Source organism: Mytilus californianus, unplaced genomic scaffold (genome assembly GCF_021869535.1).
Source record: "Mytilus californianus isolate M0D057914Y unplaced genomic scaffold, xbMytCali1.0.p SCAF_9, whole genome shotgun sequence".
Taxonomy (NCBI): Eukaryota; Metazoa; Mollusca; class Bivalvia; order Mytilida; family Mytilidae; genus Mytilus; species Mytilus californianus.
The window spans coordinates 60,037,708-60,154,897 of NW_026262745.1; the positions used below are offsets into that span (position 1 = coordinate 60,037,708).

Here is a 117,190-nt window from a genome sequence, read left to right on the forward strand (position 1 = left end):
AACCAAGCTACCACGTTTAGGGTTCGAACCCTGAAATAAGTAATGAAGCAATAATTTGTACTAATGACAGAAGCTTTTTTCTCACTTTATACAGTTTTCGTTTGAGAGAGAGTTTTTTGTTTTTTTGTTATTCACATTGAATATAGCAAGAGGTTTTAAACAGAATTGAAGAAAAAAACAAACGGTAGATAAAGGCATAGTTCTTTAAAAGATATGTTTGTCGTTGAGATGCTGTCTCGTTGAAGGAAACGCGTGTATGTCTGGCTTACAGTCAAACCAAGAACATATCCTTGGTTATTTATGTTGCTAGGTTGCTGTCTAATTCGCGTTTACTTCATATTGGCACATTGATGCACAATACATAAGTATATATTTTAAAACATGAAGTTAAGATGTTATGTCATGCATAATTAAGTCCAGAAAAAAAGCAAAAGAGAGACTCAAAGAACTAAATAAAAAAAAAGACGAAATGATCTGATTTTCAAAAGTGACCTGTTTGGTCGCTCGTAATCGGTTGTCTATAAATATAGTTCCTGTCATTTTTTATGTATGTTAACTTTTAGTACTGTGTTTTTTACATATAAAAATCTATGGCTTAAAGTATTAGTTATGTTATTTCTTTTATAGTGAACTTTATGATATTTTTTTATTATGCTTTAGATCATCTGGGCATTGTGGGACTATGTGTAAATTGTATGAAGGGCAACTCTGCCTATTCAAGCAGCGACTATTCGCATTTGTTTTGTGACTTCATTTCATGTTTAAGCAGTTCCGAATTAGTAAATTCTTGAGTATACGCCAAGACGAGCATCATCTTTTCAACTTTTGTTTCATTTTGTAGACTGTGTACCTCAAATGTTTTAACTGAAAAAAAATGTCTTCACTGGGAACCCCAGAGCTGAAACGTGCACACCTCAGGTTAGCAGGGACAATACTCTGTACCCCTGTTTTGTCATTTTTGCACATGGAATCTTTACCGACACTGTCAGTGTTTCAGAGTATTGCTTGTCAACGACATGTTTACTAAGATACGGAATGCTGCATTCGAATAAAGACCGTTCGATTCATTTTCAGAAATTTTGCAATCGTCGAACAAAGAAAACACCCTTTTCTATTCAAAATAGATATTTTACATTATAGGGTGTCGACGTTAAGTTAGTAATGGAACTTGTATAACTTGTAAAAGTTTAAATTGGTACAAGACTTTAACAAAAGGTTGCCACATATGTAATATGATGGACACACCAACCTTCAAATATAGGTCCCTTCTATGTTGCTTTGTCCTTTCAATCCTAAGAAGATATCTTCTAAATTTTTAGCTTTCCTCAAAAATAGTTTACAAATGTTGAAAATGATATTTCCTTTAAATTCTTCGATTCTTTTAGGTATTACCATGTTACAAAGATGAAGAGTAATGTCCAGCGGCACATATTACAGTCATATCCGGATTCATTATTATAAGATGCTGGAAAATTCCTATTGTCAAATTCAATTTTAAATAAATACCGCCTTGTTTAACAAAAATAAGATCTGTGTGTGAAACGTCTGAAATATACAATGATTGATTTATTCATTGTTGGTCTTTAACGCCACTTTAAACATTTTTTTGCTATTTCATGGCGTCCAGCTTATGATGAAGAAAGCTGGAGCGCCCGGACAGAGCCACTGACCTTCGGCTGGGATACTGACAAACATAGTTTTGGAGTCGAACCAAGCTACCACGTTTAGGGTTCGAACCCTGAAATAAGTAATGAAGCAATAATTTGTACTAATGACAGAAGCTTTTTTCTCACTTTATACAGTTTTCGTTTGAGAGAGAGTTTTTTGTTTTTTTGTTATTCACATTGTATATAGCAAGAGGTTTTAAACAGAATTGAAGAAAAAAACAAACGGTAGATAAAGGCATAGTTCTTTAAAAGATATGTTTGTCGTTGAGATGCTGTCTCGTTGAAGGAAACGCGTGTATGTCTGGCTTACAGTCAAACCAAGAACATATCCTTGGTTATTTATGTTGCTAGGTTGCTGTCTAATTCGCGTTTACTTCATATTGGCACATTGATGCACAATACATAAGTATATATTTTAAAACATGAAGTTAAGATGTTATGTCATGCATAATTAAGTCCAGAAAAAAAGCAAAAGAGAGACTCAAAGAACTAAATAAAAAAAAAGACGAAATGATCTGATTTTCAAAAGTGACCTGTTTGGTCGCTCGTAATCGGTTGTCTATAAATATAGTTCCTGTCATTTTTTATGTATGTTAACTTTTAGTACTGTGTTTTTTACATATAAAAATCTATGGCTTAAAGTATTAGTTATGTTATTTCTTTTATAGTGAACTTTATGATATTTTTTTATTATGCTTTAGATCATCTGGGCATTGTGGGACTATGTGTAAATTGTATGAAGGGCAACTCTGCCTATTCAAGCAGCGACTATTCGCATTTGTTTTGTGACTTCATTTCATGTTTAAGCAGTTCCGAATTAGTAAATTCATGAGTATACGCCAAGACGAGCATCATCTTTTCAACTTTTGTTTCATTTTGTAGACTGTGTACCCCAAATGTTTGAACTGAAAAAAAAATGTCTTCACTGGGAACCCCAGAGCTGAAACGTGCACATTTCAGGTTAGCAGGGACAATACTCTGTACCCCTGTTTTTGTCATTTTTGCACATGGAATCTTTACAGACACTGTCAGTGGTTCAAGGTATTGCTTGTCAACGACATGTCTACTAAGACAGTGAATGCTGCATTCGAATTGGGACCGTTCGATTCATTTTCAGATATTTTGCAATCGTCGAACATAGAAAACACCCTTTTCTATTCAAAATAGATATTTTACATTATAAGGTGTCGACGTTAAGATAGTAATGGAACTTGAATAACTTGTAAAAGTTTAATTTAGTATAAGACTATAACAAAAGGTTGCCACGTATATGTAAGAGAATGATAATCCCTTTCTGCATGATTAAGTATGAGCGTTAGCGAGTACTTATCATGATGAAAGGGATTATCATTCTCTTACAAACTTAGAATATTGTACAGTGCTCAAGGCTCAAATGATCTCTGTTTGGTTTAATTCAAGAATTAGTTTCATTGTCCGTGAAATGTTTATAATTAATGGATGACTTCCCTTTTAGGCATTTCATTTATGTATTGGTCTTAGTGATGTAAGGACTTACTTTTAATTTGGGAAATTTTAATAAATTGTGTTTTAGACATTAGATGACACAACGTTACAATGAAATTGTAGAAATTGTATAAGTTTCCTAATTGTGAGTATGAGTGTAAATTATGTAATATTTTAGTAAGGAATTACCTTTTTGTTTATCTACAGTTCAATTAGATAAATTCAAAATCAGAGTTACAACTAAATTGTACTCCAAAGCCAATTTTATTCCAGCTCTTTACATAAAATACTACTTAATTAACTAAATTTTGAATTTTGAAAGGAATTGCTTTTTATAGGAAATTCAAAAGTAAATTCAATTTCCTGTATGTAACGGTATTTTGGAAATGACTATTCTTACTAACTGCGAATACAGTTATCTGACTTTTGATAAGCGTAATACATGTAGCTAAAGATTTAGGTTATATTTGATTTTAAAAGTTTTTTTCTTTTTCTTCTTGATATTGCTTATTTTTTTTTGTAATTTGAAAGTTCTAAGTATTCACATGATAACACAAACGGTATCAATTGTACTGCACAAGTAAACTTCAAACTTATTTTGATCATTTTTGTTTGTTTCAAAATTCAACTTTAAATCAATAATCCTAATAAATGTGCTTCAGGCAGTTGTAACTCATTTATACAAATTCTTTGTTTTGAACTGTAAATAGGCCTAAACAAAAGGATAATCCCTTACTAAGAACATGATTTACATTCATTCTTCACAATTAAGGAACACCAAATTCTACACTTTCATTGGTCGAGAGCACTTTGCTATATTCTAAATATGTGAATATGATGGACACACCAACCTTCAAATATAGGTCCCTTCTATGTTGCTTTGTCCTTTCAATCCTAACATATCTTCTCAAATTTAAGCTTTCCTATAAAATAGTTTACAAATGTTGTAAATAATTTTTCTTTTAAATTCTTCGATTCTTTTAGTATTATTTACTATGTTACAAAGATGAAGAGTTATGTCCAGCGGCACATATTACAGTCATATCTGGATTCATCATTATACGATGCTAGAAAATTCCTATTGTCAAATTCAATTTCAAATAAATATCGCCTTGTTTAACAAAAATAAGATCTGTGTGCGAAACGTCTGAAATATACAATGATTGATTTATTCATTGTTGGTCTTTAACGCCACTTTAATCATTTTTTTTTGCTATTTCATGGCGTCCAGCTTATGATGAAGAAAGCTGGAGCGCCCGGACAGAGCCACTGACCTTCGGCTGGGAAACTGTCAAACATAGTTTTGGAGTCGAACCAAGCTACCACGTTTAGGGTTCGAACCCTGAAATAAGCAATGAAGCAATAATTTGTACTAATGACAGAAGCTTTTTTCTCACTTTATACAGTTTTCGTTTGATAGAGAGTTTTTTGTTTCTTTGTTTTTCAAATTGAATATAGCAAGAGGTTTTAAACAGAATTGAAGAAAAAAACAAACGGTAGCTGAAGGCATAGTTCTTTAAAAGATATTTTTGTCGTGCAGTTCCGAATAAGTAAACTCTTGAGAATACGCCAAGACGAGCATCATCTTTTCAACTTTTGTTTCAGTTTGTAGACTGTGTACCTCAAATGTTTTAACTGAAAAAAATGTCTTCACTGGGAACCCCAGAGCTGAAACGTGCACACTTCAGGTTAGCGGGGACAATACTCTGTACCCCTTTTTTGTCATTTTTGCACATGGGATCTTTACAGACACTGTCAGTGGTTCAGAGTATTACTTTTCAAAGACATGTCTACTAAGATAGTGAATGCTGCATTTGAATAGGGACTGTTCGATTCATTCTCAGAAATTTAGTATATTAGTATACCATCAAATAAGAAGACACTCCGTGGTTTATATATTTCTAATGCAGGAGGGTGTAGATGGGGGTTTACAGAATAGACTGAATAATGGGGGAAAAATATAAAGAATAGAGAAAAATTGACCAACAAAATAGAAAATAGAGTAAAATGGGAAAAAAGTATTAGGAATAGAGAAAAATGGCATAAAAAATTAAAACAGAAATGAAGGACCCCCATACAGAATCTGATGCTGCATGGGTGTCGTTGGTTCGAGCCCATAATGAAGTCATGTGAACCAATAGTACTCCAGGTCAGTTTGGTAGGTCGATCTCATAACCAGATATGTTCATACTTCGGTTCTAACTTTGGTATTATCTTGTATGCGGATATAATATTCGCCACTGGACGCCAAATGACATCAACCCAGTCATTTGTTTAACACCATGATGACTCAATCAGTCTGGCTTGACAAACAGGAGAATCATTATAAAACATAAATCATTTGAGCAAGAAAAATTAAATCCCCAATATCGAAGGTAAAAATTCATTTGACACAGCGAAGTGAAAAAAAAAACAGAAAAGGTGCCCTATAACAGTTATCTGGCTGGACATACAGAAGAAACCAATGATATAAAACATGAGTTATTTGAAAAATAATTAAACGAGCAAGAACAAATTAAATCCCAAATATCAAAGTAACACTGTATGTAGCATAGCCAAGAACAGGAAAAAAGAAACAGAAAAGAAAAATGGTAGTCAATAACAATTATACAAATTTATGTGAAAAGAAGTATATTCATTTTGCTTAAGTCATTACAGAGATAAAGTTATTAGAACACATCGTTAATACATCATTTTAATTGATGGCAGTAGGAGATTAGCCCTCGTGTACTTGTTGGTGTCGTTGGGTTGCTGTCTCGTAGACATAAAACAAGCTTTTCCTTTTATTTACATAATTATATATAGATTTGCATCATGGCAATACTATCCAAGGAAGGCCATTTTATAAAAATATTTGCTTGAATTACGAAGGATAACAGTATTTATATAAGATTACATATATATGCATTGGGAATCCCAGATAATATACCGCTGCAAAATTCGTTATACGAACAAAATGGTCAGTGGCAGAACCGTATGAGCATTTTTTAATTAGTGAAATTCCATAAACAACAAATTAGAATTGTCTATAAAATGTTGTTTTCTTGTTAATTTATTTGAATAGATCTTAACATATAATGATGAAACAAACATTGTTTATAACATATTATATACTATACGAAATGGTGACGTCATTCATCATGGATAATTAATACATAACAAGAATTGATGCGCCTAAACATTATACTTGAATAAAATGTAACATTTGGCAAACTGAAGTAGTAAGTACAAAAATAGTATACATCATGTCATCTCTAGCTCTTGTCAAAATGTAAGACATCAATTACTTGTTTTGCTTGTATGAAGGTATATTAGTAATGATATAGTAATGGAACTTCAAGTTTGCAAACATCTATGTAGAAATAAGAAGCCGTGGTTAAATTGCCAATGAGACAACTCTCCACCAGAGACCAAATGACATAATAGTTTACAACCATAGGTCACCGTACGGCCTTCAACAATGAGCAAAACCCATACCGCATAGTCAGCTACAAAGGCCCCGTAATGAGAAATGTAAAACAATTCAAACGAGAAAACTAACGGCCTGATTAATGTAAACCATAAGTGGAGAATGTATCCATGGGACACAGATGATGCCCCTCTTGCATAAAATGTTATAAAGGTACATAACTAGAGAACTGTAAAAGTGACGCCACCCAAGTTCGAACTTGATCTGTGTTTTGTGGTAATAAGCATTGTGTATAAGTTTCATAACATAATTTGGTTACGGCAAACTAAAATTAAAGAACGGAAACGAAAAATTCAGCAATTGTTTTTCCATTCATAAAGGGGCATAACTCAGGAACGGTAAAAGTGAAGCCACCAAAATTCGAACTTAATCTGTGTTTTATGTTAATAAGCTTTGTGTACAAGTTTCATAACATTTGGTCAAGGGAAACTAAAGTAAGAGAACGGAAACCAATTTCGGGACGGACAGGCGGACAAGGGTAAACCTTAATGTCCCCTCCGCTACGGCGGGCGCATAACAATAAACGAAATACAAATATGATATACAGCATCAAACGACAACCACTATATTACAGGCTCCTGACTTGGGACAGGCACATACAGAATGTGGCGAGGTTAAACATGTTAGCAGGCGCCCAACCCTTCCCCTAACCTGGGACAGTGGTGCAACAGCACAATATATGAATATTTACTTTTTAAACTACACGTTTAACAGCCATCCATCTTTCCATCCATTCATTCATCAATTATATTCTATGATATCAATAGATAACAAAGAAAAAAGCATCGCACTTGTTGCAATATGTTGTTTTTTGCCCTTTGTGAGGAAGGTTTTCTGGACTCAATGTTATACAATTTCACCTTTTCTCTATACTGTGATATGCATGTATAGTTGTAAAAACGCATGTTCTTGCTTAATTTACAGAAACTTCGAGGATTCTCATTTTCTTTTTAACTCCTTGCGAACTTTGACAAACAAATAAAATGCAACAAGTGCGATGCCTGTTCTTTGTTAACTATTGATATTATAAAATATAATTGATGGGTGGATGGATGGAAAGATGGATGGATGTTAAACGTATAGTTTAAAGTAAATGCATATACATCATATACATGTATCAAGGACGAGAATATGTTTATGCGATATGAATATGAACCCTGCTCTGTACTAGACCGACACGATGAGCCAGATTTTTAATTAGCTCACAAGGTAACATTCCACATGATGACATGTCACCCTACCTGGACTCTGAGACGACCAGTCTTTGCTTTTACTCCTTAACGACGCGTACATACTAGAGATTCACCATATACAAATTTTACAGTCTTTGGTTTGACCCGGCCGGGGCTCGAACCAACGACCTAATAAAAGGCGGTTTACAGAAGATGAACTGTTTTCCAAAACGAAAACAGATGAAACGCAATGGCTTTCCTTATGCAATGAAGTAGAAATTTTTGTTTAAAGTGAAATAATGTGATGTTCAGCAATTTAATGAAACAATAAACTTCTGACAGGTTTCCTTTCTGTCATTTTTATTTTCAACAGCTTTCATGCTTTACAAACATTTTCTATTCATATACACCTTATCGCTATTTATTCCATTACGGATAAATTCTGAAGTAACACAACTCTTTCAAACCAGTTTAAGCTATCTGTGGCCCTCTTTAACAATGTACTGTGCATAAAAAATTTCAAAGAGTTGTGTTTAAACCAGTGTAAACAGTTCAAACAAAGCATTTTTCTTACTTTAGTTTGTGTGTAAAATTGGGTCATAAACTATACAAATTTCAAAATGTTCACTTTCTGAATGTTTTCCTCTCTCAGCCCATTACTGATGACCTTTGTTTTTGCAACACTTGTCCCTAGGACAGCTAGGGCAGCTAGGAAGTTGTCTAATTGACCATTTGTTCCGGACTGGACTAAATAGCGATAAGGTGTATTACCCGAGCCTTAAGTCCCAATCTGGCGATATAGTAAACTATCTCAACTTTTAATACTTAAACAGGAGAGGCAACATTTCTGTTACTAGTATTTTCAGTTCTTATTAATGTTCTAAGCATTTTTGAAAAGAACGTTGTTTGTACATGTTTCCAATGGCCTAATTGTACGTTTTGCAAAGGAAATCATATAAAATATCACAAGATGAACCTTTTATGTTTTATATTTGGTTCCATTTTCAAAAGTTTGCCGTTTAGATTTTTTATCATTATGATATCTTAAAGAAATAACGCCAGTTTTAATATATTTGAATTTAATGACAAAGCGCTCTGCTCTGTTCATGCAAAATTAATATGCATGTCAAAATAATAAAATTGTTTCCCAAATTTTGCTTTCAATTTTGTCCTATCCATACATGTTTTTCACGTGCTCCATGTAGTTAACGTATCGTCTTTTTAATTGTTTTATTTGTTTTACCTTCCACCAGCTACAGGTTGTTAAAGCATTAGAAAGTAACACAACGTGTATGTACAGAAAGGGTATATTTATTTTTTCTTCAAACAGCTGATTTTACTATATATTTTATTAAAATTTGCTTACTTTGAAACCCAATTTTTGTTTATACATTTGTTGATAGTATCGGTTTGTATAGTCTCTAAGTCAATCCACCATTTTCTATACATTAGGAAATGTAAGTACCAAGTCAGGAATATGGCTTCCTGGTGACATCCTATTAGTACCACAACCGTTATTCCAACATCCCATTACTCCGACAACCCATTATTCCGACAGCCCATTATTCCGACAGCTCATTATTCCGACAATGCATATGTCATAAGTGTATAGGTAATTTTTCTCCAAAAGGCCAACTTTGTTTTATATGTATATTTTCAAACACAAATGTGAAAAATTAAAACAAAACCTGAAAAGCGGGGGAGTTGTCGAACGACATCAACATACACGCGAACAATTGCATGTACAACAGGGATAGCAAATAGTCCCTTGTGGGCGAGGGTCCTTATGAAGAGAGTGTAAAATAACAAGATATATAAGCCGAAGATGTGGATGGAACATAAAACAGATGTGTTCTGCAGTTTTTTTTATGGGCCCTTCACCATCTTTTTGAACATATCAAACCTAATCCCTAAGGATGCGTGTCGGATTTTACCATTAGAGCCACACAATATCCAATCGACAGGGTAGATTCTGTATTTTATAAAACCAATCATATTCTGACCCCACCATGATATATGTTGGAAATAGTTTGACGAGAATCTGTATAAATAATTCCGTGTATAACGTAATTCGAATTCTAGATATATATACGAAATAAAAATTCTGTATATATATATATACATGTTTACAAATTGTGACTTGGATGGAGAGTTGTCTCATTGGCACTCATACCACATCTTCTTATATCTATATACGTAAATAATATTCTGTATGAAAAATAATTCTGTATTTGCGTATGTACAGATTTGTTAAGAAATAATTCCGTATATAAGTAATTCGAAGTCTATACATAAGGAAATTCAAATAGTTCTCTGTTTGACACATTTCCTGTTTCCATTCCCAATTTTATTCTGTTACAATATATACGTTTTTTGAATTCTGTAAATATGCATAACCGATTTCTGTAAATACGTAAAGGCGCAAAATAGATAAATGAACAATATACTTCTATACACAAATTTTAACTACGTACGTACAGAATTCGAATTACGTATATACATATATAGAATTCGATATATACAGAATTCGAACTACCTATTTAAAATATATACGGAATGATTTCTGTATATCTGTTATTACATATACGTTATGATACAGAGAGACATTTTTTTTTACCCTCATATCGCGCAATAAGTATACCTTAGCGGATTGTCGGACTAATGGGTTGTTGGGCCAATGGGCTGTCGGAACAATGGGCTGTTGGGATAATGAGCTGTCGGAATAATGGCAAGTAAGGAATATGACAGTTGTTTTCCATTCGTTTGATGTGTTTGAGCTTTTGATTTTACCATTTGAAAAAGGACTTTCCATTTTAAATTTTCCTTGGAGTTCGGTATTTTTGTTATCTTATTTTTTTAATATATTTACCCTGAAATCCGTCATAGTACAATAAAAATAAATCCTATGCCATATTCGTTAATTGCATATTCAATGCATGCAACGATAAGACAAAACTTCTGGATTTGTTTTGTTTCTGTTGGTACATGATATAAGTAAAATATATATCTATACTACGGAAAGACAGCATATTTATGCATCATAAACAACAAACAGATTAAAATGTTGCTGAATATTTGGCATGGTATTTATTCAAATAATACATTAAACATTAAAAAAAAACCAACAACAACGTTCAAACTGACCAGCAAGTAAAAACTTGATGAAAAATGGACACTGACGGAAACCTAACGCTGAATCATGTGAAACAATTCCCTGCTTATAGGCAGATCCACAACAAATTAATAAAACTTGAATAAATCACTGCCAAATTATTGATGCTGGTTTTGATATGCAACGCACTATACTTTTTGAACTGAATGCCATGACTGAAGACAAATTTCTTAGCACAAAATTCAGGAAACTCCGTCCGTTTGTGTTTTCGGTATTAATCTGTATCTGTCGATAAAACAATTCTGACATTGATGATGTTACCAGACGATCTTAACTGTACTTTTACTTTATTACTTTTTTTATCTGTTTAAACATACAATCTGAAAAATAAATAAGAAAAGCAAACATTTGTTCAACAGAGGGAGGGAGGGTTGGTGTAATTTCTTGATGAAAATGTGACGTGGAATGAAAGCTGAGCGGGCACACGCGCGAAAATGTGTTTTCGATTGTGCATAGACAATATTATCCTTTTTTATGGGCGGGGGATATTCAATTTCTTCCTGTCTTCGGCAAGATTGTTGATTTTTATTTCCTTATCATGCTATCATATTAAATTAGGTTAAACTATGATATCCTCCTACCGAATCCCCCTAACAAAATTAGATATCCGTCTCCATTGATGTCACAACACAGTTATTTCATTAATAAGTCTTTTCAAAAGTCACACGATTTGCGTATTTGCAGTTTTAAATGTGATTGATCAGAGTGTCCTCCCTTGGTTTACATAACCATGTAGCAGGTACTACTTACATAACCAATAATAACACTGTCTTGGTTTATTTATTGTAAATTCATGCGCGATGTACATGAATGAAACCCTTGAGTTCTTAGAAGGAGGAAATTTCAAGAAAAATAACAAATGTTTGGGTTTTTTCCACTATGGTTACATGTATTGATGTGTAAACTATAGACCACTGTCTACAAACTTAACATATCCTTCGGACTTTTTATTGGCCCGTTAACACATTAATAACGTCTAGAAAAATATGTTTAATCATACAACAGACACGTGTACAAGTACATGTACTCTGAAAAACACAATTTCAAACTCATTACCAAAATCTGCATTCAGATTTATTTAAAAAATAAAAGTTAAGTGAAATTAAATATCCATTTTTCATAGAAGATTTGAGAAATTGGACGAAATGTACTCTTTTTGCAGCAGGTTGGCTTTCAGCTTACCAAAATGTCCAAGCATTGACAGTGATGCGATTTCTTACCAAACTGCGCTCACGTATCATAAATATTGCAAGTCGGCTCTTTTAGGAGGACAGATCTTGGTTAAAGGAGAAAGCTTTTTAATCAGTAATGTGTTTGCATTTGTCTTACTTTAGTTATACTGATGAAGCATTTATGTGAAACCGGATCAAACAATCTGTGTTACTTAGAAGCTGAGAAAATATTTTGTGAAAGTTGTAGACCCAAACGGTAGCAATGGGTTTTTAAAGAAGTTAGAATAAAAAGATAGCTAGATTCCTAGTGCAATAATATCAAAACAGCAAAGATAATGAATAATAGAGATGTGCAATTTTGTACATATACCATTAGTATTTATTGTTTAATTGCATTTAAGAGAAAATGAGGATTTTGTGGCAAATAAAGCCAAGATTTTTGCAGAAAATCCACAGACTTTAATACAGAGATTTTCGTTATAAAATTTTAAACAAAGATTACTTACTTGTTGGTTCATGATATGTTAGCGTTTATTTTTTACAAAAAGTCCTGAAAAACCTTTACATTCCAAAAAACCTCGTACTGAGTCACTAAAGTCGAATGCACTCTAGAAGGTGCACTTGCATTTATTCATATTTATATTTGTTTTAACCAATATCTTAATTTATAAACTTGTTTTAATGAAATCATTGCGAGCACTGCATGCAAAAATTCTCTCTCTATCAATCACCGAATTGTCAAATATAACAGTAAAAGGGGAAAGGCTGTGGCTTTTCTATAAAATTTCCATAAGTTTAGCATTGAAACAACAAAAGGGTTCATAATCCTTAAAATTAAACGACATCCTCAATAACAGCCAGAAAATCGATGTTAAATCAATTTTAAGATCTATATAATAAGCGGAATGCAAAATCAAAAACTTTATGTTACAACATTTGAAATTTGGCGTTACCGTGTTGACGGAGGCTGGCATGTTGTAAAACATACGATTTCCCTGCAAAACTGTTTATCTGAATACCAAAACGTATAACAAAAATAAGAAGGACTTCGTGCTCTCTCGCATATAAAACCTGTCCCACGTTAAGGACAAATCAGGAAATTCTGCACCAGAGTCACTGTTACTAATAATAGATTTATTGACATAAATGATTCCACATTGTCATGATATTCCTCAGTTAATGTTCAGCGTTGCCAATAAAGTAATTCTAACATGTTGCTGAAAGCAACTTCAACAAGTTTTTGTGAAAAGCACACAAATGAAGGTTACATATCCCCTTTACAAAATGAACAAGATGCTGTGGTCTCCAAATGGATATCATGCACATAATCATTTTTCTTTTGGTTCTAAACAGAAAGTTTTCGTTTGAATTTTGTATCTATATCCAAATGTTTAATTTTCTTACCTATCAAACTATACGAAAAATGCATAAATTTTATAACACCTTTATTGCGAAAAGAGGCAAACCGATTTTTGAGGACTTCAAAACAAAATTGAAACTAAATTCTGATTTAGAAGTCATTTATGAATTGTAAATTTAATAAAAGCATTAATTGGTACGAAAATACTCCCCTAGGAGGACTGTACTTCACCGGAAGAAGAATTGATAACTTGCAAAAAACACCAAATGAAGATAATGTTATGTAAATTAAATGTAGACCAAATTTTTACTAGCAAGCCACGTGAATCATTTAATCGTTAATAGATAAAAAAAAATCCTGTTTGTCATGCTACTTACAGATCTTGCAGCTGTTTTTAATAGATCTATAGACAAATTCGCTGAAATGTGAAAAAATGCATACACAAAGCAATATATTTCTGCAATTTGAGAGCGCACAACACAAAAGAGAAAGCACAAAGCGCATACAGCTGCATTTAAACGCACTCAATCGAAATATTAACTGGAAAATGGACGAAAAAGAACAATTTATATATGTACCACGACACTAAAAATGCATTTTGCCGTTTCAGAATCTAAAGCAATTCTGGGTAATCTTTACAAAAGTGTATACCAAAATGTCGTGATTGGTAAAAAAGGCCTAAACAATGGAAATTCAACCATTGACACAACGTTATTATCATTTTGCGGTACGAACAATAAAATGAACCATATATTCTTTTAGATTCTGAAATGGGTAAATTGCCACTCCGTGTCATGGTAACATATACGATATTAATTTTGTCAAATTAAATTTTACAGTGGAAATGTTTTTTTTAAATCTGATATATTTAATTTTCTAAGTTTAAAAAAATATGGTTGAAGAATGTGTCATAAAAAAAAACTCTTATCCAACTATACTATCGTTACCTCACAATATAGATTCAATATCAAATTTTCGCTTGAGTGCTTCACCTAAAGCCAAACGAGTCCCTTTTCTATGTTCCCCTCAATCAATTGCTGTAAAAATAAGAAAAGTTGTTAATAAACCATCAATAAACGAAAAATATTCTAAAACGGAAAAAATCAAACATCAATGAAAGCAATGGTACAGCCATAACATCATAAAAGTACCAACACACGTTTACCCATAGAAGAATTGTTAATCCAAATCAGTACTATGTGTTAGCAGACGACAGAACTGCAGACAATTCAGGCTCATTGCAAACTATTTTGATTCGTCAACATATTTTGATTAGACATAGTAACTGAATCGTTTGTACCAGTATTAACCTCCTCATACATTTTTCTTGCTAATTAATACATCTTTCTTATCTTAGTCATCAACCGAAGCAGTTTTTCCATACCTATGTAACAATTAATGTGTTGAGGAGTTTCCGTCAATGTATATCAATACAAATTACGCCACGATTTACTGCCTAGTGGGTTGGATGTAACGTGCCAGACATTTTTGTAACGTATGGCAAAGAATTCAAAGCGATTTTTTCTAGCTGTATACAAGAACGTTGAAACGTCTGTTATGGTTAAAACTGCATATACATATTGAAATATACTTGCATTAAAAAGGGACTTGTTTTTACTTTTCATAAATTGTACATTTGTATTAAAGTTCCAGCAGGGCTCATATCAATCGTTCCTTACGTGCTGCGCAATATTCCCCTTAGTATGACCCACTTTCAGTGTAGGGTACGTAGTAAGGAACGGAACGGATATGAACTGAGTCTGTGCGCTAGAGATTGGTCAAGGTCAACAAGCAGAAATACGGTTACGGACGGCCAACAACTGAGGTTAACGATTGTTTGACAGTTACGGAACATCTGTGTCACATATTATAACAGTTACTACGAATATGTTCCAATTTGTCGTAACCAGTGGCGGATCCAGGGTGGGGTTCCGGGGGGGGGGGGGGGGGGGGGTTGGAACCCCCCTTTTTTACGATCAATGCTTTTGAATGGGCATATATGGTTAGAACCTCCTCCCCCCCCCCCTCTTTTTAAAAATGGCTGGATCCGCCCCTGCGTAACCACAATCCCCGTTCTCTTTTTCTCGATTGTAACATTACCGGAATCGTGCCACACGTGGAGTAGGCACTGCTTGCCATTTCGGAGCACCCTCGGTTTTGTTTTTATTGGACTTTTCATATGTCCCCTTGGTATATTCGTTTTCTTATTTTACAAATACCCAGGTTTGGGGGATAACAGTTTGGATGTATTTAAATCCTTTATATAAAATACAGCAACATAGAAGAAATATAAATTTGCTGTGTTGAATTTGCATTATTTCATTTTGAACTGCAACATCTGTATAAACAAAGTTGGTTTTGTAGCGGCATGGTTTTTTTCTGTATAAAACCTACACATTTTTTTTTTTATTTTATTTTATTTTATTTTTTGGCTAATGCTAGTGCAATAATGTAAAACAATTGGTCATTTCTGCATTTGTATTAGATTGTCTCTGGTATATATATTTCCATCTTTTTTTTTCTTCAGATTTACGGCGATTTAGAGCTTGACGCCTGTTTTTACACCTGCACACAGAACAGAAACATCCGACAGAAAAAAGACATGTTGCCATCACAAACGTCACTCTTTGATATAACAATGTTCCTCTTTGTACATCATATTGCGTGAAACTTCACAACTTGTATGATTTGTAAGATGCGTTTTAGTGAATCAGACGCGTTTTAGTGAATCAGACTGTACTCTATATGTTTTTATATGGTTGCAGATACCACAGACTTGTCAATATTTCAAAATCTTTTACAGTCGTTATATATCAGCATATTATTTGGAAATATAATATTTCTGGTAAATGATAATATAAGACAGAATTTTCTTTTCAAAATTCTATTATTCTGTTATAAGTTTGGCCATATATTTATGATATTGTTAAATTTTCAAAATACATACACAGTGGTCTACGTGACACTTTGAAATTAAGTAAAAAATTGAACGACTGCTTTAAAGAGGCCATAAATTCAGGAGAAATTAGTCCAATCTCATTCTTACATCTTTCAGCAGCATCGAGAATAACATATGTGATATTTAGTTAAAATGGCTCTTTTTTGCGATTTTGAACACTTATTGGTTTCTCATAATTACTATCGATTTCGAAAAAAAAATTTGTGATGAAAATTCATGACCGCGCTGAAGTACGTCCATTATTCATTTTTCATTATTCAAAATTCAATAATGAATAATGAAATAGTTCATTATTCACTTTTCAACGTTAAGTGATGAATAATGAATAATGACTTTTAAGGATACTGCTTCTACTTTTTTTTCTTGAGCAGAAGTATTCAATCAACATATACGGGTTACATATAGCTTCGTGTATAGAATCGAGCACATTTTGATCATGCTGTCTAAATAATTTGTGTCTTTTTTTTTCTTCTTGTTCAAATGAGTGGTCATCAATTGTTAGCTGGACAGTGCAATTTATTTTAAAATTCTGATTGATTGATTAAAGTTTGCTTAACGTACAGTGGAAAATATTTCAGGATGAGTACAAATAAACAATTAATCTAATATGTAGGTTTTTCAATGTGGGTCGACCTGGATGAAGTTGGAAATTGGACTTCAACTGCATGGGAAAAAGGGCTTGTGGACTATTCAAATAGCTTTTACATGGCGGAGTCTTTAACGTCCAAAGAGTGAAAGAGTGAGACATTATTTCACTATATGTGAGAACTCCGGGAATTTCTTTACCCCAGTCAACCTTTGATCGGTTTCTTATTGTGGGTTTTGCATTACTATATATGATCACGATAGGCAAAGTAGGAGATTTCTGCAAACGAACAACTGGTTTCACCATACCAAATATGTGTGCCAGTACCAGGACAGGTTTTCTGCACCAAGTGTTGTTAGTTATTTGTTGTTCGCCTTTGTTTGGAAAATATATCATTTTCTTAGCATAAAATCGTCCAATTTATTTATTTTTTAACCCGTTTTATATAATTTCGCTTCCCCTATTCCCATTTCAAAAATCATGGATCCGCCCCTGGCATATGACAACGCTAATAACAACACTCTATCTAAAACAACATCGTTATTGAAATTATGTTATTGAGAGCTGCTCATCAATTTACGATAAGTGTAATACGTAATCTTCTCAAGTTATAAAATATTAATGATGCTAAAATATACTGCAATTGCTGAGAATAACACTACTCCCCATACCGCCCTAAACGTATTACAAAGAGTTCTGATTGACATTTGAATATATTACCTCCATTGAAATCAATCGGATCATCTGTAAGGTATAATTTGCAATTACATCATGAACTAATTCAAAATGTGTTTCCTGACATTGATGAAAACCATACAATTGTATAGATCAATCGAGATGAAACTGCTCTTTGGAATTTCTTCGTTATCGTGTATTTTCTTTCAAATTTCGGTGTTATTGATTCGTATGTACTTTATGCTTCAAAAGAAAAATACATGTGCAAGACGCTCAATAGTATGGGGGTCTAGATGGTGTTTACAGAATAGAAAATAATAAACCAATACTGCAGTAAAATGGACAAAATTAATAAACTATAGAGAAGAATACGGCAAAAAAATAGAGAATAATCGGATGTTAAAATATAAACAATAGAGAATAATGGGCAAAAAGATAAAGAGTAGTGAAAAATGGCAAAACAGTTTAAAGAATACAAAAATGAAGAACAGTCCCATCCAGACCCTCATGGTACACACGAGGATCTGGATGGAGATGCATAATATTGAATAATAGACAAAGAAAACAGGAAATAATGGAATTCTAAAATAAAGAGAAAAGAGAATAATTGCTCAAGAATACAGATATGAAACATCCCCTTTTTTCCCTATCTAAACCCTCATTGATGATTGTTTAAACAGTTTTGGCATTTATTCCACATCTCCTTATTTTTAGATTAATAGTATAGACAACGATATCTATATAGACGCTTTACAATTTTATCACTGTATATTCATATAGACACCTGTGATCAGAAAACTGTATCAAAGCCAGGAATGCTTTTCAAATACCTTACTTTATGTTATTTGCGACTGGAGTCTGATAACCATTGGCCGCCTGTCAACGCCGAATCCGATTACTCCGTCAATATTGTAAACAAATTTCTTGAGAAGATTTTTAAAGCAGTAATGGACTGCGATGTACCAAAGCGCAAAACTGCCGTTTCACTCTGTAATTGTTTTCTGCATAAGGGAGCTACCATTTGATTTTTACGGGGGTCTAGGATGACATATTTTGTCCTGCATTTTTTTTTAGTTGTAATCTCTGTCCTGCCTTTTTATTTTTCACTCTATTCGGTCCTGCCTTTTTTTTATTAGTTTATCCTGACTTTTTTTACATAAATTGGCATCCTGCCTTTTTTTTAGCCAAGTTGCTCATCCTGCCTTTTTTTTTTTACTCAAAACTCCTGTCCTGCCTTTTTCAAATTTCATCCTAGCGAATTTAGAGTTTTACAAATTATTATTTAATACGAAAAATAGAGAGCAAACTAAATCAGTAAATTGAACGAAAACCATGGATAAAAAAACAGAAGAGACAAACAATGGTCTAATACATACACAAAAACTTATAAGATAACGCTGCATGCATAAAAGATGAACTCCGGCCGATCATGTCATAAATGAGTTAACGGGGCCCTTATAGAGTGCGAAACAAAATAGAAACGAAACGAAACCAGGACACATTATTCCGACTCCGATCAGACAAGAAATTGTTCTTATTCCTAAGTAGAGCTACTAGCATGGAAGCATGCAGCAAATATAACAATGTACAAGTTATGATTTGCACGTGTCCTTGTCGAGTATCGAACCAACGACCTCTCGTAATCAAGGAGCACGCGACAAATTTTAATTTTCTGCTGTCTCTGCCTTTCGCTTTTATTTCTCTTTCCTCTCTCTCTCTCTCTCTCTCTCTCTCTCTCTCTCTCTCTCTCTCTCTCTCTCTTTTACTTCTTCTAACTTTTCGTCTTGTTGTCCCTACACCAGAAGTCACGCCTCTTCTCCATTTTTCTCCGTGATATTCACCAACTCGTTCGTTGTTCTTGTCATACGTCATCTATTAATAACAACTTTTTTGTTTAATTTTAAATCAGAAATTAAAGTAAAATTATAATGTAGATATGGATGAAATATGAATCAGAACGGATAAGTAGACATCAACTGATCAACCAATTCTAAAAATAAAAAGGAAAATAGCGAATATATATTTCATTATTATATTCATAATTACTCTAAATATCAGTACAACAATGTTAAATCTGCAAATTTGCGGAAGCAAATTTTTGTTCATTCCTCGCCGGGATTCGAACTGATGCTATTGGGATATCGAGACAACACCGCCTGCACTGTGTCCAGCGCTCTAGACCAATCGGCCACTTAGACTGAACAATTTCATTATTATATATTTATTTATTTTTTATTTCGTTTTCTTTTAGACCATTTCATTTTATGTCTTTTCGTTGATTCATGCATATTTAGTTTCGTTTTGGTTTTTTTTCGTTGATTTCGTTTCGTTTCCTTTCTTTTTGTTTCGTTTCATTTCTATTTCTATGTCGTTTCGCACATTATAGTCACCGGAATGAACAACAAGTTGTGGCTACAACAAATTGATTTTTAATACCCGTGCTGGTCATATGTTACACAGTCAACCAAATCATGCAAGGTGCCAGTCCTGAAGATTTGTTTTGCAGTATTCATTCTTGATTAAATAGCTTGTTAGCAACGAATATTTCTTTCAAGAAAATCCCGAGGGGAACGAAAGGTCTAGAATATCATATCAACTCGAAGAAATATACTTCATATTCTATATATACTTCATAAGGTCACCTCGATTGATCTATACACAGCTGTATAGTTTTCATCAATGCCAAGATGTAGATCCTAAGTTATATGTACACAATGAGCTATATAAAAATAAGGAGATGAGGTATGACTGCCAATGAGACAACTATCCACCAAAGTTCAAATAAAGTTGATGTAAGCAATTATATAGGTAACCGTACGGCCTTCAACAATGAGAAAACCCATACCGTATAGCTAGTTTTAACTCATTTCTAATAGGAAACAAAAATGTGAGCCAGTTAGGCACGACCACTCATCCTTTGTTCGGGCATGTTTTGTTTTGTTTTTTTTGTTTTTGTTTCTCGAGACAAACATTTGATTTTTCATGATTAAAAAACAATTGATTTTTCAATAACGTATACACACGGTATACAGGAACAAGACATTTATTTTGAAACTCAATGTCGTATTTTTTGCAGTAATTTTCAATGAAAAATAACTAATACTTCATTACCATTTTGAAACAAACCAAACTATTTTTTTTTTCAAAATCAAACAATTTATCACAAAACATGCCCCCCCCCCCCCCCCCCCCTAAAAAAAGAAGAAAAGATGAACGGTTGCTGCCTAAAACGAGGAGGACATAGAAAATATTATTTTCCTCTTTCTGTTCTTGTTCAAATTCATTGTACATGGTTAGTGTCATGTTGTCTTAATAAAACTCGAAAAATCAAAATGTGTAAAATGACTGACTGATTGATGACTGTTGCGCTTTAAGGACACTCGGCTATATCACGTCGATCAGTATTTTGTGTTATTTTCTATGGAGGAAACCGCTGTATTAGGAGAGAACCGCCGACAATATAGACAGGAAAATGGAAATCATAGTCTTTGTTTCATGCAAAAAAGGAACGATTCTGCCAGAGAGAAAAGAAGAGCATATTTGGTTTCGATAGAAATAACGATTTCTGTTGAAACACACGACCATCAAACGTGACAAATACGATATCATTTTTTAATATCTATATGGAAAGCTGTAACTTTAATGTTTAATTTTCATTTCAAAGGCAATTAATTACATCATGAGCTTATACGAAATGTATTACTCGAAATTTACACTCTAGAGTTGATGAAAGCCACACAGCTGCATTAAGAGCGGTTTAAGAGAAAATGATCTTCCGGAATTAATGAATCGTATTAAAACACTTTCTTTCGAATTTATATGTAATTGAAATTAGTTTATGCTACATTTTAGTTCATATCGTTAGGCGTATGGAATCAAAATGTTAGTTTTCTTCGAATATCTTGTATTCAGCTGATAACTTAAGCCGTATTATATAATAAGAGCAAATATAAAAACAAACATAATATACTGAGTGCAAATAAAAACGCAACATTACTGTACATAATCAGTGCCAATACAAACATGCCTCAATTGCTAGGTGGAAATAGAAACATAACATCAAGTACATTGTGCAAAAAGAAACGACACAGCATCAAATAATGTGTCAAATTGAAACCCAACAGCAAGTACCTTGTGCAAATACAAAAATAAATAACACCACGTACTGTGTGCAAATAGAAACACAACATCAAATACTGTGTGCCAATAGAAACACAACATCATGTACCGTGAGCAAATAGAAACACATGTTGTACCGTGTGCAAAAAGAAACAAAATATTAAGTACTATGAGAGAGATAAAAACAACACAACATCAAGTACTTGTCGCAATAGAAACGCAACGCCAAGTTTTATGTGCAAATAGAAACACAACATCAAAAGCTGTGTTCAAATAGAAACACACATGACGTCAAGTACTATTTGCAAATTGAAACACAACATCAAGTACTGTGTGCAAATAGAAACACAACGTCAAGTAATATGTGCAAATTAAAACACAACATCAAGTACTGTGTGCAAATAGAAACACAACATCAATTAAGTTATGTGTGCAAATAGAAACACATCATATAGTATTGTATGCAAATAGAAACACAACATTAAGTACTGCGTTCCAATAGAAAAACACAACATTAATAAGGTACTATGTGCAAATAAAAACACAACATCAATTCATTACTGTGTGCAAATAGAAACACAACATCAAGTAATGTATGCAAATAGAAACACAACATCAATAACTCTATGCAAATAGAAACGCTTCATCAAGTACTGTGTGCAAATAGAAACACAATATCAAGTATTGTATGCAAATAGAAACACAACATCAACTAATGTGTGCAAATAGAAACACACCATTAATTAAGTACTTCTAGTATGTGCAAATAAAAATACAACATCAAGTATTGTGTGCAAATAGAAACACATCATTAAGTATTATGTACAAATAAAAACGCATTATCAAGTCACGACAGAGTGCAAATAGAAACACAAAATTATATTAAAGATGTTCGCTCCTCTTGTTTTTGAATTATAGCCAGATATTCGGAATCCTCTGTTTTATCCATGTAGGACCATTACAAATTTTGCCCACTAACCCCTACTTTTCTTTTCATAATTTGATTACATATAGTTTAAAATGTCATCTTTGAAAATCTTATAAAATCCTTGTTATTTTTTCATCGTTTTTGAAAGAAAAAAGGTGCCAATGTTAAGTGTATGAAAAGTCTAGAGAGAATTATTTCCCGCCAAATTTTCAATGGCTTATATCTCGAAAATAAGCACACGGACCCTTCATTTTATTCTCCGTTTTTTGTTTCTTTATTTATTTACTATCAATTGATACTGTAACAGTCTTTATAAAAGCTTGTTATTTTGAACCAGAGTAGCGAACATCGTTAAGTGCAAGTAGAAACTCAACCGATTTCAATATTCCATGCTCCTTTGTCCTTTTTGAGAATGACAATACAAAATATTCCATGAATACTGAATACAAGATGATCGAGTAATTTCGCCTGGCTTTAAATTTTTTTGGTTCAGAATCTTCACAGGGGCCACAAGAAAATAAAAACTCGAGATTTGTCATTCAAATGCATGATCAAATTGGACCAAATGCAAAGGATAATTGTAAGAAAAATATACGTTTTGATAACCCTTTTTTGAGGTCGCCATTGTGACTGAAAAACTCCATTGAAAATGCAAATTCAATATATTTCATTTTTGAATGAAAGAAATGAGGAATTTGTGAGCGTTATGATTTCAAAATTGATGGAAGTTATGTAATTTGCCCGAAGTGTTCTGTAAATACTATGTAGATCCTGTGAAAAATCCCAGACAAATCTTATTAACAGTTCGGCAGCGTCCACAGAAGATCTGTTGTTTTGAATTCTTATCGAAAAAAACAGAAAAAATTCGTGTGTTGCGTTTCCTTATCCTTTGAATATATGTATATATATATATTGTGCATTATGTGATCAACAATCGCACTCTATTTGATTTCAACATACCAGGAGTAAATCTGGAAATGTTTTATGGGCGGTTCCAGCCTAATTTGCGCAGATTATAATCCCCTTTTTTATCCATTGGGCAACAAGGTTTACAAGCAAAAAAGATTCTCGTCATGAATAAAGGCAGCTCTCATAGCTTTCATTGGCTCTTCCATATAATATTGGAACATCAACGAATTATGATAACTATACAGAGTACTGAAACTATATCAAGGGAGACGAATTTATATGAGCTCTTCTTGTTTCCGAATCCCTGTATTTCTATAGCATAATTGTAATTTGTGCATTTTTGAAAAATGAAATATTTGTTTAAGGATGTTCGCTACTCATGTTTTTGACTTTTTGTCAGATATTCGGAATCCTCTAGTTTTAAAATTTCCCCGCTAACCCCTACTTTTCCTTCTATAATTTTATTGCATATAGTTTAAAAAGCCACATTTTAAAATCTTATAAAATCCTTGTTATTTTTTCATAGTGTTTGAAAAGTTGTCAATGTTAAATATATGAAAAATCTAGAGAGAATTATTTCCCGCCAAATTTTCAATTCATTATATCTCAAAAACAATGACATGGACCTGTCATTTTTTTCTACTTTAAATGTCAAGTTCCATTATTCATATACTATCAATTTATGACAGTCTTTTAAAAAGCTTGTTAATTTGAAACAGAGGAGCTACCATTCTCAAACTAAATTATTTGATGTAAAAGAAAAACATTCGGTTTTTGTATGGTGACCATCCTGTATTTCGCGCATCACCATTTAGACAAATTAAGACAATAAAAAACATACAGGTAACAGCAAATGAAAAAAGTCTTCGAAAAAAATAAGTATAGATATAAATATTTGTTGAGAGGAAGCAAGCGTTGACAGAATAATCAAGTGTCCCTTAAAGCTGCATTAACTCAAGAGTTTGTACCAATCATTTGTTTTTGTTCTTCAGAAACGAATCACGAATAATGATCAATAGCTCTAATGATCTACATTATGTATAGTAAATACTGTTTCTGTTTTAATATTTGGCATACAATCCAAGATGTAGTTAACTCTAATGATACAGCGCCATCTTATGGTCAGTGTCCTCTAGGGGTTAATGTAGTGATCGTTGTGAGCGAAATATAACGACTGGATTATTCGTGTAAAACAAATTTGAATCACTATTCCCGTTTTCTGCTACATCACAAATGGCTACAGATATATTACAGGGCGTGGAAGGAGCCTGAACAGTGCAGTGGTGTGCTTCTGAAAGAACAGAACAAAAAAAAAGAACAAACATTAGTGTCCTCTTTATTTTTGCTTTTTTATTCTCAATAATAATTTTTTCGCAAAAAAGTGTGTGAGGGGGGGGGGGGGGGTGTAAATATAGTATCCCCAAGCTCATACACGCATGTTTATTACAATATATGATGAGATTAATTGAATGGTCATTTTCCTATATCGCAAAGATCTGCGCTTGCTCATATCAAACAATACCAAGACATCATTCCAGATAGAAACCAGATCTCTAAATTGGTAAAAGATCTAGAGAGGAATTAGGTTAATAGATGAACGGATAAAGGTCATTTTACATACTCAACACTGACTTTGCCACAAGCAAAAGGAAATTGAAAAGAAAAGACAAAAATACTACTTTATAAACTTTGCCAGATTGTCTGTATTTTAATTCTCGTCAGTGCTGTGTTTTTGTTTTCTTTCGGACTGACATCAAATTACAAATCATTTTATGTATGTTCATAATCTTTTTTATCAAATCCTAAAAGAATATACGAGATGTATGAAAACCCCATGTATTAAGAAAGTGTTGTTTTTTTAATCGCCAAGGATGATTAAACATAAAGTACAGTGCAGTTTTCGCACGTTTCTATTGTCCGTAAATTGCTGGTTGACAGATTTTCTTTCGAGCAGTGAGGGGCTTTTTTTTTAACAATTCCTTACCAATTCACATATATTAAATCCGCTAAATGGGTCACTCTTTGATAAGTTTGAAAAAATAAGTGAAATTTCACTGAGGGTAATACAATTGAAATACCAATGGGTCAAAGGGGCACAGTGAAATTTCACTGAGGGTAGTATACTTGGAATATCAATGGGTCAATGGGGTAGAGTGAAATTTCACTGAGTGTAGTATAATTGAAATATCGATTGGTCAATGGGGTCGAGTGAAATTTCACTGAGGGTAGTATAATTGAAATATCAGTCAGTGGGTCAATGGGGTCATAAATTTTCATTTTCTATATGTTAGATGTATGTGTATTCATGTAAAGTAAATACATTCCACCACTCCTTATATCTAACTAATATTTCGTGCATGTTCAGGACGTTCTAACTAATATGAATAATCGCATGTGGGTAGCAGCTTTATCTGCTGAATCGTTTATTGACATAAGTTAAATAATCCATAAAAATCATGATGTTTGGATACATATTTAGCTTTCAGGTTTTATTTTGTCAGGAATGAACCTGATGAAAGTGTATTCCAGAAACGCGTGTAATGCGTAATATGCGCATGGAAATTAGCCGCATGCACGTGATTTGTTTTTATAATATTTTATATTGAAATTCCACTGGTTGTCTAAAACACTCTAATATTACCATGTAACAGAAATACAATGGAGAATGACCATTGTTGGCATCTTTTAACAGTGTAGATATACATAAATAAGAAGATGTGGTATGATTGCCAATGAGACAACTCTCAACCAGAGACCAAACTGACATAGAAGTAAACAACCATAAGTCACAAAACGGCCTTCAACAATATGGAAAACACATATCGCATAGAAAGCTATAAAAGGTCCCGAAATGACAAATGTAAAACAATTCAAACGAGAAAACCAACGGCCTGATTTATGTACGAAACAAATATGATACAGCAACAAACGACAACCACTGAATTACAGGCTCTTGACTTGGGACAAGCGCATACAGAATGTGGCGGGGTTAAACATAACAAAATAATGTTGTTATGAAACTAGCTGCGGAACTGTAACTCTAATGGTCCTAATTATGTTTTCTGATTTGTGCGGACCCACAAATTGTCAAATAATATCATAAGGACATAAGAACTACGGTTCCTCAGCTATTATATGAAACGTAAACATCATACCTCTTTACAGCTTCGTGTACGCTTCAGAATGGAATAATATTTGACAAAAAAGAAGATTTTCAGCAAAAAATGTGACTATTTTGTTTGAAATTTTTTCACTGAAGAGAGGTTAAAAGATACCAAAGGGATAATCAAACTCGTAAGTCGAAAACAAACTGACAATATGCCATGGCAAAAAAACGAAAAAAGAAAAAAAGAAGACGTACAATGCAAATAAATTCCGAAATTTTAAATGGTGACTTTTCTTAAAGAGTTAGATTTAGAATGTTACGCAGTTCGTTATCCAATAAGATCCTCCAATTTGATAATATTGAATTAGTGTTGCATTGTTTTTAATTTGTATTTATTTTTATTTTTAAACTATAAAAGTACATTCTAAATTGACTACCTCTTTTTTTTTTAATCATATCTACTCTTTGATATTTATTTTTCGGTTCTCTTAATTTCAGCAATGAAAGGATTTAAAGAACAGCAAATACTTGTCGTGTCCTTATTGTCAATTCCACATTGCCCGTACTTATGACCAGTAACATATTGCACGACCTTGTACCGGTTCAAATGCATGGCAGCAGAGATCAATCGAACGTTCACCTCACTTTCCGACTTTATTGTCATTAGTTAATTGGATTAATTAATTGTATAGCTTTATGAGTAATAAGATTAGTCTGTTAATAAAAATCTTGTTTGTCTTTCTCATTACACCTGTGGGTAACACACGTGGGAGTTATTAGGAATGTCTGTTTCAGATACAACCATGAAAATAAGGAAGCATTATGATTAGAATAACTGTCCCCCTTTTTCTTTCATTTTAAAAGTTAATGCAATACTTTTACATCGTGATGTTTATTATGAAACAATACATAAGAGACAGTTTTTCGCTTAAATTCACGTGAAATAAAAGAAACGAAACTCGTGGCGCAAAATCCCTGCACGAAATAGACAAATTCCAAAGAAGGGCGCTTTTAAGTCTGTTTTTCATATCACAGACACAGCGAGGCCTAAAAACAAACCTCTTTTCAAGTTGAAGATGTCCCATAGTACTTGTTTTTGAAATTAAAATGATGCATGGTATTTCATGTAACTATACCAGTCGAGATTGAATGGGATATTTTGGTTTGCGATAAGTATAGAAAACGACCAAGTTTACTGAACATCATCTAGCGTCGAAATGATTTATGAACTATATTTCTATGACAATGTATATAAATAGGTTTTATCACAGCCTTAACATATCTGAGGGTATGGATGGGGTTTATAGAAATGAGAATAGCGAATAAAGGGCCAATAATACAGAAAAATAAAGAAAAGAAAAAAATAGTCCAAAAAATAAAGAATAGAGAAAAGTGGGGTGCTTAGATAGAAAGAAAAGAGAAAAATGGATCAAAATTACAAAGAATAGAGAAAAATTACCTAAAAATTAAAGAATACGGAAATGGAGGACCCCATCCAGACCCTCATATATCAGAAATTCTAATGAAATAAGGATGATTAACTGTTGTTTGCGTAACGTTCAGTGGCAACTATTTCATTCAATTTCATGACAATCCAATTTAATAAGTAAAGTAATTTCATGATGCTTTAAGCTGAAACATTGCTTCCCGCTTTTTACATAATCTGAAATTAAACAATTTATGAAAATTAACCAATTACAACTAAACTTTAACTTATTATATATAAATACAAAAATATATTATATAAATGAACAATAATGTAAAACAATCTTGATACTGTTAAAAATATTTTCAGATATTTCATTTAACTTATTCTGAATTGACAAACGTAATAACTATCTTGAATAAAGTGAAAGTACCACAATACTAAGTTCATGATTATAAACTTTGAACTAGTATATCAATGCAATGTTATATAACAGAGAACTATGTGCTTCCACCGCGAAACACATCAACATGCAAGATAAGTAAATTTTCTTTGAAAAATACAATAAATAATTAGGAAATTGCTGTGACAGAAGCAATATCACAATGCGGAAGTCAGCAATGTTAATTTCATAGAAAGTGAAACAAACATGCTGAGTATCAGGATACATATATGGTACCTGAGTTATTTATAATTTGACACACTGCACATTACACAAAATGCACATTTTATGATTGTTACGCGAAAAACTCACTAGATCGTCATTCTATTACAATTACATTAGTCAAACACGTGTAGAACGTGTGCCTTCCGAATAAGGGGGTAGGTGTATATACCTGAAGCAAAGGGGAAGTCTTTAATGTTTGTTTTCATCGGTGTTTTTCCTTGCTTCAAGGTAAATGTTTATGAATTGATTTTGATTAAGAGAGAAATTAACGGTGCATTTACTCTGACGTGCAAACACATGACCTCCTTAGCAACGGGGAACGCGCGTGGTTTTATCCTTTGATCTAACTATCTGTATCGTGTTTCAAGCCATCTTCCACATACTTTCTGATTAGCGCCCTCTAGCGGTGGTTAGGCGATATATATGTAAATTGTAAAGCAGTATTTAAGCATTCATTCGGGCGTTCAAAGTAGTAAGCTTCACAAAAGCCTGTGTCGAGCAGTGGTTAACAAGGAAGGATAGCTCCATTTCGCATTAGTTTTTTAATACCTTTATTTTTGTGAATATAGTGTACCTACGGACAGATATTCAAAATGTCGTCTTTATATCGTGATCTCGACACTGACGTTTCCAGCAGCACAAGGGTCGTCAGACACACATACAATGTTTACAGAGGCAGCTCCCCAAGCAGCCAAAATAGACTGGAGGTGAGTAAATGTGTGAAAAAAATGTTGAAATATGCTTATTTGTGATGTCTTTCGCTTGCTTTGTTTTGCAGAGAAATCTGTAATATGTGATAAAGTTCAATAAATGTTTTCAAACGTATGAATCTTAAGGTTATAACGCTATAGGATTTTATATTCAAGATGAAAACACGAAATTTACAATGTAATTGTGCAGTAATACGACTATTTGTGCTAGCTCTTGCTTCAAAGCTGAAAAAATGGATTTAAAAAATGAAACAAATGGAATAATACTCCAGGAAATTGCTTTACATGTGATGCTATTGTTATACCTTTGCCATGAATGTTTTCAAATGGACTTGTTTTCAATCAGCCAAGATTTATTTGGATCTTACTGGTTTACATTGTGAGCTTCGCAAAACCCTATCTCAGCATATATCTAAAAACTGCTTGCTACACAACATATGCTTTACAATATGGAATTATCAACGTCAAGCAGGCTTCTGACGCAAAAGAAATTCTTTGAATGATAGTATAAGTGTACTATCTTATCTCTTGCATAAAGTTTTATGTATCGATTTAAGATATTAACTGTTTACAACCTAATGTAAACATAGCCCAACGTGGTTGATTGCACAGCATGCACAGACAAAGCTCACTTGGAATCTAAGTACATTACGATTTATATCAAAAACATTTGCCTTCTTATCATGTAATCTACTAAAATGGCGTGAAGGGATTTGAAATTGCTATCTTAAGTTTGGAATTTGAACAATTTAAATCTTAGCCAAATGTTTCTTAAGTACTCTTTTATTTTGTTTTTTCATCAATTCGATATCAACATATAAAAATTCTAAATTATACCTGTATTATATCAAGTTAATTAACTGATTGCGAATTGGAAAGGTCAAACAAGGTCATACAATAATGCTGATCTAAGCTATCATCTTCGTGATTGATCGGCACTTTCCGCCAATTGGCATCCACGCCTATTTTGGTCATTACAGGGATGCGCTCAGCAACCGTTGATGTTGTTAATAGAGAGTTACATTACATCAATAATAATATACAATACATAGGAATTATGATAAGGAAGCCATAGTACTTGCTTTATTTGTATTTATTATGCCAAGACAAAACAAAAATATATTCTGATTATAACTTGACTCGGAAGTTATTAGAAATGATCAAAATAGATAATGACTTAACGAAAGCCTGGACATTCACTTCATACTGACGTTGTCTTACAAATTTCAAGTAATCAAAAATGACATATAATAATTAGTCCATTTTAATTTTAAAGAAACGTTTATCTTTTAATTGCTTAATTAGCTTATTATTAATTTATTCATTTACATTTCTTAGTTTAAATTACAATACTTAGTCTTTCAGTACAGAATTCAGCTTACTGTATTACATTCAAAACAAAATATTCTTTTCAATTTCGATCGAACTAGAAACATCTACATTCGAACAAGACAAATTTTGGCTCAGAACATACGAATCAGAACGTTTGTTTAATTAAAAGACAGTAATAAAATGACAGATATATTTTTTCTGACAGATAAGGAAAACAGAAGAGGTCTGTTCGATTAATTAAACATGATCTCTTTGACAGCTTTGCATCTTTTAGCTTACCAATGTATCTTAATATCAATTTCTATTCTTGTATCAGTAAGAAATTCCGGAATCATTGCCAACTATTTATCATATTTGGTTCTCTGTTAGTGGTTCGGAAGGAATGCTTCATCATTTATCATCTAGACAAACAAATCAGCATGATTTGTCCTCAAGGAATACAAATGATAAGCTTATCTCTATTCTAGAAAATGATAATATAATATGTCCATTCGACTATTTCTTCCTTGAGTCAAACTTATATATATATATATAATGATTCGAAACCCATAAAAACCCAATGTAATTAAAAAGTGAGACTGTCTACAAATCAAACGATTTCAATGTATACAGACTTGATGTGTAAATAGATATAGTAAACTTCACTGTTAATTTTGCCGAACAAAATACATTTCAAGTCCTTAAATTAAGTTGAGAAAGTTCAGGATAGTTAGTATGAAGATCAGGATTATACCACAATAAGCATCATAAGAGATAAGCTATCTTTAAAAGTCTTCGATAATGTACAAATTAAAATAGATATTTTATCTAAATAAACATATATGATAACTTCATAAATGCATGTTTTTAGAACTTTGAAATTATTTTCTTAAAGAGTTTTTGTCGCATGCATGAAGGAAGAAAATGCCTCTACTTACAAAATAGTTTGCAAAAATTGTACTAATATATTATCAATGGTTTTGACTGTTCATTAAATTGGGCGACCTGGTCTTAGGTTATATGTGATACCACTTATACTTTGTTAGACAGTAACGGAAACTGATGGCGACAATGATGATGATATCAAGATTACAAAAACTATAGTCAAAAAGGTTATAAAGCGAGCAGAAAAACTCCCAGCTCCTTCATCAATAAATGTCTCATCTGTAGAAACTGTACAACAAAGGTTTTTCAAAGATGAGGAACTTCGATTACAGGTATAGGGTGAATAGACTCCTTTCCCTGGCACCAAAAACAAATCTGTCCCTTTTCCAGAGATTTTGTCCTGTAATTACACCTATACCATTGTCAACTGAAATCCTAGTGCACAAACTACCTGAAATATCCAAATGTCCTTATAAACAACATCTATTCTGAGTTATGAATCCAAAATACAAATATCACAACTATTTCTAAGATTTATTTATACAATTGCCACTGAATTACTTATTTTCTTGATTTTGCACATCCATTTTGACTGTTTGTTGTTTTTTAATGCATGTTTACCTTTTTCAATCAATTATCCTACAAAAATTAGCTTTAATTCTTCTTCACGTTTCCTTAGCAATGTTAATACAAAACGCATCTTTGTGTTATGTGTGGGGTGTCCATATACAAGTAGTTATAAGATATCTTTGATATTGCTCGTAAATAAGAAAATAATCTAATGGTGATTGTAAGGTAACCAGCTTAATCTTGAAATAACATGATATTTGTGCATTTACTAAAAACTAAAAGTTTTATTCAGAATTGTGTCTTATCGAAAATATTTGTACACCTTATTTGTAAGTTCTTGTTTGTAAAACTAATGCTTCAATTAACGCTTTGGTTTGAAGAATATGTGTGGCTCCTTTTATATTTATATACATGTGTATATATATTAATTTTAAATACATTTTATATTACTTTTTACAGGCCAGAATCCGGGAACTCGAAGATTCCTTAGATTCCGAGAGGGAGATGAGATTAAGGGTAGGTATAGTAATACACAGAGGTTAAAAATACCATTCAAATTCGTCTTGTTAAAGTTCAGCATAACTGGATTGTTCTTATATAGTAAGATTGATTAGTTCCCTGTTGTCTTTTTTATCAATAAATAATAATATTAAACACCGGTACACAGACACAAATGTCAGCCCTTTAGCAAACATTTTGGGAAGTTGTATACGTGACTGCTTATAACGATGTATTAAAACATACACATGAATGAGAGAATACCATGATAACAGGAAGTGCACATCAGTTATTAGATTTATTTATAAAAATAATCACCCATTGTCTGGTCATACATGATTAATTAATAAGAAATCTATTTCCCTCAAACGTTCGTTTGCACACATAACCTGAAGGTATATCCTCATCTAATGTAAACAATTGGCACGCGTGAATCGTGCATTAATGCCATATGCTTTTAGTAATCATATATTCTATCTAAATGCAGCTGTTCTCAATCATAAAAAATCAATATAGCAGATAATTTTCTATAACATTCCAGGCATAACAATTCAAGAGAAATGATCTGTTAAAGTGTTGATTTTATGTACTGAATAAAAATGATTAAATCTTCATAAATAGAATATTGATTGAAAATTATCTATTTAATCATTGAATGTTTCAAAATCAAGAAAATATTTTATAATAAACCTATATTATAGTGAATAATTCACGAATTGACGATGATACTGAGAACTTTCGATAACATCTTATAGCAAATTGCAATTTGTAATAGAAAAGCTATAATTACTTCACGTAGTGTAGGAGTGGAAACGGTTGCCAAGTCATCAAACGCGCGTAAAGTTCCTATATTAGTACTTAACTGAAACTCAATACACGTGTGTGCATTCCAAAAATATTTCGGCTGTGTTCTTTCTTACCTACGAAAGTTTGATCGAAATGAAATAAATAAATAGACGTGATGTAAATTAATTAGGAATGAAACCTTCAATATTTTATATTGTGCACTATAGTTTATGAAACAAAATACAAAACTACAAAAAATGAAATAAATAAATATAGTAATGATAATAATGATGATAATGAAATAACAATAATAATAATGTAATAAAAACAGCAAACGTGATAAAACTCTTGCAAATTTTTGCACATTGAATACAAAACTTTATCAAAATACGTGTAAAACAATTTGAATGCAATAGAATGGTAGCTACTTATAGTGTATGAATTCCTTACACAAAGTTCTTACATGCACTTGACAAAACCAAACTGAAAAATCGAGCAATTTTATTGCTGTTCTTCGTCACAATGTTACAATGTATCTTCCCGTTTAACACAAAACTGAATTAACGGATTTTGTTTTATACTCACAGAACCACTGCTAGTGTTTAGACCAATTGTCTCTCTTTTTTTCAGTATGAAAAACAAAGCGCGGAGCTGACCTTCCAGTTAGATCAAATATCAGACAGACTCGAGGATGCCATGGGAACATCAACATCGGCAGTATGTATTGAAGATGAATGTCATTTTATATTGATATTTCACCAGCATATACTCGAGATTAATACAAAAAATTTAAGTAAAAATATAAGCCCATGTGAAGATCATATTCCTTTCAATAATCAAAGTTAGATAACAAAAAGATGTATACGGATTTATAGTTCTTGGAAATTTTATTGCTTTTTATTCAAATGCAAAATCAAATCTGCAAATTTCAGAGACCTAATTCACCTGAATACTCGACAAAGAAATTCCGGAAGTAAAATATGTTTTCAATTTTCAGACTGAGGTAAGCAGGAAGCGTGAAGCAGAGGTCAACAAAGTTCGTAAAGATTTGGAATTGAGCTGTGCTCAGTTCGAGGCTACAGAACAAAACATGAGGAGGAGACACCAGGAAGCCCTCAATGATCTGACTGACCAGTTGGAACATATGGGAAAATCTAAATCCAGGTAAAATATACATTTTTGTGATATTTAAGGTGGTACCAAACACCTTGACTTAAATTAATTTGGCTCGTTTAATTTTCATAAAATTTTGACAAAATATTCACTTTGACACTTTGTTAAAAATATAAAGATTTCAAAATACTTGAACCACACACTTTATCGGAAAATTTCCATTGGATAAATAGCAGTTTGAATAACACTGATTTTGATCATTAAGAAGCTTAATCTTTCCTTAACAATAGAACGTGATTAAAACGTTCAGCTGATTTTTACAGAGTTATCTCCCCGTAGTGTTATGTACCATCTTAAATCTTTTACTAAACAATTTTGGTGTCAGAAATTTATTCTTTCTACTAATGATTCTTATTTGGAATCTATACATTTATATTTTAAAATAGCAATGAATTTCAATCATATATTATGCGTTCTCGATCAATGTTCAAATTAGATTGACAAAACTGTTATAAAAATTTCTAGCAAATAAACATTGTCTTTTTTATCATTTCAGAGCTGAGAAAGAAAAGAATCAACTCATCATTGAGATTGACTCTCTCCAAGCTATGAACGATGGTCTTCAAAAGGCCAAGGTATAACTTTACTCGTTTTTTTTTTTTTTTATTTATTAAACGACTCTTTCTATCACTTCAGTTTCTCTCTACTTTTCGTGTAAATATGTAAATATGAAATATAATAGTTACAAAGCATTCGAAACGTGTCTGAAAGTCGAAACATTCATCTAAAACGTTTCTACTTTATACTATATTCAAAGTACTATGTCACATGAAAAATTGAGTATGTTCAGGATTTTTTTTTTTTTACTGTTCAGTCTATAGTATGTTTCCGGTTATTTGTTAAAATAACTTTTTTTCTATAATTCCTGCATGAAAATAACCTTTATTTAAACTTGCAGATGTCAGCTGATTCCAAAATTGATGCTCTTGAGGGATCAAACGGTCGTCTCAAAGCTAGTGTTGATGACCTTACTCGCCAGTTGAACGACTCCAATCTCTCCAAAGCACGTCTCACTCAAGAGAATTTCGATCTACAACACCAGGTTCAGGAACTGGACGGTGCCAATGCCGGTCTCGCCAAAGCCAAGGCCCAACTTCAAATTTTGTGTGACGATTTGAAGAGGAACCTTGATGACGAGAGCAGGGTTAGTAAAATGTTTATGTTGGTTTTTTTTATTGTCGTCTCATTACCGAAAGCAGAGTTAGTAAACGGTTTGATTTTGAACACTTTTTTTAACAAACAAGTCGTAAGATATTAAATCATATAACTAGAATTATTATTTTTTTTATCAATTTGAGAGTATAATTATAACATAAATTTATTTGAGATAAAACTGAGAGTAAAAAAATGTAACATTTTATTCCAATATTTTATTCTAGCAAAGACAAAACCTTCAAGTACAATTGGCAGCCATTCAGTCAGATTACGATAATTTGAACGCCCGTTATGAAGAAGAATCAGAAAACGCCTCCAGCCTCCGTGCCCAACTCAGTGCACTCAGCGCTACCTACGCAGCTCTGAAGACCAAATATGACAAAGAACTCATGGCCAAACAAGAAGAGCTCGAGGAGATTAGGTACAAATTCGCCGTTTCATAATCTAATACATTCTGGGTAATATTTTCGAAAGTGAACACAAAAGCGTCGTGATAGATCACAAGCGTGCTAAACAATAGAAATTCAACCAATGACGTGACGTTATTTTCATTTTGGGGTACGAACACTAAATTAACACAGTCCTTTAGATTCTGAGGCGGCCTATTTTTTATGATAATTCTTTTGTTGTTATATAAATCACGATCATTACTTTTTTGCATTTGATGTGTTTTTCAAAGTCAAAGCTGTCTTATCCTAATCCAGTTCGGTCCAGTCAGTTTTATTTTCTTCGCTACTATCTTTATCCTTAAGTGCATTTCAAAGATCAGATTTATCGGTGTTTCCTAAATAAAATATCACGTGACGACTTTTATCTTTGCAGACGCAGACTCAGCATCAAGATCCAAGAACTCGAGGATACCTGTGAACAGCTCAGAACCAGATGCAACTCTCTTGAGAAAACCAAGAACAAGCTCACTGTTGAGATTAGAGAAATCACCATTGAACTCGAGAACGTACGTGATCATATAATATATTCGTTTAACTTTTTATAGTGCCACAACTGGCCATCTTATGTTGCAAATATTGTTTAAAAGTTTGCTATAGATTACTGATTTTAAAAAGCTAAGAATTTATATTGAATCTCGGAATTACAATTCGTCTTATGCGATTACTTTTTGTTTCTTTCGATACATTTGTGAAGTTACTACTTACCAGTACATTTTCTTCTTCTTTTCCTTGCAGACCCAAATCATTGTCCAAGACCTCACAAAGAGGAACAGACAACTTGAGAACGACAATGCTGCCCTACAGAAGAGATGTGATGATCTCGCTGCAGAGAACGGTCAGCTCAGAAACGAGAAAGCCAACCTTGAAGCCGAGTGTGCAAGACTCAGAGTTGCCAACGCTGAACTCGCAGAAAAGAACGCTAACTTGGAGAGAGAGAATTCTGGACTCCAGAATGCCCTCAGAGAAGCCAACAATGAGTTGAAATCTGCTAACAGAATGATCAACGAACTGACAGCACTGAAAGCACAGTTGGAGGCTGAGCGTGACAACCTTGCAAGTGCACTTCGTGACACTGAAGAGGCTCTCCGTGATGCTGAAGCCAAACTTGCCGCCGCCCAAGCTGCCCTCAACCAACTTAGATCTGAGATGGAACAAAGACTTCGCGAGAAGGACGAAGAAATTGACAGCATCAGGTATGAAATTGATTAACGAAGCAAACGGAAGTCTTATCATGAATAATGGAGTAATTGTTAAGGCTTTTCGGAAAGGGAGCATACATTTTATTTTTTTATCAAATCTTTAACATTTATTTCATGCTAAATGAAAATGATATAAAATGGTAAAGGTTTCTTTAATGTTAATTTCAAAACAAAAATTTGAATTGATTAATATCAAAGGACCAAAATCTCCTAAAGTATTAAAGGATATAAAGAAACATCTGTTATTTGCCGTTAGAAACCGAAACATAGGTATTGTTCTGATAATTACCTATTTACCTTAGCAACAAAGTCGGTGTGGGTGTTGCAAAACAAAGATAATAGATAATTAAATTCCATGCAATAAAAAAACAAATAATAAGATAAAAAATGACGCACTCATCCATTTATAAGATGCAGCTTAAATGATAAGGGTGAATCTTCTTAACTCTGTAGATACATAGCTTTAAGATGATAATATAGATAAGGCTCAGACTCAAAATCATTATAAAATTTTATATCTGCAAGGTCAGTTCACAGCAGTCTTTAATCAAGATTCCAAAAATACATCAATTTTTATCAGATTCTCATCCTCTTGAAGCCAAATTAAAATAATTCAGCAGTTTTTCATCATGGCCGGCAGGAGTTATCCGCATCAACGTTCATTTGCTGCAGTTCCGATCACAACGTTTGTATTTTTAAAACATCTTGAAAAAATACTGCTTTTGGATTTTTTAGATTTAAAAATATGTGAGTAAGGAGATAAAAGAATGGCCTTTTTTCTTTATTAGTTGGTTCTTTCTAATTCTGGGAATTCGGATAACATTTGATTTACATTTACAGGAAGAGCAGCGCACGTGCAATTGATGAGCTCCAGAGAACACTTGTTGAGGTAGAAACCAGATACAAGACTGAAATTACAAGAATCAAGAAGAAATACGAAACTGACATCCGTGAACTTGAAGGTGCCTTGGACAATGCCAACCGCGCCAATGCCGAGTACTTGAAGCAGATCAAGAGTCTTCAAAACAGAAACAGGGTAATGACATTGGCCATTTTTTTTTTTATTTGTAAATATAACAAATTGTTTTAAGAATAACTTATTTCAAAAATCATAGGAACAGAGGGACATCCCTGGCTAATTGTAACTAATTTCCCTAATGTTCTTGTGTTCGTTCTAAAATCAGTGATATTTTTTTTTTGAGATTATAGATTCCGAAGCTAAACTTGATGGCTGAATATCTTAGTTTTTTAATATTAACATTTTTTTTTCTTCAAAGGAATTAGAATTGCAATTGGAGGAAGCCACACGTCAATTGGATGACACTAGAAACCAGCTGTCAGTTTCCGAAAGGAAACGTATCACCATTCAACAGGAGTTGGAAGATGCCAGGTCTCTATTGGAGCATGTAAGTATTAGTTTTACCTCTTATCGATTTCGATGTATAATTGAAAAGAAGGTTTTTTATTGATTGATGATTGCTTTACGCCGCATCAGCACAAACGGCTATACCGCGACTACATCTATTTTCAATATAAATTGAATTTGGAAAAAAATGTTTTATGATCACTACTGAAATATCTGTATTGAGATAAATGGTTAAATGGATTTTTTGAAATGTTAATAACAAGACGAGCTTATTGATATTGTTAGTACCATACTTTAAACTTAGTAATTGACTTCTGCACACATTCGGTAAATTGAAATTGCTTGCATTAGAATGTCTGTTTGGTGATATTCATTGGATATTTCTATTTTTACAGGCCGAGAGAGCCCGCAAGAATGCCGAAAACGAACTTGGAGAAGTAACTGTCCGTCTTACCGAAGTACAACTTCAAGTCACAGCCCTCACAAACGACAAACGCCGCATGGAAGCCGATATTGCCGCCATGCAGAGCGATTTGGATGATGCCCTTAACGGACAAAGAGCTGCTGAGGAACGTGCCGACCGTCTCCAAGCCGAGGTCAACAGACTTGCTGATGAGCTCAGACAGGAACAAGATAACTACAAAAATGCCGAATCTCTCCGTAAACAACTTGAAATCGAGATCAGAGAAATCACTGTCAGACTGGAAGAGGCTGAGGCATTCGCTCAAAGAGAAGGAAAGAGACAGATTGCCAAACTACAGGCTAGAGTGAGTATATTCTTAATAAGAAGTTTATGACATTTAAATTAAGCTATCAGTATCTTTTTAGAGTATGACTGCTATTTCGTCATTTCCTGTTGCTTCAGCTGTTTGTTCAAACAGATAAGTATTTCCATTTATCTCTTAAAAACATGTTCTATATATATCTTTTATTTTTCAATGATCTTCCACAAGATAAAAATAAATCGAAAAGTACAAATGTGCATATATATATATTAGTTACAATTTTCTCTTCTAGATCCGTGACTTGGAAAATGAACTGGAAGCCGACCAGAGACGTCTTAGAGAAGCTGCCGCATCAGCCCGCAAATTCGAACGTCAATGGAAAGAAACCGTTCAAGCCTCTGATGAAGACCGTCGCCAGGTTGCCGAGCTCACCAGCATCACCGATCAACTCACAATGAAATGCAAGACATACAAGAGAATGATCGAAGAGGCCGTAAGTCTCTATCCTTCTTTTAGAACTTCAGTTTTTATTTTTTTTCATATAATACAAAGATAACAATAAAATGGAGAATTGAAATGATAACAGATGTCATTAGTATGAAATAATAATGTGTTTAATCAAAATGAATAATATTTGCAATTCAGTATCAATATACATATCATTTATTTACCTTTTCCCATAATGCATTGCAGGAAGACGTTGCAAGTATCACTATGAATAAATACCGCAAAGCCCAATCATTGATTGATGAAGCAGAACAGAGGGCAGATATGGCGGAAAAGAACTTGCAAACCGTACGCAGATCACGATCCATGTCTGTCTCACGGGAAGTAACCAGAGTAGTCAGGGTCTAAATTCATGTAAGTTTAATACTGGTGCCTTTTTTTGGGGATACAAAATGTATAGTGAAGTTCAGTCAGACAGACAAGCCATGTTAACTATAAGATTAAAATAGCCATGTACCAAGAAAGTTCCATACTGTGAAGTCACCAAAACGGAAAAGCGTCCGAATCACGGATATGCAAATCAAAATCGCAAACAGTTTTTCTTTTACTACTGTACTTTAAAAAAAAGCGTTATCGACTTCGGTATACACATGGAATCATAATATATTCAAATATATTGCAATCTTCATTTGAAAATAAATTTTTCAACCTTTAATATCGTAGCTTTACATATTTAAAATGGTTACCACTTAATGCTTTTGAATATGGTCACACGTTATGTGTCATTAGAAATAATTTTATAGATGTGAAATTTAACATTTGAGTAATTGTTTTATTGTTTTATCATTTCAGATTTCAAGAAAAAAGACTTCATTGAATCATCATTTTTAAAAAAAAAGCTGTGTAAATGTTGATACGTGACATTACTAAGAGACATAATTCCAATTGTTTCCCTTAATTTATATTGTACAGATTTATATTTATTTTTGTTGAACATTCATATCTGGTGCGTATCACTGCGCGTGTTTGCTGCATGATTTCAAAAGGATTATTTTTTCTGTTTTGTCATAAATTGAAGTAAATTGGTCGGAACCAATGCTCGGCACAGCGAAGCATGCACAGTTTTCATTTTCTTGTACTGATGTCAAAGAAGTGTCTACAGTGGCCTTTTTATGGCAAAAAAAGAGCTTAGTGACGTGCAGGGAAATGCTTTGTTGAAATAGCACAATTTTATCTATATTTTATTTTCTCAAAGTGCAATATTTCATTTTTATTTATTTTCCATTGTGATATACAGAGATAAGATATTTTTATTGTTTTTATACATGTAATATTGAAGAAGAAGTTTTGTACAGAGTAATAAGGACTGTTTGCATAAGAAAGATATATATGTCGTTTGAATATTTAATTCTGACTATTATAATGTTGATATTTTGTTGACGTTTATGAAAAATCAAGAGAGGGTAATAATGCATTTCCTGTAAAACATTTAGATGATTTAGATCTAGGTCAGTGGTCCAGCTAGAGAACGATAGCTCTTTATCCGACGAACATGAATTGTAATGTACGTCTACCAATGCTAAAAAATAAATTCCGTCACTGTTGCTTTAACTTCTTGCTTTATTGTTTTTAATAAAATGATTGAAGTATGAAAACTTTTACTGTTGTATTTGAACAAAAGACAAAACAGTACAAAACCTTAAAAAAAGATGAAAACTTCACATTGATCCAACAAACCAGGTTTAACCCACCATTTTCTTCGGAAAATTCCAGTACCAAGTCAAGAATATGACAGTTGGTTTCCATTCGTTCCGTTGGTTGATATAGTCTGATGTTTGATTTTGTGACATTTTATGGACTTTACCCTTTTTGAATTTACCTTGGAGATCGGAATTTTTGTTAATACTTTTTTCAAGTATAGTCATTTGGTTGTGTATTGTTTGGTTTGTGTACTACGCATCTTTTTAATTCATATAGTGGTTTGGGGGCAACCTTATTAAAATATAGATCTCTGATATCGTTATACTCACAAGTTGCGATCTCTGATATCGTTATACTCACAAGTTGCGAACTCTGATATCGTTACACTCACAAGCTGCGATAGATCTATATTTTATTATATTATGGTGTGAGATTTCAATGAAATGGCAATGATATCCTCTTTCTCTTTCAAAATGATAATATATGACTTAGACTTAAATAAGTTAAATTATTACTACGACATACTATTGAATAATTAACAGATCAGAGATGTGGTATTATTTCCACTGAGACAGCTACCCACCAGAGACCAAAGGATAAGGATGTTAACAACCAAAGGTCACACACAGTACGACCTTCAACAATGAGCAAATCATAATCTTTGCTATATACTATAAAAGGCGGGAAAAGGTTTAAAATGTTAAACAATTTACAAGAGAAAACAAATGCCCTGATCTATGCTTAGACAATAAACAAAAACAAACAAAAGCAAATATGACAGACAGCCAACAACATGCAACCTCTAAATTACAGGCTCGAGGCTTTGGACAGGTTAACACAAGAATGCGGTCAGATTAAACATGTCTGTGCGCCCTCAACTTTCACCCTAACCTGTGTAACAGAACAACCTCATTGGAAAGGGCTTGACTCATCATATCGACACGAAACACAAATAAAAAAAATTTTTAAAATAAGATAACAAAAAACAAAGTACCGATCTCAGAGTACTCGTAGTAACTGATCTCGAGTTCAAAGCCAATAAATGTTTTCCCAGATTAAATTATCAATCAGTACCGCCGAACGGATTTGGTGTTAAGACATAGATATTCTAAGAAAAGCATGATCTTGCGCCAATTATTGTTGTTCTTCGTCTTGTCAGCTACTAAAAAGTCTTCAATGATAAAATTAAGAGTACAACACCATACAGCAAATAAAATACTGCCCAAAGCTTTGACTTCAGTAGTACACATCGATATCAATTGATAATGTATGATCCAAGTTTAAATGTTGTTTATTTCATAACTTAGCATCGATCTGGACAAATGCTAGAAATTCTTCAATGATGGTAAACAAAAACACAATACAATGTCGTTCATGTCTTATTGGTTTTCCCTAATTTAGCCTCGATCTAGACAGTTCCTGGAAAGATTCAATAATAAAACATTAAACGCTACCACCATATAACAAGATCAAATACTACTCAAAGCTTTTACCTCATCGGTACACTTCGATAATATCGATATTCGTTATCAATCTATGACGTTCATGATTCCATGATTGTACATTAAACGCTACCACCAAACAGCAAGATAAAATACTACCCAAAGCTTTTACTTCATTGGTACACTTCGATAATATCGATATTCTTTATCAATCTATGACGTTCAAGATTCAATGATGGAACATTAAACGCTACCCCCATACAAGAAAATCAACTACTACCCAAAGCTTTTACCTCATTGGTACACTTCGATTTATATCGATACTAGTTATCAATCTATGACACCCAATATTCAATGATTGAACATTAAACGCTACCACCATAAAGCAAGATCAAAAACTACCCAAAGCTTTAACTTAAATGGTTCAAGATTCAATGATTGAACATTAAACGCTTCCACAATGCAGCAAGATCAAATACTAACGAAAGCTTTTACTTAAATGGTTCAAGAATCAATAATTGAACATTAAACGCTACAACTATACAGCAAGATCAAATACTACCCAAAGCATTTACTTCATTGGTACACTTGGATAATATCGATACTCGTAATCAATATATGAAGTTCAAGATTCAATAATGGACCATTAACCGCTACCATCATACAGCAAGATAGAATACTACCCAAAGCTTTTCCATCATTTGTACACTTCAATATCGATATTCGTTATCAATATATGACTTTCAAGATTCAATGATAGAACATTAAACGTTACCATCATACAGCAAGATCAATTACTACCCAAATTTTTACTCCAATAGTACACTTCGATAATATCGATACTCGTAATCAATATATGAAGTTCAAGTTTCAATGATTGATCATTTAACGCTACCATCATACAGCAAGATAAAATACTACCCAAAGCTTTTCCATCATTGGTACACTTCAATAATATCGATATTCGTTATCTATATATGACGTTCAAGATTCAATGATGGAACATTACCCAAAGCTTTTACTTAATTGGTAGACTTCGGTATATATCGAGACTCGTTATCAATCTATGACGTTCAAGATACAATGATGGAACATTAAACGCTTCCATAATACAGCAAGATCAAATACAACCCAAAGCTTTTACTTCATTGGTACACTTCGATTTATATCGATACTAGTTATCTACTAGTATTTATGACGTTCAATGATAGACCATTAAACGCTATCACCATACAGCAAAAAGTAAAATCACAAAAATACTGAACTCCGAGGAAAATTCAAAAAGGAAAGTCCCCAATCAAATGGCAAAATCAAAAAAACAAACACATCAAACGAATGCAAGATCAAATACTACCCAAATCTTTTACTTAATTGGTATACTTTTATATATATATTCATACTCCATATCAATCTATGACGTTCGAAATTCAATGATGGAACATTACCCTCTTGCACCATACAGCAAGATCAAATACTACCTGAAGCTTTTACTTAATTTGTGCACTTCGATAATATCGATACTCCTTATCAATCTATGACTTTCAAGATTCAATGACAGAACATTAAACGCTACCACCATACAGCAAGATCTACTACCCAAACATTTTACTCCAATGGTACACTTCGATAATATCGATACTCGTTATCAATCTATGACGTTTGATATTCAATGATGGAACATTAAACGCTATCATAATACAGCAAAATCAAATACTACCCAAAGCTTTTACTTAATTGGTACATTTCGATTTATATCGATACTAGTTATCAATCTACCCAATCTACCCAATCAACTCATTTATGACGTTCAATATACAATGATGGAACATTAAACGCTACCACCATACAGCAAGATCAAATACTACCTAAAGCTTTTACTTAATTGGTACACTTCGATAATATCGATACTCGTTATCAATCTATGACTTTCAAGATTCAGTGATGCAAGATTAAACGTTACCACCATACAGCAAGATCAACTAATATCTATGGCACGCCTGAACCACTTTTATTACTTAATCTTAGATTAACTCAGATAAACAAGGATTTTCTCAGATAATCCCGGTTTATCTCAGATAAACCAAGATTTTCTCAGCTTAATTCAAATTCTAGAAAATCCTAGTTTATCTCAGAAAATGAAAGAAAAATCATTATCTGGAGAAAATCCCGGTTTATCGCAGAAAATTAAGAAAATCGACGTTTTTCTGTTCGAATCTCAGAAAATCCTGATTTATGTTCAGATAATCAATTATCTCATTTCTTGAGAAAATCTAGGTTTTGCTTAATTGGTACACTTCGATATATATCGATACTCGATATCAATATATGATGTTCAAATTCGATAAACCGCTGATTCAATGATGCAAGATTAAACGCTTGCACCACACAGCAAGATCAAATACTATCCAAAGCTTAAACTTTTGTGGTGTATTTCGATATTTGTCGATATTCCTTCATGACCCTAGTTTAAGTATATATATTTAACTTTCCACAATTTAGCCTAAAACTACAGTTGCTGGAAAGTCTTCAATGGTGAAACTAAAAAGCTAAAACCATACAGCAAGATTAAAACAAATACTCAACATTTTGACTTCGGTGGTACACTTCAATGGTATTGATAATCGCCTGGACAGAAGCACGTGTCTTGTGAACTATGGGAGCTACTATTTGATTTTTATGGATGGGGGGCTAGGATGAAATTTAAAAAAAAGGCAGGACAGGAGTTTTGAGTAAAAAAAAAAGGCAGGATGAGCAACTTGGCAAAAAAAAAAGGCAGAATGACAATTTTATGTGAAAAAAAGGCAGGATAAACTAATAAAAAAAGGCAGGACCGAATAGAGTGAAAAATAAAAAGGCAGGACAGAGATTACAACCAAAAAAAAATGCGGGACAAAATTGTTCATCCTACATGATACATGTTGCTCATACAGGCGCTGCTAGAAAGCAGCTATAACCCTTCAGAAAAGAGTATATATGTCTTCATTCCCACGTCTATCCACTTCGTAATCCATAAGTGTAATACAAAGTTAGGTTTCCAGTTGATGGAATTGTAGGATCACAGTATTTCGATCATTTGGTTAACACATTTCGCAAGTCCATAAAAGTTGCGAAAGAATTTTACAGAAACCTAGTCTAGAAAAGGATCTGCAATCAGAAACATAAGATCCAAGTAACAAAAAACAATAGAATATCGAAGTAGACAACAACTTACGAGGATCCTGGCTTGGGCAGGTACATGAATATAACGGTTGATGCGGTTAAACGAACATTGTTTATAGTTTCAAATTTTCCTTCGTTTTTATCTCGATATGTAAATAAAAGATCAGTTTAATGATCATATACTATAGTCCATCAAAATCAGGACAGGAAAACACTAAACTCCAAAGAAACGGTATAATAGATATAAAAAAAAACGCATGCGCAAACATAAAGTATTAAGCAAGCAATAAACATTATCATCAAAATATGTTTTAATTTTTATGATAAATACATAAATAGCCCCCTCCTTTCCTCAATTAAAACCACATGATTTAACGTACAGCTACAACAAAATATAAAATCTTTCTTCATTCTCTTTAGTACCTGACACGTGGGGGTCTGATCTACAGAAATGACAATAGATAATTCAAATGTCACTAAACATTTAGCAGGACCCGGATGTAGCAAGGTAACGACGAGAAGGAGAAGTAAACATACAGACACCAATGACACACAATAATATATAACAGCTGAACACCAAAGATTAGATCAAATGGGACCCTCTTATAATTTTAAATAACATCACTTTCTCTTAAAGGATATACATTCAATATACAAAACTAATTTTACAATCAATAATTCTTCCACAGTATGACCAAACAACATAATTATGTTTCGCAAGGTGGTTATTCTGAAAAATGCAGCAGTAACCAAGCAAATTGACGACTTTTATGTAATATACTTCGCTTCACAATAGCAGGCACTGTAGAATTAGTAAAACTGATAAAAAACAAGATTAATGAACATGTACATGAAGAAATGAACCATTTTCTGATTACAATATGAACCAAGAAAATTCACATTAAGACAATTTCACAGGAAAGGATTGCTATTGCGACGAAAAACTAATCAACACGATCAAAACAGTCAGAGCGATTAAACTTTCAAGTATACACTAGTCGTAGACTCCATTTACTTTTAAAACCTCAATAAAGATTATTCGGCATTCGTGGCAAAGTACTATAACAAAAAGTCAGAGTTATCCCTCTTTGGTCAAATGTGCATTTTGCATCTTCGTTGATACATGTTCTATTTATGTTAGTATTACTCATTCATTTATTGATTTATTGGTAACACATACAGTTTCATCATTCATCCATTCTTTGGAACAACTTTGTGTGTTATGATAGTATTACTCAGTCACTGCAATTTTATTGGTTCAATTCTGTTCTAGACATGATAATATGTTTCATGAACTCATTTTGTTCATAGTTTGTGCTTTGTGTCCTATGCATGAACAAATAACCGTACATTCTTTTCAATATTCTATTCTTTGTTTATCTTCTCAAAATATATAAAACTTAATTCTCAATAAACCATATACATAGGTTAAACTTGCGTCTCATCCGTTTGTTTAGTTTCTGGAGAATTTAATATGTACAAACAATAGGTTAAGAGACTCAGAAGAACAAATTAAATTGTTTACTCTTTTTTTCACATTGATACTAAAAAACCTTGGTTGAATACAGGGTACATGTATTATCGTCAAAAACTAAATGATGTAAATATAGACAGATTTGAAATTATTGAGCCGACTATTCATATACACTACATAGGCGGATTAAGGGGAGCAGGGGGTCTCCCCCTTATGGAGCTTCGTATATGGTTAATGAATAGACTTTTTATATGTCCAACTCCTAACGTTGCCTAGTTTATGCCCCCTTTTTAAATCCTGTATCCCCATCTACACAAACCTTTACAAAAAAGGGGAACGATCGGGTCGAGGTAGGAGATCTGGGGTAGTTATACAAAAACATACATTTTAAAACCACATTCTAACAGAAAAATGCGATAGAAGTAAATTGCATTGAAAACTATATCTTAGTCAAACTATACAACAAACATTGTGATATTTCACGTGAAGTTTATGTACATCAAACTGAATTATAGTTATATCATACCATTACAAACTCGTACCAACTGAAAACTTTGCACAAGACAGGATGTAAATGAATATTCTGCAACACAAAATGCAGGAAACAAATGTGTTAAAAGTGAAAATTAATTTCCGCGCGGCGAAGCCGCTGAAAAAAAAATAAGCGTGCGTAGCAATATTTTTTTTTTTCTAATTTGAAGTGAGGACAATTTCCCCTGTGTTTGTTGCCCTTCTTCTCGTCCTTCTTATACATTTTTGGAATAGATACTCAAAACTTCCCGGAATCTGTCAAATTTGCGGTTTTAGGCTATATCTTCAGACGTTTATAATTTAATTATCTGTGCAGAAATAAACCATCTTAATGTTAAAACCTTAAACTACATATATATTGAGATGTGATACTATTTAAGATGTGAAGCCTTTTTGAAAATGGCCCTTGTGTTAAATAATTTCAGAGAGTTAAAACCTAATAGATCTCAGACTGTATTAAAACAAAACTGAGAATATATTGAATGGAAGCGAGGGCTGGTGACTCACTATTGGGTTCAACACATACTACAAACCAAGAGGTGGCAGTACACTCATTAGTATATACTAGATCGTTTTTAGCATCTGAAGACATTTTTCATTAGTGTGTTTGTTTACATATCTTGTCAGCAAATTACGATCAAATACACATATACTTTTGTTGTTTTGTTAATGAAGATATAATAAATAATTGAACTCCATTACCGCATATAAAATTAATCTTGCGTGAACCTAGTACACGTGGACTGAAGCTGAAATAAGTGATTCATCGTCAATGATCGATAACTTTTTATTACGAATGATCCCACAGCAGATGTCAATAACCTGGCAGACAATTTTATTATTTTATGTTCATTTTTCTTTAAGTAAATAAGTATAAGTTTAAACATGATATCAGAAATTCATGCCATAAAATTCTTAAGGAATGTAATAAGTTATTAAAAGAAACCGAAAAAAAACACAATCTGGTTAAAATTCAAAACTGTCGTAACTCGCTTACTCGTCGAAGCATCACGAAATCAGAGATTTATATTTATCTAAATTGCAGAATTAAAGTGTATGAAAACAATAATTGATAAATTAGACTCGCTTGCTGAAAACAATTTACCAAATATGATTTGGAAACAACTGATATAAATAAAGAAAAAGATGAAATTCCCAAATGGCCATCCTAGCTGTCTGATTTCACGTCGTATATAAAAGAGCTATATTAAAGAAAAGTTATATCTGTTTTAGATTGAGCTAGAAATTCTATTCAATAAAGATTAAGATTATGCATGCAAAGAAGTAAAGAAAGGTATGAGAAAAAACCCGAAGACGAAAAAGCGACCTGGTATCGATTTAATGTATCATATTGAATTTATTTCATATGGAAGGGATTTTATTCTCCTACCTATTGTCAGCTTGTTTTATAGGATTTTAACAGCAAATTTCGTGTCTGAATCATGGGATTTGTCATGGTTTTTTTTTCTTGCATAAATATGGTGACAGTAATTTATATCAGACAACTATGAGGGTCTGGATTGGGGGGATGGGGGTTCTGCAATTCTGTATTTGTTAAATTTTTAAGCCATTTTTATCTATTCTTTATAAATTTTTCGCATTATTCTCTATTCTTTACATTTCAGCACCCCATTATTCTCTATTCTTTATTTTTTTTTTGCCTTTTTTTTTCTCTTTTCTTTATATTTTTTGCCCATTATTCTGCACTTTATGCCCATTATTTTCTATTCTGTAAACCCTATCCAGGCCATCAACTATTAATGTTCCAGTTTAACAGACTGTTTAGAGATTATCACCTTAAATATTTTTTGCAAAAGGAACTTTATAAATATATAGAAAATTATAATCTATATAATAACCCATTCCAAACAGGAGTCTGCAATCTGGCATCTTCGCTAGCCAAGGTTTACGATCTGACCCCTTCCTCTTCGCTAGCCAAAATTTACGATCTGATCCCCTGCTCTTCGCAGCCAAGATTTACGATCTGACCCCTGCTCTTCGCAAGCCAAGATTTACGATCTGATCCCCTCCTCTTCGATAGCAAAGAATTACGATCTGACCCCTACTCTTCGCAGCCAAGATTTACGATCTGATCCCCTGCTCTTCGCAAGCCAAGATTTACGATCTGACCCCTGCTCTTCGCAGCCAAGATTTACGATCTGGTCCCCTGCTTTTCGCTAGCCAAGATTTACGATCTGATACCCTGCTCTTCGCTAGCCAAGATTTACGATCTGACCCCTGCTCTTCGCAGCCAAGATTTACGATCTGATCCCCTGCTCTTCGCTAGACAAGATTTACGATCTGACCCCTGCTTTTCGCAGCCAAGATTTACGATCTGACCCCCTCCTCTTCGCAGCCAAGATTTATGATCTGATCCCCTGCTCTTCGCTAGCCACGATTTACGATCTGACCCCTGCTCTTCGCAGCCACGATTTACGATCTGATCCCCTGCTCTTCGCTAGCCAAGATTTACGATCTGATCCCCTGCTCTTCGCTAGCCAAGATTTACGATCTGATACCCTGCTCTTCGCTAGCCAAGATTTACGATCTGATCCCCTGCTCTTCGCTAGCCAAGATTTACGATCTGATCCCCTGCTCTTCGCAGCCAAGATTTACGATCTGACCCCTGCTCTTCGCAGCGAAGATTTACGAGCTGATCCCCTCCTCTTCGCAGCCAAGATTTACGATCAGGCCCCTGCTCTTCGCAACCAAGATTTACGATCAGACCCCTGCTCTTCGCAGCCAAGATTTACGATCTGATCCCCCTCCTCTTCGCTAGCCAAGATTTACGATCTGACCCCTGCTCTTCGCAGCCAAGATTTACGATCTGATCCCCTGCTCTTCGCTAGATTTACGATCTGATCCCCTCCTCTTTGCTAGCCAAGATTTACGATCTGGTCCCCTCCTCTTCGCTAACCAAGATTTACGATCTAATACCCTGCTCTTCCCTAGCCAAGATTTACGATCTGACCCCTGCCCTTCGCAGCCAAGATTTACGATCTGACCCCTGCTCTTCGCAGCCAAGATTTACGATCTGATCTCCTCCTCTTCGCTAGCCAAGATTTACGATATGACCCCCTCCTCTTCGCTAGCCAAGATTTACGATCTGATCCCCTCCTCTTCGCAGCCACGATTTACGATCTGACCCCTGCTCTTCGCTAGCCAAGATTTACGATCTGACCCCCTCCTCTTCGCTAGCCAAGATTTACGATCTGATCCCCTGCTCTTCGCAGCCAAGATTTACGATCTGATCCTAGTTCTTCGATAGCCAAGGGTTACAATCCGACCCGAAGATGGGATTCTGGATTCAGACCAGATATAGAACGATAGACCATATTTCCACAATTGAAACTTTTATATTAGAATAAAGAAAGGTAAGGGAGAATGAGACAAAGAGAAACAAACCGCCCAAAGAGCAGAAAACAGCCCAAGCTTACGGTCACCAATAGGTCTTCAAGACATCGAGAAAATCCTGCACCCGGAGGCGGGCTTCAGCTGGCCCTAAATATAACAAATATCTACACAAGAAACCTTTGTTAGAAACTCATAGTCGGTATAGTAAGGCATTGGGATTCAAAATTTGTGAAACAATTCAAAAAGAAAACAAACGACCTGAGTGACTTATATATACTACAATAAACGTAAAACAATAATGACAGACAGCAACCAACGACAACCACTGGCTTTGGGACATGCATTTATAAAATCTGGTGGGGTAAAACCGTTTTTAAGCGCTTATTCCTCCCCTAACCTGGTACAGTAATGTAACAAGACAACATGAGACTTAACTGTAAAAATCTGTTGGAAAAGGCAAAATCAACAACAACAAAAACAAATTTTATAATTTATAATAAAAAAAAATCTAATGTATATATGTTTAGGGTTGGACCAATGTAGCACTGATTTTAGTGTAAAATAGATCCATTATTTATTCTTTAATTTAGACAGATTTCATTTTTCATCTTTTCTTTACAAAAAAGTACATCTGATTAATCCATAATAATTCATCTTTGAGACAAAGTTTACAGAAAATGTTTTACGTTATGTGGTGTAGATTGAACGTAACAAGCTAATTAGTAGCTCTTGGACAATGAAAAAGTAAATTATTTTTTATTACTACTATAGAAGTTTCAAGTTCCTTTATGCCTAGTCCCAATTTTCGGTAAGGAAAACTTATGAATTATAACCCATGATTTAAATATATCAAGGCGATATGAACTTGGGGTGAATGAAGATTATCAATCATGTGTAAATAGAGAGAGAGATATCACTCTCATTTTGAGAAGGTTAATCTATACAGATCAACTCTAAAGATCTATAATCAAATAACGAAAGTGTTATATTCAATATAGTACTGCATGATTAAACTGATTGGAAAATTTCACACTTTTCTGCAGAAAGATAATATTTCTACCCATGATTCCATATAAAATTTCGTAGTATGCAAAAAAAAAAGAATCCCGAATGAGATACACGGCCCAAAACTCAGTGTTAACTTGGGAAATTGTGATCTAATTGAGCTTGCTCAACTTTGAGTATATATAATAGATATCTATAGACATGATCGTTATAGGTAGACCTTTGATTTATATAACTTTATTAATAACAAACTGTGCATAAATTAGCATATATCAGGTAAATTATATTTACACTGTAAATCCTACACACGTTCTGAGTGAGATATAGTGAGGGTTTTATGGACGGTGTCGACCATTAGCAAATATTGACTTTTATAAAGACTTAGCATTGTATATAGATTATCACCATCGAAAATATTTAGATCGAAGTATGGCCGGCATTCCTATAGATTAAAATACATTTTAAGATATAAGCTTCTGTATATCATATAAAAGTTCTGACTATAAACATGGTAGTTGTGATGAATCAATTGTTTAAGGGATAAGTACAATTGCTATATTATATATATACGCCCCGTTGTCAAGTATTTGATTGATATAACAAGGAATAAGACCAATTCCCCCTGTATTTCTGTTTTTGGCTGACATGGTCATTTTCAAAAAGTGTCTTCAGTCTACAATTAAATATCACAATATCATAGCTTCATTGATGTCAAGTTCCGACAGAATTTAATATGTATAGATGCAAGCTCTGTAGGCAAATCGAACTACCTTGCAACAATATCTATACGAGACCACGTCAGCTAGGACATCGGACCCCCCTTTTTTCTTGTTAGTGTTTATATTTCTTAAGTTTTCGTCAATGCTTAAATTTTTTCATATACGTTAAATGTGGTTTTGCTCGATATTACAATAACAGTATACATGTATATATGCAGTCCTTCTATTATACTAAAATAAGAATAAAGGGGCAACCTAATATAATACTGTTGTAATATCATCTGGATAAGGTCAAGAACACATATCAAATAAGTGAAAATTAAGTTGAAATATTAAAGAATAATCACTTGAAAAAATTAAAACAACAAACAAACAAAAAATAAAAAGGGGAAGTCCATGCCCCCAAGTGCCTGTGCGTGATACAGACAATACTTAACTGACCATAAAACGTTTATCGAAATTCGTAAAATTAAAACAAAGGGCAGTCTAACCCCTCTAGTTCTGTGTATTGTCTTCAAGTGGCGATTATGTTCTCGTTTTCGTAGAATAAGTCCATAAAGGCACCCCCTTTTTTTTAACAGTTTCCAAATAAGCTGAATTTCATATTTTGCAACCGTAAACAAATATTCAATATCGTTTGTAAGGCTAAACTTTCATTTATACATATCCGTGTATATATAATTGTACTTGAGCATGAGAGTACATTCAAGTACGTCATTGCATTATAGCTAATCACGATAATCTTAAATTTGTTTTCAATTATTCGGAGATAATCCAAAATCTCCATCGACTTAATTTGTTTATAGCGACCAATAGGTGCGATTCACTTTTAAATTCATGTTCTGACGAAGTCTATATATGTTTATGTTGGCTAGGGTTAGGGTAAACAAAAAAACATTTAAATATTAATTCATTGATTTTCTTAATTCTCTCGAGGAGGTCAAATATGTAATATACATGAATGAAAAATTAAAACTACCAAAGAATGTAGATGAATTGAATATATATATATATATACTAAAATAAGACCAAGCTGATCTCAAAAACCTTACAATCACAATCATAGACCACAACGAGGGTTGGTCAAGGGCCGAAAGACTTGCTCGGGAAAGGTTTTGGATAAGAAAGCTAAGGACAGTTTCCCCAGAGGGCATAAATGAAAAAACATAGAATGAGTCACTCATTTTCCCTACCATCACTCATTTTCCTGACATCATTTGTTTCCAGTTACTCCGGCTTCCTTACTTGACTCTTACAGTTTTAAGGATTCTTTTGGAATTTTTGGAATTTTACTAGTTTAAATACCAGGGTTCTTTTCATTTGGTAGGGATATACAAGTACGCATCCACGTCCAACTTTTAACCTTAGCCCAAATTTACTATTATTTTTTCTTTTCATTGTAAAACTGCTATTTATTTGGAATGATAAATACGCAGCCTCTGTTTGTCATATTTTACCAGCTTATATCGATCAGTGCTGTTCTTTTGGGAATGTATTTACACGCAGTTGTTATAACATCTTAACTGACGTCATTTTGGAATTTTAAAGTTGTGCCAGTTCATATCTATAATTACTATTTTCATTTTAGGCATGTCTTTGAGTCGTTTTTTGGAAATTTTAAAAATTTATTAGCGTCTCTACATATGATGTTCGGGTGAAACTGTTTCACTTTTTTTATTGTATAGAATTCAAGATTGCTATAGTTTAATAATCAGAATAGATTTATCTGATTCATTTTACATCGTGCTCATATTGATGAAGGATATCTGTTATCCGAAATATTTATAGTTACATTTGTTCGTTTATTGTCATTTTTTGGTGATGTTGTACCCTTTTAGACTGGTTTTATATATATATATATATATATATGTCGATGTTACTTTTCAATTTTCTATCATTTCACGTAGCATTGGCTGATTATATTCTTTTCTTTTCAAATCTTTGTTTTTCTATTATTTTTTTCCCTTTTTAAGTTTTTAAATTTAATTTTTCCTGTACACTGAATTTGTGTACAACTTTTAAAAAAGCTTAATTCTATTACAATTTGTATAGTAAACAATCAACATCAGATTCAGTGGGTTAGTAACTTTCTGTAAAAAAGCTAGACTAGTAAACTATAGTATCGATCGTTTATGTTTCATTAATTTCATATTGTGAATCCCTTATGCTATAGATATCAGATTCATCAGAAGTAATTTATAATTGATATTTTTTGCCGTGTCAGCACCAAAGAATTTCTCCGGGTACAGACGAATCTGTAGACTCGGAAAGTTTTAAGGAATGGTAATACCTTGATATATAAAAGTTATAGGCATGATCATGTATTGAGGGTTTTAGAAACAGAAATTTTTTGGGAGATTTTGAAATCCTTTTTTCAACGGTCACGCTAACAGAATATCATGGTAAAATTAAACAAAACGCTTTGATTCTATGTGATACGATCCGCTCATTTTTACACACTTTCGATCACCTATTGTTGTGCAGATATCTATTGTACCTCTATTGTCAAATTAACTGCAATTAGAGCATAACGGAAACATCTCAAACATTTTCCCCGTGCAACTTCCGTAGGAACGAAATAAAATGCACATAAAAATCCAGGAAAGTTTTTCTTTTATTTTTCTGAAACATAAGGGTCTCACTCTGGATGAGGTATACATAATAGAGAATAATTGACAAAAATGACAGAATAAAGGGCCAAAATATAATGATTAGAGAAAAAATAAGCACCAAAAAAAGAATAGTGGGGTGCTAAAATATAAAGAATACAGAAAATAGGGCAAATTTAGAGAGATTAGAGAAAAATGGCTTTATAAATTAAAGAATACAGAATTGAAGGTCCCCCCATCCAGACCCTCATAAAATGCATTTACATTTTATTTATTCAGTGCCTTCAACTTTTCCAGGTGCACAGTCAAGTTTGTCTATATCAAGAGTAAATTGGGTGGTTTAAACAAGACAGCATTTCATTTTTTGTCAAGACCTTATTTTCAATGGTCAAAAGACAAAATGTGAAAGAATACATAAATGGAGACCTACCTCCTCCATCCTGACAGTTATATATTTGTGATGACAGTGTATTTCAAATTTAATTATTATGTATTTGTTTTAAAAACACGAGCATGGAGAATTTTGTAGAAAGTTCAGTTCCTTTGGAAAAGAGGTAAACACTGTATGCGCATAAGAAGATCTCAAAAGGATTCCCCCTCCCCTTTTTTATGATTTATCAAAAGAAATTTGTACACTTTCCTGCCTCCCTTTTTTGAAGGTGCTCCATATTAGATTTTTAACGAATATTAGTCAAATTTAGTCCAATTTACTCAAATTATTTTATTGTTATGTTGTCATAATTATATTTAGTAAAATTTAAATGGATTTGCACACAAACAATAAACCATTTGAATTATGATATAATCCCTAAGGTCAATAATGCCATCAGATAAACTAACCAATGAAAGTATTCGTTTCTTGTTGCTATGAACATAACAAAGGTTTTGATTCGTTAGCTACTAACCTTAGTATAAAACCAGCAAAACTTTCTCATTTGAATTAGTAACACACAGGGTCAGCAAACGAAAAAGACACAAAGACAAAATGAGGGAAATCGTACATTTACAAGCCGGACAGTGCGGAAACCAAATTGGTGCCAAGGTAAGTCGATTAAAATATAAAAAAAAATTCAAATTTTTTTTTTTTTTATTTTACCTTCAATGTTGATAGCAGTTAATCGATACTTTCTTAATTGGCGTCGGCCGCCTTTTTGTCATGGTTGAAAATCAAGTACACGTGTATCATTGAGTATGATTCATTACATTATTAGAATGACTTTCATCAATTTCTGCTGATTTTAATCTAAATGTCGACTTTCATTAATTACCCACACGGATCAATACGCCTGTAGTGTATTAACTTGGTTTTAGGGTGATCAAAATTAGTGAGTCATCGCTAGACATTCTATCATAGTCTTAAAATAGACGAAGGCTTCTGTGGGATATTTTTCGATAAATTTTATCTATTTCTTATTACTGTCACTATTTTACACAAGAAAAGTATTTTCGCTTCAATACATTTATTTCAAATTAAATGGCGGTTGGTGATTTTAATCTGGAATGTTGAACTTTAAAATCCGCTGAAACCTCTTTTCCTTAAGTGTATTCACATCTGGTCTGTAATCTAATATCTTTATCTACTTCTTTACAAATCATATATTTATTTCCATGATCATGTATGTGTGCTTTGATTACTCATAAACAATAAACTGAAATTAAATGTATACGGGTCGTACCGGTCAATTGTGAGCGGCCATGCATGAAAGATTCGTGATGCGGGAAAGAAAGCGTCTGATTTTTATCAAAAAACAAGCAATTACTGAGCATGCCCCTTTCTCGGCGCCCAATGAAAATATTTGATCTGTTCTGCACTCCGGTCGCAGAGTTCACAACCACTCAAAACAATGTCTCAACTGCAAAAGTCTAAACTATTTCGTCTGGAAAAAAAAATAAGTTCTTGCAACCGGTTTTTAATCAATATATAAGTTCATTCTAGTGGAAAATGTTTTGTCATTTTAATAATATTTCTCCTCGGGATATATATGTCTTGTTATTAACATTTAATGAAATGTTTGAGGACATGTAAGGTTACTGGCCGACAAAGTGGTAGAATCTTGTATCTTATCAAAGTCTATCTAAAAAGATATGTATAGCAACAATTCAAACATTTTCTGTTTTTAATTGCCCCTAACAACCTAATGTATACAATTTATTTACACAATAACTATATTGGGTCATTTAATTTTAAAGGATATTAATTCTTTAAGCATAAAAGACTCTCGGTTCTGTTAAACTGCTTATTTCACCTTTAAATATTAAATGAATTTAAAGTTCATTATTTTAAATAAAATCGTATGAAATTTAATCTTGATTTAAATGTATAGCATTGTTATTACTTTCATTCAATAATCCGGTTGATTGCTTCTCTTGTTAGGACACGAAAATGAAAAGTCAATACATGGTCATTTGTTGCCATGGTGAAAGTAAACAATTCGTTATTGATCCCTTATACAAGTACATGCATGCTGCCAATTTTGACAATCCTAACTTGTTACAAGTACATGTAGATTAAATTAAATTCTATGGGATTGACAAGTTGACTTCTTTGAGTTTAAAAATCAATACACATTTAGGTTTCCAATATCGAGTTTTAGACATTTAAATTCCACAATTAAAGAATGTAGTTAACTGTTCTAGATTTAAATGCACGGAAAATCGATTACTTTACCTACAATAAATAAGTAATTTATAAGTTGATAAATTATGGATACTGATAAAAGCAAGAATAGGATATTGTTGAGCCAAGGTTCCCAGGGTGCTTAATTATATGAGTAATAAAAATGTCCGACACTATCCGAGATCGATTAATATTAATAAATAAGTAACTGATGATACAGATAAACAAATTAATAGCTTAAAAGCCTTTATATTAACCTTTCTTCCATATACAATAAAAAAACTGTCCAAAAGAAAAGCTAAATGATATCAGATGATAAATTTACTGAATGGTTTCCTGCACGTGTGCTTCTTTTGTCATTCTTTACTGATAACGGCATTTGCTAAATATTACATCGTAATTTCTTGTTCAGTTGTTGATACAATCTCGAATTTTGTGATTGCATATATTGGGTTCCCCCGCCTGCCTCAGTCTGTACATTTCTCTGAAAATTCTTTCATCATATTGCTATAATAACTTATATATTTTGTTTTCTTCCAGTTTTGGGAAGTCATCTCAGACGAGCACGGTATCGACCCTACAGGAACCTACCATGGAGATTCAGATTTACAATTAGAAAGAATCAACGTATACTACAATGAGGCTACAGGTAATACTCGTTTGAATAATCCTTTTATTTCAACGTACTAATTGAGAAATTGTCGGAAACCTTCACCAGAGTTTCCTAGGGTAGACTTGAACAGCCAACACTGGAGTAAATAATTATAAATCTCGGAATGATTATTGATTTTTTTTTTCATAACTTCTTTGCAATAAGTTCTAAGTAAAGAAAAAATAGTTTATCTCTACCAAAAGCATTGATCAATTATCAATCCACTTGGAATCTTACAAGTATTTATCTTCAAAATTATTATCTGCTTATATGCTTTATATAATTTATATTATTGGGTCCTATTTTTTAAATTCACCAATTCATATCAATATTTAACAACGTGTCTTTGTTTACGTTTTCATTTCTATGTGTTCATTTCAGGTGGCAAATATGTACCCCGTGCAATCTTGGTCGATTTGGAGCCCGGAACCATGGACTCTGTCAGATCTGGACCATTCGGTCAAATCTTCAGACCAGACAACTTTGTTTTCGGACAGAGTGGTGCTGGAAACAACTGGGCCAAGGGACATTACACAGAGGGAGCTGAACTTGTAGACTCTGTTCTTGATGTAGTCAGGAAAGAGGCTGAAAGCTGTGATTGTCTTCAGGGATTCCAACTTACACACTCACTTGGAGGTGGAACCGGATCAGGAATGGGAACACTCCTTATCTCCAAAATCCGTGAAGAATACCCAGACAGAATCATGAACACATTCTCAGTTGTACCATCACCAAAAGTAAGTATGGCTTCGAGTCCAAGACATAACTTAGATTGGTATTTCGACTTTCAGAGCATATTAGGCCATATAAAATAATATGTTTGTTTGCCCAAACCCTACCTGCCGAGAAAATACTGAGCTGCCTACTCAAAATCTTTTATTGTCCTGATGTGAAATGTTTTTAATTACATAGGCATGAAGACTAACAAAGATCTGACACTTCAATTTCTCTTTGCAGAAAAAAAAGAAAATGCCTACCTACCTACCCACTGTCTCTACCTTTGGGTAGGGTTTGGGCAAACCAAAATATTTTTAAGTGTGGCCTTATTGTTTTGAATGAATATTGGTAGAATTTTTATTTCAACAGAAAACCATTTTAGAACAAAGGGGTATGAAGCTAATAGGGTGCACATATTCATAAATTTTTGGAAAATATTAAGCTATGACAAACTAAATCAGTATATATTATCAGTCAGGAGTAAAATATATATATAAAACAAAACGGTGTTATACGGGGATGAAAATTTTTTCCATTGCCAGGAAGTACAAATTTGACAATTAGGTCAACTTAATTACCGGTTATGTTGAAAACTTCCTTTTACTGAACACATTGTAAAAAATGTTTTTAAGGCTTAAACTAAATGTATATTTTTTTCATTTCAGGTATCAGACACAGTCGTTGAACCATACAATGCCACACTCTCCGTACATCAATTGGTAGAAAACACAGATGAAACATACTGTATCGACAACGAGGCTCTTTACGATATCTGCTTCAGAACCCTCAAACTGACCACACCAACATACGGTGATCTTAACCATCTTGTCTCTGCAACTATGTCCGGTGTCACTACTTGTCTCCGATTCCCAGGTCAGTTAAACGCTGATCTACGAAAACTTGCAGTCAACATGGTACCCTTCCCACGTCTCCATTTCTTCATGCCAGGATTCGCTCCCCTGACATCACGTGGTAGCCAACAGTACAGAGCTTTAACTGTACCAGAACTCACACAACAGATGTTCGATGCCAAAAATATGATGGCAGCTTGCGATCCCCGTCACGGCAGATACCTCACAGTTGCTGCCATGTTCAGAGGACGTATGTCCATGAAGGAGGTCGACGAACAAATGTTGAACGTACAGAACAAGAACAGCAGCTACTTCGTTGAATGGATCCCCAACAACGTCAAGACAGCCGTCTGTGACATTCCACCACGTGGTCTTAAGATGTCCGCCACATTTATTGGTAACAGCACTGCCATCCAGGAACTCTTTAAGAGAATATCAGAACAATTTACCGCTATGTTCCGTCGTAAGGCTTTCTTGCATTGGTACACTGGCGAGGGTATGGACGAGATGGAATTCACAGAAGCCGAATCCAACATGAACGATTTGGTCTCAGAATACCAACAATACCAAGATGCAACAGCAGAAGAGGAAGGAGAATTCGAAGAGGAAGAAGGAGAAGAGGAAGCTTAAACATTTCCTCCAGCTCAATGAACTTTTAATCTGTTACTTTCAATCTCTTATTCTTGACAAATCTTGAAATCCTACATTCAGTCATGAACTTTGAACTCTTTCTGTTGTTATGACGTATTGAAATATATTATTCCAGTATGTTACTTTTGCTTATTGCAATCAGTTGTAGCTGGGTCTACAATCCAAATTAAAACAAAATTACTACTTACCTGATTGTTTATTTTATTATATTATTGATAACAAACTAGATACCAGTCTCAATTTGCACAAAATCCTCCATCAGGTTTACTGAAGACTAAAATTTCAGAACACCGAAAATATACAACGTTTATGAGCAAAGAACAGGGGCGCGAAGCAAAATACCAAAACTTTGCCTACCAAGCTCGTGACCAACTATTAAGAAAACCAAAAATCAAAAACGTATGATCATAAAGCAAACAAGAGAAAAAATCTTTCTTTGCCTCTGAGACTTGCTACTTAAGTTGAAATATAACTGAAAATGTACATATGAAAAAAAACGCTAGCAGCTAAGCTGTTGGTAAAAAATATACCAAAAATAAAGGGAATCTCCATAAAAACTGACAAAATCAAACGATATGAAACAATGGAACAAGTGAAAACAACTGACATATTAGTACAGGTATTTTCCAAAGGAAAAGGTTAAATTACGTACTGTTAATATAAAATTAAGATATGTATTAAAGTATGATAGTTAATGTGAAAACTCCCCACCAGAAACAAAAGATTGTTATTAGTTTACAATCCAAACAACGGGATTTGTTTCTAGAAAACACACACAAAACAAACATGTGAATGACCACATTAATCACAAGCTAGTCGCCATACGGCATTCAATAATGAACAAAACTTGCTTGCAAGCTACACAAATCCCCGACAGAAATTAAGAAACAAACCGTAATATATTGATTTCCATGAACGCGCGACTTAATAGCCATCAGACATGATCAATTACATAAAAGGAATATAGGGGTTATGTTAATGAGACAACTTTATGAATTACTCGGTAATGTCAATGCAACAAAGGCATTGATTTTATTGCATCTAAAGGATTGCTGCATGGAAATATTTAAGTACTTTCAGTTCGCATGCACTTAGAAGGTTACAGTTCTAGTCGCCTTATTCAAAGATGATGAATATATTGGAACTGTATATATAGATGCCATGTCCATTTACACGCAAAGTAATGAATAATCGATTATTTGTTCCCTTAGTATCCAGTGGCAAATATTACATGCATATTCAAGTATATACTGTTTTAGTTGAGTTCATATTTGGTATATTGATCATGCTTTGTATAAGATTGTTAAGATGAATAGGTTTTGAAGGAAATCTCGCTAAATCCATGTACATTATTCAGATTCCGAGCTAATATAAATGCCGCATACATAACCAAGAAATAGCAAATACAAATTTTAAGATCAATCACAACTTGGTTTTACCTCGAAATGTATGCATTTTCAAACATTCTCGTGCAAATGATAACTGTAAAACCTAATCACGACTTGAATCATGATGGATGCATAAAATATAATGCAGTTCCATGAAAAAAAAATTAAATGAGCCGTAAAGATTTATTTTTTGTGCCATCGGAAAATAGAAACAGATTTTCAAAAATTCTAAAACGTCGAAATTCCTTATTGTTTTTCTACAATGTATTGCGGTCTCTGTTTACCAGTTATTGGGACGCAGGCACTTGTTTGAAAGTATTGTTTACCTATATAAATTTTTTATATATAGATAAGGTAGGGATGTACGGTCCCCTTATGGAGCTGCATCAAACACGATAAACATAGAAACACGTATTGCTATAACGTGTAATAGTAAACAAATCTTTTCTGATACTATATTTATTAATAAAGCTACGTTCTTTTCTAAGTGTGCACAAGCATATTGGCTGCAAAAACCCTAAGCACATGTGGAAACTGGTTAGACGTGTAAATTTGCTCTTTATTGACAATCGCTTTAGGCATGGACTCCACTTTTTTCTTATTGTTTTTAATAAATATTCTTTTATATTTCAGCTTATTTAATGTGTTCTTGCTCTCATCACTACGATATTACAATAACATGTGTTTATATGTTGCCCCTCTATTCTTATTTTCCCGGAATAAGGTGGCCCAAGTCGAAAGTTTTATTTATTATTGGTTATTGAAGGCCGTACGCCGACCTGTGAATATTTTTCTAATCGGCAATCATATACTACCGAGATCGCCTTTGTATAATAAGTGCCTGTCTTTGTAAGAATCAGACAATTTGACTTAATCAAAACATGGTCAGAAAAAAACCCGCCAACCTAACCATTTTAATGTTACCGTCATTCTGAGTTAAAAATGGTGAGTCTTTCGTTTCTGTATGTAGTATTTCTAAATAACTCGTGATAACTGTTGGTTAGAATGATAACAAATTAAGGAGTTATCGCCCCTAAAATGTTAATTTCTATTGCATTTGAACCAAAGAATATCTTCTATTACCAGAACATGAAAAGGAAATAAACGTTATTTTTGTGCATTACTACATATCATGAGCTGAATTCAATGTAAATTTGAGTGGGTTTTCGTTTGTCATGTTTTCTCCACTGCCTGATTCTTACGTCGACTGACTGACTTAAACTTCAAATGTTCATTAAATATGATAACTCAATCGTATTATTTAATATCCAAATTCAAGATAAATACTGCTGCTGTTGGAAATAAAGTCTGGCTGCATCGACTCATTATTGCAAGTTGTCGATATAACCGTAAAATCAATAGAACAGGGATTGTTGGCGTAATCGAATCTTTCATCTCGGTTAAAAAAAAAAGACGTCGGAGATTTCATTCTCTGTATAAATTATTTCTTATTTGCTTAGAATGCTTACATTCAATGAGAAAAGGAATATGATGTAATCAATTTATTCAATAAAAAATGTTGACTCATAATGTGCTGAATCAAAAACTAAATCAAACGGAAGTTTTATTTTAGACATTAATTTCTGCTCCCCGATACAAGATTTTAATTATTTCTAGATATGCTATAGAACTATCTCTCTTTCACATTGAACACATGGTTTATTTCGAAATTGGAGGTATGAATGTCGTTATATTGGTCAAGGCGACTGTACATTTTGTAACTCAACTGGTTACCTTTTTTGAAAAAAAATACTCTTGTATATCAACAATTTTTTTTTTTTTAAAGAAAACGACAACAAAAGCAGATTAATCTACAAGAAGTCTTGGCATGAATTTGCCAATAGACATATATTAAAATATTAGCCCTATTCGTTTAAGGGGAGGTTACTCCTAATCAAATATAATACTGGTTGATTGTGTTTGCAATATTTAAGATATTAATCAAAATTTTGGTAATATTTCCTCACAAATAAAACTTGAAATACACGATTTTATAAATTTATTTTTAGTTTCTATAAATGTATTTTTATCTTCATCATCAATAACCCGATGAATTTATTATCAAAGGATAAATGATATGTTTTTTACAAATTTGGCTGAAATTTAAAGGTAATCATTTCCCACATTATGAAGAACTATTCTCCAATAAGAAGGGGAACTCCATCCTATCCTGCTTTATTCAAAATGATGACACATTATATTTTTGTATCGTAAAGATTTGTGTAGCTCAAATATGGTCATATCCGAACTGCAACCTTATAGTGTTTAAACATACCGTTTAAAAAGTCTACATATAGATCAGCTATGAGCTACTACACAAAGTAACAGTTTCCTTATCCAGATACGCTATTCTGACTCCGAGCCAATATGTTGTTTTTTTCTCTGCCCCCAGTCCCCCTTCCCATCCGCACGTTATGCAAGCACAAAACAATCGACTGGAGGCAGTTGGTTGTGATTCGTAAATTACAAGTATGACATTAAACTTAGAATAGGGGGGGGGGGGGGGGGGATAACGACGAAAAGACAAACAGCAGTCCATGTAACAAAACACAGTAAATTAGAGATTGAGCAAAACAAATTCTTCCAAAAACCGGAAGTGATCTCAGATTACCCGGAAGGATCAACAGTTCCAGATCCACTATAGTGACCACCACCGTGTTATCCATGTTTCAAAAGGTTAATAATGAGTCATATCAGATGGTCATGATGGGGTTTACAGAATAAAAAGTAATGAACTAAAAGAGCAGAATAAAGGGCTAAAAATGAAAAATAGAGAATAATGGGGTATTAAAATATAAAAAAAAGAAAATAATGAGCTGAATAGATAAAGAATAGAGAAATGGTCTAAAACATAAGGAATAAAAAAATGAAGAACTCCTTATCCAGACCCTCATATCAGGTGATTATGTATAATACAACATCGGATTGATGCATGTCTCTTGCCTGATCATAAGACATCACCAAGCCATCAGTACGGTTTAATTCTCTTACTCTAGTACTGGACTAAATATGAAAGTATAAATTCAAAAAGACGGTTTAATCATGAATAAAGGAAGACAAGACTGTTTCGATAGAAACAACGTAAACGGTAAAAGCAGAAAAGGTAAGAAATACAAGACTGAAAACTAAAGCAAAAAATAAGCAACAGGAACCATAAAAAGCCTATAATAGAAAAACAATGGATATGGGGTATCCACCCATGACACAAAATCAGTACATGCATAGCAAAAAAAAAAAACACACACACAAAAAAAAACACAAAAAGCAAAGGATCAGCTCTTTTATTGCTGTTCTTCATCTAAAAGTCACAGTGAGGCCCTCAACGCGGAGCAAAAAACACCAAGGGTGAATTCGCGTGCTTTGGTAGGAATCTGATATTCAGTAGTTGTCGTTTGTTGATGTGTTGGTTCATAAGTGTTTCTCGTTTCTCGTTTTTTATATAGATTAGACCGTTGGTTTTCCCGTTTGAATGGTTTTACACTCACTAGTAATTTTTGGGGTCCTTTATAGCTTACTGTTCGGTGTGAGCCAAGGCTCCGTGTTGAAGACCGTACTTTGACCTATAAAGGTTTACGTTTATAAATTTTGACTTGGATGGAGAGTTGTCTCATTGGCACTCATACCACATCTTCTTATATCTATAAACACTAGCTTTTTAATTGCTCCAAGGCAGAAATTGCCGAATCAGTCATTTTGATGAAAAGTATTTATTTGTTAATAAATATTCTATATATATATATATATATGCGATTATATTACTCGGCCGTTACCGAAATTTGCTGGAATATGTCAACGTCTTTTTGTTTTTGTTTTTTAGATCACAATGAATGTATGCACCTTAAGCTAATTTCATACATTATATTTACAGAAGACCATTCTTCGTTTACTTAGAAGTGCGCATACATTTAATTCTTTTGAATATAGAAGGCCATGTTTTATTCTTGAGAAGTAAATTTTAATCCGTCAAAAAATGTATTCAAATTTAAAACTACAGTTTATAGTGCCATATTAGTTGTTTTCTTCATTTGCCTTCTCATCTTCATTTTCTTCAAACTCGTCATCTTCTTCAACTGTTGCTTCCTGATATTGTTGGTACTCAGAAATGAGATCGTTCATATTCGACTCCGCCTCGGTAAACTCCATCTCATCCATACCTTCACCTTATACCAATGCAAAAAAGCTTTTCGACGAAACATCGCGGTAAACTGTTCAGATACACACTTGAACAGTTCTTGTATGCATGTGCTATTTGCCAAAAATGTCGACGTCATTTTTAAACCACGTGGTGGGATATCGCAAACAGCCGTTTTGACATTGTTTGGAATCCATTCAACGAAGTAGCTGCTATTCTTGTTCTGAACATTCAATATTTGTTCGTCGACCTCTTTCATGGACATGCGGCCACGGACAAGCGCTGCGCATGTTAGATATCTTCCATGCCGAGGATCACAAGCAGCCATCATGTTCTTGGCATCAAACATTTGTTGTGTTAGATCAGGTACAGTCAATGCGCGATACTGCTGACTACCACGAGATGATGTTAGCGGAGCGAAGCCATTAATAATGAAATGTAGCCTTGGAAACGGCATTATGTATACACATAATTTACGAAGATCAGCATTTAGTTAACCGGGAATCTTAAACACGTTGTCACTCCAGACATTGTAGCTGAAACTAGATGATTCAGATCACCGTATGTAGGCTTTGTTCATTTCAAAGTTCGGAAGCAGATGTCGTAAAGAGCCTCGTTATCAATACAGAAAGTAAGATCCGAATTTTCTACCAATTGATGAATTGACAAAGTTGCATTATATGGTTCCACAACAACATCAGATACCTTAAATGTAAATTAAAGTATATGATAACGACGTGTGATTGTTTTAAGTTCTACAGCAAATTAACCGAAAAAGAAATACTTGGTGATAAATAGCATCATTACATATATTAAACGTGTATAGATTTGATACCCTCTCCCCCAAATACACACGCATTTACTTAGAATTGAAGATTGCATTTGTACCTATAATTGAAAGTAAAATGCCTTATTTCGTGTTGACATTTACCCTTTTACGTAAGAAAACTTTTATAAAATTATATACTCACTTTAGGTGATGGAACCACAGAAAAAGTCTCCATCATTCTGTCCGGATATTCCTCGCAGATTTTGGAGATGAGAAGGGTTCCAAGTCCGGATCCAGTGCCGCCTCCTAGCGAATGGCATAACTGAAAACCTTGTAAGCAATCGCAGCTCTCACACTCCTTTCTTGCCACATCAAGCACATTGTCAATGAGTTCAGCGCCCTCCGTGTAATGCCCTTTGGCCCAGTTGTTTCCAGCACCACTCTGTCCAAAGATGAAATTGTCTGGTCTAAATATCATACCGAATGGTCCAGACCTTACCGAATCCATGGTCCCTGGCTCAAAGTCCACCATAAGAGCACGTGGAACATATTTTCCTCCTGTAAGTAGAAAAGCACAATACATAAAAAAAACATTATAGGTATATGAAGCTGATGTTACCAGATAACGAACTTTCAGTGCTATATCTAAAATCAGTGTAATTTTTGGGGTTTATTTTTGCTGTTTTTATTTTGTCTAGCGTTGTCTCAAGTTTTAGACGTGTAATTCCTTGATAGTTTCGTTTGGTTATTCGTTCTGTCTTTAACCCTAAAACAGAGCAACTGTTATATTTGTCACTTTTGTCCTCAAAATATACAACTATTGAAAAAAATAAAAAAGAACCCCCAAAAAAAAAATTTTATGAACATTTTTGGCATTATTCTTTGATATTTGAGAAATATGAGTAAACAAAATTAAATGGTGAAATACCTGTTGCTTCATTGTAATAAACATTGATTCTTTCTAACTGCATGTAAATCTGAATCTCCATGGTGTATAGTTTTCAGTGGGGTCGATACCGTGCTCATCTGAGATAATCTCCCAAAACGACAATAAAATTATTATATAAGACTGCAGTATAGAAAAAAAAATAAGTGTATCCACTTATGGTAAAAAATACACCCAATCTGATTAAAATTCAAATCTATATTAACTAATAGACAGAGGTCTATAATTTAAATAGATTGGAATACACCAATTAAAAACTTAAGGATGTTCACTACTCTGTTTCATAATAACAAGCTTTTTAAAAGACTGTTCTAAATTGATAGTATATAAATGAAGGAACTAAAAAAGCAGAAAAAAAAACTGAAGGGTCCGTGTACTTGTTTTCGAGATATAAGCCATTGAAAATTTAGCGGGAAATGATACTCTCTAGATTTTTTCATACATTTAACATTGGCACCTTTTTTCTTTCAAAAACAATGAAAAAATAACAAGGATTTTATAAGATTTTCAAATATGGCTTTTTAAACTATATGTTATAAAATTATGAAAAGAAAAGTATGGGTTAGTGAGCGGCAAAATTTGTAATGGCTCTACATGGATAAAACCAGAGGATTCCGAATATCTGGCAAAAAATCTAAAACAAAAGGAGCGAACATCCTTAAAACAGTTTTGGCCGTTAAGACCGTAAAGGAAAGTTATATTAAAATAAGAAGATGTGGTATGATCGCCAATGAGACAACTATCCACCAAAATTCAAATAAAGATGATGTAAGCAATTATAAGCAACTGTACTGTAGTCCATTTTCAAACAAACGACCTTGTTTCAAACTTTTTAAAGGAAAAACTCAAAGGTAATTCAAATTAGGCGTTTCTATATGTATACAAAGTGTATGTTGGTGTATTTTGCAGGACCAGACAATAGTTTTTTCTTGGAAACTGAAAGTGCATGACACATATATATATATATATATATATATATATATATATGGCAATGGCAGTCAGCAGGGTTTAAGAACATCAGTTGTTCGACCTGTTAGTCAAATGCGTTTTGTTAAAATATACTTTTTACTTTTTTGGTCTTTTAGTAAATGTTGTTTGTGCTGTATTTAGAGCCCTCTAACAAGAAATTAGATTTGCATGCACACGTATAAAAATTGCGGTTTTCATCCAACGCATTCATAGGTTTGAACGTTGTTTTCAATTTAGACTTGTTTATATTTTTTCGTTTGGGCTTGTATTATATTTGCCTTCGGGGTTATATGATCCGTTCATCCTATTTTGACTCCTCAAAATTCAAGAGTCTATCCTAAATTGAGGTAAACTGTATGGCTTTCCAAATACCGTTTCGATTCCTAACATCACTGAAGAGACATTAATTGTCGAAATCCGGATATGGTATACAAAAACCTTTGCACCTTTTGTTTGCGGTATACCATCTTTTCCGCAAGTTAATGGTTTTCTGTTTAGTATTAAATTTATAATTAAGATCCATTTATTACATCGGTGATCCGTTTATTTGGCAATCGCCAATGGCAGTCAGCAGGGTTTAGGAACATCAGTTGTTCGACCTGTTAGTCAAATGCGTTTTGTTAAAATATACTTTTTCACTTTTTTGGTCTTTTGGAAAATGTTGTTTGTGCTGTATTTAGACCCCTCTAACAAGAAACTAGATTTGCATGCACACGTATAAAAATTGCGGTTTTTATCCAACGCATTCATAGGTTTGAACGTTGTTTTCAATTACGACATGTATATATATATATATAAACATGTATACGATGAAGGATATTTCAAAACTGGTGGCTCTTATTTACAAATGATGAACTTTTAATGGTATAGTTATACTGCTTGTAACCCTCCCCCCCTCCCCCAAAAAAAGGAAATACAGAGAGAAACATTATTCTTACCTTCGCTCCAATCTGGTTCCCACATTGTCCAGTTTGAACATGTACCATTTCTCTCATCTTGTAGTAATTTCTTTTGTAAGATCAAAAATTTAAGACTGCCTGGAGAGTTTCAAATGTCAAGAAAGTATTACAAGTATGGCAAAAATTGCATTTGTTTTGTAGCAACTGTAAAAAACCCTTGATACTTACAGATTTTGAGATACGATTTGTGTCCGATGTGTCCATCGCCAGACCGTAGTTCTCTAAATTATTAAAAATGACAAAGTGAAAGATTTCCCATGTGAAAACAGCACTCATTAACCAATAATCTGTGTAGGGATAATTAACTTATGAGATTGATATAACGCATGTATCATGCGCTATATCATATTGTATAACTCGTTTATGCTTCATGCCTTGCTCAGGTATAGGCTAATGCGGTTTCACACTGATTTTGGGGATTGCATCGTAATCTCATCTATTACGTCATTTTCGAAACTACACGAAATCTGATTGGCTATCTCGGGTGTTGGGAGAATTTGCTATGGAATGTTGATTATTTCAATTTTGGCTGAACTGAAGTTTAGGAATTACCAAGTTGTCGCATTTCGATAACAAAAGTTCGACATAAGGAAAGTCTATTTCCATGACTATTGTTCTCAGGCTTGCATGAACTTCTGTAGCTACACACAGGTGCTTATTGGCATGAACCCATCTTTTCAAGTCGTGTTTTTTTCTTCTTCAAATATCCTTAAATAGTGAACAATAACTGTCTTTTAATGAGGTCAATGTGTAGTTTATTGACTTTAATTTGTATTCAATTAAACCGCATGTTTATATCGAAACAAAGGGCAGCTATTGTTGTATTATTAGAAAAGAAAAAAACCGTAATTTATACATATAAAGACAATCATTTCCCTAAAGCTGTATTTGAAAACTATGCATTAAACACTGTACCATAATTTTATAAGTAAAAGCAGTGACATTAAGCGTTTTGGAAACAACTTTTCTTCAGGTAAATAATGTTTATGCTGTTTAAATGAAAATCAATTTCATGTGGAAAAACAAACCTGATGTTCACTGGTTGTCGTTTGTTGATGTGGTTCATAAGTGTTTCTCGTTTCAGTCTCGTTTTTTATATAGATTAGACCGTTGGTTTTCCTGTTTGAATGGTTTTTCACTAGTCATTTTTGGGGCCCTTTATAGCTTGCTGTTCGGTGTGAGCCAAGGCTCCGTGTTGAAGGCCGTACTTTGACCTATAATGGTTTACTTTTACAAATTGTGACTTGGATGGAGAGTTGTCTCATTGGCACTCATCATGTACCACATCTTCTTATATCTATAGACTAATATACCATTATGGTATACTTAAAATTATTTTCACACATTAGATGCAGATCCAGGATGTTGAAAAAACTGAGGCTAGGTAACGTAAGGAGTTGCAGAAGTTAAAAGTATATCAGTATTTACAATATATATGTACATAAATTTGTACTGGGGGCACCATCCCCCCCCCCCGGCCCCTTATCCAACTCTGCCAGCTCATTTGATTGACTGTTGTATGTGCGATATTACAAACAATAACAGTAGTTTATATATGCTGTCCCCTATTCTCATTTCCAACGTGGAAACACAAAAAAAAAGGAAAAAAAAGGGTTCATGCCCCAAGCGCCCGCCTAGTTATATTAATAAAAAGGGCACCTTGACTTTAACATTGCAGGCATACTTTTATAAATACATGTTTTCCCAGCTTAATATGAATCTCGTGTGGGTGGGTGGGGGGGGGGGGGGGGGGGGGGCACTTCAATGGTGGTAGGGATGAGCAACTGCAACATCCATTACCAGACCCTTTTCATATATTTTGTATATCATCCTCATCACTCCTCGTTGCATAGTAAGTTTCCCCCCTTTCCCCCACCGAGATATTGTTTTAACTGTCTAAAGTCGTTGACCAAGTTTGAAAAGCTTATCTTCATCACTCCTCATTGCATAGTAAGCCCCCCCCCCCCCCCCCCCGAGATATCTATTCGGGGTACAAGTTGCATAGTTTTAACTGTCATAAGTTGTGATTGGACATTTTTGTCTGTTTGTCTGTTTATTTCTGGTTAAGGTTTTGTTTGCTCTCTCTTTTTTACTGCCCCCTAGGTTTTTCCCCTCCTTGTTTATTTTATTTTCTTGTTTTATCTTTGTTCTAAAGAAAGATTCATACAAAAAGGTCTAACTTAAATGTCGTGCTGTTTGAAATCGGGTAAATATCAATAAGAAGCCGAGTAAAATTACATTGTTCTCGTTTCTTTTTTATTCTTACCCAGTTGTTTATCTTTCTCTCAATATTTAAGAATCCAATAAGAACATAATTTATATTCGTTATTTTTAAACAAATTATCCTCTTGTTTATAAAAATGAATAAAAGGAGGGAGATGTAGGGTAACGGCAAAAAGAGCAAGTCAACAACACATACAATCTATTTATGAAAGACATTTTAAACTCTCTTAGTCTCACTGAAAATGTTATTGTGTGCGCTTATTATACTGAACATATGCTAAAGAGTAGATGTTTTTTGGTTAATTTGGTCGATGAGCTGCTGTCTAATTGACATATATACCCTCTCAATCCCTCTTGTTCATAAGAGGTAGAGAAATCGGTATCATGCATTATGCACATGCAGAGCCAAAAAAAAAAAAGACAGAACTTTATTCTCTCAAAATTAGAAGCTAAAGGCTATAAATAAACAAGTCCTTCTTTAATTCTAGTTCGAAATTCCAATAGTTATCCTCCTCTATGGTTATAAGCTATTTAAAATCTGTCTTTTCAACAGAGGTCATATGTTTAGTTTTCCTCAGCTTCCTCTTCTTCGTCTTCGAATTCTCCTTCCTCTTCCGCTGTTGCATCCTGGTATTGCTGGTATTCCGAAATTAGGTCATTCATATTCGATTCGGCTTCTGTAAACTCCATTTCGTCCATACCCTCACCAGTGTACCAATGCAGAAAAGCCTTACGGCGGAACATAGCGGTAAATTGTTCTGAGATTCTCTTGAACAGTTCCTGGATTGCAGTGCTGTTACCAACAAATGTAGCAGACATCTTCAGACCACGTGGTGGAATATCACAGACAGCAGTTTTCACATTGTTAGGAATCCATTCAACAAAGTAGCTGCTGTTCTTGTTTTGAACGTTCAACATTTGTTCGTCGACCTCCTTCATGGACATACGACCACGGAACATGCAAGCACATGTTAGATATCGACCATGCCTTGGATCACTTGCAGCCATCATGTTCTTTGCATCGAACATTTGTTGCGTCAGTTCCGGTACAGTCAATGCCCTATATTGTTGGCTACCACGAGATGTCAAGGGAGCAAATCCTGGCATGAAGAAGTGAAGACGTGGAAATGGAACCATGTTAACAGCAAGTTTTCGAAGATCTGCATTCAGCTGACCTGGGAATCGCAGACAGGTTGTAACACCTGACATTGTCGCTGAGACAAGATGATTAAGATCTCCATACGTAGGGGTAGTCAGTTTCAAAGTTCTGAAGCAAATATCATACAGAGCCTCGTTATCGATGCAGAAAGTTTCATCGGCGTTTTCAACCAATTGATGAACGGATAGGGTAGCATTGTACGGTTCCACAACTACATCTGATACCTGAAAAAGATATATACCACACATTCTTTGTACAACTACTTCACTTGGATAGCAAGTCATATTTTTATATCTGAGATCTTTTCTAATACATTAACTTTTTCTGACAATAAATATCAAAAGTACTAGTGTGTATATTAACTGGGAGTTTTCTATATTAATACATTGAATTATGCATGAATGGATTACATGTGATTTCAGAAACAATTAATATGTATCAATAATTTAACTGGAAATATTCATCTCCCTGTGTACATTGTTAACTTGAATAATACATTACATTTCTTACATAACATCCTTGACAACTGACTATAGCCACAAGGAAGAACCTTGGAATCATCTTGTCTATTATTAGATTTGTATTGTTAAATAATTTAGTTCTTTTGTTTTCTTCTAGATTTATGACTTGGAATTTAGATTTCGCTATTTTTTGTTCATTTATCTAAGCTGTAATATCGGCTTTAATCTCATAAAAGCAGTAGAATATTTTTTTTAATTTGATATTTTGGATTTGATAATAATATCAAATCAAACTTATTGGCCGAGTTCACTTGAAACTCTAGAGTCCACTATAGAGTTTCAAGAGTATCACGTGAACGCACTCGAGTTGCTATTCAGAACAACTCTAAGTAACTCTAGGGTAAGGCCCTGACTAAGCATAAAAAAAGGAAAAAATCTGATTGGTTTGACGTCATTCAAGGGTTTCTCGAGTTTAACCCTGGCTCAGTGAGGGTTGGAACCAGGGTAAGAGGGGTTAACTCGAGAGGTTCGAGTAAACTCGGATTGTTGAAACCCGAGTTAGTAAAGTTAACTCTAGAGTTTCAAGTGAACTCGGCCATTGATGTATACCTTTGGTGATGGTACAACTGAAAATGTGTTCATGATTCTATCTGGGTATTCTTCACGGATTTTAGAGATGAGGAGTGTCCCCATGCCTGATCCGGTACCGCCACCAAGCGAGTGTGTTAGTTGGAATCCTTGCAGACAGTCGCAACCCTCGGCTTCCTTTCGGACAACATCAAGAACGGAGTCTACAAGTTCAGCGCCTTCAGTGTAATGTCCTTTGGCCCAATTGTTTCCGGCTCCACTCTGTCCGAAGACAAAGTTGTCCGGTCTAAAGATCTGACCAAATGGTCCAGACCGAACTGAATCCATCGTACCAGGCTCCAAATCGACCAGGATAGCACGTGGAACATATTTTCCTCCTAAAAGACAAGAAGTCACGAATGAACATGTTAAACAACCGAAATATAGCATAGTTGTATATTTGATCAGATGATCAATTTCAATGGTATTTCTAAAGGGAATGAAAATTTAAACAAAATATTTCTAGAACAAGTAAAACAAAGACGGCAAGATATGTTTGTTGTAACTTTTAGAAAATTAGTGCATGTCTTTTAATTATAGGTATACATTACAATAATGCCAGGAATCTTTTTAAAAATACATGTACATTCATTAATAGGTGAGGGTCTATTAAAATGGGGCGGCGGTCTTCATTTACGTAAACTTTTAACTTTTAATCTATTTTTCTCTCGTCTGTATTTTTTGCCCTTTATTCTCCATTCATTGTATTCAGCATACCTTTATTCTATATATATTCTCTTTATTTTCTTTATATGCTCTAATTGTTTTTTGTTTTTTTGTTTTTTTGTTTTTGCTTATCACATTATTTTTTTATTCGTTCATTTCTGCTCTTTAATCTCTATACTGTAAGTCCATGATCCAGACCCCCATACCTAAATCTATTAAAATTCATGAACGATATAAATTTAAATTCTGGTTCCTCGTATATCTGTCAAATAAAAAAAAGAGACGTAGGCTTTTATCCTTGAACATTTCTTTGACAAAAAACCTAGAAATTTACATTAGTCCATATAAAAATAAGAAGATGTGGTATGATTGCCAATGAGATAACTGTCCACCAAAGTTCAAATGACGTATAGAAGTAAGCAATTATAGATCACCATACGGTCTTCAACAATGAGCAAAACCCATGCAAACCCAAAACACAAACATACTGGTTCTAATAATCTACAGATGTTCTTTTCCAGTCATATAAAGATAAGAATATGTGGTATGATTGTCAATGAGATAACTGTCCACCAAAGTTCAAATGACGTATAGAAGTAAGCCATTACAGGTCACCGTATTACCTTCAACAATGAGCAAAACCCATACAAACTCAAAACCCAAATCTATACTGGTTCTAATAATTTAAGGATTCTTCTTTTCCAGTTTATAGTTTACTAACCTGTAGCTTCATTGTAGTAGACATTAATTCTTTCTAACTGTAAATCTGAATCTCCATGGTATGTTCCTGTGGGGTCGATACCGTGCTCATCTGAGATAACCTCCCAGAACTGTAATAAATAGTTTAAAATGATTTATATACATTTTACCAGTAACAGTCAGACATATTTAAAACAATAAATTAGTTTCTGTGTTTTTGTGCTTGATACGATTATAAACTTCGATTCAAGTATCAGCTACATCGGTTAAATTTTTTTTTTAATGTCATGATAGCCTCCCCCTCCCCATGGCGGAAAAAAACTGTAACAATACACGGAACGCTATACAATTAATGTGGTATACTTATTTATATTCCTGCAGTAAACCATTCGAACGAGTTCAGTTGAAGCAATATCTAATGTACGAGTCTGTAAACTGATCACAGCCAATGTTTAAAAAAGAGACTTTTTGCATTTCACCGATGAGTGGAAATCTAAGACGGTCACCTATATAACAACTGTTTTTATGGCTTATTTTTCTCATTTTTGGGGGTAGGATGGGGTGAAGGGAATATCAATTTAAATATTTAATACGAATGACTAAATTTATTTGTCAAAAAGATATTTTGTAAAACTAATGTGAAAAAATTGCATTTCACAATAATAAAAAACAGATACATATAATACATATTGTATTATGTGTCTCTGGTTCATAGAAATAAATCTTACCTTTGCACCGATCTGATTTCCACACTGACCAGCCTGGAGATGTACAATTTCCCTCATATTTCAACAGAAGATTGCAAGCAGTGAAAAACCTAACAACGCGGGCTGTTTTATATGAAGATTCCGGTGTGTAGCAACAAAGATTGCCCCTATTGTCTTACAGTCGGTAGTTAACGTAAGCTGTTTTGAAAGTATGTACTTGAAGGAAATAAATTTAGTATGTTTCATATGTAATATTGTAAGTATGGACAGCAATTTACTTCCATGAATATTAATGTTGCTTAGTATATGAATACCGATATAATCTTTAGCCCGGAGATGAATAGGCGGCATCCGGGGATACGGTATCTGCCAATTCAGCACGCGAGTTAATGGCAAAATGTAAATATTTTATCGTTGAATAAAATGAGAAGTACAGATTAATTCTATTTATAGTTAGAATATAATGGAAGATTTTGCAGCTCCTATGGGTTTATTTAATGGTTTTATATCTTACAATTATTATGAAAAAAAAAGATGTGAGCTATACGTATAGTAATTTGTCACCACTATACGACACAAGTAACCAACATATGTTAAGAGGCCAACGTCAGTCTGTATAGTATATCTAAGCAGAACCTCATACGTTGTCGGGTTGGAGAGTTGTTCTGTCCGTCCTATACGCTGTCTGTAAGTAAAATAACTGCACGTATTAATATTTTATTGGTAAATGAATATATAAATAAACTAGATGTGGAATGATAATTGCCGACTGAATGAGACAGTTATCCACCAAAAACGAGGATGTAAGCAACTAGTCTACATGTACTATAGGTCACCGTGCGGCATTCAAAATGAGCAAAACTCATATCGTTTACGGTATAACCTTTAAAAGGCCCTAAATTGATAAACTGAGTTTCTACTTTATTTTTTATATGGATTGTATAATGACTTCGGTTTTACTTACATATTTCTGAAGGACAGTTTTGATCACAAGAAAACGTTTTTTCAACTGGTATAACCATGTGTCCAGATATTATTATTTTTTGGCGTTATTTCATTTTCACGTGAATAAAACCCCCCCCCCCCAAAAAAAACAAAAAAAAACACCCATTCATCCAGTGTCGGAAGCTGCAAAGAATTGTTTAAATAAAAAAAAAAACAAGATTTATTCCAAGTCTCTTGAAATGAATAAAATTAGTTTCAGAGGGTTGGGAAAAATAGTTTACTTCATTGAAAATTCGTTTGAATAAATAAAACATTGATTTCTTTTTATTCCTATGTTATTGATGGGAAATATCAAGAACCCTCCCCTTCCATCTTCACTGTTAAAATACCCAAACACACACATATAAACGATACTTACATTTATACGTTACTGGGCAAAGGGGAATAATCCATTTTTTTCCTGCGATTTTTCTAGACTGTTCGATGTTTAATATTATTCCCTGTTATATACTATCGTGTTTTGTTTATATATTCATGCACTCATTGGTCCATTGGTTCCAGAATAAAAAATATCCTGAAGGCTAAAATATATAGAGTGCTGAAAAATATAGGGTATTTATTAGAAATCTTTATTTTAGTTTTCCCAAGCAGAATTTTGCGTCAGAATTTTTCTTCCACTATAAGATACAGATGCAGATTTTCAAAGTCCTGGATCCGCATCTGCAATCATACATGTACATGCATGTAAATAGAGAAGATTACATCATCGATGTTTTGAAATACAGTAAATATCTTATAGGAAACACAAACATCATTGCATTTTTCACTTATTTCATAAACCATCTAAATGCAATTATGTTTTCAATCCATTAATGTATGTCAGATGTGCGGCTGATTGTGTATCCAATCTTATTCTTAATAATTAAAAGAACTTTGACAATTTTAGCAAGTTTTTAAGTTTGTCAATTTAAGAAAAAGTTGTCCAATAGGTCTCTATATATATAGCAAATATGTAAGGACTGTATACTTTATGATTACAACACACTAAATACAAAGAAGGGGCGGAATGAACCTTTTTCGGGATTCGGGAAAGAACGTTTATTTTTTCCCCAGGAATTCGGGATTCAGCGTTTATTTTCCGGGACTTCGGGATGACAACCCTTCCTACCCCCCTCACAAATGGCTGTCTTGTTTAATCAAGATGTCATATATGTAAACCACACTGAATAGTGTGTTGATCTGAGTGTGTTGATCTAGGTAAGAACACTGTAAAAAAAAGTAAATTAAGCCTGGAATGGTGGTAAACGGGAAAAAAGTCACAATATATGATTGAGTCAAATTATTTATAAGAAGTATGTTGGAATGCACATGAAAAGTCACTATCTACATATATTCAAGAAGGACTGGTATGGTGAAACTTTTTGGCTAGACAGCTTTATATATATTTTCAAACTATATATATTTTTTTCTCTCAATATATATTCAGCCACACTTGCATTTCGTATTATAAAAGATTAAGCTGCTTAAATAGATATAGGAAGATGTGGTATGAGTGCCAATGAGACAACTCTCCATCCAAGTTACAATTTATAAAAGTAAACCATTATAGGTCAAGGTACGGCCTTCAACACGGAGCATTGGCTCACACCGAACAGCAAGCTATAAAGGGCCCCAAAAAATTACTAGTGTAAAACCATTCAAACGGAAAAACATTTACTTAAGAAAGTTACATATTACATGATTTTATTGAATGTTATTTGTTTTAATCGCAAATTATGTCAAATGTTTATGCCCTTCTGGGCCTTCAATTTGAACAAAATCTTCTTATATTGCGAAAATAAGATCAAATAAAAAAGAAAAGTTTATTCAAGATATTTATAGAACAGAAAAAAATAAAGTGTGTTTGTGTGTGTGTAAAAGAGGTGGGGGTGGGGTTCCACTGGTTTTGTCTCATCGGTTATTATGCAGTTACTATCAGACCCGAGGGTATTGTCAGTAGTAAATGACTTATAACAATCCTTTCTCAAATTGTCCGTTTAAATTTTTTTTAAATTATAAAGAAATTAAGGTTTCAACTCCTTCATGCAAAGTGGACCTTAGATAGATTCGGTTATCTTTTTAGGTCGATCCTTTTTGATTATATAGCTCTTCAACATTCGGTTCTTATACATCCTTGGCTTACAAATATTTGGCTTTGAGTGTTCCTGATAAAAAATAAATCAAGAAAAGCGCTTCGGACGCATGAAATTTAAAACATGTTGTTTTTACTTTTAATTATTTAAAGAGAGTGTATAGGTACACGTTTTTTTTCCCAGGATACAGGATTTTGAAAAAAGGGTCCCCAAACTAGGCAACGTTATGTGGACGAAGTAAAAAGTCTATGCATTAACCATATATATAGCTACATAAGGGGGTAGGGCCCTGGGTCGGCTTCCTCTTAATCCGCCTCTGACAACCACTGCGTCCGCTGTACTCAGACTCAAAAGGAGGTAATGTGCTGTGAAAGGATTATTTATAAAATTGTGTCAATAAAAAGTACCAGCAAATCCACATGCCATGAACATTGAAGAGGTCAATTCATATTAATTAAATAACTATTTGATAAAAGGAGTAGTATACCGTGTAAATGTACAGGCCGCCTTATCAGATGAAAATTTATGACCCGTTGGCGTTGATAATTTGATAATTAGAATTATATAACCTCCGTGAAATTGCACCTCCTTGATATATTTGTCATGTGAAGAAAGTGGCCCATTATGCATAGCAGCGGCACGTCCGTGTATACCTTTATATACGATATATTGGAAGAGGCCCTTCCTCTAAGTGTTGTAAATAGGCAGTCGAATCACGTTAATCTAATCCAGCAATCTCTAATTCATTACTTATGCATTCATCTCATGTCCCTTATTAAAATACACAGGACAAACTGATCATTGGTGATCAATAACCCCCATTGTGCAAAAAAAATGATGCAGAACACACTTTAAGAATATCTAAATTATAGATTTTAAAATAGAAGTGTGTCATGTAACTGCGTATGAAGTAAACGGGTGCGTGACGCAGCACCGATTTACTGATATAAATACGTTGACATAATCAAATCCATAGCAACGCTGTTTAACCGAAGTCTGATACAAGTTTCATCAACGGTCTGAGAAAAATTTGAAAATGAGGGAAATCGTACATATGCAAGCTGGTCAGTGTGGAAACCAAATTGGAGCTAAGGTCAGTTCACAGTTCTATATTATATTGGTTTAAAGTAAATTGAATAGGTTGGGTTTAATTTATTTGTTTCCTTATCGGCTTATGATTCATTCATTCAATGGCCGATTGCGGCGGGATTGATTTCTGAATAAAGATATCATACCAGAAGTTAATTTGGTTGATTTTACAGTCATCCCTATGAAATTCTCTCTTCAATTCAGATTTTGAACATCTTCAATTAAAAGAAAATACGTACATGTTTCAAGTTGAAGCGGCACAAAATTTGTGAAAAAGGGCGGTCAAATAAATTTATGACAGTCAAAATATGGCAACTCCAGCAATGAGCTGATTTATTAATAAATTGGTGCCTAATGACATTTAATACAAATGAAATATGATAAACATGAATCATGTATATCGAATCTGAAAACAAACAAATATAAGTATATTAAATTTGAAATTTGAAAAAAAAACAATGGTCGAAACCACGTGGCTTGAATAAGTGCAACGGGGGGACAACTCAAGCCTGTCTACTTTCCAGATCTACTTATTTTGCCAGAAACAAATTTATGACTTATTTTTTGGCGGGCTAATTAAAATTCCTGGGAGGTGGTTTTAAGGACGACACCGTTAACTTTAGCATATTTTAATAACTTTCCCAAGTAGAAAAAAATCAGAAGAATGTGGCCACTCCCAACCTTTTCATAAATTACATAATCTCCCACATTCACGGGGAAGTGTGTAAGCTGTTCTATACAGTTGCATGATCATTTTGGATCCTTTGGAGATACACAATTTTTGTGTTAGCAACTTTTTTTTTTATAAATTTGTGTGTTGATGTCAACATATTATCCTGACCTGTCAACTAAAAGTTGTCATTATTTTTTGTGAGTGTCAACTTGTCAAAGGTAGATCTAGATACTTTATTTACATACACCTTATCGCTATTCCCGGCTGACCCGAGAATCTGTCCCGCTTGAACTTTTGACGTCATACAACAATCACTTTTCCATTGTGGCGTCAGATATTTTGTATTGTGACGTCAAAATTTTACGGGAACCTGTGTGATGGCCAGTAATGGCGGACAAATAGCAATAAGGTGTATTGGATAATTTGGATGTTATCACTCGAAAGTATTTTTTTTTAATTTTATCACAATTTTATCGAAAGTTGTCACCCATGAAATTAAAATGTGTATTTTTTTTTTTCCTAATTCATTTTGTTGAAATATAGAAATACATAGCAAAATTCTAGACAAAAATTGAAAATATACTTGAATGCTTTGATATCATGAGAAAATGTAGTCCTTATAATGACATCTTGAAAAGCTATTCTAATTTTTTGCTGTGATGCCTTCCAGTAATTATTAGACATCATAATTATTTGGACTAAAGAAAATAAGAATAATGCACAATAGAAATATATCCAATTAAAAAAAAGCCTGTAGCAATTTGGTTTCTATATATATTGTACCAAGTTGATTAAAATCCAGCTACATTGTACTAATGACATCACAATATTAATTGAAAACTAGTTTTATTTGATGTACATGTATATAACAAAAGCTTGTAGGTAAAGAATTCTTGTAAATTGAGTAATAGTGTACATGTGTATATATTAAAGCAAACACATTTATTAATGTTCATACATTAAATGGCCTAAGGTTCTCAACTTCGTTATGACAACCATAAAATACAGTTGTTAAATACCTGACCTTGTCAGATAAAGTGAAATTTAAATGCTTTTCTTGCTTGAAAAGACTTTCAGTGATCATAAATGATTAACTCATTCAGTAGTTGTACTGTATTATCAATGTGTATACATGTTGCTATGCAATACACATCAATCAAAACAAGTTACCAGTTTGTAATTAAATTTTCTTTTGTAAATTGAGAGACTTATTTAAAGGATAAATGAAAGTCATACATACATGTAAAAAAATGTATGTATAAGGACTGCTAAAATTTAAATTACTATATGAAACAAATTAAACATCTTAGATAAGTAGTAAACCTCTGGGTCAAATTAATCAAGGGACAATAACACATTCTTCAGTATATTGATTTATAAAAGCTATTTATAGAACTTTGTTAATATAATTATTAAATAGAACACTGTCTCAACTAGTTGTACATGTATGTGTATTCATTGTGTATTTTGCTTTTATTATGCTTATTTAATTTCTTGTCACAAAATTGATACAGTGTACATGTGGCAATTAAATATTGAATTTAATTGAAAATTTGATGATTAAATTCTATGAATATGATTATTGATTACATATATGCATGTATATATTGTTTGTAAATTTTTAGTAGAACAAAAACCTACATAAGCCCTAGGCCTTTCTCAGAAAAAATGTATTCATGTTCAAGATCAGGAAAAAAAAACAGCATTATATTTCTTTTAAGCATTTGTTTGGTTGGAAATCATTTAAGAAAGACGTGCTAATTCAAATTCCCCATTAACCTACAGATAAGGAAACAGTTGTATAAGCGGGGACTAACTTTTTATTTTATAGATCTTTGGTGAAAAATGTAAAGGTTTTTTTTTATACATGGCTTTGGGGAACGCATTTTAGCCACAATAGTTTATTCCATGCTGCTGCAGAAACGGTTAAATGCATGTTTGCCGTTGACCTTGTGGGGAATCAAAATTTCTCGCCAAACAAAAATACTACTCCTTCTCCATGTATGTACCTGCTTTCTGGAAAAGATCCAATAGTTTGGCTCTTCGTGTATTTCTTTACCTTCCATAATGATACTACAGTTAGATTTACTACTTCTAGTTTTGGGAAGTTATCTCAGATGAACACGGTATTGACCCCACAGGAACCTACCATGGAGATTCAGATTTACAGTTAGAAAGAATTAACGTCTACTACAATGAAGCTACCGGTAAATTTTTGTCAATGAAGCTTTGACATGTAAACACATGTTAAAGTTGTCCCATAATTCATATGTGTCTTAAACCAAATATGACATACATTGTAGTCATAGAATTCAATGGCGACACACGAATAAAAGTATATGGGATATACGTCAATGAAGCAGCAACTCAACCACACAAATAAACAAAAGACAGCAACATACATGTACCGTCTTCAACAATTGACAGATGTCTATATAATATGTCAAGTGAAATCTAAAGAAATTGTGATAAAATTAAACAGTTCCTACTGCAGTTCTGTTCTATCAACTGCAAATTCTAAAAAAAATAAGAAAGATAAAAATAAAAAAAGAACTATTTTATCTGATGGTTGCACAAATGCATCAAGTGATTGATTTCAAAACGTGTATATTATACAAAATGTATGTTACTCAAGACAGAAACAGTCTTTAGCATAAAAATGAAAGGTGATATACATGTATGATATTAAAAGCCCTAGATCTTACACTTTTGTCATGTCTGTGAATAATTCTTTGTAAAAACAAAGCACTAGGCACTACATTGTAGATTGATCTTTGATTATAAGTCAAAGTCCTTGACCATTCAACTCTGAAATTAAGTTTAAACCCCTTAATTAGCAGAACAAACTGTTCATAGATATTTGGAGAAGAAACATAATTTCCCTTTCTAAATGATTGTACCTAAATTCTCCATATTTTTATACTGAAATCATGGAAATGGAAACCTTGATATAGCTTGCTTCAATTATACCTTGTAATTTAAATGTAAGCCCCCCCCCCCCCCCCCCCCATCGAAAAAAAAAATACCAGTGTTTTCATTAATCCAACATGCATTTTATACCTTCCCCAAGTTTTAATGCCTACCCAGAAAAAAAAGTTGTCATTTTTTAACAATCACTTTTTAAATGATTTAAAGTCCAGACTTTTTCCTCAGTTTAAACACGTCAAGAATTTTTGTGAAAAAAATGTTTTTTGCTTACCTACCAACCCATTTTTTTGAGGCATGAAAGTGGTAACACATTTTTATTTTTTTTTAAGTGGCTTTATATTACAAATATTATACAGATTGTTATCAGTCACATATCATCAGAACCTCTGGAAATGCCTGCTTTTTATACAACCGCAAAAAAATTGCGTTCGTATAATGCTATCACTTCCTCGTCGTCAGAAGACATTTGGTTTCCCGACAATAACTTTAGTTTAAGTGTATGGGACTCTATGAAATTTAACCAAAAGGTTCAATACCACAAAAGGAAGGTTGGAATTGATTTTGGGGGGTGATGGTCCCAACCGTTTAGGAATGCGGGCCCAAAAACAAGCTTTTTTCTAGTTTCAGGACAATAACTTGTGTATAAGTATTTTGATTAACCTGAAATTGTACAACATGGTTCAATAACACAAGTAGAAGGTTGGGATTCATTTTGGGGGTAATTGCCCAAACAGTTCAGGAATTAGGGGCCAAAACAAGCATTTTTCTAGTTTAAGACAATGACTTGTGTTTAAGTGTATGGATGTCTCTTCAATTGTACCACATTCATGACATTTTACAAAAAGAAAATTTTTTTCAAATATTATTTTTTGGAAAAGTGGGGGGGGGGGGGTCAATTTTTTATGCCCCCTGCTGTAGCAGATGGGGCATTAAGTTTTACCCTTGTCCTGTCTGTACGCCCCAAAGTTGGTTTCCATTCTCTAACTTTAGTTTGCTTCAACCAAATGTTATGAAACTTATACAGAATGCTAATTACCACATAATACAGATCAAGTTCAAATTGGGTGGCATCACTTTTACTTTTCTTTAGTTATGTCCCTTTATAACTTCATTATGATATGCAAGTGGGTGCATCATCTGTGTCCCATGGACACATATCCCATTTATTTTCCTCAAGATTTAAGAAATTATAATTTTTCCAAAAAAAAATTGGGGATCACAATTTCTTTTGCTAATTCTTTGTACATGTATATAGTCTGAAAACAAGATTTACTAAGTATTGCGCAACAGCACAGTGTATTGCACAATAGCAAGAAATCTTCAATTGAATATACATTTATTCTGTGTCAGAGCTTATAATGTGTCAAATATTTAATTACAATCCAAATTCAGACCTTTATCAAGCTTGAATATTGTGTTCATTTTTGCCCCAACTGTTCAGGGTTGGACCTCTGGGGTCGTATCCAGCTGCGCTCGTCGAAGCTCTTTATTCAGGTTGAACTTGTAGTACCCCTACTTTTTTTCAACTTCTGAATCCATATGAACTCTGGATTCAAATCGATTTGATGCCAATTTATTGCCAGTACATCAATAATCATGACTTATCAACTTATCATAACCAACATTGATTATAATGGTAAAAAATGATAACAAGAAACATATTTAGATTGTCATTTAAGGAATATGAACCAGGAACTCCATATACAGTGTTTTTCATTAGGGTCATACATGTACTTCCCTCTCTCTACAAGCATGACAAGTCAAGGTTACTACCATTTTGAAGATTGGTAAACCATTAGAACATTGAACATATGCAGTACCTTGGGGAAGAAAGCTTTTTTTCAGAGAATTTTCAGTTGGAATGATAAAGCAGTTAAAAGGTCTTTAAAATGCAGGCTAAAAAATTATGAACAAAAAGTAACTCGACATTACTCTTTTACAGGTGGAAAATATGTGCCACGTGCTGTGTTGGTCGATTTGGAGCCTGGAACCATGGACTCTGTCAGATCTGGACCATTTGGCCAAATCTTTAGACCAGACAACTTTGTTTTCGGACAGAGCGGTGCAGGAAACAACTGGGCCAAGGGACATTACACAGAGGGTGCTGAACTTGTAGACTCCGTTCTCGATGTTGTCAGGAAAGAGGCTGAAAGCTGTGATTGTCTTCAAGGTTTCCAACTTACACATTCACTTGGAGGTGGAACCGGATCAGGCATGGGAACACTCCTCATCTCCAAAATCCGTGAAGAATATCCAGACAGAATCATGCTCACATTCTCAGTTGTACCATCACCAAAAGTAAGTATTCTAACAAACAAAAGACTTTTTCCTATCTTTTCAGCCACCCATGATGATATCTATATCAAGTCTTGAATGCAATGGCTTAATATTACATTCTAATCTGTATAATGTCATGTCATGTGAAAAAACATCTGTTTAGATATTACAAAGAAGCGTTTTCAATATCACCCCACAACCAATATAATAACTGGAGCAGAGATCAGGGGTTGATACTGGTATGAAATTGAAAAAAAAAGCCATATGCAGTTGATTCTCTATATGATATACATTTGTACATTTAAATATGTGTTCATCAATATTGGTTGGTTTATATTTTCGTCAAGCAGCAGATTTTTCTTGAGACAAAAAATTGAATTATTTCTAGTTTACAAACACAAACTGACAAATGTTATCTTTTTAAGATATTCAATTATGATCATTCAAAAAATATAATCAAATGATTTGATATAAAGAAACCTATGTCTATGCAAAAACGTTTTTAATATGACCTTGAATTTTGGAACAAATGTAGATCTATATTTGAATCCGAATATGAATTCAAGATTGATAACATGTTGTTAATTTTTGGAATTTGAAAAAAGATCATACCTACATGTAGGCCTGCAGGACAAAGGCAAATAATAAAATTAAACTGACGGTTTATCATTTCAGGTATCAGACACAGTCGTTGAACCATACAATGCAACACTCTCTGTACATCAACTGGTAGAAAACACAGACGAGACATACTGTATTGACAATGAGGCTCTATACGATATCTGTTTCAGAACCCTCAAACTGACCACACCAACATATGGGGATCTTAACCACCTTGTCTCTGCAACTATGTCTGGCGTAACAACATGTCTCCGATTTCCAGGTCAGTTGAATGCCGATCTCCGTAAATTGGCTGTTAACATGGTTCCATTCCCACGTCTTCATTTCTTCATCCCAGGGTTTGCTCCATTGACATCACGTGGTAGCCAGCAGTACAGAGCTCTCACTGTTCCTGAACTGACACAACAGATGTTTGATGCCAAGAACATGATGGCAGCTTGCGATCCCCGTCACGGCAGATACCTCACAGTTGCTTGTATGTTCCGTGGTCGTATGTCAATGAAGGAGGTTGATGAACAAATGTTGAACGTACAGAACAAGAACAGCAGCTACTTCGTTGAATGGATCCCCAACAACGTCAAGACAGCCGTCTGTGACATTCCACCACGTGGTCTCAAGATGTCTGCCACATTTATTGGTAACAGCACTGCCATCCAGGAACTTTTCAAGCGAGTATCAGAACAATTCACCGCTATGTTCCGTCGTAAGGCTTTCTTGCATTGGTACACTGGTGAGGGTATGGATGAGATGGAATTCACAGAAGCAGAATCCAACATGAACGATTTGGTATCAGAATATCAACAATACCAGGACGCAACAGCAGAAGAGGAAGGAGAATTCGAAGAAGAGGAAGGCGAAGGAGAAGAAGCCTAAATAAACATTAGAAAACAAAAAATTTTAACTCTACTGAAAGTGCCATGTTTAAAAGTTAATATCGGAAAGAGACATTGAAAACGAACAAAGTTCTTCATGTAGTTTTAAATATTAATTAAAGTAATAATTGCATTATTTTTATCAAAACTCCTTTGTTTGTTGGATATATTCTATGATTTTTTATTCAATTACAGCTTTTTACTTAATCTGTAATCATGGTATAATTGAAGTAAGATTTTATTAATTGAAATTTTTTTATTATGCCCCCGCCGTAGTGGAGGGGGCATTTTGTTTTACCCTTGTCAGTTTGTACGTACTTATGTACATCCCAAAATTGGATTCTGTTCTCTAACTTTAGTTAGCCTCAACCAAATGTTATGAAACTTGTACACAATGCTTATTACCACAAAACACAGATCAAGGTTGAATATTTGTGGCGTCACTTTTACCGTTCTAGAGTTATGCCTCTTTACAAATGGAAAAATTGCTGAATTTTTCGTTTCCGTTCTCTAGTTCGCCTCTACTAAATGTTATGAAACTTATACACAATGATTATTACCACAAAACACAGATCAAGTTTGAATTTTGGTGGCGTCACTCTTACCGTTCTAGAGTTATGCCTCTTTACAAATGGAAAAATTGCTGAATTTTTGGTTTCAGTTCTCTTACTTTAGTTTGCCTCAACCAAATGTTATGAAACTTGTACACAATGCTTATTACCACAAAACACAGATCAAGTTTGAATTTTGGTGCCGCAACTTTTAACGTTCTTGAGGTACATGGACACATTCCCCATTTATTGTTACTTCTATCAATAAAGGTAAAAGATGATCATAGGCCAGGATATGAAATTTAGGGCCGAATCTAAATTTTAGCAGAAAACGTCTGATGCTTATATAAATCTATCGTATTATGGCATGTTGAACCCTTCATTGGAAAATGTTCGTCTTTTTTCCCTGAGATGGGTGATCATAAAACTAAATTGATTTTATCAAACTGTGACATAATTGTTCCATTTCAACATCCATGTACATTGCACCCAGGGAAGGCAATTTTATGTCCCCGCCGCAGCGGAGGGAGCATTGAGTTTTACCCTTGTCCGTCTGTACGCCCCCAAAGTTGGTTTCTGTTCTCTAACTTTAGATTGCCTCAACCAAATGTTATGAAACTTATACACAATGCTTATTACCACAAAATACAGATCTAGTTTGAATTTTGGTGGCGTCACTTTAACTTCTAGAGTTATGCCCCTTTACAAATGAAAAAATTGCTGAATTTTTGGTTTCCGTTCTCTTAAAGTTTGCCTCTACCAAATGTTATTAAACTTGAATTTTGGGGATGTCACTATTATTCTAGAGTTATGCCCCTTTACAAATGGAAAAATTGCTGAATTTTTTGTTTCCGTTCTCTAACTTTAGTTTATCTCAAACAAATGCATTGAAACTTATACACAATGCTTATTACCACAAAATACAGATCAAGTTTGAATTTTGGGGGTGTCACTATTATTGTTCTAGAGTTATGCCCCTTTACAAATGGAAAATCCTCAAAAGAAAATTCTCTTCAAATATTTCTTTTGGAGGGGAGGGGGGTAAACAAATTTTTTTTCCTCAAGATTTAAGAAATTGTCAATTTTCCAAAGAAAAAAATTGGGGATGTCAACTTATTTTGCTAATTCTTTGTGTATAGTCTGAAAACAGATTTACTAAGTATTGCACAACAGCAAGAAATCTTCAATTGAATATAAATTCAAATCATAGTGACATAATTTGGATTCCAGACAATAACTTTTAAGTGTATGGATCTCGATGAAATATAACCAAAAGGTTCAATACCATAAAAAGGAAGGTAGAGATTGTTTTTGGGGGTGATTGTCCCAACCGTTCAGGAATTGGGGGCCAAAACAAGCATTTTTCCAGTTTCAGGACAATGACTTGTGTATAAGTATTTTGATTGCACTGAAATTGTACCACAAGTAGAAGGTTTGGGATTCATTTTGGGGGTAATTGCCCAAACTGTTAAGGAATTGGGGACCAAAAAGGGTCTAGAACAAGGATTTTCCTAGTTTTCAGACAATAACTTGTGTTTATGTCTCTTAATTTGTACCACATTTTACAAAATGAAAATTTCTTCAAATATAATTTTTTTTGGGGGGGGGGGGGGCAATTTTTTGTTTCCGTAAGATTTAAGAAACCAAAGAAAAAAATTGGGGGTCACAATTTATTTTGCTAATTCTTTGTATAGAAAACAGATTTACGAAGTATTGCACAACAGCCAGAAATCTTCAATTGAAAATAAATTCAAATCATACAACCAATTTCAAGTTCTTTGACACATTTCTGTGTCAGAAACCTATAATGCGTCAAATATTTAATTACAATCCAAGTTCATACCTGTATCCAGCTTGAATATTGTGTCCATTTTTGCCCCAACTGTTCAAACTTCAGGGTTGGACCTCTGCGGTCGTATTCAGCTGCGCTCGGCGAAGCAGTTTATTCAGTTACGTCTTTTTATAACTTTATATAAGACAAGAGGGGGCATCATCTGTGTCCAATGCACACATTCCCCGTTTATTTTCCATATTTTACTGATATAAAAAGGACTTGGTTTTTCACATTTAACTTTAATATACAGTCTAAGGTTGAAGTGTTTCATGCAAAACCCTTTACAAATTGATGGAGTACTTGACGCCCACCAATAGTTGAAATTTCAAAGTTCCTTCTCTGGGTCCAATATATATGTTTTCATAGAAAAGCTCCCACAAAGTGTTATGCAGCAAGTGAACATCACATATCAAGACAACTTTTCTACATAAACCTACAATGTGTATAAAAGTAAAGCAGCCAACTGAAAAACTGTAATTCTTGCACAAAAATGATTCCTTAGATTTGTTGAATGAGTCGTTTTTTTTTTTTTTTTGTCTCCTGCAACTAAAGTCTGAGCTTAGGAAACATGAGGATTATAATCTGGTGGCAGCAATGGCACAAACTATTTGTTTAAAGCTTTTCATTTCAGAAGATAGTAGACATGTATACTTCAAACCTTGTATGCAGATGCCTTACATTACGAAGTTTCTGCCTGTTGTATGTTCATTGTCTCAAACCTCATTTTGGTTCAGCGACTGCTTGTTAAAAAAATTAAGTGTTTTGTCATGTGAAAAAATCGAGTAATAGGATAACTATATTTGGTGTATGGGATCCTTGCAAGGTCTTCAATGTACATGTATGTCAGATGGCATTTACCGGACTTGGACCTCATTTCATAGGTCTGTGATCAAGGTTAAGTTTTTCTGGTCAAGTTCGTATCTCTCATACCATAAGCAATTGGTCAGCTATATTTGTTGTATGGAATGATTGTAATGGATACGTGTACAACCGGCAGGCTTCATCTGACCTTGACCTCATTTTCATGCTTGATTGATTAATGTTGAATGTTGGTGGTTTGGTCTGTTTCTCCGATACCATAAGCAATAGATCAGCTGAATTTTGTTTATGGCACGCTTGTAAGTTGTACATGTAGTTGGGCGGTTTTTATCTGACATTTTCCATTGTTTCATGATTCATTGGACAATTTCAGTTCGTGTGGTTTGGTCTATTTCTCAAATACCTAAGGACAAGAGCCACTATGTTTGGTGTATGGAATGATTGTTAGGTGTACATGTCTTACGGGCAGGGTATATCCGACATTGACCATATTTTCCTGGTTCATTGGTCAATGTTAATTTTCCATTATATCTGTTTCTCAGAATCTTTAAGCAATTATTCAACCATAGTTTACTATGCAGTTTGGGTTTTGCTCATTGTTGAGGGCCTTACAGGGAAACATTTACCATGTTTACGCAACTTGTTCTCTGGTGGATAGTTGTCACCTTGGCAATTGTACCACATCATATTATTTTATAGGAGTAGTTCAAGATCTATCTACTTTTAAAACAAAAATTGGACAACAAATTTTGGAGTTGTTGCCCCTGAAATATCCATTTTAGCGACTAGTTTGCAGTTTTTAGCTATTTTGATTCTATAAAAAGCCAAAATAACTAGAAATATATAATTAGATCGATCTTCCACTGAAGTCAAGAGTTTACTACTAAGAATTATTGCGCTTCAATTATGATTTGAACTATTTTTAGCTCACCTAAAGTTACTTTATTAAGCATTAAAGTATAGGGTGTTCTAAAAATAGGTCAGAATCATAACTGAAAAGCAATAAATCTTAGTTGTCAACTGACGATTTCAGTTGTAGATCTAATTACATTGTATATATATCTGGTAATTTTTTATCTCAACTAATTGGTCAGGTAAGCTTTTTACATCACCAATGCAGGTTTCCTTCTGGCATATGACATGTACTATTTTTTCTCGCCTGCGACGAAAGTCGCGGAAAGCGAGTCATAGGCGACAGTGTCAACAATTGTTAAGTTTTCTGCTTAAAGTTAGTTTGATAGGAAATACTTGTGATAGATCAATGAAATTTTGTATGAAGTCGCATTACTATCTTTACATATCAGTTTGGTGACTATTTTGAGGCCCTGTCCTCTAGAACATAGTCAAGTGACTGAATTAATTAGCAATTTTCAATGTTAAGTTATCTGCATAAGTCACTGTGATAAGAACTACTAGTGTATAAAGTTGCATTACTATCAGTACATATCAATTTGACGATTATTTTCAGGCCCTGCCTACTAGATTATGGTCCAGCGACTGAATTAATAAATCATTTTGCTGTCCATCAGATTGTCTTTTTATGAATTTTATGCCGATAGGCGAGAAATATCTCTGAGTCAACAGTTTATTTGGTTTTGCGACTTCTCCATTAACTGTATAGTTTTTGGGAAGTTTGCTATAGCAATACTTTCCTTAGGCGTCGGCCTCAAACTTCCGGTGACAGACTATCGCAAATGTTCTGCTCCGAGATAATGTAGTACTAGTGTTTGAATACGGATTCTAGGACGATGCTTTTAAAATTTTTAGTCCTTTTGAAAAGATTACAGCTGGAATAAAAATGGAATGAGTGTTCACCGACAATTCAGGTGAATTTAACTTTATTTTGAAAATGAGTATCACAAACACTACTTTGCGGATTTTCCATTCGCTGAAGAGAAAATCAAAAGAAATCTACGCGAGACATCGTTTCATTCATGAATATTTCATGAATGAACATTTTCCCGCGCAATTTTTTACTATGTACGATATACGAATGTTTATTATTAAATATAAAGTAAAAGCCCGAGAGTATCAAAAGACTCCCGTATTCATGACTGACATTACTGCCGAATGCAACTTGTTTATATTTTGACAAAGCCGTCGGATAATTGACAAGTGATAAACGTTTGATTGAACAATTATACACAGGTGACAGAAATACTCGATAATCATATGACTTATATCACACTCCAAGGACGAGTAAAGGTAAATACCGGCTATAAAACATCGATCGGAAGGTTTTGATGCCAAAAACATTTGAAAACTTTTAAATTCCGCTATTTAAATACTAGCTATTTCACATTTCAATGTGGATTTAAGGACCTTCACTCGTCCAGCATGCTCAGTCACGTGGATCAAACTGACAGCTGAAAAACATTGACTCAACGACAGTTCGTACATATTACAGCCTCCTCAGTGTTACGATTAACAATTACATTTGTACACAAATCGTTACAAGGATAAGGCAGACAAGTCAGCTTCTACTTAGAATAACTCAGTGTCTCAAGACAAGTGCTGTAGCAATTATTTACATGATTAAATAAAATCTGTCCATGTAATAGCAAAATGACTTTCTTACTCTTAGTGCTAGTCCGAATAATTATGACGAACCAAAATCTCAAATGTTATTGCCTCAATGCTGAATTTCACATCATCAACTGTAAAATGTGTTACAGGGTTATAAGCACCTCTATGAATCTAGTAGTGCATATAAACTTTTTATTCCTGTCGTCATACTGCTATTGTTATGTCCCCACCATATTAAGTTTTACCCTTTTCTTCTGTAAGTATGTACGTCCCTTACTTGTACATACGTCCGTACATCCAAAAATTGGTTTCTGGTCTCTAACTTTTAGTTGTCCTAAACCAAATTGTATGAAACTTATACGAAATGCTTATTTCCACAAAACACAGGTCAAGTTGAATTTTGTTGGCGTCTATTTTACAATTCTAGAGTTATGGTCCTTAACAAATTGGTTTCTGTTCTCTAACTTTAGTTTTCCTAAACCAAATTGTATGAAACTTATAGGCAATACTTAATTCTACAAAACACAGATCAAGTTGAACTTTGGTGGCGTTGATTTTACAATTCTATGAGTTATGCTCCTTAACAAATGGAAAAGTTGCTTGAATATTTTTGTTTACGATCTTTAACTTTAGTTTGTCTCAACCAAATGTTAGGAAACTTATACACATTGCTCATTATCACAAAATACTGATTAAATTTGAGTTATGGTTGTGTCAGTTTTACTGTTCTAGAGTTATGCCTCTTTATAAATTCAAAAATTGTGTGATTGTTGTCGAGCCAACGACTTTTGTCGAAAAAAGCGAGACATAGCGATCCTACATTTTGTCTGCGGCGTCCACAAATATTCACTCTTTGGTTAAAGTTTTTGAAATTTTAATAACTTTCTTAAACTATACTGGATTTCTACCAAACTTGGAACAGAAGCTTGTTTATGATCATATGATACATAGTATCCAGAAGTAAATTTTGTAAAAAAAAATCCATTTTATCAGTATTCTACTTATAAATGGCCATGGACTTTGTTTTTCTGCCAGGAAACATAACCATGATAACATTCACTCTGTGGCTAAAATTTTCAAAATTTTAATAACTTTCTTAAACTATCCTGGATTTGTACCAAACTTGGACAGAAGTTTGTTTATGATCAAAAGCTAGTATCTGGAAGGACATTTAGTTTAAATTTTTGTTCTTGTTTTTCCGTATTTTACTTATTAATGGAATTAGATTTGTAAACTATCCTGGATTTTTACCAAACTTGGACAGATGCTTCTTACAATTAAAAGATAGTATAGAGAGGAATATTGTTTTTAATTTTTTTCCTCATTTTTGTTGATTAACAGCAAAAGTAGGCGATATACCAGGTTCCGCAGACCACTTACGATTTTTTCCGTGCTCTAACTTCAGTTTGCCTCAATCAAATGTTACGAAACTTATACACAATACTTTTAACCACAAAACCAATATCAAGTTTGAATTTTGGTGCCGTCATTTTACTGTTATGGTTAGGGTTATGCCCAGTTACAAATGGAAAAAAATTCTATAAAATCACAGTTCCTAGGTATGGCATGGGGATATAAAGAAATTAACAGAGCTTATTGTGTATTTAATTATTTTAGAACAACAGTTTAAGATTGCAATAGAAAATATCAAAATTTTATATGACAAACATATGAAAAAAAGTGATTTTTGATAATTGCTAAAAAGAAAATGGTTTAGTTAAAAACATCAAAGCTGTGATTAAATACATATTTGAAATAATACACATCTATAACCTATTTGAAATAATAAACATCTACAGTTGCAAACTTCCCAGAGGTGCTATCAAGCACTTTGATTTCTTTCGAACACTAAGAAAAAATAGCAAGGATTTTATAAGACTTTCATAAATGACTAGTTTAACTATATGTAATAAAAATATGAACAGAAAAGTAAGGGTTAGTGGGATTTTTTTTTCATTGGTACTACATGGATAAAACTAGAGGATTCCGAATATCTGACAAAAATTCAAAAACAAGAGTAGCGAACAACCTTAAGTTTTCGTGATCAAGTCTGTATTTTAGATGCTATAGCCAAAAGATAAACTATCTTGGGTGTATGCCGTCTGACAGGTTTCATCTAATATTGATCTCATGTCCTCAGTGGTCAATGTTAAGTTACGTGATACTGTCCGTTTCTCATGCATATTTATATATACGCAATAAGCAACTATTTGATGAATGAAATTATTTTAAAATGTACATGTTCGTCTAGCATGGTTCAGATGACCTTTCCCTCGTGTTCATTGGTGTACGTGAAGTTTTCATGGTTTGGTCCGTTTCACAGTTACTCATAAATAATAAGTCTACGATAGTTGGTGTATGGAACGATTGTAAGGTGTGGCATGGTTCATTGACCTTTCCCTCGAGTTCATTGGTCTGCGTGGAGTTTCCATGGTTTGGTCCGTTTCACAGTTACTCATAACTAATACCGCAACCATAGTTGGTGTTTGGAACGATTGTAAGGTGTAACATTTCCGTCTGGCAGGGTTCAGATGACCATTACCTCATTTTTGTGGTTCATTGGTCAACGTTAAATTATCGTGGTTTGGTACGTTTCACAGCTACCCATAAGTAATAAGTAAATTATCATGAGTATTATAATTGGTGTTTGGAATAAATGTAAGGTTTACATGTCAGTCTGAAAGATTATCTGTTACTATAAATAGGACATGAAGAAAATAGAAGTTTCTGACGTATTTTACAAAAACTAGTTAAAAGCAGTTACAGCAAAACAGACAGTTTTTAGCTCACCTGGCCCAAAAGGGCCAAGTGAGCTTTTTTCATCACTTGGCGAACGTCGTCCGTACGTCGTCGTCGTCGTCCGTTAACTTTTACAAAATCTTCTCCTCTGAAACTACCGGGCCAAATTAAACCAAACTTGGCCTATATCATCCTTATGGTATCTAGTTTAAAAAATGTATCCGATAACCAAGATGGCCGCCGTGGCTACAAATAGAACATGGGGGGTAAAACGAGTTTTTGGCTTATATCTCTGAAACTAAAGCATTTAGAGCAAATCTGACTTGTTCATCAGGTCAAAATCTATCTACCCTGAAATTTTCAGACGCATCAGACAACCTGTTGTTGGGTTCCTGCCCCTGAATTGGTCATTTTAAGGACATTTTGCAGTTTTTTGTTATTATCTTGAATATTATAATAGATAGAGATAAACTGTAAACTGCAAAATTGTTCAGGAAATTAAGATCTACAAATAAGTCAAACACGACTAAAATTGTCAATTGACCCCATAAAGAGTTATTGCCCTTTAAAGTCAATTGTTCATAATTTTTCGTAAATTTTTGTAATCTTTTACAAAAATCTTCTCCTCTGTAACTACTGGGTCAAGTTAAACCAAACTTGGCCTAAATCATCCTTAGGGTATCTAGTTTAAAAGAATTATCCGATGACCACGCCCATCAACCAAGATGACCGCCGTGGCTAAAAATAGAACATGAGGGTAAAAGCATTTAGAGCAACTCTAACAGGGTAAAAATGTTCATCAGGTTAAGATCTATCTGCCCTGAAATTTTCAGACAAATCAGACAACCGATAGTTGGGTTGCTGCCCTTGAATTGGTAATTTTAAGGAAATATTTCAGTTTTTGGTAATTATCTTGAATAATATAAATTAGATAGAGATAAACTGTGAACAGCAATAATGTTCAACAAAGTAAGATCTACAAATAAGTCAACATTACCAAAATGGTCAATTGACCCCTTAAGGAGTTATTGCATTTTATGGTCAACTTTTAATAATTTTTTGTTAATTTTTGTAATGTTTTACATAAATCTTCTCCTCTGAAACTACTGAGTCAAATTTAACCAAACTTGACCACAATCATCATTAGGGTATCTAGTTTAAAAAATGTGTCTGATGACCCCGCTTACCAAGCAACATGGACGACATGGCTTAAAATAATACATGGGGGTAAAATGCAAGTTTTGTCTATTATTTGTTGAACCGTTATAAATAGAGAAAATCTGTAAGAAGCAAAAATGTTCAGAATAATGAGCTCTACCAATTGCCCGTATACGTCAAAACTGTTAGACAAGTTCTTATAGGAGTTATTGCCCGTAAATGACAAATTTTACCATTTTTTTTTTTCATTTTTGCCTATTGTCATGAAAACTATGATATTCATAGAGAAACATTTTTTTTCCGTTATGCCTTATATGATTTAAATTATAATAGATGAATGAACACTTTAAATCACAAAAATGATCAGCAAGACAAGATCTATTAAAAAGTCAAATTTTGCCGATATAGTGAGTAAAATGTAACTCTTCATAGGAGTGTTTGTCCTCAAATGAGGATCCCCCTCCCCCCATTTTTTGTTTTTAACAAAAACTAAAGAAGATAGAGAGAAATTAAACAGACTAAAAGTTCAGTAATACAAGATCAACAAAATAGAGATTTTTGTCATGGTCTATTCACGTCTACAATGTTGGAGAGTGTCCTTTGTTTGATATGCACATAGACCAAGGTGAGCGACACAGGCTCTTTAGAACCGCTAGTTTTGTTTGTTTGTAATTGTCCCTGAAATATTTTTTCTTTATCAAATTTGGCATCTTTTTGGGTATTATCTTGAAAACTATAGAAGAAAGACAAAAAGTTCTATTATGATCTCGACAAGATCTATTAATAAGTAAATATAGCCGAAATCTTCAGGGGTACTCCTTATAGTTCTTGCCCTTCAATGTCGATTTTCGACAGTTTTTTTTCGGGGGGGGGGGCTTTTTTCTTTAGCGAAAACCATTGTCGATAGAGAGATATTGCAAACAACTGAAACAAATCAACCAGACAACACTTACTAATAAGCTTATTGGCCGAAATCATAAGTTGACTCCTTATAGGAGTTATTGCCCTTAAATTATGACTTTAACCCACATTTGCATTTTTGGCTATAATCTTGAAAATTTTAACAGGGAGAGGAACACCGGAAGCAGCGAAAATGATGAGCTGAGGAAAATTCACTATTTTACCCATGAGTGTGATGTGGGCAAAAACTGTAGAAGAAACAAAGAAAATTGTAAACAACAAAAAAAATCTACATGATCAACAATCGACTAATGAAAGGACTGATTTTCATTGAATGACATTTTTTTGTTGTTTTTGTTTTTTGGCAATTATCTTGAAAACCATAATTAATAGAAGGAAACTGCAATCAGCATGATTGAACGGCTTTTGCACACCAGTTATCCCGAGCCGAAATCCGCGTAGGAATTCGAATCCCGCGAAGGAATTAATTAAAAGTTTTTAACAGTGGGAAGTAAAATTTGGATCCGATCATACCCACGGAGCATAATTCCTCCCTGGTAATCGGATCAAGATTTTACCTACCCACCGTTACAAACTTTTCATTAGTTGCTCCTCGGGATTCGGATCCCTCCGCGGTTTCGGGTCGGGATTCCCGTTGTGTCTTGACTATATAGTAAATTTACAATAAAGCACAATATTAAATTAAGGAGACTGTGGTATGATTGCCAAATCGGTAATGAGACAACTACAATTTATCTACCAGAGTTAAAATGATGTGGATGTAATCAACTACAGGTAACCGTAAGACCTTCAACAATGAACAAAACACATACCGCATTGCAATCTATCAAGGACCTCAGACATGTGAAACAATTCAAGCGAGAAAAGTAAGCGCCGATGGCCTTACATAAATATTTTCTCTACAAAAAGATTTTGCTCGAATGACTAAGAACACGATATATCATCAAGCAAAATAAAATGATATCAAGAACTTTTATTAAAAACATCTGTAACACGATTCATAGTGTGTAATTTTAAGAAATAAAAGGGGGTATACACCAATCACCTACGCATGTGTTCTCATCAATTACCACCCTTTTTGCAAAAGAGATGATGCAGAACAGATATTCTATACTGTGAAAGTATTTTTATTCGTGGGTATCAATTTTCGTGGTTTCAACAAAAGTTACATGTTCGTGGGTTCTTAAATTCGTGGATTTTAGTTTTCTGAAAAAAAATCGAGTGACGAATTTGAAGACTTCAGAATCGAATATTCGTGATATAAACATATGTTGTTTTATAATGATTTGTGGGGCATTGTTAAATAAGGTGTTCATTTTCACTAACTTGTTCGTCCTTCATAGATAACAAATTCATAATATTTTGAATTGTAGAATCAATTATTATGACATAAAAAGGCAAGCCCAAAATGAAATCAGTATTTTTTTTCGTATGAGAATTATAAAAAAAGGAACATTTCATTATCGCATATCATCACCGGACATCTGACTTTCATCGATAAAAAAATATTTCTCATGAGAATTAAAATGTTTGAACCGTCGTACATTTTAGATTTTTTAAAGATTAAATGGGTAAAATCCGGTCTGAAGTTGTACAAAAAGTAGTATGAAATTTAAATTAACATGCGTTTCGAAGCGCATCATTAAAATCATCTGTAACAAGTGACGCGGCACCGATTATATAAATTCGTTGACATTATATAATCCTATAGCAACGGCGGAGAAAGTTGAACAAGAAACCCAGTAGTACCAAGTTCCTGAGAAAAAGATAAAAATGAGGGAAATTGTACATCTCCAAGCTGGTCAGTGCGGAAACCAAATAGGAGCTAAGGTCATGCAGTTGATGCGTTTTTACATTTTATTTACATATCAAATAGTTGAATATTTTTTTTTGGTAATTTATTGACCATTTCAATTGGATTCAATTGATTTTCGAAAGAAAAACCCTGTCAACTAAGAAATAATTTCGAATGAGTTGACAGCTTTCCAGCTTTAAATTCCTGTCTTCAATCCATGAATCTACAATTTAAGAATCACACATTCAAAAAAGTTACCATGTTAACATTGAGCATAAATACAACATCGTTTATGATCGTATATGCACTGTCTGATTAATGCACATATATAGAACTGCACTTTTAGAAACTCGTTTAGACTGTAAAAATTAAAAGAGTTTCTATATGTTACGTAATTTATTGGAAAATAGTCAGACGGCTATACGCTGACAATCAATATATCATTATGGACAAGCAAAAAAAAAAAAAAAAGAGCCAGAAGAAGACCGATAAAAGACAAACAACAGCCCACAAAATACCAGTACTAAACAGAAAATTAAAAAAAACTGAGATACAAAAACCCAACAATAACAAATAAATGGGAAAAAAGTAAGTGGTCGTGGTTCAACGCGGGTGATCCGAACTTATAAGTTGTTCACATTCGCTCACCCTATACCGTAACCAAATTACGATGCATATGACTCGATACTATATTTCCTCGTTCCTTACGCCAATAGAGAAAGGTTCATTGGACTGAATACTAACAGAACAAATGTATGAAAGTACCCAATACACTGTCCAAATTCACCGACTTTAAGCTACCGAGCAGGCGAGCACTCATTTAAGAATTGCACTCCCTCCCTCTCTCTACAGATACGTTCAATGTACAATGTACGATTACTAGGGGTGGATCCAAGTAGTCCTAAGGTGGCACAGACAACCCAATTGTATGGCCTCATTTTCTAATCAACCTCCCATTTTAGAATTTTATTTTTAAAGGGCATCGTTTGAAAATTCTGGATACGCAACTAGCATTTCTCTTTAATAAATATGAAAGCCATATATGAAAACTTTTGTTTGCATAGTTCGCATTATCAGAAAACCATTGATCGAACTTCTGCGAGAAATTTTTGTGTCTGCTTATATTCCAAGACTTCATGTGGAACATTTTAGTGAAAACGAATCAATTGAAGGCGACTTCAAAAAGGGTGTGAAAAAACCCAGTGTTTTTTGGGAGAAAAAGGGGGGGGGGGGTCGTTTGCTTTCTGTCTCGTTGACATATACACAACACATTCTGTTGTTCGTATTTTGTCTGCATTATTAGAGAACATATTCACCATGGCAAACGCCTAAAATCTCAACTTTACTGTACATATTTTGATATGAAAATAAGGGCATGTGGCATGATTGGAAATGAGATGTTTCCAGCAGAGACATTACATAGAAGCTAGTAACTATGGGTCACCGTATGGCCTTCAACAATGAGCAAACCATTGCTGCCAGGGGCGGATCCAGGATTTTAGGTAGGGGGGGGGGGGGGGGGGCGCAAACTTAAATTTTATTTTTTTTTAGGTAAAATTATCGAAATATTCTTTATTAAGCAGAGAACAACCCATGCTTTGCAAATTTTAGGGGGGCGCTCGCCCGCCACGCCCCCGCCTGAATCCGCCCCTGACTGCATACCACGCTATAAAAGACACCGACATAACAAATATAAAATTAAACAAGAAAACTAACGTCATGATTTATGTTAAAAAACGATAAAAAGAAAAACAAATACGAGATTAAGCAACCAACGACAACCACTGTATTAAAGAATTCTGACTTGGGAAATGAACATACAGAAAATGGCGGGGGTTATCTAAAACTTGTTTGCGGGCGCCCAAGTCTATACAATTTTATGATTTCGATCTTTATTTATACATATCAATGTGTTATTTTATAATAATTTAAATGAACCAAAATGCATCACTTTGTTGTGTTGTGACAACCTTCAAATACAGTTAACAGTTAATGAATTGTACAAAATTTTACAAAGTCTCAAAAAGTAAAATTTAAATGTAATTCTTGCTTGAATGAATTTGATAAATAATAAACGATATACGTATGCAATAGTATTAGTATTGTGCATCCATGTTGCTAAGGAGTTATATACATCAATAAATCGAGAATATTTCACTGCAATATATTCTTTTGTTAATACTTAAATAATATACATTGCATTTCTTATATGCTTTTGTTAATACGTATACTTTGGATTTTTTTCAAGAATTCATGAATAAAAGGAAGATGTGTATGTCGTGTACGTCGTTTAGTCAACAAACAACTCAATGACAAAATGACCTAGACTTGTATATAAAAGTTATGACTTAATTTAACATAAACAATCAAAGAATCGTATATTTAAACCGAAAACCGAAATATCTTTAACGCATAAGAATGTCGTAAAATTCACTTAATTGAACTGCACCTTTAGCGATATAAACAAGTATCTTTACATGTAACACGGATAGATACTGAAAACAAATTGTACACCCAAGATAGAATATCACTTCCCCTTCTACCTACCTCCATCGAAAAATTGTCTGTGTATGAAAGTATGAAACAGATAAAACGAGTTATTTGTACTCGACATGCTTACTTTTTTCACTATCAATTGTACGATATTTCAATGTTACAGTCAATTTTAATTTCAGTTTTGGGAAGTTATCTCAGACGAGCACGGTATCGAACCTACAGGAACCTACATGGAGATTCAGATTTACAATTAGAAAGAATCAACGTATACTACAATGAAGCTACAGGTAACGAACCGTTATAGTTTTTTTTCAAATTACCTTCAATTTACTTTCAATTAGACTTTTATGGAAGCGTCATGTTTTGATGTGCTTTTATCTGTTGAGAATTTTTGAACCGTACCCTGCAATTTCGCAATGCCCCGGTTAACCATCGATGTGTTGTGCACTCGCGCAGTCAAAATTAAAGACCTTTTGTGAGCACACTCACATTTCACGACCCCACATTGTCACTGGACAAACAAAATATCACCAGATTCCTAAGTTCAAAGACTCATTACTCTACAAAAGTCAACTGATAAAAATTTTCTTGTGGATATGCACATTTACATATTATGTCCTCATTAACTACAAAGTTTCATGAAATTATCTTGTGTGGTTTCAGAGGAGTTACGATTACAAACTGTTGCAGTAGTATATTTAGGCCAAATTTCTAAGTTCAAAGGGGCATATTAAAGAGGCATAACTCCTACAAAAAATTGAATCGTAATTTCCTGTCGATATGCAAATCTACATAGTATGTCCTTATTATCTACAAAGTTTCATGAAATTCTGTTGTGTGGTTTCAGAAGAGTTGCGATGACAAAGTATATTTTGGCCAAAATTCTAAGTTAAAGGGGCATAACTCCTAGAAAAAAAAATTGAATCGTTATTTCCTGTCGATATGCACATCTGCATAATATGTCCTTATTATCTACAAAGTTTCATGAAATTCTGTTGTGTGGTTTCAGAGAAGTTGCGATGACATAGTATATTTTGGACAAAATTCTAAGTTAAAGGGGCATAACGCCTAGAAAAAAATTTGAATCGTAATTTGCTACGATATGCACATCTGCATAGTATGTCCTTATTATATACACAATTTCATGAAATTCTGTTGTGCGGTTTCAGAATATTAGCGATAACAAGAACAGGACTGACGGACGGATGGACGGGTCAAAAACATTATACCCTCCGCAACTTTGTTACGTGGCGTATAATAATCAACAGATCTGCACAATACACCCTGTTATTGCTTTATGAAGACATGAAGTACAGTTTTTCCTATAGTTGCAAACAAATCTAATAGAATTAAGTTCCATCATTGTTATTTTCAAGTGTCATATCTGGTAATCTGAAATAATTATAGATTATCGTTGGTCATCTCAACGAGATTGATTTTCTCGCTTGAGCCGGTACGGCTGTGCTGAGAAAGGAAATTATCAGTCAGTAAGATCAAAGGAAAATTTCGTAAAATAGCGATAACCCTGATTATCCATATTACATCAAAATTGACGAAACTAGGCTGGAATATACCATTGTCCCACCTCCCCATCCCTCACTTCAATATTAATCGTACTTTTGAAAATTTCTGGATCTGTGAACGTCACATTGTACTTAAGGTGGTACATAACACTACAGGGAGACAACTCTGTAAAAATCAGCTGAACGTTTTAATTACGGTCTATTGTTAAGGAAATATTAAGCTTCTCAATGATCAAAATTAGTGCTATATATCCATCGAAATGTTTCCAATAAAGTGTGTGGTTCAAGTTTTTTGAAATTATTATATTTTTTCAAAGGGTCAAAGTTAATATTTTTTTTCAAAATTTTATGAAAATTAAACGAGCCAAATTAATTTTAGTCAAGGTGATTGCTACCACCTTAAAATAATAATCAAATGCAAACCAATAATGCGAAGGGTAATAAGACATATCAACTATGAACTAAAGGGTCAGAGGTACAAACTAAACTAATAGGGATTTAAATGCAAACAAATACAGTATACTAGTATACAAGAACTAACATCAAGTAACTTTTTAAACAGGTGGAAAGTATGTGCCACGTGCTGTCTTGGTTGATTTGGAGCCCGGTACCATGGATTCTGTCCGATCTTGACCATTTGGTCAAATTTATAGACCAGACAACTTTGTTTTCGGACAGAGTGGTGCAGGAAACAACTGGGCCAAGGGACATTACACAGAAGGTGCTGAACTTGTAGAATCTGTTCTTGATGTAGTCAGGAAGGAGGCTGAAAGCTGTGATTGTCTTCAGGGTTTTCAGCTGACACATTCACTTGGCGGTGGAACCGGAGCAGGATTGGGAACACTGCTCATCTCCAAAATCAGGGAGGAATACCCAGACAGAATCATGCTCACATTTTCAGTTGTACCATCACCAAAAGTAAGTTTTCATATATTAAAAAATACAAATTCGTTTTTCCTTAAAATTTAAAACCGATATATAATTAAACCGTTTGAAAATTTGAAATAAAATTATGTATAAAAATTGTAGCAGTTTTAAGAAAAATATATTCTTCAGGTCAATTAATTATACATATAGTGCGTATATGTTTGTTTTGTTTAATTTGTTTCATATTTTTGTTTGCTGCGATATTCACATTATCGAAATTGCATTTTGCTCTCACAATGAATAATAATAAATTGTCTGAACTGGGTAATTGCATGTCAATCACACTATCACTGAGTTCTTGTATATGTTATCAATTAACATGAAATCATAGATCTTACTATTCATGCTATCAAAAAGCCTATTAAAATTCGCTTAATTTGACCGTTATTAGTATATTTTTTTCAAGCACTGTTAGAACATGATATATTTAAAAAAAGATGCTTTAATCTTATGTTCACAAGTTAGTACCAAAATGACTGTGACTAAGATTTATATTGTTTACTCCATTATTTTTCAGGTTTCAGACACAGTCGTTGAACCATACAATTGCACACTCTCAGTCCATCAGCTGGTAGAAAACACAGATGAATCATACTGTATCGACAATGAGGCTCTATACGATATCTGTTTCAGAACCCTCAAACTTACAACACCAACATACGGGGATCTTAACCATCTTGTGTCCGCAACAATGTCAGGTGTCACAACTTGTCTCCGATTTCCAGGTCAGTTGAATGCCGATCTCCGTAAATTGGCCGTCAACATGGTACCATTCCCACGTCTTCATTTCTTCATCCCAGGGTTTGCTCCCCTGACATCACGTGGTAGTCAGCAGTACAGAGCTCTCACTGTTCCAGAACTTACTCAGCAGATGTTCGATGCTAAGAACATGATGGCAGCTTGCGATCCTCGTCACGGCAGATACCTCACAGTTGCTTGTATGTTCCGTGGCCGTATGTCCATGAAGGAGGTTGATGAACAAATGTTGAACGTACAGAACAAGAATAGCAGCTACTTCGTTGAATGGATCCCCAACAACGTCAAGACAGCCGTCTGTGACATTCCACCACGTGGTCTCAAGATGTCCGCCACATTTGTTGGAAACAGCACTGCCATCCAGGAATTGTTCATTAGAGTATCAGAGCAATTCACAGCTATGTTCCGTCGTAAGGCTTTCTTGCATTGGTACACTGGCGAGGGTATGGACGAAATGGAGTTTACAGAAGCCGAATCTAACATGAACGATTTGGTCTCTGAATATCAACAGTACCAGGATGCAACAGCAGAAGAAGAAGGTGAATTCGAAGAGGAGGAAGGAGAAGAGGAAGCTTAAACATTTCCTCCATCTCAATGAACTTTAAATTGTTACTTTCAATCTCTTTATCTTGACAAATCTTGAAATCCTGATTGAATTAAGTTTTTTTTTCTTTTTTTCGCTTTTTCTGGAAAAAAAATCTTTTAATAATCGAGACTCTGGATTATGTGTTCTCCTGGAAAATACAGAGTGTTTGTTGGTCATTTTTAAAATGCTCATGGAAAATACAGAGTGTTTGTTGGTCATTTTTAAAATGCTCATGGAAAATTTTGTCCTGCATTTTTTTTTAGTTGTAAACTAATCTCTGTCCTGCCTTTTTATTTTTCACTCTATAAAGTCCTGCATTTTTTTTTTATTAGTTTTATCCTGACTTTTTTGACATAAATTGTCATCCTGCCTTTTTTTTTACTCAAAACTCCTGTCCTGCCTTTTTTTTGCAAATTTCATCCTAGCCCCCACCCCCCACCCATAAAAATCAAATGGTAGCTCCCTAATATGCATATGACTTGATCAGTTCTGGTGATATCTGCATGTTTTTCTGTTCATCAATGATCTGTATCTATGGAACGCCATAGCTGTCTTATGTGTCTTTTTTATTGCTTTTCTATTATACGAAGGTGCTTTTCTATTATACGATGGTGGTTTTCTATTATACGAAGGTGCTTTTCTATTATACGAAGGTGCTTTTCTATTATACGATGGTGGTTTTCTATTATACGAAGGTGCTTTTCTATTATACGAAGGTAGTTTTCTATTATACGAAGGTGCTTTTCTATTATACGATGGTGGTTTTCTATTATACGAAGGTGGTTTTCTATTATACGAAGGTGCTTTTCTTTTATACGATGGTGGTTTTCTATTATACGAAGGTGGTTTTCTATTATACGAAGATGCTTTTCTATTATACGATGGTGCTTTTCTATTATACGATGGTGCTTTTTTATTATAATAAGGTGCTTTTTTATTATGTGATGGTGGTTTCCGTGATTAACCGGAAGCGTGGCGTGTATTTGAATGTCATAGCTGTCTTATGTGTCTTTTTTATTGCTTTTCTATTATACGAAGGTGCTTTTCTATTATACGATGGTGGTTTTCTATTATACGAATGTGCTTTTCTATTATACGAAGGTGCTTTTCTATTATACGATGGTGGTTTTCTATTATACGAAGGTGCTTTTCTATTATACGAAGGTAGTTTTCTATTATACGAAGGTGCTTTTCTATTATACGATGGTGGTTTTCTATTATACGAAGGTGGTTTTCTATTATACGAAGGTGCTTTTCTTTTATACGATGGTGGTTTTCTATTATACGAAGGTGGTTTTCTATTATACGATGGTGCTTTTCTATTATACGATGGTGCTTTTTTATTATAATAAGGTGCTTTTTTATTATGTGATGGTGGTTTCCGTGATTAACCGGAAGCGTGGCGTGTATTTGAATGTCACCGAACCAACATGGCGGCCATGGCTGTGAATACTAAAATGTTAAACGTTTTACAGAAATTAAACTTGCAGCAAGCATTTCTAAACTTTGAGAGAGAGAAAATCACTCCAGACATTGTATGTAGGCTTTCGACACATGAAATTGAAATATTAGGTGTATCTAGTAGGGCAGATATGATGAAGTTAAGAACTGAATGTGTAAAATATGGAACGTCTGCCCCTAATAAAATAAACTCTGAATGCGGCCCTCCGAAATTTGATATTCCAAAGTCTGTTCTTGAAAATGGATTTAAAATATCCGACATTTCTAAATTGTTGTCCGTGTCTGAAAGCACCATTTACCGAAGAATGTCACAGTTTGGATTAAGCAAAATGAATTTTACACAAATTGATGACAGTGATTTAGACTTGACACTTGGACAAATAATGAAAGAGTTTCCATTGTGTGGCGAAACACTATTGCAACAGATGCTTCTATTAAAAGGCATAAGAGTACAGAGATGGAGACTAGGGAGTGTATGCATCGATTAGATACCGCCGGTGTACAGGCGAGACGTACTGGTAGGCTTAATAGGCGTGTTTACAATGTAATTGGTCCAAATCACCTCTGGCACATAGATACAAAGCATAAACTTGTCCGGTGGAGATTTGTTATTGTAGGTGGCATTGACGGGTTTAGTCGATTGATAACATTTTTAAAATGTACCGACAACAACACATCAAGAACAGTTTTGGATTGTTTCTTCTCCGGTGATGCAAAGTATGGGATACCCAATAAAGTTAGGTCTGACAAAGGATTGGAAAATGTTTCTGTGGCAAACTACATGTTGATTCAAAAAGGCCCAACAGTATGGTAACGGGAAAAAGCACTCATAATCAACGGATTGAGAGACTATGGAGAGATGTGTATGAAGGTGTGCTTAGTTACTTTTACAACTTATTTTATTTCATGGAAGATGAAGGTTATCTAGACCCACTAAAACTGACAAACTTAGCTGCTCTCCACTTTGTTTTCATGGACGAACTAAACAGGAAGCTTCAATTTTTGGCAGAGGCATGGGCTGGTCATAGACTACGCACTGTTAATTCATCTCCATTGAGCTTGTGGACTTCAGGTCAACTTCAAAATGCCGTAGGAATTACCGACGGAGAAGCAAATTTGCAAGATTATGGAATTGAAGGCTATGTGGATCAAAATGATGTAGAAGAGGGCGAGAGACTAATATTTGGACCCCTTGCACGCATGATAAGTGATCAATGCAGGCTAGATTCAACTCGACAATTGATAAGAAGCAATACTAACTTTGGAATAGATTATTATCTTGAATGTTTGGAAGTCATTGAAAGAAATAACTAAACTGGTTATTAAAACTTATTTGTAATTTACTAAATTTCCTTCATATCTTGAACGTAAATGAATAACTGCATAACTTCTTTATATACTTAATCTTATAAAACCCCATGACTTTTCAACAACTTCAAGCTTTACAGTGGTATATTGGTTATATGTAACTGTATTATTTTGTGTAGAGGTAGTACATGTACAATGTACAGATCTGTATATCCTCTTACTATTTTAGTATTTATTATAAACAAATTTTCTAACTTATATGGACGCTGAGTTGGCAATTGTATTGTGCAAGTCTTTTTGCTGCGCGTCTTTCGAATCTTGATAGGAAGTCGAGTAGATTGAGGGGCAAGGTTAGTGTACCCATAAACATGGTTCAACCCCACCACTTTGCCAAGTTTTGACAGAGTGCCTGTACCAAGTCGGGACTTCTCTCTACCTTCTGTACATTTTCCTTTTTGTGTTGTCGCTGTATGTCTCTATTTTTGATGTTTTATATCGAATTATTGCCATTCCTTGTTTTATCTTTATTTTTTATATATAAAGGTTGGCTACATGGTTCAGCTAAATGAAATTCTTCGGTAATGCTTTAAATGAAAACTTATGTAACTGTGACTTTTACATGCATTTAAAGAATTTGGCCGATAATGAACAAATATTTAAATGTTTGTGTTTGAACTGAAAATCATTAATTGTGTCCTGAATATTAAGTCATTGGTCTTACAATTTGCCAAATTAAAAAGTACTTGAACCAGAGACATATAATACTAGAGATAAGCAACTTTGTGAAATCTCGAGAAATATCGCAGCCACATGCTTTGATAAGAATATAACATGTATAAGAGTCATATATAGAGAAAGAAAGTAGTTAAGTTTTCAGAAATATTCCTTAATTTTTCAAAAACTTAACAAGATATCTAAATATACCGATCAGAGAAGTTGTAAAAGAAGTATCAAAAATCAACACATGCCCTCAATACTTTGTTATTTAGTAAGTTTCAAAATATTGTCATGATAATATGAAAACTTCATTTTGTCATAAAATGTTCCAGACCGAAATCTCTTCAATTTTCTATTGTATAATATTCAGAGTTTCCAATCTCTTGTTTTATATGTCTCCACTTCAACTAACTATAATCGGTTCGGTTTAGACAGGTTTTACTGTGTCACAAGTATTGCGGGAGTACACAAGTCCATTGATTTTAAAAAAAATGTGTCGGCAAGCTTTAGCGAACAGGTACTTTTCGAAACTGTCCGAGGTACTAGTATGTAGCTGAATGTACTTATTTTTACTATTAGACTTGGGTTAAAACCATTTTTGATGTAATGAAATCAATGCTAATATTTGCGAAAATGCTTTCCAGTGATTAAATTTGGCTATATAGGAGTATCACCTATCTTGAACTTGAGCTAAATTTCATTTCAAGGCATCTTCTACCGTTCACCCACTAAGAACAGTCTCCAACTTGTGTGGTGATGCTCATCTATAACGCAGAGGTGTTTATCTAATTTAAAAGTTTTTTTTAGTAGTATCACTGTTGAGGGCCAAATGCGAGAAATTTTCTAAGAGGGTCTGGGGGCATGTCCCCCCCCCCTCCCAGATACCTTTTTAAAACTTAGAGTCATGGTATGAAGATATCAAACACAGAAAATTCAAATTAAATAGATTTTTTTCTACTGAAATTCCTCCAGTCAGGTTTACTAAAATAAATAAACTGTTATCATAGAGATATGTCTCCCTTATTGGTAATTTTTATAATGCATATGTTGAAATTAAAATAGCAACACTTTAACATGCAAGTTTTGCAAATATTCAAAGTCAATGAACCATGGCTGAAGGTACATGGCTAAACAATCTCCATGGAAATGAGATGTGCCAATGCTAATACCAAATACCATTGACTTATCATAATTCCCTTTAAACAAAATTAAACACAAACTAATACATGTAAACTAAGCAAAATTTCAAAGTCAATAAACCATAACTGAGGGAGCAAGGTCAAATAATCTTTGTGGTAATGAGGTGAACAAATGTTATGACAACTGCATACCAAATATCATTGACCTACCACTAGTGGTTCCCGATAAACCAACCTAATCACAAACTAATGCATGAAAACTAAGCAAAAGTTTAAGTCAATAGACCATGACTGAGGGGCGGGGCCAAATAATCTCCATGGAAATGACATATGCCAATGCTTATACAACTGCATATCAATTGTCATTAACTTACCACTAGTGGTTCCCCATAAACTGACCTAATCACAAACAAATACATTGAAATTAAGCAAAAAATTCAAAGTCAATAGACCATGAATGAGGGACGGGGCCAAATAATCTCCATGGAAATGGCATATGCCAATGCGTATACAACTGCATACCTATTATCATTAACTTACCATTAGTGGTTCCCCATAAACTGACCTAATCACAAGCTAATACATGAGAAGAGTGCACACACTGAAATGTCTCGCCTTCTTTACTAAACATTGATAATATGTTGATAGTCCTAAATAGAAAGCCTAACTATCACATAAACATGAGTATAAAAATCAGGTCAAGGTAATATAAACCAAACAAGAAATACATGTACACCTTACAATTATTCCATACACTAAATATAGTTGACCTATTGCTTATAGTATAAGAAAAAATAACCAAAACACAAAAGCTTAACTATAACCACTGAACCATGAAAATGAGGTCAAGGTCAGATGACACCTGCCAGATGGACATGTACACCTTACAATCATTCCATACGCCAAAAATACTGGACCTACTGCTTAAAGTATCTGTGATAAAGACTTCACCACCAAAACTTAACCTTGTTCACTGATCCATGAAATGAGGTTGAGGTCAAGTGAAAACTGTCTGACTGGCATGAGGACCTTACAAGGTACGCACATACCAAATAAAGTTATCCTATTACTCATAATAAGAGAGAAATTAACATTACAAAAAATCATAACTTTTTTTCAAGCAGTCACTGAACCATGAAAATTGGGTTAAGAACATAGGCCATGTGACAGACGGAAACTAAGTATCATTGAGCATCTATATACAAAGTATGAACAATCCAGGTCTTCCACCTAAAATATAAAGCTTTTAATAAGTTAGCTAACGCCGCCCGATCACTATCCATATGTCGAGCTTTCTGTGAAAAGTCGCAGGCTCCATAAAAACTAAACAAAAAATTCAGTCAATAGACAATGACTGAGGGGACGGGCCAAATAATCTCCATGGAAATAAGATATGCCAATGCTTATACAACTCCTTACCAAGTATCATTAACTTACCACTATTGGTTCCCCAATAATTGACCTAATCACAAACTAATACATGATTCTTAGGAATAATTTCAGAGTCAATAGACCATAACTGAGGGGGCACGGCCAATAATCTCCATGGTAATGAGATATGTCAATACTAATACAACTGCATACCAAATATCTTTAACTTATCACTAGGGCTTCACCATAAACTAGACCTAATCACAAACTAATACATTGTTGACGCCGCCGGAAACAGCATACCTATGTCTCGCTTTTTGACTCCATTAAGCGGTACAAAATCTACTTAAAAAATGTTGAACTAACTATTTCATTTTAAAGACTTAATTGATTTTCTTGATTTTTTTTTTTTCGTATTTCATTAGCAATTGGCCCGTCCCTTTTTCAAATAAACTCCACACTTCCGGTTAATCACGGGAACCACCATCACATAATAAAAAAGCACCTTATTATAATAAAAAAGCACCATCGTATAATAGAAAAGCACCTTCGTATAATACAAAAGCACCATCGTATAATACAAAAGCACCATCGTATAATAGAAAAGCACCTTCGTATAATAGAAAACCACCATCGTATAATAGAAAAGCACCTTCGTATAATAGAAAACCACCATCGTATAATAGAAAAGCACCTTCGTATAATAGAAAACCACCATCGTATAATATAAAAGCACCTTCGTATAATAGAAAACCACCCTCGTATAATAGAAAAGCACCTTCGTATAATAGAAAACCTCCTTCGTATAATAGAAAACCACCATCGTATAATAGAAAAGCATCTTCGTATAATAGAAAAGCAATAAAAAAGACACATAAGACAGCTATGGCGTTCCATATGTATCTGTATCTGTATTGGTACGTGTGGAATCCTATTTAGGCTTTTATACACGGTAGAGAAGAGCGCCGTTGTTATGGGCGGTGTTCCTGTAGAGCGACCTTTAATGCCTATACAGAATCTGCATGCACAATTTTATCTGGTAGTTGGTTCTAGTATATGGTTGTTTCCACAAAAAAATGAATGTTTATATTGTGGCTTATTGCTGTCTGGCACGTTAAGCTCTCTAATGTTGTTTATTATGTGCCTTCAATTATATTGCATGTTACCGGGATCCTAATCCTCCCCCTAATTAACCTGGGACAGTGGTGTAACAGTACAATATAAGAACGAACTATAAAAATCAGTCGAAAAAAGCTTAACTCATCAGATGGATACAAATAGAAATACATCTAACAAAAACACAGAGTGGACGTGGCCGGGTACTTGTCAAATTGTGAAACAGACATGTTTAACCCAACCACATTCTGTATGTATGTGCCTGTCCCAAGTCAGGAGCCTGTAATTCAGTGGTTGTCGTTTGTTGCTGTGTTACATATTTGTTTTTCGTTCATTTTTTTTGTACATAAATTAGGCCGTTAGTTTTCTCGTTTGAATTGTTTTACATTTCTCATTTCGGGGCTTTTTATAGCTGACTATGCGGAATGGGCTTTGCTCAATGTTGAAGGCCGTACGGTGATCTATAGTTGTTGATTTCTGTGTCATTTGGTCTCTTAAGCTTGTGAAGAGCTGTCTCTGGCAATCATGCCACATCTTCTTTTTTATATGTATATCTCTTACTCGGTCCGAGTATTGATGAGTATGCGTCAGAGAGAACGTACTTTTTATACTGTAGTAGATGAAATTGGACTTTGAACTAGCTTTTCGTAACTGCGAGTTCGGTCATTTGTGTCTTTTGTCTTTTTGTGGTTGTTTCTTGTGCATCGTGTCGATCTAATGCAACTGATTTTTACAGTTTGTGTTTGGTTTATCACTGTCTAAGGTAAGGGGTGGTTTGAGGGCTCACAATCATGGTAAACCCCTCCACATTCCTAATATGTCCGAGATAGAAACATGGAATCCAATGCCTGTCGTAGATTTCTGTCTGTCATATTTGTTTTTTGTTCATTGCTGATGTATAAATCATAACATTGGTAAACTCTTTTGAATTGTTTCACATTTTGTCATCTTTTGGACTGTTTTAGCTTAATATACGGTATATGCTTTAGTCATTGTCGAAGGCTGCGCGGTGACCTGTAAGTGTTCACATCTTTGTTCTTTTTGTTCTTTGGTGTATATGGACAGGTGTTTCATCAACAATCACAGGCGCGGATCTAGCAAGCTTGGATAGGAGGTTCCTGTCCCCGAAACACAATAAAGCGTTCACATTATAATAAAAAAAAAAAAAGAAATCGAAAAGGGGGTGGGGGGTTCCATATAATCCATGAACCTGAACTGTAATTAAAACACAACTCAACACTCTATTATCAACACTGAGTGAACACTAACGCAGCCTTGGAAATATTAATCAGCAGATGTAAACTCATGCACTATCTGTGTAAAGTCGAGTTTGTGTTATTTTTTTTTTCATTCTAAGGCTTTTGCACACGGGGTATCCCAATCCGAAATCCGCGGAGGAATCCGAATCCCGAGGAGCAATTAATGAAAAGTTTTTAACGCGGTGGAAGTTAAATATGGATCCGATTCCCACGGAGCACAATTCCTCTTTGGTTTCGGATCAAGATTTTACTTAACCACCGTTACAAACTTTTCATTGATTGCTCCTCAGGATTCGGATCCATCCGCGGTTTCGGATCGGGATTCCCATTGTGTCTTGACTTAAATTCACGATGAAGCACACTATTAAATTAAGGAGATGTGGTATGATTGCCAAATCGATAATCAGACAACTACAATGTATCTACCAGAGTTTAATTGATGTTGATGTAATACAACTACAGGTCACCGTAAGACCTTCAACACTGAACAAAACCCATACCGCATTGCAATCTACTAAAGACCTCAGACATGTGAAACAATTCAAACGAGGAAAGTAAGCGCTGATGGGCATCACAAAGTCATACAAATTTACTCTACAAAAAGATTTTGCTCGAATGACAAAGAACACGATATATCATCAAGCAAAATAAAATGATATCTAGAACTTTTATTATAAACATCTGTAACACGGTCTAAGGTGTGTGTTTAAGGGAAAAAAGGGGGTACCCCAATCATCTTTGTTCTTGCTTCACCCCCAATCATTTGAGAGCAGTTTGAGTAATCCTGCATGGCAATCATTGCCAATGCGTATTATTATATTTTATTACATGCTTGAGGGGCTAGATGGGGTTTACAAAATAGAGAATAATGGCCAAATAAGATAATGAATCGAGACAAATAAGCAAACAATATAAAGAATAGAGAATAACAGAGTGCAAAAGTATAAAGAATAGAGAATAATGGGGTGCAAAAGTATAAAGAATAGAGAATAATGGGGTGCAAAAGTATAAAGAATAGAGAATAATGGGGTGCAAAAGTATAAAGAATAGAGAATAATGGGGTGCAAAAGTATAAAGAATAGAGAATAATGGGGTGCAAAAGTATAAAGAATAGAGAATAATGGGGTGCAAAAGTATAAATAATAGAGAATAACAGAGTGCAAAAGTATAAAGAATAGCTGTGGAAAATAAAAGAATAAGGTAATAAAATACTGATTACAGATATGAAGGATCTACAGAATAAAGAAATGAGCCTCCTCATGGTGTTTTTGATTATGTGATTACTTGGCCGTTTTTAGTGATTATTTGATTACCAGACCAAATATTTCATGATTATTTG

At 33.8% G+C, this 117,190-nt stretch overlaps 3 protein-coding genes, 2 long non-coding RNA genes and 1 pseudogene across 9 annotated transcripts; 3 read left to right on the forward strand and 3 right to left on the reverse strand.

The window, feature by feature from the left end:
• The first annotated feature begins 29,296 nt into the window (after positions 1-29,296).
• LOC127716329 (paramyosin) lies at positions 29,297-41,780 on the forward strand. Its single transcript, XM_052222492.1, has 15 exons — positions 29,297-29,558; positions 32,787-32,843; positions 34,242-34,328; positions 34,609-34,775; positions 35,281-35,359; positions 35,683-35,928; positions 36,164-36,360; positions 36,762-36,894; positions 37,124-37,581; positions 38,428-38,623; positions 38,865-38,993; positions 39,349-39,720; positions 39,971-40,171; positions 40,372-40,539; positions 40,978-41,780. Exons 1-14 carry the CDS (start codon positions 29,445-29,447, stop codon positions 40,531-40,533), a joined length of 2,598 nt encoding a protein of 865 aa, XP_052078452.1. The 5' UTR covers positions 29,297-29,444; the 3' UTR covers positions 40,534-40,539; positions 40,978-41,780.
• Positions 41,781-56,993: 15,213 nt separating this feature from the next.
• LOC127714898 (tubulin beta-4B chain) lies at positions 56,994-107,500 on the forward strand. Of its 3 annotated transcripts, XM_052220927.1 has the most exons (5): positions 56,994-57,161; positions 59,277-59,385; positions 59,770-60,125; positions 88,032-88,439; positions 107,064-107,500. In XM_052220927.1, exons 1-5 carry the CDS (start codon positions 57,105-57,107, stop codon positions 107,469-107,471), a joined length of 1,338 nt encoding a protein of 445 aa, XP_052076887.1. In that variant the 5' UTR covers positions 56,994-57,104; the 3' UTR covers positions 107,472-107,500. The 3 variants fall into 3 exon arrangements, with proteins under 3 accessions (XP_052076887.1, XP_052076886.1, XP_052076885.1); XM_052220926.1 differs by lacking the exons at positions 88,032-88,439; positions 107,064-107,500 and adding an exon at positions 60,771-61,794 and having other exon boundaries at positions 56,995-57,161; XM_052220925.1 differs by lacking the exons at positions 56,994-57,161; positions 59,277-59,385; positions 59,770-60,125; positions 107,064-107,500 and adding exons at positions 81,315-81,482; positions 84,250-84,358; positions 87,022-87,377 and having other exon boundaries at positions 88,032-88,997.
• Positions 66,900-68,454, reverse strand: LOC127714901 (tubulin beta chain-like; annotated as a pseudogene).
• Positions 73,407-77,543, reverse strand: LOC127714900 (tubulin beta-4B chain-like). Its single transcript, XM_052220928.1, has 4 exons — positions 77,334-77,543; positions 76,628-76,736; positions 75,223-75,578; positions 73,407-74,376 (listed from the first exon to the last, which is right to left on the reverse strand). The coding sequence occupies exons 1-4, from the start codon at positions 77,388-77,390 to the stop codon at positions 73,558-73,560; spliced, it is 1,341 nt and encodes a 446-aa protein (XP_052076888.1). The 5' UTR covers positions 77,391-77,543; the 3' UTR covers positions 73,407-73,557.
• On the forward strand, positions 101,115-105,926 carry LOC127714902 (uncharacterized). The gene is made up of 3 exons (XR_007987989.1): positions 101,115-101,227; positions 103,868-103,975; positions 105,774-105,926. It is a non-coding gene; the product is annotated as an uncharacterized LOC127714902 (long non-coding RNA).
• Positions 107,501-113,867: 6,367 nt separating the features above from the next.
• On the reverse strand, positions 113,868-114,368 carry LOC127714903 (uncharacterized). 3 transcript variants are annotated; one of them, XR_007987992.1, is made up of 3 exons: positions 114,297-114,368; positions 114,066-114,086; positions 113,868-114,023 (listed from the first exon to the last, which is right to left on the reverse strand). It is a non-coding gene; the product is annotated as an uncharacterized LOC127714903 (long non-coding RNA). The 3 variants fall into 3 exon arrangements; XR_007987991.1 differs by having other exon boundaries at positions 114,066-114,170; XR_007987990.1 differs by lacking the exon at positions 114,297-114,368 and having other exon boundaries at positions 114,066-114,290.
• Between the last annotated feature and the right edge of the window lie 2,822 nt (positions 114,369-117,190).

Coding starts and splice junctions, on each gene's coding strand:
- LOC127716329 (XM_052222492.1), top strand. CDS start 29,445: ATGTCGTCTTTATATCGTGATCTCGACACTGACGTTTCCAGCAGCACA. Junction 34,776..35,280: donor ATGGGAAAATCTAAATCCAG/GTAAAATATACA, acceptor TTATCATTTCAG/AGCTGAGAAAGAAAAGAATC. Junction 37,582..38,427: donor GAAGAAATTGACAGCATCAG/GTATGAAATTGA, acceptor TTACATTTACAG/GAAGAGCAGCGCACGTGCAA.
- LOC127714900 (XM_052220928.1), bottom strand. CDS start 77,390: ATGAGGGAAATTGTACATCTCCAGGCTGGTCAGTGTGGAAATCAGATC. Junction 76,737..77,333: donor GAAATCAGATCGGTGCAAAG/GTAAGATTTATT, acceptor TATTTATTACAG/TTCTGGGAGGTTATCTCAGA. Junction 75,579..76,627: donor CTACTACAATGAAGCTACAG/GTTAGTAAACTA, acceptor CTTGTCTTTTAG/GAGGAAAATATGTTCCACGT.
- LOC127714898 (XM_052220925.1), top strand. CDS start 81,426: ATGAGGGAAATCGTACATATGCAAGCTGGTCAGTGTGGAAACCAAATT. Junction 81,483..84,249: donor GAAACCAAATTGGAGCTAAG/GTCAGTTCACAG, acceptor TACTACTTCTAG/TTTTGGGAAGTTATCTCAGA. Junction 84,359..87,021: donor CTACTACAATGAAGCTACCG/GTAAATTTTTGT, acceptor ACTCTTTTACAG/GTGGAAAATATGTGCCACGT.